We start from the raw sequence: 144179 nt of genomic DNA on the forward strand, positions 1-144179 counted from the left end.
ATCAGCAACATATGAATGATCTAGCTTCACTGTTATCTTCTCCAGCATTTCAGTATAATCTCACTTTGACTTGATTACAGCTGCAAGAATCCTATTCCCAAATGAGGTCACGTTCATGGCGGCTGGGAGTTGGAATTTGAGCATGTCTTTTAATTTAGGGACACAATTCAACTCATAACACCTGTCTTCACTTCCTTGGGTCATGGTGGGTCTGGCTTCAGAGTTTTGCCTTGTGAGAAGACCCTTGCTTGGGATTACAGGTGCCATTGATTGTTGATTTTTGCCCCCAGAGTTGGATGAGAAAGTTTATGTCATTTGAAGGGGCATTACTGAGTCTTTCTGAACTCTACTCAGACCTCCAAACTTTCAAAGACTTGATAATATTGAATATCCTCGAGAGGTAAAATGTCAGTGTTGTCTCCCTACCCATTTTTTCTTTTTCCCGTGAGTGTCCTTTCCCACTTGCTTCAGTACTGAGAAAGGAAAGGAAAAAAAGGATGGGTCTGAATTCTAATTTATTGAGGGAAAGGACACCAACATTGTTACTTCTGTACCTCTTTCAGGGTGTAGTCTGAGAAAGGTGCTCAGTAAATGTTTGTTGGAGGGATGAGTAGGTGATGGGTGGGAGGGGCTGGGGTGTCTCCACACAGGAGTGGGGGAGGAGAGTCAAAGTTGGTTTTATATGTGCCCTGCCCCGCTTCCCAGACACTTAACCTTTCCTACATGGGATCCCAATATCTGGACCAAGTTAATTGCATCCTTTGCCTATTGTTGAAGGTCTGTTCCATTCCACTTCTACCTATGTACGCCCCTGGTTTCCAGATGCAGGAGGAGTCCCTGGGAAAGTAGCCTGTTCTGTGTAGCACGGGGAGTGCTGGAAGGCAGATTTGTATAGAGGTCATGAGAGCAAAATTAGGCAGGTAGGGTTTTTTGAGTTTTTTTTTTAAGCTCTTTATTGGAGTGTAATTGCTTTACACTGTTGTGCCAGTTTCTACTGTACAACAAAGTGAATCGGCTGTATTTATACATATATCCCCATATCCCCTCCGTCCCGTGACTCCTTCCCACCCTTCTAAGTCTTCACCAATCATTGAGTTGATCTCCGGCAGGTAGGGATTTGATCCTGGGCTCACCACTTGCCAGCTGTATGGTCTTGACCTATTGCTTATTCCTCTTAGACTCTCTCATCTGTAAATTAGGTATAAGGTATTTCTTTATGTGACTTTATCTTGAAGTAGGATATATATACAGAAATGTGCACAGATCATAATTTTACAGCTCAATAAGTTTCCACAAACTGGCACACATCACATTATCAAAACCTAGGCACTATCTCACTCCACCCTCAGCCAAAAGTAATCCTTATCCCAATTTCTAATTGTATTTTTCCTGGTTTTGAACTTTATATAAATGAAAATATATAGGACATGTCTTTTGTGTTTGGTTTCTTTTGCTTATTGTCAAGTTTATGAGATTCATCTATGTTGTTGGGTATAGTTGTAGTTTATTAGTTCTCTTTTTGAATAGTATTCTAACGTGCAAACTTGCTACAGTTTAATGACCCATTATACTATTGGTGGACATTTGGATTGTTTCCAGTTTTTGGCTTTTATAAATGAAGCTCCTCTGAAAAATAATTGCGTAAGTCTTTTTGGTGGACAGGGACACAAACATTCAGGGGTAGGATTGCTGGGTTATAGAGTATGAATATTTCTCAGCTTTATAAAACCTGAGCCACATGTAAAAATATTAATTAATTAATTGGCCGTGTTGGGTCTTTGTTGCTGCACATGGGCTTTCTCTGGTTGCAGCAAGTGGGGGCTACTCTTCGTTGTGGTGTGAGGGCGTCTCTCGTTGCAGAGCATGGGCTCTAGGCTCATGCGCTCTAGGCTCGTGGGCTCTGGAGCACAAGCTCAGTAGTTGTGGTGCATGGGCTTAGTTGCTCCTCGGCATGTGGGATCTTCCCAGACCAGGGTTCGAACCCATGTCCCCTGCTTTGGCAGGCAGATTCTTAACCACTGTGCCAGAAGGGAAGTCCCCTGACCCACATTTTAATGAGTGCTTTTAACTCTGTAATGTAGTGAGAATTAAATTAGGTTGTTGTAAGCTCTCAGTATGGTCTTTGGCAGATAGGAGGTCCTCAATATGTATTGTATTTAAAATGTAATGAAGGCATCATATTCCCTTAAGTTGAAGTGCCGTAATGGACTTAAACATTTCCCTATTGTTTGTTCATCTACACTGTTATCATTGTTTTGTCATTTTATGTAGTGTCACAATGGATGACTCTCTTTCTAGCTGTTCCTTTCTTTGGAAAGATTTACTTTTGGTAAATTAGATTCAGCTAGATCAAAGAATATGTAATGGTAAGAACCATCACCCTTAAAAGGATTCCCAGGGCCTGCTAAGGAGGGGAAATCAAAGGAGAAAGCATCTCAATCCCAATAAAATAGATAATAAGAACCTACTGTAAAGCACAGCGAACTCTACTCAATACTCTATAATGACCTATATGGGAAGAGAATCTAAACAAGAATAGATATATTCATATGTACAACTGAATCACTTTGTTGTACCCCTGAAACTAATACAACATTGTAAATCAACTATATTTCAATTAAAAAAAAAAGCAGCAGCAAGCCTCTCATGCCATGCTCCAGGATAGGGCTGTGAAGATGGGTGGCTTATGGGTTTCATGGAAGAGTGTCTTGTAGAGGACAGTAGGTTAGGGTAGAATGGAGGATGAGGATTTTTATAAATGATGGTATAGTTTTTAGCAACGCAATATTTAGTTCCTTAGAAGATAAATTGGGTCATCGAAAAACAATGTTTAAAAACCTTAAATCAGGAAGGAGAGAGAAATCACAGGTGCAAAGATTCACTTTATTTATTCATTTCCCCCCCAACATCAGCATGATTAAAGCCAAAGAGGGGGAGGGGGGTGAGGTGGGGAGATGGGCTGGAGGATTGCAGTAGGGAATAGGCCTGAGGCCTGGGGGTGGGGGTGGGGGGCCGGCGCCTGGGACCGATCCCAGGTGACTGACCGGCCTGTAGGCCTCTCGCTCTAACACTCGTTCTTATTGAAGCTCTTCACCAGGGCGGAGGACATGGACTTGTGGGTGACCTCACAGGTATAGACATCATGGCTTTGGTACTGTGAGCTGGTCAGCGTCAGGGTGCTGCTGAGGCTGTAGGTGCTGTCCTTGGTGTCCTGCTCTGTGATACTGTTCTCAATGCCGCTGCTTTGGTCAACCCCATCCACTTTCCACTTGACACTGATATCTTTGGGGTAGAAGCCTTTTGCGACGCACACAACAGAGGCAGTTCCGGTCTCTAACTGTTCTTTAGGTGGTTGGAAGAGGAAGGCGGTTGGCTGGGCATCAGACCCTGAGGAAGGAAGCACAGAGAATGGTGTTTAAGTAACAGGGACATTCTCCACTTGGGTGCGTTGTTTGTGGGTGACCTTGGAACTGTAAGGGACAGATGTGCAGAGAACAGCATGCTTATTCTGTAGCATCCAGGGAGCAGCTAGGGAGGCCAGGAAGCATATTTATAATTGCCATGATTTTAAGTTTTTCCCTAGACCCTATGCCTTAAGAAAGTTCTAAATTGTTTTGTTGGAACTCTTTGAAGCCCTTCGCAGTCCATTTTGCATGCTTTTCTGACCTTACCTTTCTCTCTTTCATCTAAGTTCCCTGCTTCCTGCAGGGAACCCAGTGCTTCAGGCCAAGAAACAAAACCACTTCATCCGACCCCCTCAGAGTTTAGATGTGAGAACAGGTTTTGCACAGATCATTTCCCCTGTGCCTCTCCTAGTACTGTGCAGTGATATCAGGCTGTCACTTCCTGGGCTTCCTTTGGGCATGTTGGGGGTCAGACCCACTCTGCAGGGTGAGCCCCAAGCTTTAAGCCTGGGCCCAGGTGGGGGGGGGAGGCGGTTAGTCCCTTCACCCTCTGTGATCAGGCTAGCCGCTTTCCCACTCCTCACAAAGGCCTCCAAGAGAGACCCAGGCCCTGGACTGATGGCTGTCACCATACGGGGCAAGGTTCAGCCAGACCAGGAGGGTCAACTGTACACTTGGCCACCTGCCCGGGGGGAACTGGCTGGCTTCACTTCTGTGAGCAGCTGCCAGATGGCCTGCTGGAAATCCCCTTTGTAGGCCTTCAAGCCGTCGGGTGGGAGAGCAGGCGTTAAACAACAAATCAAGAATCCTTTGCTCAGAGAAGTCAGCAGATAAGCGAACAGATTTTTATAAAGCTATAAAACGTTATAAACCTGTAAGCCTCCATGTTAACCAAGCAGTTCAGCGTAAGCTACTGAATTCTTTAATGTTTTGATATTTCTTCTCTTTTAACCTTCATCACCATTTTTTTTTTAAATTTTATAAGCTAAGCTTAGCAGCAAAATAATATAAACTCTAGAAGAAAAGGAGGGGAAATATTTTATGAAGAGACTTCTAATTGGGCCAATCCTTGATAGCTTTAAACTTTCTATCTTGCCTTAAAATATTAAACTATTAACATAGTTAATACAGAAATTCTTGGAAGACCTCTTATTAGCTTTTTAATGGAGTTTAAAATTCATTAAAGATGTTTAAAAGGCCCTAAATAGTTTTAGAACAGTTTCAAATACTTAAACAGTGTGAAAAGAGTTTTAAAATGGCCCTAAAATAGTCCTGTGAGGTTGTCGCAAACCAAAAATAATCTTTTCCAAGTATCACTTTTGAAATTAGCTGGAGTAAACAACAAGGACAATAACAAATTACTAAACTGTTTTAAAGGGTATGTAATTAAAATACCCAGATTAAAAATTTTCTATCACAGAATGAGGGAGTTGGAAAATATATTTCTATTAAGTTTTTATTAATGGCATTTATATATATTTAAATATTTTGTACACCTGAAATATAATCCTACGGAAGACATTAAATTTCGGAAAATTAAAAACATGTCACAAATTTATCTTACTTTTTATCAGCGAATATACCTTAACGATATTTATTTTGAACTCAGTAAAAATTAATTGATCAAAATCTGAACGGCCAGATTAGGGCCTTCAGTTAGATTTTTGCTGGTGTGGATTTTGCCCTGAAAGAGTTATACATATATATATACGTGTATATATATATATATATATATATATATATAGTTTCTTTCATTTAGATTGAGCTTTTATTACTTAAATACATTTGATGAGAGGATATTGAAATATGTATCACTGAAAAAAATAGCTTTACATTCTTTATACTGTCCTACTGGAAATTTTTATTGAGAGGATATAATAATGTGAATTTCATTTCTGGAATCGCTAATAAAAATTAGGCTTCTCCCTGTTTTCCCCATGTTAAGTCGTGCCCATCACAGTACTAGTCTCTTCTGTTAGCGACATTGTGTGTATCACTGTGTCAGGAAAGTGGGCCGCAGCACAGCTGAACGGGCGATTGCGGCGTTGCCGTGGCCCTTGGCGGCCTTTGGCGGCCTTTGGTGGCCTTTGGCGGCCAGGTGCGCCGCCACCAAAGCCCTGGCACCTGGCCACCAAAGTCATTTAATCACGAAAAAAGCCCGCCACGAAGTCTACAGACCATGCAAACTGTGCCACGGCCACCTCAGCGGTATAAAAACACCGCCAAGTCATAACAAAGAACATACTTATTAAAATATTTCCTATTTTTCTACACCTCCATGGGCATCTAAAAAAATGCGATTATTTTATTTTCCTTCACTTAAACAAATTTCTTCAAAACTGAGCTCTTGGGGACAATTATCTTTCCTCCATTATGATAAGAGATCATTTCCCGTTTAGTCTCATATAGAAATTTGATTAAAAAAAAAAAAAAAGAGTCATCTGTCAAGGTATAGAATCTCTATAGGATTTCTGAATATTGACAGTTTAACACTCATTTTAGACTCTAAACATGACATTGCTGCTGATTCGCAACTAAGCGGCAACTTTAACACAAATAAATATGCTTTTTTAACTTCTTACTGATTTTTTAGTGCATCCTATTGATTTTTATTGTTATAAAATAATTTATCGGACGGAAGAGAGAAAACGGACTAAGAAATACATTTCTCTACTTTTCCGCATCGTACATACGAGCAAAAATCACACAATATTTGGCAAAGCTCAACGAAAATTAATTCGCTTTTGCTCTTTAGAGCTGCAAGGATTCCTTTTTCACCGACACATTTTTTTTCTCTTTGAGTCATTCAGTCTAGATTAATCTTTTCGTCTACAGATCCAGTTTTAGAGCCGAGTTTAACTTTTGAAACTGATGATAAATCTGAAATGCTCTCATTTACCCATCTCCACAAAACTCATATTTAATTCTCTAAAAGTCAACACCGGCATTTAGACCTACATTTCAGAAGATAGTAGAGAAAAATTACTTACGCTTAATCTCCAGATGTGTCACTTGGCCAACAGTGATCCTCAGCGTTAACTTAATTCCCTTCCCCTCAACAAAAACCTGTTTTTGCTGCTAACCTCATTCAGTTGTCAAATACAGAGAAAATCTGGCCATTTAGATGCCACATCAACTAACTAGCTCTTTGCTCTTCCTCGAGACAAACTGATTTTCAGTCCCTTACTCATCTGATTTTTAGAAGAATCCCATTCTCTTCAAAACTGACCTCAACTCATATCCCAAGCATGAAAACCCCCAAATTTCACAACTCTATAAGAAAAAGGAGTAAAAAAGTGCACTTACATTTGATTTCCTCCGTGGTCCCCTTGCCAAACGTAACCCACAGTGAGGGCGCTAACTCATCCCCCTCAACAAAAACCTCCTTCTGAAGCCAATCACAGGAAAAAAGCTAATTCACAGAAAAATCCAGCTATGTCTTCCCCTCTCTCCCAACAAACCCTACTCTCCCTACAAACTCAACAATTTTTCTGTTTGTCCAGTTTAAAAACTGACTATCTGCTGGCTTTCTGCCTTTTACCTTTGGGTCACCAGGGATGGCTCATTTAACCAAAATGTCACAAACTTGCACAAATGATACAACAGGACAAAAACCCCACAAATAATTGAGCCAAAATGTATTGAAGTTTGACCGCCAGTCTGGTGCCTGAGCCAAAAGTGAATCACAGTGATTCCCCTTAACTTCTACTTGAACAAAAACCTACCCTGAAAGGGCAGCAAGCCCCCTTCCCCAATTCAGTTATTTTGGTTTGGAAATCTTAAAAATTTAGCCATCAGCTAGCCTCCTGTGGAACAATTTCCCTTCCTCTGTACCTAATATGGGGATGATATTTTTATCCCTGACACTTACTTAGTGAAAACACGCAGAAAGGAACAAAAAGCAAACCAGTTAGACAGAAACAGCAAAGAATCAGTTGAAAAAAGTACTTACGTTTGATCTCCAGTTTGGTTCCTGCACCGAAAGTATACTCACAACGGTTCCTCTTAACCTCGCTCCTGTACAAAAACTGCTCCCTTTCCTGACCATTGAGCAAAGCTCTGTTCAGAACATATGCTTTGCTCCCCAATAAATTTCTGAAACTATCCACTCAGACAAGTTATTCTCACCCAATGCCTAACTCTATTCTTCCTAGAAAATGGGCAACCAATTCTCCAATTTGACTATGAACTGTAGCTTTGCCCTGGAGGATGTCAGAGTCTCAAAGGATGTCAGCATACAGATCACTTCAGAGACACAGGGACCATAAGACACAGACAACTGAGAAAGGAAAGTTTGGATTTTACTCACGTTTGATTTCCAACCTGGTTCCTTGACCGAACGTCCACCACAGTGATAGCTGTCTGTTGCCTCACTGTGTGAAAACCCTTCTTACCGGAGGGGAACAGAGCCCTGGGCCAGCTGCTGTGAAGCTTCACTCCCTTCTCAAGTAGGTGTGGAGGCCCTGGGGCTTCCCTGGCAGAGAATGTTTGTCATTCTTAGGTGAGCTCTAAAATCCTAGAAGATGATTTATTTATGTCTAAGGGCGGATGGTCCCATATTTTAGCAATCTCCCACATCTGGACTGCTGCTTACTTATTTGTTTGTTTATTTTTGGAAAGTAGGTTAAATATAAATTACAAAGAAAGATGAGTGCATTAAAAAAACCGCTGTGCTTTTAAACAATTGAAGTATAGTTGATTTACAATGTTGTGTTAGATTCAGGTGTACAGCAAAGTGATTCAGTTATATACACACACACGTATTTACATATATATATATATTCTTTTTCACATTCTTTTCCATTATATGTTATTATAAGATATTAAATATAGTTCCTTGTGCTATACAGTAGGACCTGGTTGTTTACCTATTTTATATATAGTAGTGTGTATCTGTTAACCCCAAACTCCTAATTTATCTCTCCTCTCCCTTTCCCCTTTGGTAACCATAAATTTGTTTTACATGTCTGTGACTCTATTTCTGTTTTGTAAATAAGTTCATTTTAAAAACTGTACTACTTTATACCTTCTCCTGGGGTAGTGGTGGGGTTTGCAAATGATAAACCTCATTCAATGTCATTATGAAACTGCCTAGCTTCTCTCAGTTAATAATAAAGAATAGTTTCCTATTTGAACCTCTCCTTTGCCACCATGCTGTTTCAAAAAAAGACTAAATGTATATCAAACCAAGACCCACGTCCCATTTTGAAATCTATTTTGGAATGAAGTTATGGATGGCCTGTGAAACAAAAGCAAAGATCAAAAGAGTAGGAAAGCAGTCTGACCTGGTTGGTTGTTGTCACAGGACAGGTAGAGATGGACTGGTACCCACCACGCTGCAATGAGCTGAACCAGGTGCAGGCTGTCTTTAAAGCTGCCAGGGAATCATGGCATGCCTTGGTGTTTCCATAGTAACCCCATCGAGGGTCCTTAAGACCTCATTTTGCTGTGAATCCAGCTTTACTTATTGCAGTCCTGTTTCCCTCTTAACCTTCCATTTCTACCTTAGCATACACTGCTCCCAGCATCCTAAAGTCCTTACCGTCCTTCCCTTGGCCTTCAGCTTTTACAAAACTCTCCCTCTGCTTGGAAACATTTTTGCTCACCTGCATTAGCTTGTGAACAACTAACTGTTTTTCAAGACTTAACTCAAGAGAGACCTTCTGTTGGATTATCTCCCAGCAAGTGACTCAACTTTGCAGAGCCCAGAGGCAGGTCATTGGGCCTAGGACACCTAGTTGCTTTCATCTGCTGTCAGATTCTTTCTACCCTACTGGATTGTAAGCTGCTTGATATTTCATCGTCTTATATGTAGAAGGCCCAGTCCACTATCTTCACTGGTAAATGCTCAACAAACATTTGCAGAATGAATGAAAACAAACGAAGAAACAACCCTACCACAAATAGTTGAAAGTCAATAATAGATCAGAGCTGATAAATTATGATGGACCAAGGACTAATACTGACTACTGCAATAGTAAGTTTTACAAAATAAATTGTAATAGTAACTCTGAAGATTAGGGTAGTCTTTGATTTTGTCACCGAGAGCTTTGTTAGTTGCCTTGAATAGCAGAAGCAGCAGTGGATCTCACTAGAAGTTGGGGAAAGAGAGAAAGCAAGTCGGAGACAGAGAGTGGAAATTAAGTGTGCAAAATAGTTGACGGAGGACACAGTCAACATGGATGTCAAAGAGGATAGAAAGAAATTTTCTCTGCAGAGATGCAAGCAATACCAGTCATAATGGTCGAAATTTATTGAGCATTTACGAAGTGCCAGACATTGTACATGAATCATCACATTTAATTATCTCCCCAGATCTAGGAACTAGAAACTATCACTTATTTTGCAGCTGAGGAAACATGAGTGCAGAGAGGTTAAGTGCTGTGCTCATGGCAGTGAGGGGCAGAGCTGGGATTTCAACTCGGAGCTCACGTATTTAGTTGCACCAGTCTGCAGATTAGACCCTGCGAGTGAAGTCACCCCATGGAAGCAGTCCACATGGCAGAAAACACTGGAGTGAGGGGAGAAAAAGGAAACTCCTTAGATTGTCCTAGGGTTGGAAATGAGTAGAAAGGTAGGCTTAAAATATATATAAGACTGCTCATTGAAATGTTGTTTAGAAGGTGAAAAAATGGAAAGTAACTGAAATCTTCATAATAAACTAATTATGATAAAGCTGTGCAGTGCATAAAGTGGCCAATAAGAGGATGAAGTAGGTTTCTGTATAGTCACATGGAAGGTGATTGTAAACATATAGGCTGAATGGTATGTACTGTATGATATTATGATCCCATTTTAATTGAATATGTGTGGATATGCATACAGGCTAATTGCTGAAAGAAATACAATAAACTGTGCTCAGTAGTTGTCTCCTGAAGTTGATTACAGAGGTGTGTCATTGTGGAAGAGAGGGGAGCAATGACACTTTCTACTGTTCTGTATACTGTAGATTATTTGACTTTTAAAAATTATATGAATACATTCATTGCGGTCTTCAGAAACACTAAGACTGTACCAATTTTGATAAAAAGTAAAGTCTGATCTTGTCTAGTAGAATTCTCAATATTTATGTACAATGTATGAATATAATTTTTAAATGATATGTACATATGCTTAAGTTTTCTTTGTCATTCAAATACTTTTCTATAATCTTTAAGAATGCGAAAAGGTGGGAGTTTTCCTGGTTCTGTATAGGAGATACTCTCTTACCAGTGTAGGAGATGTGGGTGTGATGTGGGGGCTGGAAAATGCACGTTCCCAAGTGAGTAAACTGGAGATTGCAAGCGAAGCATGCAAGTGAACAACTGGTATAAAGCAGAATTTGCTGCTAATAAGAGATGATTATCCTAAGAACCATGGTGGCAAAAACTAGTTGGTTGATCACACACAGCAGGATCAATAGGAGTGGTTGTTTTTATGTTTGCTATGACATCACATGGATCACTGAGAAATGGTTGAGCTCCTTAATATGTATGCTGTTCATTATCTGAAGGCAAAGCATGTCTTAGAAGCATCTGTGAGGATCTATCATTCTACAGAGTGTCCAGGATGGGCCTTGATAAGATTGATTTACTGAGGAAAAGCAGTGTCAATAAATTAGTCTGAGAGGTTCTTGGGTTTATGCATGAGTGATGGAAACAGGAAATTTAGGGGAGCATTCCAACAAACTCATCACCAAAGCTGCTTTCCATGTGGCCCCCAACAAAGTTAGGTGCCTAGAATAAATTCTAAACTGCTCGTGGGGAGAGAGGGGGGTGGGGAGAGAGAGAGAGAGAGAGAGTGGGGGGAAGAGGTTAAGGGCACATCTATAAGTCATCTTGAAAACTATTGATAAGCTATCTTCTCAATGTTCCTCAGGTGTAACATTTCAAGAAACACCATTTATGTTTTTTATCTGACATAATTGACCAGCCTATTTGAGATGTCTGCCTCCCACCAGTACCATACAGTAAATCACCCAGCGTGTCAGAGACACAATGACACAATTTTGCTCTTTGCAAAGCTTGAAGGATGGGGCTTCCCTACCTGGCTTGCAAACATCTGTGTCTGACAATCCATCCTGAAGTTTGTGGTTCAGAATTTTTTCCAGTTCATCGTTGACAGTGAAGTCCAAGGTAGGTGATTCTTTTGACGTCAGCCTGATCCCTCCCTCATTCAAATCATATTGTCTGTCATTCGTACTTGACTTAAGCTGATGTTCCAAAAGGCGAGGAGGAAATCCTGGAGTCCACATTCAGTGCTGCCAGCACCTCCTCAGTTGCTTGTCTTCAGGCTAGAGTGCCACAAATGGACATCTGCCCTAATCCCCAAGTGACAAGGATGCTCCCATTAGCCTGGAAAGAGGGAGACAGAGGAGGTAACTTGAGGACTCGCTGCATCTTTGCTGCTTTGGAGCTGTGTCTGTTTCCTTTGGTCTCTGAAGAAAGATGTGCTTAGAGAAGCAAAGTCCTTTGCCCAACCATGTGCAAATGCATGTGCCGTGAACGTGACCCAAGATTCTGGTCCCGCTCTGGAAAATGTAGACCCTCATCTTGTTTCCATGAGGACACTGAGGCTGCAGGTGTTTCTTGACTTTCTAGAGCAGCAACGTGCCAGGGCTTATGAACCCTTGGAGAGGCTCCGACAACGAGATTTACATATTGAGTGTTGTGGTTTCCAGCTGGTTTTACACTAGTGATGAGCCCTGCGAGCCCTGCCCTGGAGTTCCCTGGTCCCCTGTCTATCTACTTGGCATCCAGCCCTGCGTCCCCTCTCATCCTACTGCTGAGAAACCCATCATGGACAACTTCTGTTATTGGGCCAGCTCCATACAGCCATGGAGTCCCCGAATTCAGGCTCGGTTCTGCACATTTTTGCCTTTGCTGTCAAAATCCTCAGGTCCTTTATGGACACTCTCCTCTGCTTTCTGCTGGCTCAGGGCCCCTCACTGAATGCCCCTCCCACCCCTCTGACCACGCCCCCCTCCCCCACCCACTCTTACTCATCTTGACGAAGGACCTGGACCCTGGATCTTTCCTGCCCACTGCCTGACATTGCCTCATTCCCTCAATGTGTACATCCTGATCTCATTCAAAATGGATTTCAATCTCTTTGCTCTCTAGTTCCACCAGCTTTTCTGTTCAGCTCCACGGGTCAGTTAAGCTGGTTACCATTCAACCTAATATTATTGCTGCTGTTGCCTCTGCCCTGTTCTTCCTGTCCTTGTGGGTTCATTTATTTCTTTTATTTCTGTTGTTTTTGGCCCGGCCATGAAGCTTGTGAGACTTTAGTTCCCTGACCAGGGATTGAACCCGGACCCTTGGTAATGACAATCATTGGGACTTCCCTGTGGGTTTCTTTCTTTAGACTAATTTCTTTTTTTTTTCAGGCTCTACTTTTTTTTTGTTTGTTTTGTTTTAATTTTATTTATTTATTTATTATTTTTTGGGGGGTACACCAAGTTCAATCATCTGTTTTTATACACATATCCCCGTATTCCCTCCCTCCCTCAACTCCACCCCCTCGAGTCCCCCCCACCCTCCCCGCCCCAGTCCTCTAAGGCATCTTCCATCCTCAAGTTGGACTCCCTTTGTTATACAACAACTTCCCACTGACTATCTATTTTACAGTTGGTAGTATATATATGTCTGTGCTACTCTCTCGCTTCGTCTCAGCTTCCCCTTCACCCCCTGCCCCCTCCCAAACCTCGAGTTCTCCAGTCCATTCTCTGTATCTGCGTCCTTGTTCTTGTCACTGAGTTCATCAGTACCATTTTTAGATTCCGTATATGTGAGTTAGTATACAATATTTGTCTTTCTCTTTCTGACTTACTGCACTCTGTATGACAAACTGTAGGTCTATCCACCTCATTACGTATAGCTCCATCTCATCCCTTTTTATAGCTAAGTAATATTCCATTGTATCTATATATGCCACATCCTCTTTATCCATTCATTTGTTGATGGGCATTTAGGTTGCTTCCATGTCCTGGCTATTGTAAATAGTGCCACAATAAACATTATGGTACAAGTTTCTTTTGGGATTATGGTTTTCTTTGGGTATATGCCCAGTAATGGGATTACTGGATCATATGGTAGTTCTATTTGTAGTTTTTTAAGGAACCTCCAAATTGTTTTCCATAGTGGCTACTGTAACTGCTTCTAATTTGAGTGGTCAAGGAAAATTCTCTGTTTTATGGTGACGGGGTGGGTTTCCGGGTTGTCTCTGGCCAGTCACTCCTAGGGTCCCTTCTGGTGGCGCATGCATCTCTCAGCCAAGATGGACTCCAACAAGGAGAATTCTGGGAGGTGGGTAGGACATGTGGACTAGCATTTCCTTTTGACCTTTCCCGTATTCTTCCAGTTGGTGGTGACTTGTTAGTTCCGTGTAGCAAAATAATTCATGCAAATTGTTATTGTCTGCCTGGCCAGGGTAGGCGGTTACGATCTGTGTTTTCCTTAACAGTATCACACTACAGATGTAACCATCATCATAATTTAGAAATAGTTTCATCACCTGGAAAAAGAAAGGCTGTTCTCCTTATCTATCACTGCCTAGCATTCTCATCCTTCCCAGCTGCTGGCAACTGCTAATCCACTTCCTGTTTCTCTATATTTTCTCATTCTGGACGTTCCATAAAAGTAGAAGCATGATATGCTTCTTTTGTGGGTTTTTTTTGTGTTTGGCTTCTTTTGTTTAGCCTAATGTTTTCAAGGTTCATCTCTGCTGCAGCATGCATCAGTACTTTTTTCTGTTTTATGACTGAATAATATCCCATTGTATGGCTATAGCACATTTTGTTTATTCATTCATCAGTTAATTCACCCTTTTTGTTATTCAAAAAAAACTGCCCAGGCCTCCCTGTAACATGTTGGTGAAGGCTGTATCTTTTCAAGGATTCTCAGAAGCTTTGCAAACGGGTGATCCCTTCCTGCTTCAGATTGGTACTGCGGTCGATTGTTGATCTCCCTGACTGCTGTCATGGTTCCTGTGCCACTGCCTTCCGTCTGCCCCTCCTCACCTCACGCTTGACTCTTCCTCTTACTTCATTTTCCCAGAAACCCACTTGTCCAGGGTTTCTAGGTTAGTCAGGGCTGGTTTGATAGAATGTTTATTCTTCTCATTTTCTACCCATATTCAGATTAAAGCCCCCATAGGCCACTGCTTTTCTAAAATTTTATTTTTGTTTTTAAATTTTTAATATTTCCTTCCAGTTTTATGGAGATATAGTTGGTGTACAGCACTGTGTAGGTTTAAGGCGGGCTGCATAATTATTTGACTTACACACATCATGGAATGATGATCACAATGTTTAGTGAACATACATCATCTCACACAGAGACAAAATTAAAGTAGAAAACACATTCCTTTCCTTGTGATGATAACTCTTAGGATTTATTCTCTTAACAACTTTCATATACAAATACAGCAGTGTTAATTATCTCTTTCAGGTTGTATATTCCATCCCTAATACTTATTTATCTTATAACTGGAAGTTTGTAACTTTGACCACCTTCATCCAATTTCCCCTCCCCTCAAATAGGCTGTTGCTTTTTGAACATCTAAATGAAGTGCACATTTTTTTATCCCCCAAAATAAATGGAATAATTTGCCCAAGAGACCTACTAATTTCATTTATTTTTTTAAAGATTTTTTTTTGATGTGGACCACATTAGACCATTTTTAAAGTCTTTATTGAATTTGTTACAATATTGCTTCTGTTTTATGTTTTGGTTTTTTGGCCGTGAAGCATGTGGGATCTTAGCTCCCTGGGCAGGGATTGAACTTGCACCCCCTGCATTGGAAGGCGAAGTCTTAAGCACTGGACCGCCAGGAAAGTCCCTAGACACTAATTTTAGGAGAAATTTAGGAGTTTGTCAAAGACCTACCTCCTCCCAAAGAACCTAATACAAGATAGTTTTCAAGCAGTTTCTTTATAAGCTTTAAAAAAAAAAAATAACAGATATTCCTGTGTCAAGAAGATACACAGATATGGAATACTTTTTCATTTGTTGTCTGAAATGGCATGACTGTGATACTGCAAGTGGACTGGAGTAGTCCTCAGAAGAAACCTAGGACCCTTATAGATTGGAAAGGCTCATCTCTATTCCCTGAACCTCAAATTCAGTAATTTCATGGCCTTTTAAAGTGAAGTGAAGAGAAAGGGAAAATATTGAGTCAATCTTGTACTTGGCCTGGCTGGGAATTTGGATAAGTACTAGACAAGGGGTAGCTGCCGAAATTAATAACAGAAGCCAGGAGGAGTCCACTTGAATGTAAAGCACGTACACCAGGACACATCAACCTTGTGGAAAACCAGGATTGCAAAAATAACCACGCACAACGTATCACTGACCTTGTCTCTGCCCAGGATATCATATCTTCCAATTCCTTGAAAAAGAATATTCATCACATCCCTCACTATTTCTTGCATCGCATCGGCATCTCATGAGGGGTCACAGTCACCGCTACGCTCTCCGCGACTAACAGTGTCTGGCATACACTCGATGTCCGATACCTATTTACCCAAATGAATGAGTGAAATGAACAAGGATTGTTCAGTAGTACAAGGTACTTGCGGTTTTCTCCTCGCCTTCTCTGGTGCGACCTCTGGTGATCACTTCCGGTAGTTTCTAAAGCCCTGAAAGCTGCTTCTGATGGTGGTGCCTTAACTGGGACTCTCTGGGCTGCAGCCAAGTCTGGGACCACATTAGACTGACTAGAAAACAGACTTAGTGTGATCTTGGAGGGTCTTTGTGGAATTTGTGGGCTGTTTGAACTGGAAGAAACAAAATGTCTAGCTCTAGTCATTACAAAAAAGGAGAAAATTGGGTCCCTGAGGAAGTGATGCACTCCAGGCCGCAGAGGTGGGGAAGGGCTGGGCTGCAGGAAGAAACAGGTGTCTTGCCTCACAATTTACTTCCATCACATTTCCTGAGGCATTTGGCAAAGTCTTTGAAAATCAGGAAAATTGTACAGTTGCCGTCTGTTCCCCTCAAGTCAGAGGAGACATTTTAATGCATTTTCTGAAATCCAGTGAAAGAATGAAAAATGAGTGTGTGCAGCATGAAAATATGTTTCTTTCTTCAGCTGCTCTGGAACTCAGTCAGGATACAAACATCATATTTAATATTGGAAAGAGCCTTAACGATTGACTTTTATAGCTGAGGAAACCAAGCCCCCTTAATGACACTGACGTTGTAGGAGCACAGTCAGAGTCTAAACCTTTGCTGTCTAAGAACCAGTTTGTGTTTTCCACGAAATGCTGCCAATTCGAATAATCTCTAGCCTGATAAGGGCATTAAATAAGAACAATGATAGTTACTCTAATAGATATGATCCAAAGCTTGAGCGACTCAATGCATTGGAAATATATTTTTCACTTGTGTGGAGTTCTAATTGGCAGTGGAGAGTGGGGCTTCTGTCCCGTGCTGTCTCTGAGGGACACAGGATGACAAAGGCCATCTTCAGCATAAAGCTCCCGTAATGAGTTGCAAGACTACTGATTATGAAGGAAAAATTGACCTCAGAGTCACAGCCACTGAATCGGGCTGGAGTTCCAGACTAGAATGGAGGCTTTGGGGATGACGAGCTTTACACATAATGAAGTTCATTGCTGCTAAGAGATTTTGGCTGTTTAAGGAGAGGGTGAAAACTGAGTGACCCAAACTTTCCATGTAGCTATGCAATCACTTTGGTAAAGTGGTATTTATCATACTTTCCACATCGTGCCTTACATCATGAAATTTGATAATCAGATTTGAACAGCTTGGGGTACTTCTGTATTTGCCATCATGCCTCGATACTGAGTACTCAGTGATTGCTCTTCAAACTGAATTTGATAAGTATGTGCTCTTCAAACTGAATTTGATAAGTATATTTGGGAATATATCACATTGAAACTACTTGGATTTATAATTTAATTAGAAAAAAATTAGAATTTTTATGGATAAATCAAGTCTTTCCTCCCTCCTTCCCTCCCTTCCTTCCTACCGTCCTTTCTTCTTTTCTTTCTTTCTTTCTCTTTCTTTCTTCCTTTCTCTTTCTTTCTTTTTCTTTCTTTCTTTCTTTCTTTCTTTCTTTCTTTCTTTCTTTCTTTCTTTCTTTCTTTCTTTCTTTCTTTTTCTTTCTTTTTCTTTCTTTCTTTCTTTCTTTCTTTCTTTCTTTCTTTCTTTCTTTCTTTCTTTCTTTCTCTTTCTTTCTTTCTTTCTCTTTCTTTTCTTCTTTCTTTCTTTCTCCCCTCCTTTCTTTCTTCTCTCCTTTCTTCTTCACACCAGTATTCCTGCCGTCGACTGCTGTGCAGACAGCAGTAACATGTCATGAGCACATGAGATATGACAAAAGATGTACACATCCTTGAAGAACGTGGAGAACCACGTATGTTATGAAATATTCTCTCGACAGGTGCAGGGTCTCTCCTGCCCAGTGCCATGTGGGCTTCATCCCAAGGGGCACCACATCCTATTTATACCTCCCAGAGCAGTAGGGCAGTGGCTGAGGGAGGGAGACAGATTGTAGCACTTAGATTTACATGGAGTAATTAAACAGAAAGGGGATGACAAAGAAAGAAGAGTCTTTCTTCTGGAAAGGTCTTTTCTATTCCAACCTTAGAAAAATTCCTGCTGATTATTTTGTCTTTTTGTGAGATTGACTCCTTCTCATAGTCTTGGCAACAGGACAGAAGCTTGGAGTGTAAGGTGGTGGGCCAGCTGGTTTGGAGGTGCTGCTCTGTGTGAGCCACATGCTCCAATCAGGTTATCCCTGCTTAAGTGAAGGGAGTAAAGTGTTGGAGAGTAAATACAAAGGACCATCTCTAGGAAAATAGCATCAGGCACTGGATAGCATAGAACCAAAATAAAAATGTATATGCTCCTTGTGTCAGAAACCATATGGACCCAACAAAGAAAAGTCCAGGACCAGATGGCTCCACTGGTGAACACTACCAAGCAATTAAAGAGGAATTAATACCCATTCTTCTCAGACTCTTCCAAAAAATAGAAGAGGAGAGAACACTTCCAAATTCATTTTATGAAGCCAGCATTACCTTGATAAACATAGATGCAAAAATCCTCAACAAAATATTAGCGAGCTGAATTCAATAGTATATTAAAGTCATCATATACCATGGTCAAGTAGGATTTATTCCAGGGATGCAAGGACAATTCAACATCTGCAAATCAATTAATGTGATACACTGAATGTGGATGAAATTGATCATCTCAATAGATGCAGAAAAAACATACAAAAATTTCATCTGTTCATAATAAAAACTCTCAACAAACTGGATATAGAGGGAACATACCTCAGTGTAATAAAAGCCATACATGATAAGCTCATGGCTGACATCATATGCAATGGTGAAAAGATGAAAGCTTTTACTCTGAGATCAGGACCAAGACAAGGATGCCCACACTTACCACTTATATTTGACATAGTACTGGAAGTTCTAGCCAGAGCAATTAGGCAAGAAGAAGAATAAAAGACATCCTAATTGGAAAGAAAGAAGTAAAATTATCTCTACTTGCAGATGACATGATATTATACATAGAAAACCCAAAAGACTCCATCAAAAAACTACTATAAAAAACTCAGCAAAGTTGCAGAATACAAAATCAATATACAAAAATCAGTTTCATTTCTATATGGATCTATCTCAAAGTGAAAGAAGGGAAACAACCTCATTTACAACTGCATCAAAAAAGAATAAAATAGTTGAAAATAAATTTATCTAAGGAGGTGAAAGATCTGTACATCGAAAAAGCATAGGACATTGGTCTAAGAAATTGAAGACACAAATAACCGGAAAGATATTCCATGCTCATAGATCTTGAAGAATTAATATTGTTAAAATGTTCCTACAAAGTGATACACAGATTCAATACAATTCCTATCAAAATGTCAATGGTATTTTCCATAGAAATATCAAAAACAATACTAAAGTTTGTGTGGAAACACAAAGACCCCCAAACAGCCAAAGCAATCTTTTTTTTTTTTTAACTTTTTATTTGTTTTTTTTTTTTTTTTTACAATAAACTGCATATATTTAGTGTACAGTTTGGTATCCCAGTCTCCCAATTTGTTCCCCCCCCAACCTTCCCCACTTTCCCCTTTGGTGTCCATATGTTTGTTCTCTACATCTGTGTCTCTATTTCTGCTTTGCAAACCGGTTGATTTGTACCATTTTTCTATAGTCCACATATATGTGTTAATATACAATATTTGTTTTTCTCTTTCTGACTCACTTCACTCTGTGTGACAGTCTCTAGGTCCATCCATGTCTCTAGAAATGTCCCAGTTTCATTGCTTTTTACAGCTGAGTAATATTCCATTGTATGTATGTACCACATCTTCTTTATCCATTCATCTGTGGATGGACATTTAGGTTGCTTCCATGTCCTGGCTATTGTAAATAGTGCTGCAATGAACATTGGAGTGCATGTGTCTTTTTGAATTATGGTGTTCTCTGGATATATGCCCAGGAGTGGGATTGCTGTGTCATATGGTAGTTCTATTTTTAGTTTTGCAAGGAACCTCCATACTGTTCTCCACAGTGGCTGTATCAATTTACATTCCCACCAGCAATGCAAGAGCGTTCCTTTTTCTCCACACCCTCTCCAGCATTTACTGTGTGTAGATTTTCTGATGATGCCCATTCTAACCAGTGTGAGGTGATTCCTCATTGTCATTTTGATTTGCATTTCTCTAATAATTAGTGATGTTGAGCAGCTTTTCATGTGCTTCTTGGCCATCTGTATGTCTTCTTTGGAGAAATGCCTATTTAGGTCTTCTGCCCATTTTTTGATTGGGTTGTTTATTTTTTTGATATTGAGCTGGATGAACTGTTTATATATTTTGGAGATTAGTCCTTTGTCTGTTGATTTGTTTGCAAATATTTTTTCCCATTCTGAGGGTTGTCTTTTCATCTTGCTTATAGTTTCCTTTGCTGTGCAGAAGCTTTGAAGTTTCATTAGGTCCCACTTATTTACTTTTGTTTTTATTTCCTTTATTCTAGGGGGTGGATTAAAAAAGATCTTGCTGTTATTTACGTCAAAGAGTGTTCTTCCTATGTTTTCCTCCAGGAGTTTTAGAGTGTCTGGCCTTACATTTAGGTCTTTTGTCCATTTTGAGTTTATTTTTGTGTATGGTGTTAGGAAGTGCTCTAATTTCATTCTTTTACATGTAGCTGTCCAGTTTTCCCAGCACCACTTATTGAAGAGGCTGCCTTTCCTCCATTGTATATCCTTGCCTCCTTTGTCATAGATTAGTTGACCATCTCTGGGCTTTCTATCTGGTTCCATTGATCTATATTTCTGTTTTTGTGCCAGTACCATACTGTCTTGATCACTGTAGCCTTGTAGTATAGCCTGAAGTCAGGAAGCCTGATTCCCCCATCTTCGTCTTTCCTTCTCAAGATTGCTTTGGCTATTCGGGGTCTTTTGTGTTTCCATACAAATGGTAAAATTTCTTGTTCTAGTTCTGTGAAAAATGCCATTGGTAATTTGACGGGGATTGCATTGAATCTGTAAATTGCTTTGGGTAGTATAGTCATTTTCACAATGTTGATTCTTCTAATCCAAGAACATGGTATGTCCCTCCATCTGTTTGTGTCTTCTTTGATTTCTTTCATTAGCGTCTTATAGTTTTCTGAGTACAGGTCTTTTACCTCCTTGGTTAGGTTTATTCCTAGGTATTTTATTGTTTTTGTTGCAGTGGTGAATGGGATTGTTTCCTTAATTTCTCTTTCTGATCTTTCATTGTTGGTGTCTAGAAATGCAAGAGATTTCTGGGTGTTAATTTTGTATCCTGCAACTTTACCAAATTCATTGATTAGCTCAAGTAGTTTTCTGGTGGCATCTTTAGGATTTTCTGTGTATAGTATCATGTCATCTGCAAACAGTGACAGTTTTACTTCTTCTTTTCCAGTTTGGATTCCTTTTATTTCCTTTTCTTCTCTGATTGCTGTGGCAAGGACTTCCAAAACTATGTTGAATATAGTGGTGAGAGTGGGCATCCTTGTCTTGTTCCTGATCTTAGAGGGAATGCTTCCAGTTTTTCACCATTGACAATGATGTTTGCTGTGGGTTTGTCATATATGGCCTTTATTATGTTGAGGTAGGTTCCCTCTATGCCCACCTTCTGGAGTTTTTATCATAAATGGGTGTTGAATTTTGTCAAAAGCTTTTTCTGCATCTATTGAGATGATCATGTGGTTTTTATCCTTCAGTTTGTTAATGTAGTGATCACATTGATTGATTTGTGTATATTGAAGAATCCTTGCATTCCAGGGATAAACCTCACTTGATCATGGTGTATGATCCTTTTAATGTGTTGTTGGATTCTGTTGGCTAGTATTTTGTTGAGGATTTTTGCATCTAAATTCCTCAGTGATATTGGTCTGTAGTTTTCTTTTTTGTAGTATCTTTGTCTGGTTTTGGTATCAGGGTGATGGTGGCTTCATAAAATGAGTTTGGGAGTGTTCCTTCCTCTGCAATGTTTTGGAAGAGTTTGAGAAGGATGGGTGTTAGCTCTTCTCTAGATGTTTGATAAAATTCACCTGTGAATCCATCTGGTCCTGGACTTTTGTGTGTTGGGAGATTTTTAATCATAGTTTCAATTTCATTACTCATGATTGGTCTGTTCATATTTTTATTTCTTCCTGATTCAGTCTTGGAAGGTGATACTTTTCTAAGAATCTGTCCATTTCATCCAGGTTGTGCATTTTATTGGCATATAATTGCTTGTAGTAATCTCTAATGGTGCTTTTTATTTCTGCAGTGTCCATTGTAACTTTGCCTGTTTCATTTCTAATTTTATTGATTTGAGTCCTCTCCCTCTTTTTCTTGATGAGTCTTGCTAGAGGTTTATCGATTTTATTTATCTTCTCAAAGAACCAGCTTTTAGTTGTATTGATTTTTGCTATTGTTTTCTTTGTTTCTATTTCATTTATTTCTGCTCTGATCTTTATGATTTCTCTCTGTCTACTCACTTTGGGTTTTGTTTGCTCTTCTTTCTCTAGTTTCTTTAGGTGTAAGGTTAGATTGTTTATTTGGGATGTTTCATGTTTCTTGAGGTAGGATTGTATCGCTATAAACTTCCCTCTTAGAACTGCCTTTGCTGCATCCCATAGGTTTTGGATCACTGTGTTTTCATTGTCATTTGTCTCTAGGTATTTTTTGATTTCCTCTTTGATTTCTTCAGTGATCTGTTGGTTATTTAGTAGCGTATTGTTTAGCCTCCATGTGTTTGTGTTTTTTACAGTTTTTTTCCTGTAATTGATATCTAACCTCTTAGCATTGTGGTCAGAAAAGATGCTTGATACAATTTCAATTTTCTTGAATTTACCAAGGCTTGATTTATGACTCAAAATGTGATCTATCCTGGAGAATGTTCCATTTGCACTTGAGAAGAATGTGTAATCTGCTGTTTTTGGATGTAATGTCCTATAGATATCTATTAAATCCAGCTGATTTATTGTGTCATTTAAAGCTTGTGTTTCCTTATTAATTTTCTGTCTTGATGGTCTGTCCATTGGTGTCAGTGGGGTGTTAAAGTCCCCCACTATGATTGTGTTACTGTTGATTTCCTCTTTCATAGTTGTTAGCATTTGCCTTATATATTGAGGTGCTCCTATATTGGGTGCATATATATTTATAATTGTTATCTCTTCTTCTTGGATGGATCCCTCAGTCTTTATGTAGTGTCCTTTCTTGTCTCTTGTAACATTTTTTATTTTAAAGTCTATTTTATCTGATATGAGTATTGCTACTCTAGCTTTCTTTTGATTTCCATTTGCATGGAATATATTTTTCCATCCCCTCACTTTCAGTCTGTGTGTGTCCCTAGGTCTGAAGTGGGTCTCGTGTAGACAGCACATATATGGGTCTTGTTTTTGTATTCATTCAGCCAGGCTGTGTCTTTTGGTTGGAGCATTTAGTCCATTTACATTCAAGATAATTATCGATATGTATGTTCCTATTATCATTTTCTTAATTGTTTTGGGTTTGCTTTTGTAGGTCCTTTTCTTCTCTTGCGATTCTCACTTAGAGAAGTTCCTTTTGCATTTGTTGTAAGGCTGGTTTGGTGGTGCTGAATTCTCTTAGCTGTTGCTTGTCTGTAAAGCTTTTGATTTCTCCATCGAATCTGAATGAGATCCTTGCTGGGTAGAGTATTCTTGGTTGTAGGTTCTTCTCAGTCATCACTTTAAATATATCATGCCACTCCGTTCTGGCTTGCAGAGTTTATGCTGAGAAATCAGCTGTTAACCTTATGGTAGTTCCCTTGTATGTTATTTGTCATTTTTCCCTTGTTGCTTTTAATAACTTTTCTCTGTCTTTATTTTTTGTCAGTTTGACTACTACATGTCTTGGCATGTTTCTCCTTGGTTTTATCCTGCCTGGGACTCTCTGCACTTCCTGGACTTGGGTAGCTATTTCCTTTCCTATGTTAGGGAAGTTTTCAACTATAATCTCTTCCAATATTTTCTCAGGTCCTTTCTCCATCTCTTCTCCTTCTGGGACCCCTAATGCAAATGTTGGTGCGTTTAACATTGTCCCAGAGGTTTCTTAGGCTGTCTTCAGTTCTTTTCATTCTTTTTTCTTTATTCTTTTCTGCATCAGTGATTATCACCATTCTGTCTTCCAGGTCACTTATTTGTCCTTCTGCCTCAGTTAATCTGCTATTGGTTCCTTCTAGTGTATTTTTCATTTCAGTTATTGTGTTGCATATCTCTGTTTGTTTGTTCTTTAATTCTTCTAGGTATTTGGTAAACTTTTCTGGCAACTTTTCGATCTTTGCATCCAATCTTTTTTCAAAGTCCTGGATCATCTTCACCATCATTATTCTGAATTCTTTTTCTGTAAGGGCGCCTATCTCCTCTTCATTTAGTTGTTTTTCTGGTGTTTTATCTTGTCCCTTCATCTGGTACAAAGTCTTTTGCCTTTTCATTTTCTCTGTCTTTCTGTGGCTGTGATTTTCAGTTCCACAAGATGAAATAGTGCTGATACTGCTTGATTCTGCTGTCTGCCCTCTTGTGGAGGAAGCTGTCTAGGAGGCTTGTGGGTGCTTCCTGATGGGAGCGACTGATGGTGGGTTGGGCTGGGTGGGTGGAGCTCAGTAAAACTTTAATCTGATTTGGTGGGTGGAGCTCAGTGACACTTTAATCTCCTTGTCTGCCAATGGGTGGGGCTGTGTTCCCACCCTGGTGGTCATTTGGCCTGAGGCGGCACAGCCCTGGAGCTTACAGGCTCTTTGGTGGAGCTAGCTAATGGTGGACTCTGGAAGGGCTCACACCAATGAGCACTTCTCAGCCCCCCTACTGCCAGTTCCCCTGTCTCCTCAGTGAGACACAGCTGCCCCCCACCTCTGCAGGCAATCCTCCAACACCAGCAGGTAGGTCTGGTTCAGTCTCCTATGGGGTCACTGCTCCTTCCCCCTGGGTCCTGGTGAGCACACTTTTTTGTGTGCCCTGCAAGAGTGGAGTCTCTGTTTTCCCCAGTCCTGTGGAGGTCCTGCAATCAAATCCCTCTGGCTTTCAAAGTCTGATTCTCTGGAGATTCCTCCTCCCGTTGCTGGACTGCCAGGTTAGGAAGCCTGATGTGGGGCTCAGAACCCTCAGGACTTCTGTGGTATAACTGTTCTCTAGCTTGTGAGTCACCCACCCAGCATTTATGGGATTTGATTTTACGCGATTGCACCCCTCCTACCATCTCATTGTGGCTTCTCCTTTGTCTCTGGATGTGGGGTGGTTTTTTTGGTGAGTTCCAGTGTCTTTCTGTCAATGGTTGTTCAGCAGTTAGTTGTAATTCCGGTGCTCTTGCAAGAGGGAGTGACCGCACGTCCTCCTTCTCCGCCATCTTGATTCTTCTCTCCAGCCAAAGCAATCTTGAGAAAGAAAAACAAAACTGGAGGCATCACACTTCCTGATTTCAAACTATACTACAAAGCTTTAATAGTCAGAACAGTATGATATTGGCATGAAAACAAAACAAAACAAAACAAAGCAAAAATACTATATGGAGTTAGAATGAGATTGCTTTATAGAATCCCCATATTTTAAGTGGTTCACATTCTCAACTTGAAACCTGGGAAATTTAAGCAACTGGACACGCTGTCATTTTTAAGGCATTCAGCAACAATGTTTAATTATTAACACACTTTACATTCTTAACAAACAATATTTAATTGTTAAGGAACTGATGATTCAGTTCCTAGAGCAGGAAGCTTGTCATGGGTGGATGGGCAAGAGTGCTTCCCTCTCTGCTTTGCCCTCCAGTGACCTGGCAGCTCAGCTGAACTGCCAAGTAACCTTTTGCAGTGAATGGGTTTTTGCCCTCTTGTCAGGAACAAAAAAGGTGCTTAGTAAATATAAGGTGTCTTCAGCTTTCCCTACATGAGTAGTTATGCATATATATATTTATTAAAAACCCTGGATATTGTGTGGTCATCACTGTTTAACTATGGATGTATGTTTGGACCATTGAATTTTCCACCTAAAGCTGATACTAGTTCCCTGTTTTATTGTTGCTCCTATTTTTGGTCTTTGAAAGTTTAAAAAACATATAAGGTGACTTCCACTTCCCAAAAGAAAGAAGTACTTTTCCTTATTCCTCCCACTAAGTAAAACTAAAGACCCCAGGCATTATGTTAAAAAAAATTATACTCTGAAAGGTGATGTTGTGGATTGGATTGTGTTCCTCCCAAGAGATACATTGAAGTCCTAACACCCAGTGCCTTAGAATGTGACTTAATTTGGAAATAAGGTTGTTGCAGATATAATTAATTAAATTAAGATAAGGTTATACTGTAACAGGGCGGGTCCCTAATCCAATATAACTGGCATTCTTATAAAGAGAGGAAAATACACAGAAACCCAGATGGGAGAATGCCATGTGATGACAGGCAGACATGGAAGTGATGCAGCTGCAAACTACAGAATACTAAAGGTTGACAGCTACTGCCAGTAGCTAGGAAGAAGCAAGGAAAGATGGTCCCTGACAAGTTTCAGAGGGAGCATGGCCCTGCCCACACCGTATTTGGAGTTTCTATCCTCCATAATTGTGAGAAAATAAATTTCTGTTATAAAAGTCACCCAGTTTGTGGCTTAAAAAGTCATCTAGTACTCTGTTTGGTACTCTGTTATGGCAACACTAGGAAATTAACACAGGTAGAGAGAATAAGGCAGACTATGGAGGGATCTTGGGATCTGAAAAATGACAAAACTGATTAGGATTTTTTTTTCCTTTTGCCTCATATACCACAGAGCAGGTGCTGGAGAAATTAGCACCCTGGAAACATGAATGGGCTTAGACAAAAAAGAGCCCTAACAAATACTGGCTCTTTCTTGCCAAAGGACTAGGAAAGGGGCAGCCTAGAAAGACAGAAAACTTTTAGACAATAACCACAGAGACAGCCAAATGTCACAGAAAGGGCTGTGGCCCCACCTCCACCCACACCAGTAAAGTCCAAGTGGTTCTGTCTGGGACACTGGAAGAGCCATCTTGCAATAATTAAGATGAAGGTCACAATCTAGGGTGGGGGAGCAGGAAGGGGAGGAAACTGTTCTATCCCAGAGCCCCCTGCCCCAGGTTCTGTGAGAAAAGAACACTCCCTCATATTATCAAGCTTCCCTGGTTACATTCCAGCTGTGTGCAGCCAAGTGAAATTCTGTCTGATAGAGCTTTCTATTCACAGTTTTACATTAAGGATTATAAGTGAGTTTGGGCTCTTTCTTCATGTTCAGCCTTTAATTCTGGTTTCAAGATTATCCTATCCTCATGGCATGATTTATATTGTTAAATACTGGTAGTTTGCTCTTTTACTATTCCCTGGACAATTTTCTTAAAAGAAAGGGACTTTTTCGAGGTCTTGGTAAAACTTAACCACACATTTATCTGGACATGGACATTGACTTAAGTGAAATTTCTGTAACAACATAGTAAGAGAAAATCAAGGAAGTTGAATAGAAAATGGATATTAGATATATTAGGGAATTACTCAATTCTGTATTATGGTGGCATGGTGGCTGTTTAGAAAAAAGTCCTCATCAGCTAGTAGTGTACTGAAATTCTTGATGGAGTCACTTCAAAATACTCCAGTGTATGTGTGTTTTATATATATTTGTATAAGGTGGACCATTTCTATAAACATTAAAAATGAAAATAATTGAAAAGAAACTGTCACATTGCTGACTGTAACTTGCCTCATACTGAAGTCAGAGGGCAGTTATGAAGTTCTGTCAGTAGATGGAGGTGCTATATCAGCCTAAAAGACTACAAATGCCTACTTGGTCTTTCATGGGTCATTGAGATTGCTAGGTGACAAAAGCAGTATTACAAGCCACATCAGATTTTATTGTTTTTAGTCAAAAAGTCATGGTAAGATTTGCAGAGGAAAAAAAAAACAGGTACAGAGAAATCTTAAATTATTTTAAAAGCCATGTATGATTTATGAAAGTTTTATGGAGAATTTACGTAGAAAAGTAAAATAAACAAAACCCCTATAAACTGGTAAACTTATTACCTCCATATAAACATTTTAGTCTCTGTGTGTGTGCCTCTCTCCCTTCCTTTTTCTCTACCTCTATCTCTCTATCTTATTTCCCTATCTGTAGTTTAACATATATGTATATTTTAATTTAACATATATGTATTATATACATATTTGCATACTTCTGACAATAATTTTGAGCTTTGTTTTTAAAAATTGTATAATAATGACCATGGCTTTTAGTTCAGTGTATAGAAAGAGCTGCATATTTTAAGAGATTTTCTGACTGCAATATAGGCTATATTTCATAGATCATGAAATATTTTGTCAACTAATACCATTGTATCTCAACTTAACTTATCTAAAATAGCTTTAAGGAGTGGCTGTGGTATATGATGTATAGAAATAAAATAGACCCTGTCACTAGGCCAACCTGGGTTAGGATACTTTCTCATGTAATTGTGGACAAATTACATATTCTTTTTGAACCCCAATTTTGTTATCAGAAAAATGATCCTGTAATATGAGAATCCTTATGAAGTAATGAAGTCTAAAATTAGACAAACAATGTAAAAGAGCTGGTTTCCATTCTTAGAATTTTCTCATTGATTTCATCATTAACCCATTTTTTTTTTTTTTTGGCTGCATGTAGGGTCTTTGTTGCTGTGCATGGGCTTTGTCTAGTTGTGGCTTCATTGTGGTGCATAGGCTTCCCATTGTGGTGGCTTTTCTTGCTGCGGAGCACAGGCTCTAGGCAAGTGGGTTTCAGTAGTTGTGGCGCATGGGCTCAGTAATTGTGGCACACAGGTCTTGTTGCTCCATGGCATGTGGGATCCTCCTGGCCCAGGGATCAAACCCGTGTCCCCTGTGTTGGTCAGCAGATTCTTAACCACTGTGTGATCAGGGAAGCCCCCAACCCATTGGTTTTTTAGTAGCATGTTGTTCAGTCTCCATGTAATTGTTTTTTTCCCATTTTTCTTTCTGTGGTTAATTTCTAGTTTTATATCGTTGTGGTCAGAAAAGATGCCTGAAATAATTCCTATCCTTTTAAACTTGTTGAGGCTTGTTTTGTGATCTAGTATGCGTTATGCCATATGACCTAGTGAATGTTTCATGTGTGCTTGAAAATAATGTGTATTCTGTTTTTTTTTTTATTTTTGGATGTAATATCCTGAAGATATCAATTAAGTCCAACTGGTCTGTGGTGTCATTGAGGGTCTCTGTTGCATTATTAATTTTCTGTCTGGAAGATCTGTTCATTGATGTCAGTGGGGTGTTAGAGTCTTCTACTATTATTGTATTCCTGTCAATTTCTCCCTTTATACCTGTTAGTATTCATTATATATATTTAGGTGCTCCTATATTGGGTGCATATATGTTAATGAGTGTAATATCCTCTTCTCATATTGATCCCTTTATCATTATATAATGTCCTTTGTCTTTCTTTATGGCCTTTGTTTAAAGTCTATTTTTTCTGAACTGAGTATTGCTACCCCTGCTTTCTTGTCATTTCTGTTTGTGTGAAATATCTTTTTCCATTCCTCACTTTCAATCTGTGTGGGTCTTTTGCCCTGAAATCAGTCTCTTGTAGGCAGCATATTGTAGGTCCTTGTTTTGTTTTTTGTTTTTTTTTAATTTTTAAAATTTTAAAATCCAAACTGTCATTCTATGCCTTTTTTTTCTCTTTTTTCCCCCAAGCTCTTTATTGGAAAATAATTGCTTTACACTCTTGTACCAGCTTTTGAGGTACACCAAAGTGAATCAGCTGTATTTATACATATATCCCCACATCCCCTCCCTCCTGTGACTCCCTCCCACGACTCCCTCCTGCTCTCCCTGTCCTGGCCCTGTAAGTCATCAACTCATCATCGAGTTGATCTTCCTTTGTTATACAGCAACTTCCCATTAGCTATCTATTTTATGGTTGGTAGTGTATATATGTCTATGCTACTCTCTCACTTCTTCCCAGCTTCTCCTTCACCCCCACCCCCCCAACCCTGTGTCCTCCAGTCCATTCTCTGTCTATGCCTTTTCTTTTAAATTTTCTTTTTATGTGGACCATTTTTAAAGTCTTTATTGAATTTGTTACAATATTGCTTCTATTTTATGTTTTGGTCTTTTGGCCACAAGGCATGTGGGATCTTAGCTCCCCAACTAGGGATCGAAATTGCACCCCCTGCACTGGAAGGCGAAGTCTTAACCACTGGAATGCCAGGGAAGTCCCACACTCTATGTCTTTTGATTGGAGCACTTAGTTCATTGACATTTAAAGTAATTATTGATAAGTATGTACTTATTGCATTTTAAACCTTGTTTTGCAGTTGATTTTGTAGTTCTTATTTGTTTATTTCTTTTTCTTTTTGTTTTACCTTTTGTGAGTTGATGGTTTTCTTTGGTATTATGCTTAAATTTCTTTCTTTTCCATTTTTGTGAATCTATTGTATGTTTTTGATTTGTGGTTATCTTGGTTTTCAAGTATGTTGACCCATAACCATAGCTACCTGCTTTAGACTGATAGTCATATAAGTTCAAACACAATCTAAAAGATCTACATTTTTAAAATCCCCTCCCTCCATTTTGTGATTTTGATGTCCTGTTTTACATCTTCATGTTTATTCTTTTACTGTTAATTGTAGTTATAATTGCTTTTATAAAAATTTTTGATTGGTTTTTAATCTATGTTATTTAAATGATCTTTACTCCTTTTATGTATTTGCTTTTCCTATTGTGATTTTCCCTTTCTTATAGAATCTTGCTTCTTTTCTGTTTAGAGAAGACCTTTCAATATTTCTTTTAGGGTAGGTTTAGTATTGCTGTGTTCTTTTAGTTTTTGCTTGTCTGTGAAACTCTTTAACTCTCCTTCCATTCTAAATGATAATCTTGCTGGGTAGGGTATCCTACGTTGCAGGTTTTTCCCTTTCAGGACTTTGAGTATATCAATCCACTCCCTTCTGTCCTGCAAAGTTTTTGTAGAAAAATAGGCTGATAGCCTTAACAGTGTTGCCTTTTAACTAACTCTTTAATTTTCTCTGCTGCTTTTATTTATTTATTTTTTAATTTATTTTATTTTTTTTTGCGGTACACCAAGTTCAATCATCTGTATACATACACATATTCCCATATTCCCTCCCTCCTTCGACTCCCCCCCACCCTCCCTGTCCCAGTCCTCTAAGGCATCATCCATCCTCGAGCTGAACTCCCTTTGTTATAGAGCAACTTCTCACTAACTCTTTAATTTTCTCTTGCTGCTTTTAGAATGCTCTCTTTATCTTTTAACTTTTGCCATTTTAATTATGATATGTCTTCACGTGGATTTGTTTGGGTTCACCTTGTTTGGAACCCTCTGTACTTCCTGTACCTGAATGTCTATTTCCTTCTTTTGGTTTGGAAAGTTTTCTGCCATAATTTCTCTGAACATGCTTTTGATCTCCTTCTCTCTCCTCCTTCTGGAACATCTATTATGTGTAGGTTGGCATGATTTATATTATCCTGTAGATCTTGTATGTTGCCTTCATTTCTTTTTTTTTCATTTGTCTTTCTGCCTGCTGTTCTGATTGGGTTATTTCCATTATTTTATCTTCCAAATCACTTCATTCTTCTGTGTTATTTAGTCTGCTATTCATTGCTTCTAGACTGGTTTTTGTCTTGGCAATTGAATTGTCTAGTTTTGATTGGTTCCTCTTTATATTTTCTAGTTCTTTGCTACTATGATCTGCATTGCAATCAACAATCTTTCTTTATTCCTTTAGCATTTTTATTACAACCTTTTTGAACTCAGGGTCTGGTAGACTGAAGAGATGTGTTTCATTACTTGTTCTTTCAGGGGATTTCTCTTGTTCTTTTACTTGGGAGTAGTTCCTCTGATTTTTCATTTTATTTAACTTTTTGTGTCTCTCTGAATTCAGAGAAACAGTTATCTACTCTGGTCTTGAAGGGGTGTTTTTATGTGAGAACATCCTTGTGCCGACTATGTGAGTCTAATATTTTTGGTGAGAGGATTGTTTTTTGTATGGGTGACAGCCATGTCTTTCCTCAGAGTGTGCTGGTCATTATCCCCTAGATTAGGGGTTTGATTGGTGTTGTGATGTCCAGAGCCTGCACTGGACATCAGATGGGGCCTCCTCTTTGCTCCATGGCTGTCACAGCCCTATTGCAGTTGGGGTCAGTCATTATTTATATAATTAATTGCTACACCCCTTTCTTGCTCTTACTTTTGATATGCCCATAATGTGTGTATTGATGGGGGTGGGGGGGGGGTCTCATAAGTCCTGTAAACTTTCTTTGCTCTTTTTTGTTTTCTTTTTTTGTTTTTTAATTTTGTTCCTCTAACTGGCTGATTTCAAATGATGTATCTTTAAGTTTGCTGTTTCTCTCTTCTTCATGATCAACTCTGCTGTTGGTACTCTCTATTAAAATTTTCAGTCTTATATAACTTACTACCAGCATTTCTGTTTTTTAAAACGGTTTTTGTTTCTTTGTTAAATTTCCTACTTTTTTCATGTTTGTTTTGCTGATTTCATTTAGTTGTCTGTCTGTGCTGTCTTGTAGCTCATTGAGATACTTTAACACTATTATATTGAATTCTTTGTCAGAGAGTCCATGAATCTTGTTTCTTTAGGCCAGTTACTGGAGCTTTGTTAGTTTCCTTTTGTGGTGTCATGTTTGCCTGATTCCTTCTTTTTTTTTCTTTTCTTTTTTTAACCACTTGACTATTTAATTAATTAATTTTTTGGAGAATCCTCATGTGTGTATTTTAATTTTTTAAATTTTTAAATTTTTATTTTTTAAAATCTTTCTTGAGGTATAATTGATTTACAATGCTGTGTTAGTTTCAGGGGTACATCAAAGTGAAACTGTTATACAAATCCATATATCCACTCTTTTTTGGATTCTTTTCCCATATAGGCCATTAGAGTATTGAGTAGGTTTCCCTGTGCTACACAGTAGGTCCTTATTACTTATCTATTTTATATATAGTAGTGTTATGTGTCAATCACAACCTTCCAATTTATCCCTCCCCTTACCACCCAGTAACCATAAGTTTTTTTTCTACATCTGTTACTCTATTTCAGTTCTGTAGATAAGTTCACACCTGATTCTTTGTGGTCCCTGTGGTCTTGTGTTGGTGCCTGTGTATTTGAAGGCACATTCATATCGCTTCTGCCATTTTTTACAGACTGTTTTTTTTTTTGGTAGGTAAAGATCTTCTCTTGCTTGGTCCTTGGTCTCATGGGACTCTCTGGAGTCTTAGTTGAGTGAAGCTGGATCCAAGTCATTTAGCTGCTGTTGGGTTCATGACTGGGTTACGATTGGCAGATCTGGTACTGGGGTCATGGGTGGGTATGATTTATGACAGGTCCCTGGGTAAATAAGAGTGTCTCTGGGACCATGGTCAAGTAGGGTTGGAGTTGGGTCATGGGCTGCTGTTTGGTCAGCAGTTGGGTCTTCAGATGGCAAGTCTGTTACCAGGAGTGTGCATGGGCTTGTCTCCTGCTGGGTACCTGGGCAGGATCCTACCATGCCACTGGGTGGGTTGATGAGTGGGCAGGACTGCCTCCAGAATCTGCCCACTGTGGTAAAGCATGGCTGGAGCTGGGTTACAGGGCTCCTTCAGGCTCTGCAGTTGGGATTAAGATTGATGAGCCCCTTACCATGGACATAGGTGTGGCTCCTCCCTGATCCCTTGGCATAAAGAGATTATGGTAGGACCACAGCCAAGTAGATCTTGAGCCAAATCCAGCATCTGCATCTGGTACTATGTTTGATGAACCTGCCACCAGACATGTGCCTGCCTCCTCCAACTGACCTTTGTTGGTCTTGGACTCCACCAATATCTTATAATTTCCTACCTGGATCCCAAAGCTCCCACAAAGCTACTTTTGCTTATGGAAGGCTGCCAAGTCGTTGTTTCTGTGAGCAGATGTGGGAGATTGAGGCCCATGGATGCTGTTTCTGCCACAGCTGTGGGAGATGGAGGATCACTGGCTGAACCTCACTGAATGCCCTCACTGGGCAGCTGATGTGAAGATATTTATCACTGACAGATATTTACATTCTTGACCACAGTAACAAGTTACCATGTTCTCACATTCAAGGCTGCTGATGCTGGGAGTGAAGTCATTCCAGACTCATCACCACTGAATTGAGTGGGAACTCAGACAACTCAGTGGGAAGCTGGTCCATGAGGAGCACAGGATCTCTCCAGGCTTCTGCTGGAATCAGACTAGGTGGTCCCTCTCATCCATGTGCAAGAGGCTGGTTCCAAACTGCAGCCGATTGAGACTCTCCAGGCCTGTAACTACAGAATATGAGTAAGAGGAATCTGAACTCACAGACAGAGACTGGACCTATAATGTTATACAGCTTGTTTAGAACGAAAAACGAAACAGAAAAACTCATCTCTGCAGTGTGAGAGCTGGAGAATTAAATGATGTTGTGGCATTTGTTTCATATTACATCTCAAAAACATGTTTCCAATGAAACGCAATAAACACTGGAGGAACCATTCATTGTAGTTCTGTGATTTGGCAAAATTTTCCTCACCTGGAACACAGAGCAGCAGGAGACCAAGGACCTGGGCCAGTGACATCCTCTCCTTGTCCCCCAACTGCCCAATGATGTTGAGACCTACACCCCATCAAGGTGCAAATAAAAGTCTCTGAGCTGGAGGGCTGTGCCTGGGGACCTGAGTGGCCATGCAAAGATGAAAGAGATGGAGAAGGTGTTGCTCCAGTGTCAAGAGGAGATTCAGCAGCGGATGTGGGGATGAGAGAGAACAAATCTATTCCTTCTCTGCCTTTTTTGGTCTGATTGCTCCTATGCCTTTGAAGTTTATTTTTTTTTTTATTTAAAAAATTTTTTTTTATTTTATGCATAATGCGTAAGACCATGGAGAGGAAGAAGGGGACAGAAGCCTCCAAGAAGTTTGTGCCTGTGCTGTTAGCTTGTTTTTCACTTGTTTGCATGTTGACTATGCTCAGTTGTTTCTGTCAGGGGAGATCCTGAGAAATGATAGAGAAGCTGGGCCTGTGGGCTTACCCTGGTGGGGAAGTTAGTGTTCAAGTCTCAACCACTGTGGGAGGTCTCTTCAGGGTTTGAAGGCAGAAATAGACTGCATAGTCTTCAGGCTCCACACCTGTGATGGTGAGAGTGAAGTCCGTCCCGGACCCACTGCCACTGAACCTGGTGGGCACCTCACTAATTTGGGTAGAAGCATGGTAAATGAGGAGTCTAGGGGGCTGCCCAGGTCTGTGCTCATACCAGGATAAGTAGTTCTTCCCGTCTGAGTAGAGCAGGCTCTGACTTGCCTTGCAGTTAATGGAGACTGTTTCTTTCGGGGAAACGGGCAGGACCTCAGCATCCTGGGTGAGCACGATCTGCCCGCTGGAACCTGCAATCAGAGGCACACAGGGGTTGATCCAGAGATGCTGTGACATCCTATGATTAAAGCCAGAATGAAACTCCCAGGATGAGGCCAGACCCTAACCAGGCCTGCCCTCTTTCAACCCCGCTCTTCTCGGGGAGTGTGAGGATCACCCCAGGGGAACGCTGCACCTGGGCAATCTCTCACCTGGAACACAGAGGACCAGGAGCCCAAGGATTTGGAATGGTGACACCATCTTGCTGCCTCTCACCCTCCCGAGGCTGTTGAGACCCTGTCCCTAGAAAAGACCTGTTTATCAGCCTCTGACCACAAGGCTGGGCCTGCGCTGGGGTTAGTGGGGACGTCGATGCAAATCCCCATGGAGGATGAAGGCGGAGCTGGTGGGGCTGAGGTTGTGGTCACACCTGGTGATGCTGCCTGCCCGAGACTCCCCTGGGCTGCCTGCCCTTGCCCGGCCCCACCCCTGAGGATGCACCCTGGGGGTGTCACAGATGGGCCTGTGCTTGTGGTTGCACTCCCTGGTGTAAAGAGACATCTCATACAGAGGTGGTGTGACTTATATGTTTATAATTCCTCTGAAGGAGGTCTTGGGTTGCCTGTAAGTGGCACCATGGTAGCTTGTGTAAAAGAGGAAGAGCAATTTCTGTGAGGTGACAGACACGCTTGGTTGCCCCATCGCTGTGGAAGGTGGGCCCTGCAGTCTCCAGTGTGGCTCTGCTTCTTTGTCGAATATGGATGTTTCTTTGGGTCCTAAGCTGTGACCCAGGAACAGTAGAATGCCTGACTCTTGTTCCGCAGCTTATCCCCAGGGTGGGTTTAGCTCTTTGGTTGTTTAACTGCTCATTAAACAAGCTGGATCAGGAGATAGAATCAGACAAAAGTGTTGTCGTTTCTCCCCCATGGTGGCAGTTTTCCTAAAAGGGGATGTTCTCTGTCCTTTGAATAAAATCTCAGACAAATCCCACATCTTTTCTAGTAATATTTATTTATTTATTTATTTATTTATTTATTTATTTATTTATTGTAACTTTTAAATAATAGTGTCATGTAGACATTTCTTGTCACAATTGATTCTTCCTTGGGTCTTGGCAAAGCTAGTCCTCTGAAAGGGTGTTTGTCTTCAGATCATAGACTTGAGGGCTGAGAGCATCTTTTTGTTTTCGTTTTTTGTTTTTTTTTGCCAAATGCAGTTCCTTTTATTTATTATCGTAATGTATATTTTTGACAATATAAATGATGCCATAAAAAATATAGATTCATGACAAGCAAAAGGAGTCAATAATCTGTCCAATGTGCAGAAACTAACCATGGGCTGAGAACATCTTTAAAGGAGGATTTCAAGGTCTTAAAATTACCTCACTCTTGGCTGAGAGCACACAGTAGGGACGGCACTGAGATGCTCTTATTTTATTTTATTTTAGTATTTATTTTCTTTATTTATTTTCTTTTTTTTTTGACTGTGTTGGGTCTTAGTTGCGGCATGTGGGATCTTTCATTGCAGTGTGCGGACTTCTCTCTAGTTGTAGTGTGCAGGTTTTCTTTTCTCTAGTTGTGGGGCGCGAGTTCCAGGGCACATGGGCCCTGTGGTTTGCAGCACATGGGCTCTCTCGCTGAGGCAGTGGAGCTCAGCAGTTGTGGCACTCGGGCTTAGGTACCCCACAGCACATGCGATCTTAGTTCCCTGACCAGGGATGGAATCCGAGTCCCCTGCATTGGAAGGAGGATTCTTTACCACTGGACCACCAGGGAAGTCCCATAAACTGCTCTTATGTCATCTTCTCTGAGTAACAGATAAGAGGGAAGTACAAAGCAAAACCAGAAAAACATCCAACAAAGATTTTTTGTTTGACCAAATTTTATTCAGTTGCCTGAACTTCTCTTTGGCCCATCTATGGACTTTCTTGTAAAACCCAGTTTAGGAAGAACTCCGCTAAGTCAGTGTAGTAGAGGTCACCCATATCTGATCACCCTTGATATCTCATTGTGTTACTCATTCTCCACCATCCTCTAGGTGATGTCTAATCATCCTGGTCTGTGTGCAGCAAAGATGCTGTTAGGTCAGTTTACCCACAGTATCCTTTACTCCTGATGTTTCCTCTTAGTAATTTTCCATTCACAGACTCATACCCTTGTCTATCAATTCCCACTTGCGAATGCTGTATCAGGAATTGAGCCTGGTCTATACTGAGGGTTCTTTTTCTCTATTGCAAAAGCCCTGATAAAATCTGTCTTTAGCACTTCAACTACTGTTCAGCTGTTTTTTTGTTTGTTTGTTTTATTTTTGTTTGTTTTTGACATACCTCACCATCAATATTTTCTAACTTCTTGACAACTGGAATTTGTGTGTGTGTGTGTGTTTGTGTGTGTTTCTGTGTGCTCACACTTCTTTCCTGGGCTACTGGTCAGTCAGAGTAAGAACCTTTCCCAGTGTGTGCTTTTCATAAGCCACGTGGCTTTTCCTAATATTTGCCCTAGATCCTTGTGTAAACTGTACTTTTGCTCTAACTCTGACAATGAGCTGCCCTTTCTCCATTCTCACCATGTCTCCGGGAGGGGGAGCCACTAACACATCTGTCCCATCACAGGTCACCAGCAGCAGGTCCTCAATCACTGTATAAAGTAGCAGCAAGAGAAACACATTCTTAAGCTCCTGACTCATTTACGTCTCTGGGGTCTCTGTCACTTCTGTGAGAGGAGGTCTGGGATGCATTTCATCCTCACAGTCAGACCTGGGGAGGCAGATGATGCTCAGATCTGTCGTCATCAGCAGAGCATGAAAAGCCTCTCTGGGGACTTTGGCCCTGAACCACCAGTTTCCCTTTCCACTCTGGGAACGGGTGTGGGCAGCTCCAGGTGTGTAACTCTACACACTTCCTGCCGTGTTGCCCTTTCAGCACCAGCGCTTACAGCAGGATGCTCTCTGGTAACACTGACATCTCAGCCTTTTCTGCAACAGTTCCAGCATCTTCACAGCAGCCCATTCTCAAAACATGATTCCTCGGAGGTGTTCATAAGACTATCCTTCATTTAGCTTCTTTTTTTCTTATAAGAATGACAAGGAAGGAAAATGGGAAAAGGGAATTATTTTCCCATGGGGCCCCCCGAAGACTTTCAAATGTGTTTGAGGTCACTGCAAAAGGACCAAAACCAGCTGAATCTACAGAAGCAGTGTAGACCTCAGAGGTGGGGCTGGAGATGTCTTTCTCATTCTGTGCGACAACTGTAAAGAGTTTAGGTTCCAAGATGTCTAAGGTGTCTCTGTATTTTCTGCTTGTGCAGTGTGAGAATACTTTCATATTCTTCTGTGTCATTTGTTTGGAATAGATCTTTCCTATCCCCTGGGATCTACCATGAAGATGTACCCAGTCTTAATGCACAGATCTCTACTCATTGACAAGTGTGGAAAGTGACTTGCATGATTATTAGGGTGTAGACACTTTTCTTCTTTCTTAAGCATCTCCATATTTAAAATTTTCCATCCCACCAGTTTTGTTTGATTTGTTTTGTTTTGTTTTTGATTCGGGACAAACTAAGAAAATCTCAAGTCCAACTGATGGATTCTGACCAAAAAAAATTGATTTGTGCAATTATTGCTATTTTGTTGTTGCTGCTGCTGCTGTTATGGGCTGCCCAATAGGACTGATAGAAAGAACTTAACAATTGTATCTCTTACTTCAGGGAGAGGATAGTGTCTTTCTCCTGCTGGCTGTGCACAAAGTTCCCTGTAACCCCTATTGCTGGGAACTACCTTCCAATCATGTGGAAGGCAGAGCAATGAGATGGAAACTACTTGATCTTACTTTAAGCCATTGACTCGACCAACTCTGAAACCCACATTTTCTCTATTGTTCTGTTAACTGTATGACAGAATTCCATGGGACACTTTGTGTTTGATTCTCAAGTATTATTTTTTTTTAATTTTTATTTTATATTGGAGCATAGTTGATTAACACTGCTGTGTTAGTTTCAGTGTATAGCAAAGTGATTCAGTTACACATATACACATCTATTCTTTTTGGTTCTCAACTGTTAAACAACCTCATTGGGACAGTAGATTGTAGACAAACTGGTGAACTTGCTATTTTTGGATAAATGTACATTATCTCACCAATATCAACTGAAGTGTGTATTTTCATGCTTTCTTCTATCCCGGGCATCAGGGGCAACAGCTTCTCTTGAGGCAAACAGCTGCCAACTGAGACATGTCACCTTCCCTTTGCACAATTTTCAACAAGCTAGTGTTGCTGTGTCCGACACAGGTACAATGCAAAAGGGAGGGACTGGCACAAAAAGCCTCCCTTCCAGTTGACCTGGGGTTTCCGTTCAGGGCTGTGACTCTGTGGGGACCTGGGGATGACTTTACAGGCAGGAAAGTATAACATTGCCAGCCTTTGCAGAGTTGATACAGTATAGACTGTGTAAGAACATCCGGACGTTTGCCCACACACTGGGTTGGGAGTCTTGGTTAGGAAGCTGGTTGACTGAATCGAGTCCTGGCTGCTCTAGGGCCAGTGTGAGCAGACACTCTTGTGATGTCCTTAGAGTTGACGATGATGCCTTTCTTTAGAGCTTTAGAGATCTTGCCAAATATATGACTGTTGGATAAAGATGAATCATGCAAATTTTTTAAAAATGATAAAGTATATGGTAACCTCTAAGAAAAGGGTAATTTTCCAGCTACATTTTTTTTTTATGCCTGCTTTAGGTCTTTGCTGCTGCACATGGGCTTTCTCTAGTTGTGGTGGTGGCTTCTCTTGTTGTGGAGCACGGGCTCTAGGGGTGCGGGGTTCAGTAGTTGCGACACATGGGCTCAATAGCTGTGGTGGACAGGCTTAGTTGCTCCACGGCATGTGGGATCTTCCTGGAGCAGGGATCCAACCCATGTCCTCTGCATTGGCAGGTGGATTCTTAACCACTGCGCCACCTAGGAAGTCCCCCCAGCTACCATTTTTAAACAATAGAGAAAAGGCTGATGTAAGTATTTGCATATGAAGATATTAAATAGATACCTTACTAGCTGATTCTCAGTCGCTTTCTTAGATCCCTTTACCCTCCAAGAAGTATTTTTAGATATCAATCTGTCTATTCACTTCACAGTCTCAGATACATCTAATATCAATTATACAGCCATTCCCAGTGTCTTTGGGACACCATATCTTGCTGCCAGAGAACATGGGGTTCCTCAGCTCTAGGCTCCAGTGACCAGAAAGGTGGGTGAACGGGAAGCTGGGTGCTGGTAATTCTCTGCTCTGAAGACGGGTGAGTCGTCTGCCTGTGAGGGCTTCAGGGGGGCCCCAACATTCACCTGCAGGACAGAGCAGGCTCAGAGTCCCTGTCTTGTTTACAGTGCGGCACGTTTATCTATTAGTTTTAGTTCTGAGCCTTCATCAATATCGATGCTAATTTTCCTAATTCATTTCAGTTGCTGATCATATTTCAGGACTTGGCTTAAAGGACACTGACCCTTTGATCCAGCTGCACTTTCCCATTTGCACCAGGCCTCCCCGTTTCATTCTTTAATAAGTCCACTCTTTTCTCTTTCTGACTGTGAACACAACTTGGAATGCATTATCACTTGTGATTATAGGAAATTTTAAATTTAGGGACCAAGGGTGTTGCTTAAATAACTTATATCCTAAAGATAGGGCAGCCCAAGTACCCTTCCCTATATGGCATTAAAGACAGACCAGAAGTCAAAGATTTAACAAACCAACCACAAAATCTCTTGGGACAAGCTAGAGCTACAGTTAGAAATTTTTGGTGACCCCCAAGTCCCACTGGGTGTAGTGAGAACAGGTGTCCCCTTTGAGCACCAACCCAAGCTCTTCTGAGCTAATTTGCATGCTGTGTCGCTGGACAATGCCCCAGGCTGCTCACAGCATCCTTAAAGGCCTCTTGTCAGGGTCCCTGAGAAGTAGCCTCTAGTTCAACTCTCAGAGGTGGCGTCAGGGGCTCCCTTGCTGTGGCCACTGCTGCTCTGGATTCCAGGTAGAGGGAGGGAGTACAGAGAAGTGGTGGACAAACTCATTGTGGTCGCCATGCTTTTTGAGTCTCTGGGTTCTTGGTCACTGGAATCAGGGCATTTGTGGTACATTTCTAGTTACCCAGTTTTCTGGTTACTCATAGTGGCTGTGTCTGTAATTACAAGGGTCATCAATTCAGTGAGTCTACATTGGGATGATGTCAGTGCATCTTTTACATTCACTGTTTATCATTCCAGGCTCCGCTGGGGACATGGTTCTGACCCAGTCTCCAGGGGAGCAGGCCACCATCTCCTGCAGGGCCAGAGTGTCAGTGATAGGTGGGGCATTACTAGCTATATTAACCGATATCAACAGAATCCAGGACAGCCTCCTAAACTCCTGATCTATGAAACATCCAGTCAAGAGTCTGGAGTCCTTGCCAGTTTCCGTGGCGGTGGATCTGGGACTGATTTCACCCTCACAATTCATCCCATGAAGGCTGATGCTGCTGCAACCTATTTCTGCCAGCAGAGTAAGGAGGCTCCTCCCACAGTGCTCTAGGTCTGAACAACACCTCCCCAGGCAGCTGCTCACTGAGCTCAGCCCTGTCAGGTGCTCCTCTTCACCTGGACCTCTTATCCCAGTGTCGCTACACTTATTTCAGTAAATTGTCCAAAATATAAAACAGGAAATTCTTAAAATAATTTTGTGTATGTGTGTGTCGCACATAACCTGTTTTAAAATTTAATTATCTTCTTACTACATAGCTCATGTAAGATATTTGTAATGTTATTTAGAAACCTAAGAATTATGATGTGGTTATTTTTCCTCCTTTGGTTAAAATTTTTCTTAGAATCTGCTCCTCAGTTTTAGACATTTTCACTTGTCCTTTGGTCTTCATTCAATTTTCGCGTCCTTTTTCTATGACACCCATCACATACATGGCCATGGTCCTCTCTTGTCTTCTCTCTTTATTTTCATACATGCTCTGATATTACCAGTAGGATGGACTCCAGAAGCCTGGGTGTGCACAGTGACAGTTGAGGAAGGTTCAGTCATCCCATCCCCCTCCATCCCCACCTTGGCTTTCCTTGGGCTTCTACATCCTCTGAGTAGGAAGCAAGAAAAACTGTGACAAAGCAGTCCTCTGTAACTTTTCTGTCTGCTCAGATTCCCCTTAGTTTCTAAGTTTGTAACCCTTTTTCATTACCGTGGGAATTTTATTGTTTTACTAGTTTTCTCTTGCTCCATAACAAACTACCCAGACGACACACGCTGATGATCACAGTTTCTGTGAGTGAGTGGTCTGAACAGGGTTTAGCTGGGCATCTCCTCAGGGTCTCCCAGGCTGAACCCAAGGTACTGACCAGGCTGCATTCTCGTCAGGAGCATTGAGGAATCCGCTTCCAAGGCCTTTCAGATTATTGGCAGCCTTCTTTTCTTTGTGAACGTCTTGACTAAGATTCCTGGGTGTTACTGGCTGTAGGTTGGAGGTCATTTAATGTCCTCGAGGCTACCCGATGTTCCTGATGTGTGGGTTGCTTATTTATGAAGCCAGCAAGGGGAAATCAATCAACAGGGAGGGCTTTGTCCTAAGTCAGGTCCAAACAGGATCCTCCCCACTTTAACTAAGCGTTAACTGATTTGTAACCTTAATGGCATCTGCAAATCCCTTCCCCTCTGCAAAATCGCTTGGGGTTGAAGCAGGTCACAGTTTCTGCCCAAACAGAATGGAGGGGGTTATACTGGTCATGGGATCGACCTCAGGTGTGTCTGCTACAACTGTCATACTACATAAACTTCTTGTTTGTTTCCGTTTTCTCCCTCCCAAATGGCCTCTGTGCTAAGGACATTAAATATGGAAGCTTCCCCAGGTAAAGGGATGTGAACAGCATCAAATAGATCTCTTGAGGTGATGTTTTCAACCCATTTTCTTATGTTTTTCCTGTTATTTCCCAAGTGAGGCAATAGTCAATGTTTTCCTTAGTCTATCAGTAAATTTGTAATAAATTGATAATTAATGTTAGAAACATAAGCCTAAAAAGGCCTGAATCAGAAAAAAATAGGAAAGATCTCAAATCAATGATCTAAACTTCTACTTTTAGAGCATAGAAAAAGAAGCACAAAGTCCAAGGTATAGAATAAAGGAATTTTTAATTTAATTTTAAATAAAATTAAAGTAGGAATCAACAAATATATATGATAGTTCCTGAAAGCTCAGTTTCCTTTAAAGTCAGCATGGGGTTGAGTAGTAGATGTTCCATGGGGCTAAGGAGCCATTCATTGAATGTCCTTCAGTTTCATGCAGAAAGGTATATTTTCCTCTGCTTTGCTGGTGGGCTCCCTTCTTTGGGTGGAACCATTGCCTGCCTTTCATGGAAATATCACTGAGGATATATCTTTACAGATCACACACTGGGGTAGCGACTCTAGTGCTTTGGGGTTTCCTAGGTGTCTGAGGAGACCTCAATGAATGGGTGAGGTCTCAGCTGAGCAGCTCATAGGGAGACAGGCGGCAGAGCTGTGGGGCTGGGAGCTTCTGATGGTCATCACATGAGGTAGGTTCCCATCACAGAGGAGGTTCACCTCCCACACTGCTCTGCAGAGCTTTCCTTGCTAATGAGGGTAAATGAAGCCTTTCTGGACAGAAACACATAGGTAATGTCCCAGCCCAGGTGCATGTACACTTCAGAAAAGCACTGAGAACTTTCCCTCTCCTTATACACATTTACAATTACACAGATAAGTCGAAGGACCACATGGACTTCTAAGCCAGGACCTCCTCACCCACACCCTGTTGATTTGCATCTCCCTTCCTCTGAGGCCACAAGACTCTCAGAGTTGTTTTCAAGTCATGTTCGTATAAGAAGAGGTGTATTTAGCTTGTGACGGCCTCATCCAACACAATGGATTTTCAGGGTCAAATCTTCAGCTTTCTGCTGCTCAGTTGTGACAGGTAAGAAAGGGAGAAAGCTCAGAACTCAGAATATTTTTCCCATGGGAGTTTGAGTGTAAGTTAAGCTTTTTCTTTATTTTAAGTTCAATCTTATAGTAAATCTATATGTTGCATTGTATGAAGATATTCTTGTATCTCTATTTTTGCTAACTTCTCTTTTCTCCTCTCTTATGTGACTGTAGTATCATCCAGTGGAGAAATTGTGCTGACCCCATCTCCAGCTTCCAAAGCTATTTCCCAAGGGGAGAGCGTCACCATCACCTGCAGTGTCAGCAAAAGTACAGGCACCAGCTACTGACACTGGTACCAATAGAAGCCTGGAGCCCCGCCAAGGCTCCTTATTTATGGCACGTCAAGCCTGGCCTCTGGGGTCCCAGACTGCTTCAGTGGCAGTGGGTCTGGGACCTCTTACTCCCTCACCATCAGTAGAGTGGAGGCTAATGATGCTGGGGACTATTACTGTCAGCAGTGGAGCTGCTCTCCACGCACAGTGTTACAGACAGGAAGGAAATCCTCCTACAGCTCCTCAGGTTCCAGCTGCTGCACCCTCAGAGCCTTTGAACTCTGAGTGGAGCTCCCTCTAGTGGAGCCTTGTTTTAGTTGACTATAGAAGATGCTTGGCCATTACAGGCAAGGAATGAGCAAAATCCAGGGCTTGAGTACATTTTCATTGGGCTGTAGTTGGTGAGAGCTTGTATAATGAAGAAAAACTTTCAGGTGTGATGCGATTCCTCTAATCGGAGCATTTATGTTGAGGAGATTATTTCTTAAGATCATAGTCTACAAGTAGGATGAGGAGGGTGTGAATTAGAACTTCACTCTCATCAAAAAATAGGATTGCCTGTAGGTACCACACAGACCCTGTATCCTTTGGGTCCTTTGATGGAAATGATGTGTTAACTTGTATGAAGATCTACTGAATGGAAATCAATCCCTCTTCTTCTCTTATGAATGTTACAATTTAAATTATTTTTTAATTAGTAATTAATGGAATTAATGAAGTGAACATTACTTGAAATTAATGATAGGACCAAATTATTGAAACTACTTTTTGAATATTTGATAAAATCCTATTCCTTGTAGAAGCTGATCTAACTAAAAAGAAAATTATGAGGATGTTGCAAATTTCTTTCAGGCTTATATCTGGTTTGTTATTCCTACCTCCTTTCCTGAGATAATAAAACCAAGTGAAAGCAAGTGGAACCATCCCTTGTCTATGAACTTTTTGTTTCAGTGTAATCAAGGCCTGACAGTCCCCAACATCTTCTCTACACAGAAGGCCAGAGTACAAGAGTGCTCTCTTGTTACAACTATCTTTATGTATGAAGGAAGGCTACCAGAAAGCATGAGATTTAGATAGTTCCTATACATTACTGTAGGTGACAGAGCTATGTGTGATATTGAGTGGACCTAGAAACAAGGACAGGAAGAATGCAGGGGTGTAAATGGAAAAAAGAGAAGTGTAAGGTAATAGTTACAACTTGCATTACTCCATTGCTTCAACCTGCATGAGTGCTTAATAACCAGTTCTTCAGAAAAATAAAAGCCCTGATTTGTAGCATTAGTCAACTTCTGTTGGTACTTCATTAAATTTCTAATGAACCTCTTTCAGTTCCTGATAGAACAAAATATGAAACCATTAGGGATATGGAAGAATTCAACAATTCTGTACCAGAAAACGTGAACTAATTGCTAAAAGACAGTATATCACAAAGCACGAGAATTTGTATACTTTTCAAGTGCATATGGGACTTTCAGGAAGGTGGACCTTATCCTGTGCCATAAAACAAGTGAACTTAAATAAAATAGAGAAATTCTTAGAAAGTTAGAAAAAGTTAGACAAACTGACATAAGAAAAAATAAAAATCTTATTACCCCAAATCTATTAAAAACATTGAGTTTGTAATTCAAAACTTGCCCATGAGAAGAAAAATTTCAGGCACAGAAAGCTTCCCTAGTAACTCTGTTAACTATTTAAGAAAGAAATGGTACCCATATTTCCAGAAAATAGAGGAGGATAGAACACTTCCAAAATCATTCCATAAGGACAAATTTTTTTTTTAGTTTTGTTTTTTATTTTTATTTATTTTTATTTTTTATTTACTTTTAAAATTTTATTTATTTATTATTTTTTTGGGGGTACACCAAGTTCAATCATCTGTTTTTATACACATATCCCCATATTCCCTCCCTCCCTTGACTCCCCCCCACCCTCCCTCAAGTCCCCCCCACCTTCCCCGTCCCAGTCCTCTAAGGCATCTTCCATCCTCGAGTTGAACTCCCTTTGTTATACAACAACTTCCCACTGGCTATCTATTTTACAGTTGGTAGTATATATATGTCTGTGCTACTCTCTTGTCCATAAGGACAAATTTACCCTCATATCAAACCAGACCAGACAATGTAGGAAATCTACACACCAAAATCTGTAACAAACACAGACAAAAAAGTCTTAGCAGAACACTAGTTAATGGAATCCCAACAATTAATAAAAAAAAAGGTTCTACAAGGTGACTGTTTTATCCCAAGAATGCAGATTTTTTTTAACATTCAAAAAAGTCAACCCATGTTTTGTCCCAGAAACCATGAGTGTCTATGAAGGGAACCCTAAAAATATTTAAAATGATATTCCTAGAATATGTGCTTTCAGCAAGTCACAGGAAACAAGGCCATTATATAAAAATCATGATATAGAAATCAAATATATTCCTATATGCTAGCAATAAAAGTTGGAAACAAAATTTACAATGGCATTATAAACCAAGAAATACTTAGGGATATACTAGCAAAGCATATTCAAGTACTATACAAATAAAATTATAAAATATTGCAGAAAGAATTTTTTAAAATATTAATAAATAGAGAAATATATAAAGTTCATAGATTGAAAAATCTAGTAGTGTTAAAATGAACAAGTCTCCATATTGGATTTATAGATCTGACTCAAAATCTAAGCAGTTTTATTTTTAGAATGTGACAAAAAGTGGAAATTTATAGGGAAATACAAAGGAGCTGGAAGCACAAAAAATTTAAAAAGGAAAAACTATGTTTAATTACTAAAAATACTTGAGTTCAAGACTTACTTGGAAGCTGCAACAATCAAGAAAGTTTGATGTTAGTATAAAAATAAACAGATTAATGGAAAGAATGCAGGTGTTCTCTCTGAACATTGTTCACTCTTCCTGCAAATGAGGTTTATGGATTTAAGGGAAAGCTGCTGGAAAGCATGTAATTTAGACAGCCATGTACATTATTGTAGGTCACATAGGGTGTATGTAATAGAGAATCTAATAGCAAGAACAGTAAGAAATCAACAGCAGAAATAGCAAGAAAGAGAAGAATAAGGAATCAATCATAATTCTTATTGCTCCGTTACCATGCTAAAAAATGTTTAACAACCAGCCTTCCAAAAAAGTAAAAGTCCTGGTTTGTAGCATTTGCCTATTGCCTTAAATATAGTTAAATTTTGAACACACTTCCTTCAGCCCTCAATAGAACAAGATGAGAAACCATTAGAGGAATATAAAAGACTTAAACAATGGTACTTAAACAACTTGACATGGAAGAGTCATCAAGATAAACCATGCCCTGTGTTATAAAACCAATCTTTTTTTTTTTAATTTTAATTTTTTTTTTTGCGGGGGGGGGGTACACCAAGTTCAATCATCTGTTTTTATACACATATCCCCGTATTCCCTCCTTCCCTTGACTCCCCCCCACCACCCCTCGAGTCCTCCTCATCCTCCCCCTCCCAGTCCTCTAAGGCATCTTCCATCCTCGAGTTGAACTCCCTCTGTTATACAACAACTTCCCACTGGCTATCTATTTCACAGTTGGCAGTATATATATGTCTGTGCTACTCTCTCGCTTCATCTCAGCTTCCCCTTCACCCCCCACCCCTTCCCAAACCTCGAGTTCTCCAGTCCATTCTCTGCATCTGCGTCCTTGTTCTTGTCACTGAATTCATCAGTACCATTTTTAGATTCTGTATATGTGAGTTAGCATACAATATTTGTCTTTCTCTTTCTTACTTCACTCTGTATGACAGACTGTAGTTCTATCCACCTCATAACATATAGCTCTATCTCATCCCTTTTTATAGCTGAGTAATATTCCATTGTATATACATGCCACATCTTCTTTATCCATTCATTTGTTGATGGGCATTTAGGTTGCTTCCATGTCCTGGCTATTGTAAATAGTGCCGCAATAAACATTATGGTACATGTTTCTTTTGGGATTATGGTTTTCTTTGGGTATATGCCCAGTAGTGGGATTACTGGATCATATGGCAGTTCTATTTGTAGTTTTTTAAGGAACCTCCAAATTGTTTTCCATAGTGGCTGTACCAACTTACATTCCCACCAACAGTGCGGGAGAGTTCCCTTTTCTCCACACCCTCTCCAACATTTGTTGTTTCCAGATTTTGTGATGATGGCCATTCTGATCGGTGTGAGGTGATAACTCATTGTGGTTTTGACTTGCATTTCTCTGATGATGAGTGATGTTGAGCATCTTTTCATGTGTTTGTTGGCCATCTGTATGTCTTCTTTGGAGAAATGTCTATTTAGGTCTTCTGCCCATTTGTGGATTGGGTTATTTGCTTTTTTGGTATTAAGCTGCATGAGCTGTTTGTATATTTTGGAGGTTAATCCTTTGTCCGTTGTTTCATAGGCAACTATTTTTTCCCATTCTGAGGGTTGCCTTCTTGTCTTGTTTATGGTTTCTTTCACTGTGCAAAAGCTTTTAAGTTTCATGAGGTCCCATTTGTTTATTCTTGATTTTATTTCCATGATTCTAGGAGGTGGGTCAAAAAGGATCTTGTTTTGATGTATGTCATAGAATGTTCTGCCTATGTTTTCCTCTAGGATTTTTATAGTGTCTGGCCTTACATGTAGGTTTTTAATCCATTTTGAGTTTATTTTTGTGGATGGTATTAGGAATTGTTCTAATTTCATTCTTTTACATGTTGCTGTCCAGTTTTCCCAGCACCACTTATTGAAGAGGCTGTCTTTTTTTCATTGTATATTTGTGCCTCCTTTGTCAAAGATAAGGTGCCCATATGTGTTTGGGCTTACTTCTGAGTTCTCTATTCTATTCCATTGACCTTCCTTTCTATTTTTGTGCCAGTACCATACTGTCTTGATCACTATGGCCTTGTAGTATAGTTTGAAGTCAGGAAGCCTGATTCTACCAACTCCATTTTTCCTTCTCAAGATTGCTTTGGCTATTCGGGGTCTTTTGCATTTCCATACAAATCGTAAGATTTCTTGCTCTAGTTCTTTGAAAAATGCCATTGGTGATTTGATCAGGATTGCATTGAATCTGTAAATTGCTTTGGGTAGTACAGTCATTTTCACTATGTTGATTCTTCCAATCCAGGAACATGGTATGTCCCTCCATCTGTTTGTGTCTTCTTTGATTTCTTTCATCAATGTCTTAAAGTTTTCTGCATACAGATCTTTTGCCTCCTTAGGCAGATTTATTCCTAGGTATTTTACTCTTTCTGTTGCAATGGTGAATGGGATTGTTTCCTTAATTTTTCTTTCTGCTCTTCCATTGTTAGTGTATAGGAATGCAAGAGATTTCTGTGCATTAATTTTGTATCCTGCTACTTTACTGAACTCATTAATTAGTGCTAGCAGTTTTCTGGTAGAGTCTTTAGGGTTTTCTATGTATAATATCATGTCATCTTCAAAGAGTGACAATTTTACTTCTTCTTTTCCAATTTGGATTCCTTTTATTTCATTTTCTTCTCTGATTGCTGTGGCTAAAACTTCCAAAACTATGTTGAATAATAATGGTGAGAGTGGACACCCTTGTCTTGTTCCTGTTCTTAGAGGGAATTCTTCCAGTTTTTCCCCACTGAGAACGATGTTGGCTTTTGGTTTCTCATATATGGCTTTTATTATGTTGAGGTAATTTCCTTCTATGCCCATTTTCTGGAGAGCTTTTATCATAAATGGATGTTGAACTTTGTCAAAAGCTTTTTCTGCATCTATTGAGATGATCATATGGTTTTTATCCTTCAATTTGTTGGTATGATGTATCACGTTGATTGATTTGCATATATTGAAGAATCCTTGCATCCCAGGGATAAACCCCACTTGATCATTGTGTATGATTTTTTTAATGTGCTGCTGGATTCTGTTAGCTAGTATTTTGTTGAGGATCTTTGCATCTATATTCATCAGTGATATTGGTCTGTAATTTTCTTTTTTGTGACATCTTTGCCTGGTTTTTGTATCAGGGTGATGGTGGCCTCGTAGAATGAGTTTGGGAGTGTTCCACCTTCTGCGATATTTTGGAGGAGTTTGAGAAGGATAGGTGTTAGCTCTTCTCTAAATGTGTGATAGAATTTGCCCGTGAATCCATCTGGTCCTGGGCTTTTGTGTGTTGGGAGATTTTTAATCACTGCCTCAATTTCCATACTTGTGATTGGTCTGTTCATAGTTTCTATTTCTTCCTTGTTCAGTCTTGGAAGATTGTATTTTTCTAAGAATTTATCCATTTCTTCCAGGTTATCCAATTTATTGGTGTATAGTTGCTTGTAGTAGTCTCTCATGATCTTTTGTATTTCTGAGGTGTCCGTTGTTACTTCTCCTTTTTCATTTCTAATTCTGTTGATTTGCATCTTCTTGCTATTTTTCTTGATGAGTCTGGCTAATGGTTTATCAATTTTGTTAATCTTCTCAAAGAATCAGCTTTGAGTTTTATTAATTTTTGCTATTGTTTCCTTCCTTTCTTTTTCATTTATTTCTGACCTGATCTTTATGATTTCTTTCCTTCTGCTCACTTTGGAGTTTCTTTGTTCTTCTTTCTCTAGTTGTTTTAGGTGTAAGGTTAGGTTGTTTATTCGATAATTTTCTTGTTTCTTGAGGTAGGACTTCATTGCTATAAACTTCCCTCTTAGAAATGCTTTTGCTGTGTCCAATAGGTTTTGGGTTGTTGTGTTTTCATTGTCATTTGTTTCTAGATATTTTTTGATTTCCTCTTTGACTTCTTTAGTGATTTCTTGTTTGTTTAAGACTGAATTGGTTAGCCTCCATGTGTTTGTACTTTTTGCAGTTTTTTTTCCTGTAATTCATATCTAGTCTCATGGCATTGTGGTCAGAGAAGATGCTTGATACGATTTCAATTTTCTTGAATTTGCCAAGGTTTGATTTGTGACCCAAGATGTGATCTATTCTGGAAAATGTTCCGTGTGCACTTGAGAAGAAAGTGTATTCTGTCATTTTTGGATGGAATGTCCTATAAATATCAATGAAGTCGAGATGGTCTAATGTGTCATTTAAAGCTTGTGTGTCTTTATTTATTTTCTGTTTGGATGATCTGTCCATTGATGTAAGTGGGGTGTTCAAGTCTCCCACTATTATTGTGTTACTGTCAATGTCCCCTTTTATAGCTGTTAGCATTTGCCTTATGTATTGAGGTGCTCCTATATTGGGGGCATAGATATTTACCATTATGATATGTTCTTCTTGAATGGATCCCTTGATCATTATGTAGTGTCCTTCCTTGTCTCTTGTAATAGTCTTTACTTTCAAGTCTAATTTGTCTGATATGAGTATTGCCACTCCAGCTTTCTTTTGGCTTCCATTTGCATGGAATATCTTTTTCCATCCCTTTACTTTCAGTCTATATGTATCCCTTGGTCTGAAGTGGGTTTCTTGTAGGCAGCATATGTGAGGGTCTTGCTTTTGTATCCATTCAGCCAGTCTGTGTCTTTTGGTTGGAACATTTAATCCATTCACATTTAAGGTGGTTATTGACATATGTGTTCCAATTACCATTTTCTTAATTGTTTTGGGTTTGTATTTGTAGGTGTTTTCCTTTTCTTGTGCTTCCTACTTAGAGAAGTTCCTTTAGCACTTGTTGTAAGGCTGGTTTGGTGGTGCTGAATTCTCTTAACTTTTGCTTGTCTGGAAAGCTTTTGATTTCTCCTTCAAATCTGAATGAGATTCTTGCTGGGTAGAGTATTCTTGGCTGTAGGTTTTTCTCTTTCAGGACTTTCACTGTATCCTGCCACTCCCTTCTGGCCTGCAGAGTTTCTGTAGAAAGGTCAGCTGTTATCCTTATGGATTTTCCCTTATGTGTTGTTTGTTGCTTTTCTCTTGCTGCTTTTAATATTTTTTCTTTGTGTTTTATTGACGTTAGTTTGATTAATATGTGTCTTGGTGTATTTCTCCTTGGGTTTATTCTGTACAGGATTCTCTGTGCTTCTTGGACTTGGTTAATTATTTCCTTTCTCATGTTGGGGATGTTTTCCACTATAACCTCTTCAAATATTTTCTCAGACCCTTTCTTGTTTTCTTCTTCTTCTGAGATGCCTATAATGCGAATGTTGGTACACTTAATGTTATCACTGAGGTCTCTGAGACTGTCTTCTATTCTTTTAATTCTTTTTTCTTTTTCCTGCTCTGTGGCGTTTATTTCCCCCATTCTGTCTTCCAACTCACTTATTCGTTCTTCTGCCTCAGTCATTCTGCTGGTTATAGCATCTAGAGTATTTTTAATTTCAGTTATTTTGTTATCCATTGCTGTTTGTTTTTCTGAGTTCTTATGAACTGTTTCTTGTACTCTGTCTATTTTGTTATCAAGATTTTGTATCATTTTTACTATCATTACTCTGAATTCTTTTTCAGGCATTTTTCCTATTTCCTCCTCATTTATTTGGTCTTGTGGGGTTTTTTCCTGCTCCTTTGCCTGCATGGTGTTTCTTTGTTTCCTCATGGTTGTCCAAACTTTTGGGGTTGCTTGTCCTGGCGATAGAGGTGTTTATAGAAGACTGTCCAAGTCTCAGACTAATGTCCAAGTGTTGGATTAAACAAATACTAAGTCTAAGAAACACATAGATGTATAAGACACACAATTACTGAATCCATTAGGACATAAGGCTCTGGAAAGACCTGACAGAACCCCAGTGTGCTATCAGATATTCAAAGAGAAACCCAACAGAAACTGACAACTGAAACAGAACAAATCCAAGACAAAAGCAAAAGCAAAGTAACAAACAAATAACACCTTACACATACAAACACTAATCCAGGGAGATTTTTTAAGCTAGGATCAAATATAAAAAAGAGCTAGAGTACCACCAGACAGAATGGAGATTCTCAGAATGAAATTAGACAGTTTTACTAAGAACTAAGATAAAGGCAAAAACCTAATATTAAATACCAAGGTGGTGCATCATCTGGAGAATAGAGCAAGGAGTCTGAGCAGATCGATAGTATTGCTTATAAGTATGTTAAGATAAAATAAACTAAAAATAGCTGGAAGAAAGGGGAACAGAAGAGCGTAGTGTGATTGGAAATATGCAAATAAAAAGAAAGGAATAGAAATGTATAAAAGACAGGGATGAAAGGAAAGTATGAGAGATATATTGTCCGTACTACCAAAAACTTAGCTAGAAATAGAAGTATATAAAAAGGCAAAAAAATAAAAATAGAATAAAAAATAGCATTAAAAATTATGTTATAAAACTTGTAGATCCCTTAAGACTAAGATCATAATTAATAAAGGGAAAAAGAATCCAGAACTGATCCCAGAATGGACCAGTTCAATAGGATTGATACTAATATTTCTGTTTCCTTAGAGTCTCAGCTGTAAGTGTTCTTCTACTCACCTTGGATTTTTTTGTATTATTCTGTGACCAGCAGAGCTTCCTTTATTGTTTGTCTGTAAGCGTCGGTGTGTGGGGAGGGAGAGGGTACAATAGTGGCTCCTTCCCCTGAGAGTGAGTGAGCAGTGGCGCACTGTTGTTTCAGTCAGACTTGGAGGTGCCTGTTGCAGCAGGACGCCGGTGGCTCAGGTATAAACAAAAAGTCTCAGAGTTGGGCCTCTCTCGGGTTTTTTTTTTTTTTCTCAGCAGCCTCCCTGCTGCCGGTGTTCCAAGGGGTTTTAACCTAGCCCTGCCCAAGTGACTGAGGGTACTTGTTATCCCTGAGTGCCTTAGGTGGCCCACAGGGCATCTCTCCACTGCCATCTGCAGGAGCAGTTATGTCGGGATCCTTGAGGTCCCCTCTGGTGTCCGAGGTCATCTGCTGGTGTTCAGCTGGTTCTCTGTGGGAATTATTGCATCCTTCAGTGCATTCCCAATGCATCTGTGGAGAGAGATGCATTCCATGTCCCTCTATTTTGCCATCATCTTTTTCTCTGTACCTGGTATCTTTTGTTCAGTGATTCTCTGAGATGCTTTCTCTCAACTGCCCTTATGGCCTCCCTCCATTAGCCAATGGTAACTGAAGTACTATTACTCCCAGCTTATTTCAGGTCAGGTGCAGCCAGGACCCTGAATCCCTGCTTGTCGAAGAGAGTCGAATTCTATGTTGATCTATGTTCAACAAATATTCATTGAATGTTACGTAGCACTGCGTTACTAAGATGGGTAAGACATGGATGCAGCCTGCCTTTATGAACTCATAGCCTAGTAAAGAAGACAGACAAGCAGATAGTTTCTACTGTAGTATCTAGTGATGATGTGATGCTGAAGATGTACTATTTTAGGAGGCAAGCTGACAAGTTGGGGAAGGACAGCCAAAGAAGGGAGGAATGAATCTTTCATATATATGTGTATAAACATACACATGCACACATATATATATAGGATCAGGAGTAAAAAACTGTCCAGAGAATAAATGTCTCTTGTTTGTCCAGAGAACTCTAGGTGGTCTAGCATAGCTGTAATGAGGATAGAGATTCCAGGAAGCACATTAAGAATGGAATTGTATCCACCTACAGGAGTTTGAATTTTATTCTTCATGGGTTGAGGGAACCAGTGAAAGGATAAGCAAAGGGAGGCGAGCAAGAGAGAAAGAGGCAATGAAGATGACAAGTAAGACTAGAGGCTTAGAGAACCCAACTGAAAAAGAAATGCAGAAAATTAATAAATTAATTGTGGTATATCTATACAATAATAAAGTCCTGCTCAGCAATAAAAAGGAATGAACTACCAGGTATCTGCACATCCCCATTCACAGCAGCATTATTCATAATAGCCAAAAGCTGGAAACAACCCAAATGTCTATCAACAGATGAATAAATAAACAAAATATAGTTTATATATACAATGGAATGTTATTCAGCCTTAAAAAGGAAGGGAATCCTGTCACATGCTGCAACACAAATGAACCTTGAGGACATTATGCTAAGTGAAAAAAAACCCACCATAAAAAGACAAATGCTGGGGTTTCCCTGGTGGCACAGTGATTAAGAATCCGCCTGCCAATGCAGGGGACGTGGATTTGAGCCCTGGTCCGGGAAGATCCCACATGCCACAGAGCTACTAAGTCTATGTGCTGCAACTACTGAGCCTGCACTCTAGAGCCTGTGAGCCACAACTACTGAAGCCTAGAGCCCATGCTAAGCCACCACAATGAGAAGCTTGCACACCACAATGAAGAGTAGCCCCCCACTCACCGCAACTAGAGAAAACCTGTGCACAGCAGTGAAGACCCAATGTAGCCAATCAATCAATCAATTTATTTTAAAAAATTAAAAAAAAAAAGCTTCCTTGCAAGATATAGACTTGCTTTTCTTTTGCTGAAAGAACCCCAACCAAACTCCTTAGGTACAATCATCGGTCCTTTATAAAACAGAAGAGGCCTTGTCATGTCTGTGTTACTGGCACTTATGAGGGGCAAAAAGAGTGCTGTTCCTGCCCCTTCTAACAAAGCTTCTAGTCACATTCAAACAGTGGGCACATCTCAGAAATGTTCTCAGTGGATGGAGGCAGCAAGAGCAGCTGGAGCAGCCTAATCTCACACATCTGCATCCCTGAGTGGTTTTTGTTCTGGCTTGTAGCACTGTGGGAGGTGTTTCATCGTACTGTTGACAGTAATAAGTTGTGGCATCTTCAGCCTGCAGGCTGGTGATGGTGAGGGTGAAATCTGTCTCAGATCCACTGCCACTGAACCTGGATGGGACCCCAGTTTCCAAAATGGATGCACTATAGATCAGGAGCTTAGGAGCTTTCTCTGGTTTCTGCTGATACCAGGATAAATATTTGCTAATGCTCTGACTGGCCCAGCAAGTGATGGTGACTCTGTCTCCTAGAGATGCAGACAGGGAGGATGGAGACTGGGTCATCTGGATAACACATTTGGCACATGAGATGGGAAACATAAAAACACATGTCCAGAGGAGAAAGATGGCAGTGAAGTAGAAGGACGTGGAATGCATTCCTCTCCACAGATGCATCAGGAATACATCAAAAGATGCAATAATTCCCACAGAAAACCAGCTGAACACCAGCAGAAGCTCTCGGACAACATAAAGGACTGCAAAGATCCTGACATAACTGGGTAGGACAGAGGGGGAATATAAAAAAAGGAGAAAGAGGAGGAGAAGAAAGGAAAGGGACAGGTCCCACACCCTAGGGCCAGGGGAGCTGAAACAGGGGAGATTGCTGAATTCAGGGAAACGTCCCTTATCTGATGGGGAAACCCCTTCTCCAACAGGGAATTTCATTGGGTCAGAGGGAAGCATTTGGGACTGTTAAAAGAGGGTGAAGAGGCTGATCTGTGGCAGATGGGAAAGAGTGAGAAACACAGAAGGTCTGCACCACAGCTCAGCGTGTCCAGACTGAGACATGGGTTCACAGCTGAACAGGGGGTCTGGGAGCTGGAATGTGGGAACTGAGGTAAGAAACATTGTTAGCAGTGGGAAGATGGCCTGAGGGGACAGGAGGGAAGAAATCCGCAGTGGAGAATGCCTACTGTGGAAAGCTGAGTGGCCATGGTGCTGGGTTGATACTACTGACTCACAAGCAGTGGGGAGGAGCCATGGGTGTAGCCTCTCTCTCAGCACCTGTGACGAACAAAGGGAGACCCCCTCTGGGCCAAGCTAGCACAGTTGACAAGGGATAACAAAGGCCCCTGCGTGAGGCTGGCCTAGACTGCCTGCAGCTGAGAGCCAAAGTCTGTAGAGTGGCCCAGCTCTAGAGACATTCTATTTATGCCTGAGCTGCCAGCTTCCCTCTGCAATAGGCTCTGCCACTGCCTCCTGGGCTCCCACGAGCCAGACAGGGTGCTACTGTGGAGTCATACACAGGGAGAGGAGCCATAGTTGTTCTCTCTCTCTCTCTCTCTCTCTCTCTCTCTCTCTCTCTCGGCACTTGTGATGAACAAAGGGAGACCCCCTCTGGGCCTGGCTATCACAGTCAACAAGGGATAACAAAAATCCCCCTGGCGGGGCTGGCCTGGAATGCCTGCAACCGAGAGCCAGAAGTCCGCAGAGTGGTCCAGCTCTGGAGACATTCTGTTTACACCTGAGCTGCTGGCTTCCCTCTGCAAAAGGCACTGATGCTGCTGCCCAGACTCCCATGACCCAGGCAGGGCACTACTGCTCACTCACTCCCAGGGGAAGGAGCCACTATTGTACTCTCTCTCTCCTTACACACAGCACTTACAGACGAACAATAAAGAAAGCTCTGCTGGTTGCAGAGTAATACAAAAAGCTCAAGGAGGGTAGAAGGACACTTACAGCTGAGACCCCAAGGAAACAGAAATATTATTAATTCTATTGATCTGGTCCATTCTGGGGTCAGTTCTAGCTTTTTTTCTTTTTTTAATTACGATCTTAGTCTTAAGGGATCTACACATTTTATAACATATTTTTTCTTCTATTTTTATTTTTAGCCTTTTTATATATTTCTATTTCTAGCTAAGTTTTTTGTGGTACTGACTTTATCTCTCCTACCTTCTTTTCTTCTCTATCTTTTATACATTTCTATTTCTTTCTTTTTCTTTTCATATTTCCAGTCACACTGTTGCCCTCTCTCCTATTCTTTGTTAGTTTATTTTATCTTAATATAATTTTAATCAATATTATTGGTCTGCTCTGTTTCCTTGCTTTATTCTCCAGATGATACACTGCTTTGGTTTTTCTTATTAGGTTTTGTCTTTATCTTAGTTCTAATTATAACTGTCTGATTTCATTCTGAGAATCTTCAGTCTGTCTGGTGGTACTTTTGTTCTTTATTATATTTGATCCTAGCTTTCAAAATCTCCCTGGATTTGTGTTTGTGTGTGTGTGGTTTTTTTTTGTTTGTTTGTTTCTTTGTTTGTTTTGGTTTTGAATTTCTGTTTGTTTTCTCTTTGATTGTCTGATGTCATACTGGGGCTTTTCTGTCAGGTTTTTCTAGTGCTTTATGTTCTATTGGGTTTGGTATTTGTGTGTCTTGTGCATGTACGTGTTTTCTTGATTTAGTATTTGTTGACAACACTCTGCCATTAGTCTGGGGCTTGGACAGTCTTTTTTAATCCCCTTTCTTGCCAGGAGAAGCAACCACTGAAGTCTGGACTACTCCATCAGAAATCAAGTAGGAAGCTCTAGGGGACTTCCTAGGTGGTGCAGTGGGTAAGAATCTGCCAGCCAATGCAGGTGACATGAGTTCAATCCCTGCCCCAGGAAGATCCCACATACTGCTGAGCAACTAAGCCCATGAGCCACAACTATTGAGCCCATGTGCCACAACTACTGAAACCCACGCACCTAGAGCATATGCTCTGCAATGAGAGGCCACTTCAATGAGAAGCCCGCACACCACAATGAAGAGTAGCCCCCACTTGGAGCAACTAGAGAAAGCCCATGTGCATCAATGAAGACCAAACACAGCCAATTAAATAAATAAATAAATAAATAAATAAATAAATAAATAAATAAAAATTAAAAAAAAAGTAGGAGGCTCGGGAGAGGGAGCACCAAATCCAGGATGCTAGACCACTAGGGAGTCCTGAGACACAGGGAAGATTAACTGCAGAGAATTCTTACAGAGCCCTGTATCAAAGTCTAAAACCTGGCTTCATCTGACTGTCTGCAACTGCCAGTGCTGGATACCTTACACCAAACTACAAACAAGACAGGAACACAAACCCACCCATCAGCACACAGGCTACCTAAAGCCATATTAAGCTCACAGATACCTTACAACACACCATCTGACATGGCCCTGGTCATCAGAGAGAAAAGACTCAGATCCACACACCAGAAAGCAGGCACCAGACCCTCCACCAGGAAGCTTACTAAAGACACTGGACCAACCCCACCACAGGGGGCAGCAAGCAGAAACAAGAGGAATTACTACTAGGCAACATCAAGAAAGGAGACAGCAAATACAATAAGTTAGACAAAATGACAAAACAAAGAAACACCATGCAGGCAAAGGAGCAGGAAAAATAATTCACAAGACCAAATAAATGAAGAGGAAACAGGAAAATTGCCTGAAAAAGAATTCAGAGTAATGATAGTAAAGATGATCCAAAATCTTGATAGCAAAATAGAGAAAATACAAGAAAAAGTTAATAAGGACTTAGAAGAACTAAAGAGCAAACAAACAGTAGTGAATAACAAAATAACCAAAATTAAAAATACTCTAGATGGTATAAACAGCAGAATAACTCAGGCAGAAGAACAAGAAAGTGAGTTGGAAGATAGAATGGGGGAAATAACTGCCACAGAACAGGAATAAGATAAAAGAATGAAAAGAATGGAAGATAGTCTCAGAGACAATGGTGACAACATCAAGCGCACCAACATTCAAATAATAGGCATCCCAGAAGAGGAAGAAAAAAAGAAAGGTTCTGAGAAAGTATTTGAAGAGGTTATAGTGGAAAACTTCCCCAACATGGGAAAGGAAAGAATTAACCAAGTCCAAGAAGCACAGAGAATCCCATACAGAATAAACCCAAGGAGAAACACACCAAGGCACATATTAATCAAACTAACGACAATTAAACACAAAGAAAAAATATTAAAAGCAGCAAGAGAAAAGCAACAAATAACATATAAGGGAAAACCCATAAGGATAACAGCTGATCTTCCTGCAGAAACTCTGCAGGCCAGAAGGGAGTGGCAGGATACAGTGAAAGTCCTGAAAGAGAAAAACCTACAGCCAAGAATACTCTACCAAGCAAGAATCTCATTCAGATTTGAAGGAGAAGTCAAAAGCTTTCCAGACAAGCAAAAGTTAAAAGAATTCAGCACCACCAAACCAGCCTTACAACAATTGCTAAAGGAACTTTTCTAAGCAGGAAACACAAGAGAAGGACAACACCTGCAAAAACAAACCCAAAACAATTAAGAAAACGGTAATAAGAACACACATGTCAATCATTACCTTAAATGTAAATGGATTAAATGCTCCAACCGAAAGACACAGATTGGCTGAATGGATACAAAAATAAGACCCTTCTACATGCTGCCTACAAGAAACCCACTTCAGACCAAGGGACACATATAGACTGAAAGTGAGGGGATGGAAAAAGATATTGCATGCAAATGGAAGTCGAAAGAAAGCTGGAGTAGCAATACTCATATCAGACAAATTAGACTTTAAAGACTCTTACAAGAGACAAGGATGGACACTACATAATGATCAAGGGACCTATCCAAGAGGAACATATAACAATTGTAAATATCTATGCACCCAATATAGGAGCACCTCAATACATAAAGCAAATGCTAAGAGTCATGAAAGGGGACATTGACAGTAACAAAATAGTAGTAGGAGACTTTAACACCCCACTTACATCAATGGACAGATCATACAAACAGAAAATAAGTAAGGACACACAAGCTTTAAATGAGACATTAGACCACCTTGACTTAATTGATATTTATAGGACATTCCATCCAAAAACTACAGAATACACTTTCTTCTCAAGTGCACATGGAGCATTCTCCAGGATAGATCCAATCTTGGGTCACAAATCAAGCCTCAGTAAATTCAAGAAAATTGAAATCATATCTAGCATCTTCTCTGACCACAATGCCATGAGACTAGATATGAATTACAGGAAAAAATCTGTAAAAAATACAAACACATGGAGGCTAAACAATATTCTATTAAACAACCAAGAAATCACCAAAGAAATCAAAGAGGAAATCAAAAGATACTTAGAAACAAATGACAATGAAAACACAACCCAATCCTATTGGACACAGCAAGAGCAGTTCTAAGAGGGAAATTTATAGCAATACAGTCCTACCTCAAGAGACAAGAAAAAGCTTGAATAAACAACCTAACCTTACACCTAAAACAATTAGAGAAAGAAGAACCAAAAAACACCAAAGTGAGTAGAAGGAAAGAAATCATGAAGATCAGATCAGAAATAAATGAAAAAGAAAGGAAGGAAACAATAGCAAAGATCAATAAAACTAAAAGCCGGTTCTTTGAGAAGATAAACAAAATTGATAAACCACTAGCCAGACTCATCAGGAAAAAAAAGGGAGAAGATGCAAATCAACAGAATTAGAAATGAAAAAGGAGAAGTAACAACTGACAGTGCAGAAATACAAAAGATCATGAGAGACTACTGCAAGCAACTATACGCCAATAAATTGGATAACCTGGAAGAAATGGATAAATTCTTAGAAAATTACAATCTTCCAAGAACGAACCAGGAAGAAATAGAAACTATGAACAGACCAATCACTAGTACTGAAATTGAGACTGTGATTAAAAATCTCCCAACAAACAAAAGCACAGGACCAGATGGATTCACAAGAGAATTCTATCAAACATTCAGAGAAGAGCTAACACCTATCCTTCTCAAACTTTTCCAAAATATAGCAGAAGGAAGAACACTCCCAAACTCATTCTACGAGGCCACCATCACCTGATACCAAAACCAGGCAAAAATGTCACACAAAAAAGAAAATTACAGGCCCGTATCACTGATGAATATAGTTGCAAAGATCCTCAACAAAATACTAGCTAACAGAATCCACCAACACATTAAAAAGATCATACACCACGATCAAGGGGGGTTTATCCCTGGAATGCAAGGATTCTTCAACATACGCAAATCAATCAATGTGATACATCATATTAAAAAATTGAAGGATAAAACCCATATGATAATCTCAATCGATGCGAAAAAAGTTTTTGACAGAATTCAACATCCATTTATGATAAAAATCTCCAGGAAATGGACATAGAAGGAAATTACCTCAACATAATAAAAGCCATATATGACATATCAACAGCCAACATCATTCTAAATGGTGAAAAACTGAAAGCATTCCCTCTAAGAACAGGAACAAGACAAGGGTGCCCACTCTCACCACTATTATTCAACATAGTTTTGGAAGTTTTAGCCACAGCAATCAGAGAAGAAAATGAAATAAAGGAATCCAAATTGGAAAAGGAGAAGTAAAATTGTCACTCTTTGCAGATGACATGATATTATGCATAGAAAACCCTAAAGACTCTACCAGAAAACTGCTAGCACTAATCAATGAATTTAGTAAAGTACCAGGATACAAAATTAATGCACAGACATCTCTTGCATTCCTACACACTAACAACAAAAGAGCAGGAAGAGAAATTAAGGAAACTCTCCCATTTACCATTGCAACTAATAGAATAAATACCTAGGAATAAACCTGCCTAAGGAAGCAAAAGAGCTGTATCCATAAAACTATAAGACATTGATGAAAGAAATCAAAGATGGTACAAACAGATGGAGGGACATAACATGTTCCTGGATTGGAAGAATCAACATTGTGAAAATGACTATCCTACCCAAAGCAAGTTACAGATTCAGCGCAATCCCTATCAAACTAGCAATGGCATTTTTCACAGAACTAGAACAAGAAATCTTACGATTTGTATGGAAATGCAAAAGACCCCGAATAGCCAAAGCAATCTTGAGAAGGAAAGATGGAGTTGGTGGAATCAGGCTTCCTGACTTCAAACTATACTACAAGGCCATAGTGATCAAGACAGTATGGTACTGGCACAAAAATAGAAAGGAAGATCAATGGAACAGAATAGAGAACTCAGAGGTGAGTCCAAGCACATAGGGGCACCTTATCTTTGACAAAGGAGGCAAGAATATACAATGGAAAAATGAGAGCCTCTTCAACAAATGGCCCTGGGAAAATTGGACAGCTACGTGTAAAAGAATGAAATTAGAACACTTCCTAACACCATACACAAAAATAAACTCAAAATGGATTAAAGATCTAAATGTAAGGCCAGACGCTATAAAACTCCTAGAGGAAAACTCTAGAAACAGTCTATGACATACATCAAAGCAAGATCCTTTTTGATCCACCTCCTAGAATCATGGAAATAAAATCAAGAATAAACAAATGGGACCTCATGAAACTTAAAAGCTCTTGCACAGTGAAAGAATCCATAAACAAGACAAGAAGACAACCCTCAGAATGGGAGAAAATACTTGCCAATGAAGCAACTGACAAAGGATGAATCTCCAAAGTATATAAGCAGCTCATGCAGCTTAATACCAAAAAAGCAAATAACCCAATCCACAAATGGGCAGGAGACCTAAATAGACTTTTCTCCAAAGAAGACATACAGATGGCCAACAAACACATGAAACAATGCTCAACATCACTAATCATTAGAGAAATGCAAGTCAAAGTCACAATGAGGTATCACCTCACACCGCTCAGAATGGCCATCATCAAAACATCTAGAAACAATAAATGTTGGAGAGGGTGTGGAGAAAAGGGAACTCTCCTGCATTGTTGGTGGGAATTTAAGTTGGTACAGCCACTATGGAAAACAGTTTGGAGGGTTCCTTAAAAAACTAAAAATAGAACTATCATATGATCCAGTAATTCCACCACTGGGCATATACCCAGAGAAAATCATAATTCAAAAAAGAATCATGTACCATAATGCTGTTTGCAGCACTATTTACAATAGCCAGGACATGGAAGCAACCTAAATGCCCATCAACAAATGAATGGATAAACAAAATGTGGCACATATATACAATGGAATATTACTCAGCTATAAAAAGGAATGAAATGGAGCTATATGTAATGAGGTGGATAGACCTAGAGACTGTCATACAGAGTGAAGTAAGCCAGAAAGAGAAAAACAAATATCGTCTGCTAACTCATATATATGTAATCTAAAAAAATGGCACTGATCAACCCAGTGGCAGGGCAAGAATAAAGATGCAGATGTAGAGAACAGAGTTGAGGACACAGGGTGGGGGACGAAGGGGAAGCTGGGAGAAAGTAAAAGAGTAGCATTGACATATATACATTACCAAGTGTAAAATAGATAGCTAGTGGGAAGTTGCTGTATAACAAAGGGAGATCAACTTGATGATGGATGATGCCTTAGAGGGCCAGGACAGGGAGGGTGGGAGAGAGTTGCGGGAGGGAGGGGATACGGGGATATATGTATAAATACAGCTGATTCACTTTGGTGTACCTCAAAAACTGGTACAAGAGTGTAAAGCAATTATATTCCAATAAAGAGCTTAAAAAAAAGAAAACACATGTCCATGTTATTACTACTGTTATGAGAGGACTCTCCTGTAGGATCAGGGCAGTACTGACCATGCAGACAGAGTAAATTCCTAAATCTCTCTATCCTTACCTGGGATGCAGAGCAGGAGGAGACCAAGAAGCTGAGTGGGGGCCTTATGTTCACCTTCTGTCCTGAGTGGGACTGATTTCTGCACAGGATGTGATCAGAGCATTAATAAGTCTCCAGGGCAGTTAGTTTTTCTTCAGTAACATGCAAATCAGCAGGGGATGGGGCAGAGCTGGGCACAGCTGCAGGGCTGGCCCATCTCAATAACACAGCACAGGTGCAGTGTCTCCCAGATGCTCAAGTCTGATGACAGCAGCTCAAATTCGCCTGCAGACAATGTGCTTCTCCCTGGAGGCCACAGAACTGGTGTAGTCTACTGTCCTTTTAGCAGAGTGTTCTTTTGTTCTTTTCAATGTTCATGATATGCTTTTCTTGCTATCTTTCCATCTAAAATGGGTTTTATTGTGGATAATATATTTCAAGAAGCTGTAAGAATTTTTATTAGATCTCTGCATTTGGTATCTGGGGATATCATTGAGGCCAGAAAGTCTTCCTTTTTGACCTCTACCGTGCTGGGTAGTTATCCTAAATGTCAAGGTAAACTAGAGCTGCTGACACAAAGTAGTGGCAGGGAGGGATATACTGGATTGTAGGGATATTTTGGACTGCCTCTCAGTAGTCTCAGGTACAGAGGTAAAATTTAATAGTTAATCAAAAAATACAGTAACACAATATATAAGAAATTTCAAATAGTTTAACTCATTAAGGAATATGAGATTAGAGTTACTATACACCAAAATTGTTGCTGTACAAGGCAAGGGGAACATGGGTAGTAGAAAAATAAAGTTATGAATGTTATCCATGGCTGACTTGATACCAATTTCAGAAATAAGAGCTCTTATCCATATCTATATTTGTGTCTATATCTATCTACTTATCTATTTCAGTTTATCACCTTTTTCTTTCCTTATACTTATTTATAAGTTTTACTTATAGTGATCAGCCTTGTAATTCAGTCTTGTTATATTATGTAAATGTGATTGTGGGTGAGTTAAAAAAAATGAAAAAGCATCCCCTTTGGGGAAATATAAAGACATACCGTGGGTTTTACAAGGGATCATTATATCATTTTAAGCTGTTGTCTGATTGTGTTGTATTTTTGATTGGAATTGATTGGAATCTTAAGCAAGCATGAACAGGGTAAACAGTTGTTTTGGATGAGGAGTGACAAAGAAGTGAACCAGATTACTTATTTATTAGTTTAGCATCACTGTGTCCATCTACACACTAATCTGTATCATTTCCCAGAACCCCTTTCGAACTTAATTTTAGCTAGTATAAGATGCTTGTTTGAGATGTGAAAATCAGAAGAGAGAGGGAAATCGTTCCTGTCTAATGGTAGCTGCAAACCAAAGTATGTTCAAATCAAAAATCACTTTCTTATAATTCTTGAGTCTTGTTATGCCTTCAGAGATGGCTCTGTAAATTTACCTGCTAGAGAGGCTTCTGAAATTATTAGCAGCAGATTCCCAGTGATTCAGGCATTTCATGATTTGAGGAACTCTAGAAGGGGCTTCTCTGACCTTATCTCCTAAGACTTCTAATTAGTTGTTTAACCCTTTAATCACTCTGTTCCCCTAAAGGAGCATCCAACCTCACAGGGCTGGGAGGAGGACAGAATATGGAACAGTAAACCGATTTTTGAGGTGATAGAGATAGAAGGACTCTGAGGATGCAGGGGTTCTATTTGGTTACTTTAAGTGTTGTGGGATTCTTCTTTCATTTCCTATAATATGGGCTTTGCAGGGTGCTGATCGTTGTTAAGAGGTTTTCCTGATTTTGTGACCCACAAGAAAGAAGTTGCTGGTTAAGCCAAGCCTATGAGAGATTGGTAAAGGGGAATTAAATGTTTGCTAAAATTTTCCTATTCATCAATAAAAGAAAAATGGCTCAAACAGAGATTCGGTCCAAGAATAAGAACTTGCACACTGTGTTAGGTCGAGTTGCCCAGTGACAAGCTTGTTTATGCAGGCAGCATATATGAGAGGTGCAGGGAACACTGGCAGGGAGGGAGGGAAGTGAGACAGGGAAGAGAAGATGGACAGGTACAGGTACATTAGCAACCCTGTTGCTGGTGAGGATGACTGGACCTCAGCCCCAGTGTGGAAATAAGGGGAATGTCACCGAGTTATTCCACCTGAGATGTGAGAGAGCTGAAGGTATTTACACACATCCTTCTATCAGTCACTGATTGAAGGCTGTCCTAGGAGGTGCTCATTCCAGACCCTCTGGCCCACCATGCATGCAGGCAAAGCCTCCCCAGCTTCAGAGAGGACAGGGAGGTACAAATAGAGCCTGTGGAAATGAGCAGATGTACAGAGAAGTGGAAAGACTCAGGGTCCTGACAGCAGTGCTACATGGACAGAGAAAAGAATGTGTCTTTCAGTCTGGAGTTCCCAGTGAAGCTGCATCTCTCTGGTACAGGATCCTGCTGCCTGGTTGAAAGCAGGTTCCCTAGCAATTCAGGCCCCAGAAGGCAGCAGGAGGTTTGTGCCCAGGCTGCACCACCCTGTTCTGGTCCCTCACAGTCCTGCCTGCAGCAATACAACCAGAGTCCCCAAGCTCCAGGGTGCTGAAGCTGAAGGCAGAGTAGGTCCTTTCCCCTACTGCTGAGTTAGCCTGGGATGCCTGGAGCTAAGGCAGAGACCTAAAATGTATAGGGTTTCAAATGTTTGTCTAAGTTTTATCTGGATCTAAGATATTTATCCATATACATTGCCACTGGCTAGACCGGAAATGGTGACTCTCCCTCCTAGAGACGCAGACAAGCGAGACTGGTGTCAGGGTCACAATGATGTCCTCACTCACTGCTAAAGAGTAAAAACGAATTGTCTTTTATGATGCTCAGCGGAGACCTTGCTCCTAGTGCAGCTGCCCTCACTCAGGAGAGTTTACTGAGCTGGTCTCTCCCCACAGCCACCTTGCTGACCTGCTCTCCAGAAATTCGGGAAACAGAGAAGCTGCATCTGAGCCCCCAGAGACATGCTGGCAGGAAGTGCTCAGAGCAATGGGAGTGCATGAGGCATCAGGCCTTTGTAGAGACTTGTGTCATCATGGAGGGATGGGTATGTGGCATAGGTCTATTTGAGGTCTATTTTCCTAATGTATGCCTTCATCACTGTTGTCGTCTCTGTCAGCACTGCTTTCGTAGCATTCCTTAGGTTTCTATATGCTTTGTTTACATTTTCATTTGTTTCAATATTTGTGAATTTCCTTTTATTTTCTTCTATGACCCCTTGGTTGTTCATTGGTTGAGTGTGCTATTTAATTTTGACAAAGCTAAGACTTGTTTTGTTTCCTATTGCATGATCTCTCCTGCAGAATGTTCTGCGTGCACTTTAGAAAAATGTGTATTGAATGGAATGTTCTGTAAGTGTTCATTGCCATGCTGACCTCTCCCCTGAGGAAGACTGTGCTCCTACAAAGTCCCTTGTCTGTAGATATCTTCCTAGGTAGCACTCTCCATGTGTCCACAGATTACAACGGGAAAGGGTTTAGAGTAACACTTGGGGTTGGCTGGTTCCACAGCCCATACTGGATGATAGGAACACTTATTACCCAATGCACAGGTGAGCAAGAGTCCTCCTGGGTCCCTTAGTATATGGCACTGAATCTCACAATTCCCACAGAGGCATTTTTGTGGTGGATGGATGCGTAACTGGTCGTTTGAATATGGGGACATAAAGGAGGGGTACCTTGTTCTGCCATGATGCTGACATCATTCCTCATGCATTAATATCTTTAAAATGTTTCAAATTTAATTTTGCATTAATTAGAAAGTAAAGTTGGTGTTTTAAAGATATGATTGTAAATAGAAACCCTCAAGTTAGGCAAAAAAAAAAAATCATCTCTTTAGATGAATGAACACACCATAAAACATAACTTTTTAAAATTTATATGGTTTACCTGTTATCTTGTTAAAAAATAGATCCCTCTTTTTAAACCTAAAGAGTAGATTTTTAGTGAGCCTACCCCATTTTACATTTTGTAAGAAGCCACTTCTCTGTGATTCTGATGATGCTGTTTGATTCAGAACAAATTTTGAGTAGCAATGTATTTTGCATCTAGGTAAAGGAATGCTAAATCCACATTTAGGTGTTTGGGTTTTTTTGGTAAACAAAGTTTTTCAGATGCTTTTGTCAAATGACTGCTGTACAGTCCATGCAGTTTCATCATTCTTCTGTTTATTGTACTGCTTAATGATTCTTACTTGTTATAAGCCCAGCCTTGCTATAGCTATTCAGCAGCACTTTTGAATTTATTCTGGGGCCATCCTAAGTGGCAACACTCTGAGACACGGGATATAAGGACCACTGAGCTTTCTGCTGTCAAAGCTCCACTATCACCCTCGCGTCTGGAAGCACATCTTTAAAACCTCTTTTTCTTTTTCACTTTCCTGTAGAGTTCTTAAACATGGGCCCTCCAAAGAGATTTGGAGGTCATACTAGGGAGATTCGCTATTTATCAACACCTACTGCCCGATACACGGACGCAAACAAGAACCTGAGAATCACCTGAGGTGCTGCTGGCAGCTTGCAACATGAGCATTCCCACAGCTGGGGATCAGAGAGATGCCACGTGGTTTGGCCATAGCCTATATCTCCAGTGGCAACTGTGTTCTACCTTCAGTGGGAGCACCAGGGGGTCACTTATTTCTAGTACTGCTTCACTCACTTAGGGTCACATGCCCCAGTCTTTAAAAGGTTCTAGTTTAGACTCACATTCCATGTATTAAAGAAAAATCCTTGCTTGCAAGATGTAGGCTTGCTTTGCTTTTGTTGAAAAGACCCCAACCAAACTCCTCAGGTACAATCATCTGTCCTTTTTAAATCAGAAGAGGCCTTGTCATGTCTGTGCTACTGGCACTGACGAGGGGCGAAGAGAGTAAGGGTGTTGTTTCTGCCCCTTTACCAGAGCTTCTAGTCACATTCAAAGGGTGCATTTCAGAAATGCTCACAGCGGATGGAGGCAGCAAGAGCAGCTGGGACAGCCCAGCCTCACACATCTGCGTCCCTGGGTGGTTTTTGTTCTGGCTTGTAACACTGTGGGAGGTGTTTCATCGTACTGTTGACAGTAATAAGTTGCGGCATCTTCAGCCTGCAGGCTGGTGATGGTGAGGGTGAAATCTGTCTCAGATCCACTGCCACTGAACCTGGATGGGACCCCGGTTTCCAAAATGGATGCACTATAGATCAGGAGCTTAGGAGCTTTCCTTGATTTCTGCTGATACCAGGATAAATATTTGCTAATGCTTTGACTGGCCCGGCAAGTAATAGTGATGCTGTCTCCTAGAGATGCAGACAGGGAGGATGGAGACTGGGTCATCTGGATAGTGCATTTGGTATCTGAGATGGGAAACATAAAAACGCATGTCCATGTTATTACTAATGTTATAAGGGGACTCTCCTGTAGGATCAGGGCAGTACTGACCATGCAGACAGAGTAAATTCCTAAATCTCTCTGTCCTTACTTGGGAACCAGAGCAGCAGGAGGCCGAGGAGCTGAGTGGGGGCCTTCATGTTCACTCTCTGCCTTGACTGGGACTGATTTCTGCACAAGATGTGATCAGAGCATTAATAAGTCTCCAGGGCAGTGGGTTGTTCTCCCATAACATGCAAATCAGCAGGGGATGGGGCAGAGCTGGGCCCAGCTGCAGGGCTGGCCAGTCTCAATAACACAGCACAGGTGCAGTGTCTCCCAGATGCTCAAGTCTGATGACAGCAGCTCAAATTCGCCTGCAGACAATGTGCTTCTCCCTGGAGGCCACAGAACTGATGTAGTCTACTGTCCTTTTAGCAGAGTGTTCTTTTGTTGTTTTCAATGTTCATAATATGCTTTCCTTTCTATTTTTCTTTCTCAGACGAGTTCTATCCTGGATGATATATTTCAAGAAACTGAAAGAAGTTTTATGAGATCTCTTCATTTGGTACCTGGGGATATCACTGAGGCTAGAAAGTCTTACTCTTTGACCTCTACTGGACTGGGTAGTTATCCTAAATGTCAAGGTAAACTAGAGCTGCTGACACAAACTAGTGGCAGAGAGGAATATATCTGGGATGTGGGGATTTCTTGGACTGCCCCTTAGTACTCCAAGGTATAGAGGTAAAATTTAATAGTTAATAGAGGAATACAGTAACACAATACATAACACATTTGAAACAGTTTAATCCCTTAAGGAATAAGAGGTTAGCGTTACTATACACGAAAATTTTTGCTGTACAAGGCAAGGGGAGCATGGGCAGTAGAAAAATTAAGTTATAAATGTTAACCATAGCTGACTTGGTACCATTTTCAGAAATAAGAGCTCTTATCTATGTTCATATCTCTATCTATCATCTATCTATCATCTATCTATTATCTATCATCCATCTATCTATCTTTCTATCTATCTATCTATCTATCTATCTATCTATCTATCATCTATATCACCTATCTACCTATCTATCTACCTAACTCAATTTCTTATCTTCCTTCCCTATAGTTATTTATAAGGTTTACTTATAATGATCAGTTTTATAATTCAGTCTTTTAATTATAGTGTGTAAACGTGATTGTTGGTGAGTTGAAAAAATGTAAACCATCCCCTTTGGGGAAATATAAAGACATACCTTGAGTTTTAAAAGGGATCATTGTATCATTTTAGGCTTATATCTGATTCTGTTGTATTTTTTATTGGAATCTTAAAACAAGCGTGAACAGGGTAAACAATTGTTTTGGATGAGGAGTGACAAAGAAGTGAACCAGATTGCTTATTTGTTAGCTTAGCATCATCCTGTGTCCGTCCACACTCTAATCTGCATCACTTCCCAGAATCCCTTTCTGGCTAATTTTTAGCTTACAAAATGTGCTGTCTGAGATGTGAAAGTTGGAAGGGGGAGGGAACCCATTCATCTCCAGTGGTAGCTGCGAACCGAAGTTTGTTCAAAGATCACTTTTCCATAATTCTTGAGGCTTGACATGTCTTCAGAGATGGCTCTGGAAATTCGCCTGCTTCAGAGCGGCTGCTGAAATTATTAGCAGCAGATTCCCAGTGATTCAGGCAATTCCTGATTTGAGTAACTCTAGAAGGGGCTTCTCTGACCTTATCTCCTAAGACTTCTAAATAGTTGTGTAATCCTTTAATTACCGTGTTCCCCTAAATTAGCATCCAATGTCACAGGGCTGGGAGGAGGATGGAGGAAGGAACAGTAAACAGATTTATGAAGTGATAGAGCTGGAAGGAATCCGAGACTTGAGGGTCTTGTTTGGGTGCTTGAAGTGTTGTGGGATTCTTCTTTCATTACCTTTAATGTGGACTTTACAGGGAGCACATCTTTGTTAAGAGATTTTCCTGATTTTGGACCCACAAGAAAGAAGTTGCTGCTTAAGCCCTGCCTATGGGAGATAGGTAAAAGGATATGAAATGTTTCCTAAAATTTTCCTATTCATCAGTAAAAGCAAAATGACTCAAACAGAGATTCCTTCCTAGAGTTAGAACATGCACAGTGTCTTAGGTCGAGTCTCCCAGTGACAAGGATGTCCATGCAGGCAGCATATGTGAGAGGTGCAGGGAACACTGGCAGGAGGGGAGAGAAGTGAGACAGGGAAGAGAAGATGGACCATGACAGGTATAATAGCAGGCCTGTTGCTGATGAGAATGACTGGACTTCAACCCCATCGTGGAAGCAAAAGGATGTGTCCCTGAGTTGTTCCACCTGCGATGTGAGGGAGCTGAGGTATTTGTACACCTCTTTTGATCAGTCATGGTTTGAAGGCTGTCCTAGCAGGAGCACGTTCCAGGCTCTCTGGCCCACCATGCATGCAGGTAGGTAAAGCCTCCCCAGCTTCAGAGAGGACAGTGAGGTGCAAATTGAGCCTGTGGAAATTAGGAGAGGTACTTCTCGGTACTTCTCTGGAAAGATTCAAGGTCTTGACAGCAGTGACACATCGACAGAGAAAAGAATGTGTCTTTCAGTCTGGAGTTCCCAGGGGAGCTGCATCTCTCTGGTACAGGATCCTGGCTGCCTAGTTGTAAGCAGGTTCCCTAGCAACTCAAGCCCCAGCAGACAGCAGAAGTTTTGTGCACAGGCTGTACCACCCTAGTCTGGCCCCTCGCAGTCCTGCCTGCAGCAATACACACCAGAGAGCCCAGGCTCCAGGCTGCTGAAGCTGAAGGCAGAGTAGGTTCCATTCCCCTGCTGTTGAACTAGGCTGGGATGCCCGGAGCCAAGATAGGGACCTGATATATATAGAGGTTCAAATCTCTGTCTAAGTTTTATCTGCATCCAAGATATTTCTCCTTGCACATTGGCACTGGCTAGACTGGAAATGGAGACTAACTCTTCTATCGATGCAGACAAGCCTGACTGGTATCTGGGTCAGGATGATGTCCCCACTCACTGCTAAAGAGTAAAAAAAATTGTCTTTTTGATGTTCAGCAGGGAACTTGCACCTAGTGCAGCTGCCCTCACTCAGGAGAGAAGTTTACTGAACTGGTCTCTCCCCACAGCCTCCTTGCTGAGTTGCCCTCTAGAAAGTCAGACAACAGAAGAGCTGTACCTGAGCCCCCAGAGACATGCTGGCAGGAAGTGCTCAGAGCAATGCGAGTGTGTGAGGCATCAGGCCTTTGCCGAGATTTGAGTTAGGGTGGAGAGAGGGGTATGTGGCATAGAGTATACCAAACAAACAAACAAACAAACAAAAAAACCCAAGAACATAAAAACAAAAGGCTTCTAGGAAGATAATTCCTGGGACTGTGAGGGTATATGTCCTGAGATGGGAGCAGTATTCCTGTGCAAATGTCAGAAATATTTAGGAGAAAATTTTCTATCCCTTAACAATGACCAGGAAGAAAACAACACCACTGCCTGGAGAAAAAGCAGGAACCTGCACTTTTGTGATATTTCTTTTCTTAGCCAGCCTAGAATCACTTACCATTTTAGACTTAAAAAGCCCTGCCTTTTGAACAGGGACCCTCCTGTCTCACTTTCAGGCTCCCTCCCAGCATCCTCGAGTGAAGCCTACTTCATCCAGAGGGGTCCACCCAACCTCCACTGAGGAGCTGACAGCCATTGCTTTTGGGGAACATGTGGGGACAGCAATGCAAGACAAGCCTGCAAGACAAGCAGGTATGTCCACTGATGAAATGGGCTCCTGATGAGAGCCAGCTTGGGTCCGTGTGGCTCTTTGATCAGTGGTCCCACCATGGAAATCCTCAGGCTGTGACTCTAGGTCAAGGGTCTAAGTTCTTTCTTCCCCCACACAGAGCCCCTCTCAGGACTCACTCTGGCCTCCCATGAGCTGTGAATCCAGACCATCTTTCTGCTTCCCTCCCTGGGAATCCAGCACTGACTGCCCTGAAGCTTTTCTTTGTAAATCCTCTAAATACACCTCTGGTTGGAACCTGGCTGAATGAGTTAGCATCTCCCCCCCCCAGAACAACTGAGAATGAAGAGAAAATCTGCGAACACATAATGGTATTGAGGAGAAACATAATCCCCCCCATTGTCTCTTCTATAAGTTTTCTTCTGTTTCTTGACCACAATTCTATTTTAATGACCCTTTAAGGAAGAAAGAATCAAGGAGAACAAGAGGCACTTTCATACTTAAAGTATCAAAAGAGAAAAGGAGACAGGGAAAGAGAATTCATGAACTCTTCAAAATGGTTTGGTTTCTCTACCCATGGGCACAGCATGACTAAGATGCCAGGGAGGGCATGACTTATTATGGTTTCCTGCCTTTCATGCCTCTGACTCCCCACAGATACGCACGCAAACCTACGAGAATTCCTGTCCTTTACTAAAGAGCAGATCTAAGCTCACCCTGCCTAGGCTCTTCCCTTGATGTGTCTTTTCTATATCAGTTAGAATAATTTTAGAAGTGAATAAAAAATATACTGTAGCAATGGCTTAGGGAGTAAGAAGTCTGAAGGTTGGAGCTTTTAGGAATGGTTCATCAGCTCACGGACAGCAGAGTGGACCAAGGTTCTTTGTATATTTCTGCTTTGCCATGTTCAATAGATTGACTTTTCAATCTTGGGCTTACTGCCTCATGGACTCAAGAGGGCTGCAGTGGCTCTGAGCAACATGTTTTCCAAAGTGTTTCAGGAAGTAGTGCAGAGCAAAGCTTTTCACTCCCCTCCTTTTGCGAGAGTTCAAACCCCTGTAGGGAAACCTTTCCCACGCTGGTGGTCTCCATGTCTCACTGCCTGAGCTGACTGCATTTGTCTCTAATCCGTCCTCCTCCCCTCAGGCTGGGAGAGGTTTACCTGCCCTCACCGGGTACAGTAGGACAGAGCTGGGGCTTTATAAATCTAAGGAGAAGCAGCAGGGCTGCTGCAGACAAAGCCAGGAGCTTCTGCGACATTTTATTTTATTTTACTTTGTATTTTATTTTTCTGGCAGTGTCAGTTCTTAGTCATGGTATGCTGGATCTTTTGTTGTGGTGTGCGGGCTTCTCTCTAGTTGTGGTATGCGGGTATTCTGTCTCAGTTGTGGCTCACAGGCTCCAGAGTGTGTGGGCTCTGTAATTTGTGGCACCTAGGTTCTCTAGTTAGGGGCACAGGCTCAGTAGTTGTAGCGCACAGGTTTAGTTACCCCATGGCATGTGGGATCTTAGTTCCCTGACCAGGGTTCAAATCTGTGTCCCCTGCATTGGAAGGCAGATTCTTTATCACTGGACCACCAGGGACGTCCCTGTGACATTTTAAAATTCACTGAGTTTTTTTTTTTTAATTTCAAAATTTATTTTATTGCAGCCATAACAGTGGAATTAACTGTACATAATAAACTATTACATATAATAGTTATAGAATATATATATGTATATATTTATATATGGAATAAAGTTAAGGGAATTAAGTTATAGGTAATGGAGGATAATAAAGCTTATTTTGGCAAAGAATACTGAATATTACATTAGTAACATAACACAACATCCTCAATTTGATATGTGTGACACATTTTCTTGATTTCCTGTGTTCTGCTCACCTAAACTGCTTTATAAAACTGATGATTTTGTACTTTGATAAATGAGCGTGAACATTTACAACCAACAATGGATTCACTGCCATTCGGCCCCTTCCCCTCCACGGAGCCCACGAGCCCATGTCCCTGCTGGTCCATCAGGGACCCCCCATTGCTGAGGACTCTGAGTGACCTGAGGGGGCTCCGGGGGATGCTATGAAGCAGCAGGTACTGGAGGAAACGTGTCATGTGTTGGAGCCTCGAGAGGAAAACCTTTTCTTTCCAGAGCTCATCACATGGAGGTAGGGGCACCTCCCCTGGTAGCTTCCCTCAGAAAGAGCAGCACAGATGAGCTCAGGAGCGACTGTGGTCACGTACACAAAAGAACCACTCCACAGCCTGTTCTCAGCCTTGTGCCTGACTTGCAAGGAGAAGGGATGTTCCCCCTCCCCCAAGGTTTATTACTGCTCATGGCTGCCAGGCCTCTTGTTCTCAATAGGCTGGGACTTCCCCACCCCTATTGCTAGCGTCTGAGTATTTGTATTTTACTTTGCGGTTTCCAATAATCACAACATACCAACAATGACTCCCCCACAAGGACTCCAGGAGTGGAGTCAGAACTACAGGATAACAATGGTCCAGGATGTGTGAGAGGAACAAGGTCTCAACTCTGAAGACCAGCAGGCCTGTGTGTGATGTAAGGATGAATAGCAGTCAGTGAATTCAGAACACACTGAAGTGCTTCACTCCGTGATGCAGATGAGACATGCTGGAGGTGTCCATAGAGGTGGTGGGAGGGGAGGCCAGGAGGAGAAGGCATGTGGCTTCAGCGCTGTTGGCCCAGAACCCTCCTCCTGATCAAGTCAGAGACCCTCGGCAGCCCCCAAGCAGGAGCTGCAGCTGGGTAAGACTTATGCCCAGAGTGGTGACGGGGGGAGGGTACCTGTGCTCCTGAAGGCAGCTCTCTTGCTGGTGGTGAGAGTGATGTCTGTGCAGAACCACTGCCCCGTGGCCAGGGGTAAGTGTCAGTGAGCAGGAGCTCAGGAACTGGTCCTGCTTTCTGCTAACTTCAGGCCGTGACGATGTGAATACTCTGGCTGGCCCTGCAGGTGATGGGGCCCCTCTCTCCTGGGACACAGAGAGGAAGGCTAGAGAAGGTGTCCACACAGTGTCCCCACTGGCACTCTCAGTAGGGGAGCAAACATGGACATCCCCAAAGATGAATACCAAGCATGTAGCTCATTCAGTTTGATGTGCTTCTGACCAGAAAATAAAACAGACTAACAACCTCATCTGCAAGGGCCTGTCCGCATATAATGCAAAGAAACTGAGGATGAAGCCGAGTCCTCGTTCCTTTCCAGAGTTAGAACAGCACGAGGGAGAGGAGCAAAGCTGGGATCCCCATATTCCTGAGGTGCTTCCTGAGGCTGATCCTGCTCAGAGAGGGTAGAGGTGGGCTCTGGGGATGCAACCATCACAGAGGGGAGGGACAAGGCAGGGCTTCCAGCCACAGAGCACAGAGGTTTTCTCCACCACCCAGCACAAGGCAGCTCCTCCCCGGTGTCCCCATCATACCTGAACCTATTCAAGACTTAGGGGCTCCTGTTGAAAAAGGGACACTATCACTCTTAGCTTCTCTGTATGTCTGAAAGCAGGCTTATGTCTAGTGTTGATGTGGCGTTTGCCTGCCATCTAAAGGCAGTTTTGTGATACAGCCTCTTATAGAATTTTCAGTGCAGGGTCCCAAGAATCTTGACTGTGAGACTTTTTTGCTCTTACTCCTGAAGCTGATGATGCTTCATGCATCACTAGTCTGTCCTCCTTAGAAAACACACAATGATTTCTATCCTCATTAATCCAGCCATCTAGTTATAGACAACGGCCTAACAGGAAAACAGGGATTCAGAAAGGATATTGGCTGGAACAGAGTTAAGCGATAGGTTTGGTGTCCACACGAGATGTCAAAGATGTGGTTTTGGGAAAGAGAGGGTGGGACAGGAGGGCCTCTGCAGGCATAATGGCGGGGGCTGGGGATGGGAAGGAGAGGGCTCCTGGTCTAGAGCTGTCAACCAGCCTCATCGTCTCATCCCAGAAAGCCCTCCAGAGCAGCTCTGAGAACCACAGTGGCTGCACCAGCTGAGGAAGCATTTGGACAAACATCTCACGAGTTTTGTGCTTTGAGCCGGACTCCACTGAGTGACCGAGGGTGACCTTCTGGTCCATTACTGCATAAGAACTTTCTGTGATGATGAAAATGTCAGCACTTGTGCTCCTCAATATAGTAACCATTAGCCACACGTGACTACTGAGCACACAAAATGTAACTAGGGCAACTGCGGATGTATGGCTTTAATTTTGAGTAATTCTAATTTAAATTTGGTTAGCCACATGTGGCTTGTATTTAATATGCTAGTGGGTGCAGTTTTAAACCTTAATATTCACAAATAGTGTCGTTGAGCGTTCAGCCCAGACAAATGAACTTGAATTGTTCATGGCAATATAAAACTGTCAAGAGAAGGATATTGGTCCTGATGAGAGAGAGAGAGAAAGAAACCACTTTTCAAAGTGCAGATTGAATTTTGTAGGTGGAGAGGGAGGAGATAGTCAAAACCTCTGATAAGCAGTAAAGAACATGCCTGGTTAGGGTGAGGGGGATGCCCTGTCTTTCTCAAGACAAATGATGTGTGAAATGAAAATGCACATTTAACTTTTCCACCTTTACTTCAGCTCTCAAGCTACCTTCTCACGTGTTCACTGACGTGATACATGCAATTTTTGGTGAAGGGATTCTAAATAGGAACTTGACGATTCTTGATTTCAACCTCCCCAGGCCAGGATCCCTGTGCTGTTCTCAAGACTTGCAAGACAGGACTCGGATTCCTTCCCTTTTTCCAGCTAAACATTGTCTCTGGGAGAGTCTAACTTTTCCCAAGTGCCAACTCAGCGTCTACAGTCCTGTGCTGATGGACCAGTTTTTACATGTGTAGAGCGAACTATCTAATGCCTTCTTCATTCTCTGTCAAAATGCTTCACTGGCAGAGTGAATCTTAGTGCTAGTCTGACTTGCCAAAAGTCCAGGCTTTATGGTCTGCTTCCACAGTGGGCTCAGTCTGTCTCTCCTTTGATCCCATGATAACCAAATCATGAGTCCTTGGGCTGTACTGTCACTTCAGCACCAAGCCATGACCTGGTTGTTGCATGCTCCTCCCTACTTGTTTCCTTTCTGATCTAAATGAGTAACTTTAGCCTCTGGAGAGGAAATCCCCAAATATTACCACCCTGGGATGAACAGTGTACCAAAGAATGTAGACAGAATAAAAGAGAATGATCTTTGGAATCTTTCCCCCTAATGTAAAAAATTACTGTGCGTGAAGGTGATATAAAGATATGAAACAGAGCCTGCTGGGTTTCAGCTCTGCTGGGAGTGAGTCAGACTTATGGTGATGGTTAGATTGTTGCCCCAACTGCACCTGCAAAGATCGGAAGCACATGGTATTGCCTAGGTCTTCTGTTCACTCAGGCTGAACAAGTTTTGTTCTAGGTCATAGCACAGTGAGAGGTAAACTATCAACCTGCTGACAGTAATAAGTTGTAGCATCTTCAGCTTCCAGGTTGTTGATGGTGAGGGTGAAATCTGCCCCAGATCCAATGCCGCTGAACCGTGATGGGACCCCTGAGATGGACTGGGAGGCACACTTTATAAAGAGCTTCGGAGGCTGATTTGGTTTCTGCTGGTACCAGCGTGAGTAGTTGCAAACGCTCTGGCTAGCCCGACAGGTGATTGTAGCTTCCTCCCCTGGAGTCTCAGACAGGAAGGCTGGAAACTGGGTCACCACAATCTCCCCACTGGAAGCTGAAACCGACTGTGAAACATTTACAGGCCATAACTCTATGTATATGGAAGTTATCATTAACTTAGTTAGATAGGAGAAATAACGTCCTTTTTAAAAAAATTTCAAACTTAATCAGTAAGTCACATTCAAGTGGTAAAGGGTTCCTTGTGGAGAAAGCCAGTGAAATATTATCCACACTCTTATTTTGTCCAGATAATCTCACCGGGAACCCAGAGGAGCAGAAGCCCGAGAAGCTGGGATGGAAACCCCATCTTGCTGCCTTTGCCTTGTCTATGCTGCTCATGCCGCATCTCAAGATAAAGACCTTCTTATAGGATCCCGAGAGACAGGGTCACTTCAGATGTAAGAGGAGGGATATGCAAATTATGGATATTTCATGTTGGCTTAAATAGTCAGATATGCTTGTCAGGAGAGCAGGTGTCCTTGTCCTTTCTCTGAGTGCATTATGTCTCCCTCTGCTGGTGATGTAGAGTTGAAACATGTTGAGATTTTTAAAAAACACCTTTACTGATGTACAATAAACTGCACATATTTAGTGTATACAATTTGATGTGTATGAACATGTGCGTACGCCCATGAAACTATCATCACAAAGTATTATACATATTGTTCCCCTTCAAAATATTCATCACATTTCATTTTGTTTTGTGTTGTTGTTGCTATTAGTTAAAAATATTGTATTTTCAACTTTAGGCACTCAGTTTTACAGAAGATCACTGGAACTTACACAACTCGCATAGCTGAAACTTTATACCCATTACTTTGAAAAGATTTGCCCATGCTTGATCATATGCAGAACTGAGAAGTAGAATAAAAATACAAACTAATGCAGTCTTCTGGTATAGTTTGCATTTATCTAGAATAAAAAACAGCTCATATCCTCAGTTTTCCCCCAAGACGGTGTAAACGCTCTTGCTCTGTCACACTGCAAGTGGAAGAAAATTTGATTGTCTGGACATTCCACGATGCATCACATATTATAATATTGGATTGATGACATCATGTTCATTAGACTTGATGGGCAAGAAATTGCAAGAACTCAAAATGACTCCTACACATATATGTGTTCCAGTGGACGGATGTCAGTCCTGCAAAAAATTCATGGGCTGCCAATTAGTGAATACAGCAGGGGTCCAGATGCCTGAGGCATGCTGGCACATCCTATTGAAGGTAAAGAACGAGAATGGTACCCTGTCCTCCTACCACTGAGAATGAAGCACAATGTTTTGTGGCTTCTGTGGGATGTTGAGGCAATATATTCTACCCCTGGGTGCACTGCACTGCCTATTTGTTGGCTAACAGGGAAAGCTGCCAGGTCCTAGTGGGCTCAGGGAGGAGAGGGCTCTGCATCAGGTTTAGGTCTTGACATGAGTGGCTGTGTCACTTGGGTCCTATGATCCAGCACAGATGCTGTTGTGTGATACATCTGTGATAGGTGAGGATATTGTGTGTACACTGTATGAACTGTAATAGAGCTCGCATCGTATATTTCTAAGGTTCTAGCACAAGACCATGTCACCGTCAGAAATTTAAAAACAACAACAACTATACGATATCAATAACAAATCAACTCCCAGAATGTCAGGGACTCTTGCTAGACATGCTTGTGGATGTTAAGTAGCTGTGTGATTGATTGAACTTCCCATTATAATCTGGTAATTTTAGACACACCAAATTATCAGATGGGATGCGATATATCAGACAATAACAAAAAAGCTGACATTTGTGTCACTGGACTCCTGGGAGGAGAGAAAATGCATGTAGCTAAAAAAAAAAGGCTTAAAATAATAGTAGTTAAAATTTCCAAGTTTGGCAAAAGAAAAACTGAGCAACCACAAACAGAACCAAAGATATATATGGCAAGACATATCATCGTTAAACTTTTGACTAATATTGACCAAAAATATCTTGGAAGAAGCATAAGAAAAATGACTCTTTAAACATGGGGCAAAATTTTTTTGAATGATGGGGGTTTCTCATCACAAAGCTTGGAGGCCAGAAAGAAATGATGTTTTCAGCTACTGAAAGAAAGTAAGTGTAAATGTGGAACTCTATATCAAGTGAAAATATCCTTTAGGAGTAAAGGGGGAATTATGAATTTCAGATGAAGGAAAATTTGTTGGTAGTATACCTACCCTCCCTAAAAATATAGCTAAATTACGTTCTCTAAAGAGAAAGGAAATTATTTAAGGAAAAGGAATCTTGAATGTTTTGATAGAGTAAACGGTATACTTGACATAGCCAAAGAAGGAATTAATGACCATGAAGACAGGTGAATAGAAACTTCCTAAAGTGAAATAAAAAATGAAAAAAACTAATGAGAGAACAGACCATCCAAGAACTGTGGGACATTTAAAAAAGATGTGATATATGCATAATTAGAATGCCAGAAGAAAAAGAAAAAACAGAGAAGGAATATTTGAGTTAATAATGGCTAAGAATTTTCCAAAATTTATGACAGACACCAAACCACAGATTCAGGCGTATCAGAGAAGGAATACCAGGGAAAATACCAAATATTTCATATCTGGGTATATTATATTCAAACTGCAAAAACCAAAGACAGAAAGAAAATCTTGAATAATACTTTATTTACAGGAAAAATAAGAATTACAGTGACTTCTCTTTAGGAAACATGAAAGCAACATGAGTAGTGTAAAATGTTTAAAGTGCTGAAAGAAAAGCACCACTAACATAAACGCTGTAGCCAGCAGAATTACACTTCAAAAGTAAAGGAAACACAGGAACTTTTTACAGAAAAACCAAAACTCCTGGGATTCATCACCAGTAGACCTGCCCTGCATGAAATGTTAAAACAAGTTCTTTAGGGAGAAGGAAAATGAGAATAGGACAGAAACTCAGATATACATAAAGGAAGAAGTTAGGAGAGGGAATAAATATAGGTAAAATAAAATGTTTCATTTTCCTTGGTTACCTTCATCTTACCTATTGCTTCCCTATTTATTTATTAATTTCTGTTCCAATTTTTATTATTCCCTTTTTTTTTAAATTTTATTTATTTATTTATTATTTTTTTGGGCGTACACCAAGTTCAAACAACTGTTTAAAAATATGGAACGCTTCACGAATTTGCGTGTCATCCTTGCGCAGGGGCCACGCTCATCTTCTCTGTATCGTTCCAATTTTAGTATCTGTGCTGCCGAAGCGAGCACTATTCCCTTTCTTTTTAAGCCTAAGTTTCTCTTCTCTCTGTAGTTTCCTAAAGTTGAAGCTTAGATTATTGACTTTAGCTTTTCCTTCTGCTGTAAGATGCCTTTATGTCATGAATTTCTTCCTCAGCACTAGTGTCATTGTATCCCATAAATTATGATATTGTATTTCCATTTTCATTTAATTCAAAATATTTTCTATTTCTTCTAAGACTTCTCTTTGATCCAATTGTAAATTTGAAGTGTATTGTTTTATCTCCAAATATTTGGGTTTTAGCAGCTATTTTCTATTATTGGTTTGTAGTTTAATAACATTGTCTGCTAAGAAAATACTTAATAAGATTTCTGTCTTTTAAATTTGCAGCAAATAGATGCTTCCTAATTCATTCTATGAGATTAGCATTGCACCAAACCAGATAAAGACATAGCAGGAAAGGAAAACTGTAGAGCAAGACGATGATCAGGACAAAGGAGGTTATGTAAGTCCATCGTAATTTTTTTAAATTTTTTACATTTTATTTATTTTTTTAAAGGTTTTTTTTTTTTTTTTTTTTTTTTTTTCCTGCATTTGGTTTTCATTGCTGTGTGCAGGCTTTCTCTAGTTGTGAGTGGGGGCTACTCTTCACTGGGATGTGCGGGTTTCTCAGTGCAGTGGCTTCTCTTATTGTGGAGCATGGGCTCTAGACACTCGGGCTTCAGTAGTTGCAGTGCGTGGGCCCAATAGTTGTGGCACACAGACCTAGTTGCTTCTCCGCATGTGGGATCTTCCCAGAGCAGGGCTCGAACCCATGTCCCCTGCATTGGCAGGCGGATTCTTAACCACTGTGCCACCAGGAAAGTCCTAATTTTTTTTTAAATTCAAGATTTCACCTGACCAATTCCTGAATATGATGAATCACTCTAGTTAAGCTGTACAAAAATGTTTCGTGAAAATATTGTCCTCCTTTAATGCAGTTCTTCTAGAGACAAAAGTTATGGGTGAGAGTAGAGGATGACTGAAGAAAATACAATAATATGATTGTTCAATGGAGCCTTGTATCAATGGATAAGAAAATTAAACCCTGGCACCTGGGAGGTGCGTGTAACCAGTGTGAGGGAAAGGCATTAATGCTTTTTTTCTTCCTTTCTTTTTTTTTCTTTTCCAGAAAAGGTTTGGGTAGCTTTTCCTTTTTCTTCAAGGAATACTCTCCATGCTGTGTGTCTAAGCTTTGTGAGCACTTTGAATTCAAACTGACTGCCGAACCTATGATCACTCTGGACTTTTCTGGCCATGAGACAACAGGGGTAACCCCAGCTCCTGTACTTTCCAACTGCAGAGCACTCCCAATTGTTCTCACTCATGAAGATGATGAAATGATATTGTGAACAAGCAAAACTGTTTGGAATTGCCTGTGTTAGTCACTCTGAAACCAAGGACTACACTGAACTGTTTGGACTGAGCTGGAGATCTCAGCATGGCAGTCTCCACAGTCGGGGGGCTGCAATGGGAGTCTTGTTAACCTATACTTCCTGCCATATGCATGTGTGGCTTGGGTTGCTTTAAAAATACATTCTCACGTACATAACTCAAATGATGTAAAGGATGACATGCTAAGACCAGGTATTCCTATTTAACCAAGGATTCTAGACACTAGAAAACGCACTGATTAGACTATCAGACTATATCCTTGACACCAAGAGCAGACCTGATCAACAAGAAAATAAAAATATATTAGTCAATTTCTCTGAAGAATAATAAAAATACCAAGTCCATACCTTAATACATTAAAGGAGAAAAACAATATGGTTTTCCAAATACATGCAGGAAAAAACTCAATTGATTTTAACATTCATTAATAGTTAAACAGCTGTAACAAAATTTGAAGGTATTTTACTCAACCATGATATATAAGAAGCAGTGCTTTTTTTTTTTTAAGCTCTTTATTGGAATATAATTGCTTTACACTCGTACCTACTTTTGAGGTACACCAAAGTCAGTCAGCTGTATTTATACACATATTCCCATTTTCTCTCCCTCCTGCGACTCCCCCCCACCCTCCCCGTCCTGGCCCTCTAAGGCATCACCCATCATCGAGTTGATCTCCCTTTGTTATACAGCAACTTCCCACTAGCTATCTATTTTACATTTGGTAGTGTAAATATGTCTATGCTACTCTCTCACTTCATCCCAGCTTCCCCTTCACCCCCCGCCCCCCCAACCTCGTGTCCTCCAGTCCATTCTCTGCATCTGCATCTTTATTCTTGCCTTGTCACTGGGTTTATCAGTACCATTTTTTTTTTTTTTTAGATTCCATATATATGAGTTAGCATACAATATTAGTTTTTCTCTTTATGGCTTACTTCACTCTGTATGACAGACTCTAGGTCTATCCACCTCATTACGTATAGCTCCATTTCATTCCTTTTTATAGCTGAGTAATATTCCATTGTATATATATGCCACATCTTCCTTATCCATTCGTTTGTTGATGGGCATTTAGGTTGCTTCCATGTCCTGGCTATTGTAAATAGCACTGCAATAAACATTACGGTACATGTTTCTTTTTGGATTATGGTTTTCTCCGGGTATATGCCCAGTAGTGGGATTATTGGATCATATGATAGTTCTATTTTTAATTTTTTAAGGGACCTCCAAACTGTTTTCCTTAGCAGCTGTATAACTTACATTCTCACCAACAGTGCAGGAGAGTTCCCTTTTCTCCATACCTTCTCCAACATTTGTTGTTTCTAGATTTTTTGATGATGGCCATTCTGAGTGGTGTGAGATGATACCTCATTGTGGCTTTGACTTGCATTTCTCTGATGAATAGTGATGTTGAGCATCTTTTCATGTGTTTGTTGGCCATATGTATGTCTTCTTTGGAGAAATGTCTATTTAGGTCTTCCGCCCATTTGTGGATTGCGTTATTTGAGAAGCAGTGCTTTAAATCAGAATAAAGACAAAGGATGCTGATTGCCTCCGCCCTATTAATATACTAGATATATGATACTAGGTATTAAAAATAAATATATAAATGGTATGCTAGATTCCAATGAAGAAACAACATTTTTCATTTTTATAGCTGAAATGATGATCTACAAAAAGAGCACAATTAATCCATTAAAAATATTGGAATAAGATAATGCACTTACTGGTTATAAAGTCAATGTATAGAGACCAATCTTTTACTATACAACAAAAATGTTACAAATTATATTAAAACATAGTACATATCTTAACAATAAAATATAAAGTATCAGGATATCTTTAATAGCTGTTTAAGAAAATTTTAATTTTTGAAAAGCATTAAAAAGACCTATATGTGTATATATGAAAACTTCATAATTTTTGATTGGAAGAGCTAACATTGTAAAGTGGTCAATTTAATCTACCAGTTACAGTTCGTTATCATAGTCACCTGGTTGAGGAAGAACCTATAGGGATGGGTTTTCTTATAGTTTTGTCTGAGTTGCCAGAGGCTATTAGTTTGAGTTCATAAAACTGCAAGCCAGTGTGAGACATGTATGACTTAGAAGGCAGTCTAATTGTGGCACTGTTGGCATCTATTATCCCAGAGTATAAGTTTGTGGGGCAGAAGTGGGATACTGTTGCACACAATGTAGACTTTGTCAGCACAAAGACAAACCCCACACTGCTTTGGAAAAAGTCAAAAACACACAGAGGCCTGTTCCCTGCCCAGGCACCAAAGGAGGTTCATTTGTGATTAAAGGTGCAAGCTTGTCTTTGAGTGAGAGTTGACATCAGTCCAACAGCAGAGGGAGTTCCCCAGCTGCAGGTGGGCTGGGCTGGATTCACAGCCCTGAGGCACCTGTGATTGCAAATTGTTACCCACTGGAGGATGAAATTGATGGATAAACATTCTGGTTTAGGTGGAGCTCAGGGAAGCCTCTGTAAATGTGTAAATGTGTTTATTATCTGCTTTATATGTTCCCTCAAAACACTGTAAGAAGTAAGTATGTTAACACAGTTGACTTTTCTGGATTCTCAAGACCCCATTCTCTATCTGCCTAATTTGAATGACAGGTAATAAATAATAAAATAAAATAAAAATGAAATTAAATAAATTTTGAGTTTTTCAGAAAAACCACAAGGCATAATTTAAAATTTAGCAAATAACTGGATCCTATGATTACTTGTTAAAAACTTACCTGGGCAGATCTTACTCATCTTTTATATCCTTATTGTCGGAATTAGGAACATCCTCAACCCAGAGACTGTTTGTCTCACTCATATTCTGCTGTCCTAAAAGCTCTAGGTGAAATTCCAAGCCACTTATAAGAATTTATTTTAACAATCTATACCAAGAAAACTGATTGTGCTAACAGTATGTATACAAGGGAAAATTGAAGGAGAGAATCTGTTGATTATATGGTGAAATTAAAACACATATTTGGTGCTCAATAATATATCTGGTTTAATGATAAGTTTTGAGATTCAGTAAAATAATTTGCCTCGGATTTAAAATACCCTCAGATCTCATAGAGCAAAATGAAGCGAGAAAGAAGGCTATTAAAATTTGAGGCGGGTTAACTTTTGCAGAGAGACGTGGAGATACAGTGAGGCACAATTTGATCCCACAAACATTTCCACAGTCATAACAACTTCACTGAGTTAGGCAAATACAGAAACAATTTGGGCCAGAACTTGGAAGAGGATACATATGTCTACTGAGAATTTGACTTGGGTGCCTCCCAGCGTGCTGTAGACAGAAGGACCTGTAGAAAGTAGGTACAATAGAAAAAGGGAAATTATGCTGTCAAATTTTAGACCCTCCTAATGAGAGTGACAGTCTACAGATTGTGTGAAAACAAGCAAATCCATCTGAATATGGCTGGTGAGCTCTTCCTGGGCTGTCTGGTAACATCTGTGCTGAAATCTAGGGACTTATTTTCCCGACTTGGAGTGGCTGTGCGGCTCTTATTTCTGGACACTCCTCTACAACTGGAACTAAATCTTATGAACTATTTTACTCCATTGATGAGAGAGCCCTCAGCCATGCTCCAAAAACAGGGTGGGAGAGGAGGACTATACTCTCCATTCCAGTGTGTTTAACAGGCATCCTTTTCTTTAAAGAAGGAAGCATTGACAAGCCCTTCTGACTTCTGAAGCCATCACATAACACATCTAGGAATAGTGGTTGACCTCTGGGCCAGGTGGCATAGGGGTCAGCCAGTGTTTATTGGGGTCCAGAGTAGCAAAGGGCTCTGCAGCAGGTCCAGGCTGAGATGCAAGCAGCCCTGCCGCTTGGTCCAGTGAGGACATACAAAACATGAACAACACTATCAAGCATCTCGACATCACTGACACTTGGACAACACTCCACCACTGTAGCAGGAGTACATATTCTTTCCAAAACATTTGCTAAGATCTTGTGGGACACAAGATAAGTCAGTAAAATTAGATGAATTCAAATCATACAAAATATATCCTCTGAATCCAAAGGAATTATATTAGAAATTATAGAAACCCTCAAATATGTAGAAAGTAAATAGCAAACTACTAAGTGAAATTTGGATCAGAGAAGAAATGAGGTTGGAAAGTAGAAACAATTTTAAACTGAAAGAAAAAATGGCCTATAAGATTTGAGGGAGATGCAGGAAGTGGTGAATTTGTCACACTGAATTTATAGCATTAAATATGCATGTTTTCAGTAAAAGTCACACATCAATCATCTCTGCTTCCATCTTGGCACCAGTAAGAGAAGAGTTTACTCAATTAAAAAAGAACGTGAGGCTTGCTCTAGAAAATTTACACCCATAGAGATGTTGGAATCTAATAGGCATATAAATGGATTTGCAGCACTGGAATCATCAGTCTGGAATTAAAAACACACATAAGCACTTTCACAAATGAAAATTCTGAGAGTGGAAGGGTGATGGATTAACTGCTCAGAGAGAATTTAGTGACAAGCAAATTCAGAAAGGATCATTCAGCAGTACTATTATGGCTCTGCATATCTGTGAGAGTGAGCTTTGACTTGTTCAAAAGTCAAAATCGGACTTCCTAGGTGGTGCAGTGGTTAAGAATCCGCCTGCTGTTTATTGTATGTCAATTGTATCTCAACAAAAGTTCTTAAAGAAAAAAAAATAGAATCCACCTGCCAATGCAGGGGACATGGGTTCCATCCCTGCTCCAGGAAGATCCCACATGCCTTGAAGCAACTAAGCCCATGTGTCACAACTACTGAGCCTGGGCTCTAGAGCCCATGAGCCACAACTATTGAGCCCATGTGCCACAACTACAAAGCCTGTATGCCTAGAGCCTGTGCTCCGCAACAAGAGAAGCCATCGCAATGAGGAGCCCCAGCTGGCCGCAATTAGAGAAAGCCTGTGTGCAGCAACAAAGACCCAATGCAGCCAATAAATAAATAAATAAACGTATTTATATAAAAAAAGTCAAAACCATTACAGTGCAGACAGCTTTTCATTCTTCTGATGGTTAATGAAAGTGATGATCACTTGACGAAGGCATGAAGCAGTGCCCTGAAGGGATTAAGTGGCAGCAGGTGATATCAGGACACACTAAGGGCACTGCGACTCTTTTGATTTGTCCTCTGGGCACCGAAGCTGCTCCTGCCGCCCTGAGCGGCTGAGTGTCCTTGGGAGGTTTGCGTTTGGGGCCATTACACCATGCAGGGTCCAGTGAGTGTCCTGCTCTCAGATATATGTGCAGGTTCTCTAGACTCCATACTGATGATTCTGAGTGAGAAACCAGTACAGTTTTGGGTGGATGTGTGTTCCCACTGTGAATATGTATAGAAATACACTCTGAAGACTTGTCTTTTTTTGTCACAAACTCCTTACTAAAAATCATTTTTCTTTGTTTTGATCTGTTGGGTTAAGAATAACATTTTTTTTTTCATTTAGTAGAGAATTCTTTTTTCTTTCTTTCTTTTTTTAAAGCTCTTTATTGGAGTGTAATTGCTTTACACTGTTGTACCAGTTTCTGCTGTATTCTCCATAAAATCTATTATCTTAGGATAGGCAATCATCTCTAATATGATTTATTTCCTCAGCCAGACACAAGTTATCTTCCTACTGATTCATTCTTTTTTTAAAAAAATCATAGCATGCCATGACATGTAACTGACATGCTCATTATCCAGAAATAATTTTAAAGCTTTGTTATAAGGAGGATATATTCAAAACATATGTTCTCTATGCATATATTATTAGAACAAGTGTATTGGATTTATTTTTAGGTAACGAGAATGATATGTGAAAATAATGCAATTTTGGGTGTTTGAAAACTTTTTCTCCTTCTCCTTCTGACAAGATAGTGCCAAAGGTGCCAAGATAGTGCCAATCATTATATAGGTTAAAAAACAAAAGGATTATCTATTCCCAGGGAGAACGATAAAGGGCTTGGAAGGCCAAGATAACTACTAGAGAAAATACAGAAGTTATGAAGGATGAAATGCAAAATTCGTATATTGATGACACCAGAGAGCAATGGAGGGAATGAGGACCAGATGACTAAAACTCCAGAGTGAGCAGAACTTGTTTATGTTGAGCTGATGTTCACCTGACTTTTTGTTCCTCTGTATTGTTGGTCAGATTTGCACGTGGGTGGGAGTTCTGATGTGGTCCAGGCAGAGGAATCCAGCTGGAAAAAGAGTATCCAGATGAGCTTTGTTGTTTGCACTGGGTAACCTTTAACACATGGCCAGTTTTCCCCATGGGTCTGGATCAGAAAGTGGGCTGGGATGTGCTGGACCAGAAAGGCAAAAATCTCAGATATACCCAAGATGCTTTCCTCCCCCAAGGCTGCACAGACCATCCTTAATACATGTGTGAATCATGTACATTGGTCTTCATCTCTGCCTGTTTCAGAACCTGCTGAGCATTCTGCATAACATGTCACTGGGTGATACATCTTCCTACATGCCATTCCACCACATGGCCTCTGCTGGACCACTTCTTGGAACAGAATAAGTTTCCAGAAGTTCTCCTCTGCTGTGTTGGGTTGATTGGGACTGAGTGACGTGACCTCGGGTTTTTGCACAGGAACATCGCTTAACCTTTGATGATTGCAGACCTAGAGCCCTTTTGGATGCACTACTTTCCCATGAAATGTGCAGTGGTGCTGGCTCAATCTAGGTCACTTCAGTTCTGTGATTTTTCACAAGAAACAGATCTGGGCTTCTTTCTGAGTTCATACCCTCAACCAGCAACCCTACCACCACTCCCAACAGTACCAAATGTAAGCCAAAGAGCCAATTAGGTCCAATCGCAGATGTCTACTCTATTTCCTTCATGTTCCCATTCCTGCAGTCTGCCCACCATCTTAAAGTAGTTAACTTTTCGGGAGAGAAAAAAAAATCATGTCATTCTTTATTTTTCCATGGCAGATGGAGTAAATTCCACATCTTTCCCTTTATGCCTTTTATTTTTAAAGCCCAATATTTGCAATTTCAAGAAGTCCTTTTTCTCAGCAAAAGGTAAAGGATGGAAGCACATTGAAGAGGTTTAGCACTAGAGTATTGAATCTACTAGGAATTTACAAAAGTTTAATGGGACACTCAAACCAAGATTCTTACTAATTCTTCTCGCTATACTTCCCTCATGGATATTTTCTGTACATACTGTCTTGATTATCTTTACAGATTAGGACAATAAGCAGTAAAAAGAATAGGAAGTTGGGAAAGTGGGAAAATCCTAACTTCTTAATATTAAGAAGTGTTATCCTCTTAAAAATATACCCCCAAATGCTAAAGACCAAAATATATTCAATTCGCATTACATGAATCTGTCTCTATTGTCTCTGACTAAACTTAATTGAAAATTATGTTGATTAATTTTAACTGAAAAATGTATCCAAGTTGGAGAGTATTAAGATGAGCTTTCATTTATCTTTTCCTTTTAGCATGCTTGGTTGTTCAGTGGGTACATGGACCCCCTCCATTTTCCGGCTGGTTCTGTCACACCAAGGCTGTGCAGATGATGGGAATTTAACATATTGTATCAACTAGGATTGTAGGAACTTGCAAATGACTATTTGGACACTCATAACCCAAAGTTTTACTGATTATTCTCAGCTAACTCCATCGAAGGGCAGCTTGTATACACTGCTATCTATAACATGGTAAAGGAGTAGGAAGTTATGTATTTAAAAGGAGAATTAGAAAGTTAAGAAAGTGGGGGAAAATTATTCTTGAATATTATGACATGTTATCTTCTTAAACATGTACCAAAAGCTGTTAAACCTCTTATGTTGCCACAAATCTGCCTCAGTTGTCCACCTGTTATACTGACTACCTTTATGTGACACCTAACTGTACATGAGGGAGGGAGAAGTAGGATGAGCTTTCACTCACCTCACCTCTTCCTCAAGTCTGTTTGCTCAGAGGGCACTTAGATCCGTCCACTCTCCTGCTGGTTCTGTCACTCAAGGCTGTGCAGCTGATGGAAACTTAACATATGGTGTCTGAGGCGCTTACAATACAGAGCCCTCAGCTGCACCCTATTCCCCTGAGATCTCCAACGTCTTCCTCTTATACAGACGCAGAGAATCTGCAGTGAGTTCCTCGGAGGAGCTGCACTTTTGGGCAGGGAGGTTTATGTTCAGGGCTGTACCACTGTGATAGTTTCTGGTGTACATTGCATGCAGTGATAAACTCCAACATCCTCAGCCTCCACCCTACTGATCTGAACTGTGAAATCTGTCCCTGACCCGCTGCCATTGAACCTGTCTGAGACCCCAGAGTACTGGTTGGAAACCTGATAGATCAGAAGCTGTAGAGACTGGCCTGGCTTCTGAAGGTACAAGTGCAAATATGTGTTTCCATTACTGTGTAGGAGGCTCTGACTAGACGTGCAGGAGATGGAGGCCGGCTCTCCAGGGAGGACAGACAGGGAGAGTGGAGTCTGGGTCAGCACAATATCCCCACTGGATCCTAAAATAATGGGAGAAATGAAAGGTTATATTCAAACATGAGGAATTCTCCTGTTTTCCTTTCTGTCACTTTATTTAGGGTAACATATTAGTTCATTACATTTTGTGTGTGTAATTTTGACTCCTACACCCAATGTATCCAATCACAATAAAGGAATGGAGACTTTGGAAGTCCAAAGGGTCTCCAGAAGTCGCCAGTACCCTCCCCCTCTTTCTGTGTCACATTCTTCACCAGAGTATATGTCCTGGAATTTTCTTCAGTCTCATGTATCTAAACATCGCCTGCCCCATCTTAGAGAACAGGGTGTATGCATACAACATGTGGACAGAATACCAATGGGAGAAGCGATGCCCCCAGAGCCCACCCTCCCTGCCTCATTTTCCATTCTCATCTCCCCTCTGTCTTTACCTGGAGTCCAGACCATTAGCAGCCCTAGGAGCTGGACAGGGAATCTCATTTTGAGAAGTTGAACTGATGAGTCCTGATAAGTCAAAGCAAGACTAGAGCTGAGCTTTTATCTCAGGCTTGCAAGGCAAGGTCCTCCCTAGGGAACAGCATGCAAATCCGCTGGGTGTGAGAGGTGCTGAAAGAGCCATCATGAGGGTGGAACTCTAGCACAAGCAACATAATATAAAATACATTCTGTGTTTTTAGTAAAGTTAACAGCAGTAAATTCTATGTTGCCTGAGTGGGAGAAGGAACATATTTAAATGTTTCTTTCTGTTTCCTCTACCAATTTTCTAGTTCTTTATACTTTCTTACACGCATTCTGCACTCCTTTTTAATAAGGTTGAGTTTCCATAAGTATTTGTCAATTGTTAGTACTTTGTTCATGTTTGTTTAGAAGGTCTAGCTAAGGCCTTTTATTATTATTATTAATATAAAACACGCACAGTAAAAGGGAAGAAGTCTGAAGTGTGAAACTAAATAAACTTACATTCACTACCAAGATTAAAATATGAAGTATTTCAAATTCTCCAAATGCCTACTTCCTGTTCTTTTCCAGTCAGTAAATGCTCCCCCAACCCAACTGGTGTCTGACATCTATCAAAATAGTTTTTTTCTTTTTCCTGGACATAAATGTCATATGTATTTACATAAGCATTATTTTTTCTTAGCTTTTTTCTTGTTTCCTTGTTATTTTTGAGGCCTTCACTCATTCCTATAGATACAAGTACTATCTGGTGTCAAATCCTATGAGTCTGTGATTTGCTCTTGAATTTCTTACAGGGCATATCTGCTAGTAATGGCTTTTTTTCATTTTTGTTTATCAAGAAGTATTTTAGTTTTGCCTTTATTTATTTATTTTTTTTGAAGTTTGGCACACATGCTTTCCAGTTTTATTTCATGAATATTTTCATTTTACATAGTGAGGATCACATGCACATATATTTCTGTATCTTCCTTTTTTCATTTAACATCACACAGCACAAACATCCTTGTGTAACACTAACAATTCTGCACAATTATTATTCTTAACAGCTTCAGAATATCCTTGTCTCAAGCCAGCCTGTTGTTTACTTAAACACTCCACTGATTCTGGACACATTCAGTGTTTCCACTGTTCTGCTATGATAAATAGTGTGATAAATTCAAACCTTGCTCCACACATTTTATTTTTATTTTTTTTTAGTAGTATCTTCCTAGAGATAGAATTATTGGGTAAAATGTGGAGAACAAGGACTCTGATTCACATTGCCAAATCAACTTCCATAAAAATTGTGTAAATTTACACTTTCATTGGCGGAGAGGGCTGGTCTCACTACCTCTTTACCAGCTCAGAGGTTTTTGTGTTTCTTGTTTTGGTTTTAGGTCCTTGCTGACTTGATTAGCTTACATACATGGCATATTGTTGAGGTTTTGATAGGTCTTTGAGGAAATGTAAAGTCAAGTATGACTGTAGGTCATCAATGTCCTTATTTCTGTGATTTTCCTGTTCAGGGCATAGGGATGGAGAGATGGGATTATGGAGAGATTAACGATGCTTTCTCATGGTGTCATTTATCCAGTCCACGTACTTGCAGACTTGGGTATAGACACCTGGCTCGTTGATTTGGCCACAAGGGAAACTTCCCCAGGACACTAGGCCTTGCAAACTACCATTGCACGTCAGTGGTCCCCCTGAGTCACCACTGCAGGCATTCGTGCTGGTGTCAAGGTGGCCGGCACACAGCATGGAATTTCCCAACGTGTTCCCATAAAGCTTCCTGCAGTCTTCAGAGGAGATGAGGGTGACATCTGTGCACATGAGCTCCTTTGGATAGGTCGCTGCAGGGCTGGTGATGGTGCCCCAGCCAGAAACAGTACATTTGGTCCCAGGGGGTTCACAGCGGGAAGGCAGGTTGACTTTCTGCACACTGGGTGACAGCCTGGCCCGGCTATTTAGCTTCACCAGCATGAGGTCATTATCATAGGTCTGTTTGGAGAAGCCGGGGTGGCAGAATGACTTTGTGGCCCTGATCTTCCGGCCTCTTCCCAGCTGTTCACTGCCCATGTGCACATTGTACGCACTCATCATGCAGTGGGCAGCGGTGAGCACCCACTGCTCGTTGACCAGCACGCCTCCACAGTGGAGCTGATTACCTTTGAGCATGGCCACTTGCCAGGGCCGGGAGTCTCTTGGGCATGGGAATCCATCAATAATCCTCTCCCCACTTTTGCCACCCTGGGCTCTGGAGGCTCTGATCTGACCTGGGCTCCAGACTCGGTTGGAAGCCAAGCATCTCTGCCTTTATTTTTGAAGGATTGTTTTGCTGGACATGGAATTCTTTGTTGGCTTTTTTTTTTCAGCCTTGGGGGGAAGAAGATACATGTAAGGTATAGATATAGATATGTAGATATATTGATATAATCCCAAATACTCACAACTTGAACATTCAAGCCGCCTTCAAGGGCTCCTCACCTTTCCTCCTCACCCCAGCTTGGTTCTACACTGAGAGGAGCAGCTGCTCTGACCCTGATTCCCTGGAGGAAGCAGCTGCTCCACTGAGCACAAGGGCTGAGCCCACATGGGAGGCGTGTATTTAGGACTCTTACATTGTGCGGGTCCCAGTGAGGGTTCTGTGCACAGAAGCAATGTGCAGCATCTCCAGGCTCCACACTGGTGACCGTGAGTGTGAAATCCATCCCAGACCCACTGCCACTGAGCCAGGCTGGGACAGCAGAAACCCTGTTGGACCCCCTGAGGATCAGCTGTTGAGAAGATTGTGTGGTTTCTACTGGAAGCAGGGCGGGTAGGTGTGTCCATTCCTGTGGATGAGATGAGACTGGCCTTGCAGGAGATGGAGATACTCCCTCCCGTGGCAAGACTCCTTCCACAGGGCTACTCCTTCCCAGGGTCTCCAGAAAGATAAAGACTTCGCACAGCAGCCCTATGGAAAACTATATATAAAAAAATTATCAGTGTGAATGCAAATACGAAAAAATAGTTATGAAGTAAAAAAAAATTGATGTGCCATATTCAGGTTTTTGTTTTGTTTTTTTGTTTTTTACTAAATGTAAGATTTTGTGTTGATTTTATCCAAAATTTAAGCATCTGTCAGCAGAACCAATGATTTATATACCATCATTAGTCTTTATTCTCTTTTGCCCCATACATTGGATGGGAATAGCTGTCACAGTTGTTTTTCTGAAAATTATTATTTTTTTTTTGTAGAAAGAATCCTATAGCATGAATACAGAGCAGTGGAAGCCAAAAGATCCTTCTCAGTAAAATCATCCTGGGTTGTGGAAACTTCTGGAAGTGTCTTCAGTCTGGATGAGCAGGATCAGTACCCGGCTTCATATGCCCCAGACAGAGGCTCTCCAATAGCTCACGTGTGTCTCTATGCAGAACACTGCTTATTGCAGGCACCATTCTCTGAACCTCATGTCAACTGCTTCTACAAGAGAGCGACTCAGTGTGTCTCTGGGACTGATTTACACAGATGCCTGGTGATGGTCCATGGGCTTAGTTTGTGCAGGGACCAGGATTTGGGGAAGGATAACATGGGGCTCACCTGACACTACACATTTTCAAGCATGATCCTAGAAAACTAATGTATAAAGAGAAGAGTCACAGATTGTGGGGTTTTTTTTCTTTTCTTTTTTCTTTTTTTTTTAGATCTTTTAATTTGGTTTTGAGAGATGTCACTTCTGCCCATTTTCCTATCCTGAATATAGTTACTGGTACAAATATAATAAAAATGCCTGTACTAAGTATCCTTTCAGTCATTGTCAGACTGTGTCCACAGTTCCTGAGAAGCTGGGAAGCCAGATCACACAATTCCATCTCTGAAGCCAGGTGGTAACGGCAGACGTGAGTGAATGTGAACCTGATCTGTGGGTCTTGAAAGCCATGGTCTGTGGCAGAACCTGCACGTTTTGTACTTTCTCATACCTGAGTGAGGAAGCACCTTGATCTGTGTCCTCCTGATGCCCATCGATTACTAGGCCACCCTCCAGAGACCTCGTCACTCCTTTCCTTTACCAGATGGATCCTCTCACAATTCTTTCTATTTTCTTTGTGAGTCATTTCCCTTGATTTACCCCCTGCTTGGGACTGTACATGATAGAAGGAATTGGTTTTTAGCGAAGTACTCTTCAATTAGGTCATTGTGGGTCTTTCTTAAGAGTTATTTGCCGTAAGGCCATGGAGTATACTAGAAATACAGGCATCATTAGGACATTTGAAATTATTGTGAAATGAAAAGGATAAGTTCCAAAATGGGATTTAAAAGTGGTAATAATAATAATAATAATAATAATAATAATAATAATAATAAATATTCAGAATCAGTCTGCATTCTGGGCCATTATTACCAGATACAATAGTTCTCTCTTTTCAGTGATGGGGATATGTTTCAAGACCCCCCAGTGGATGCCTGAATCTGTGGATAGCACTAGATCTTATTTATACTATTTTTTTTTTACTATGTATACATACCTATGATAAAGTTGAATCTATAAATTAGGCACATTAAGAGAATATCTGAACTGCGAGCACCACTACTCATGCCTTGGGGCCATTATTAAATAAAATAAGGGTTACTTGAACACAAGCACAGCGATACGACGACAGTAGATCTGATCACAGAGAGGGCTACTAAGTGACTAATGGTCAGGTGGTGTAAACAGTGTGGATACACTGGCCAAAGGGATGATTCACCTCCCCCACCATATCTGGGATCCAAAAGCTGTGGAGGCCATTCAATCATTTGCTGTTCAAGCCTCTCTGCCTCACAATGCAGTGACTGTCAAGTGATCGGGCTTGAGGCACAATATTCAGTTAGTCTGTGCTTACACTGTACTTTTGTTCTCCTATCTTAGTTGTAATTCATGGCGCAGTTTCTCTCTTTTCTGTCCTACCAGCATCCCTAGGCTCCCTTGGGATGTATTGGGAGGACAGAGTGATGGGTGCACAGGAAAAGTGGTCTTCAAGTTCTCAGTTCTTATTAGTTCTCAACTTTGTTTAGTAATGTCACAAGAGCAGGATGGTACCATCTTCCATGATGGAAAAGACCCTTATCTATCTTTCCTAAACCAAGTACATCCTGCATTTTAATGGAAGTTTAAGCCTATATTTATTGATTCAACAAATTCAAACAAATTCAAACAATTTAAGATTCAAATTGTTTAAAATATGCATCAAATAAAGAGTCTGAAGTCTGGGAGTTGTGTCTTTGTTTTTCACTTTGCTTCTTGGTTCTACAAAAGGCAATGAACCTGTACAGTTTAAGACTTTGCGAGTGTCCTTTGGATATATTCTGTCATCGCTGGGCTCTTTCTCCTCCTCTCCAGTGTTCTCTCAGTTCTTCTCTGCTGCAGCAGTTCTCACATTTTTTGATCTGAAAATGAATGAACGTTCCTTCTTTCAATCTGTCAGTCATTTCTCCGATAATTACTGAGGATGAATATCTTTTCTTACATGTAAAGACTATTTGAAGGTCTATTTTTTGTGAATTAATTTTTCTACATTTTCTAGTTTGAAAAATTTTTTTGATTATTTGCCCAGTATTTTAAAGGGTTTTTAATTAGAAGACTAATGATTTATTTGTATAAAATATTAAAAATTGTTTAAACTAGTTCAGCTATTTTTTGTTTTTATTTCATTTTCCCATGCATTTTTATTTTTACACAATCTTTTTTTTCATAACAATCCACCTGTAATTGATTTAGTGTATGGTTGCAGTATTGGTACGTTTATTCCTAAATTAGGTTTTAGTTATTTGTATATATTTTAAATTTACCATTGAGAACCCTAGAGAATTACATGTATCTTTTACTTATCATGACTTAAATTTCCAGACAATAAATGACTCAAAAATTTGAACCCAGAGTACTCTCTCTTTTGCCTTTTATGCATATATTTTAATTCTACACTTATTTTAAATTCCACAGTATATTATTTATACAGTCAAAATTTACAAAGACTCTCTCTTACTTATTTATCTTTTCTATTGCTCTTTGCTCCTTTTTTATTTTCTGACCTTACCTCTGAAATAATGTCTCCCTGAAAAACTCTGTATAGAATTTCTATTAATATAAGTATTCTGGTAATTAATTTTCTATATGCTTATTTTTCTAAAATATATTTATTTTGCCTTTAGTTATAAATGATATTCTCTTATAGAGTCCTAATTTGGCAGTTATTTTCTTCTCATACTTTTAAAATATATATTATTGTCTTCTGACTTCCACTATTGATATTAAGAACTTATTTTTGATTTTTATTGTTTCACCATTGAAGGTAAAATGCATTTTTTTCTTTCTTTGTTTTTGTTTGTTTTGTTTTGTTTTGTTTGTTTGTTTTTGACTGCACTGCAAGGCATACGGGATCTTAATTCCCAGACTAGAGATCAAACCCATGCCCCCTGTGGTAGAAGCACAGAGTCCTAACCACTGGACTTCCAGGGAATTCCCTGCATTTTTTTCTAACAGCTACTTTTAATGCCTCTCCCTCTCTGTGTCCTCCCACCTCTGGTTTTGTTTACTTGTTTTCAGTCTCAGTTCTAAGATGAGATTAAATGTGATTTATTTCTATCATGTTTATTTTATTTAGGGTACAGAGCATTATTTCGGTTTGCCATCAGTTTTAAAAATTCTTCAGCTATTATATGGGACTTCCTAGGTGGCGCAGTGGGTAAGAATCTGCCTGCCAATGCAGGGGACACGGGTTCGAGCCCTGGTCCAGAAGATCCCACATGCTGCCGAGCAACTAAGCCCGTGTGCCGCAACTATTGAGCCTGCACTCTAGAGCCCGTGAGCCACAACTATTGAGCCCATGTGCCGCAACTACTGAAGCCCACGCACCTGGAGCCCGTGCTCTTGCAACAGGAGAGGTCACCGCAATGAGAAGCCCGTGCACCACAAGGAAGAGTAGCTCCCACTCGCCGCAACTAGAGAAAGCCCATGTGCAGCAACAAAGACCCAACACAGCCAATAAAATAAATAAATAAATAAATTTATTTTAAAAAAAATCTTCAGCTATTATAGTTTCAAATATTAATATTTATTCAGGTCATCTGTCCACTTTTAATTGAATTGTTTAATTTTTGGTATTGAGTGGTATGAGTTCTTTATATATCTTGGATATTAACCCCTTATTGGATTTGTCATTTGCAAATATCTTCTCGCATTCATTATGTTACCTTCTCATTTTGTTGCTGGTTTCCCTCACTGTGCAAAAGCCTTTTAGTTTGATGTTATCCCATTTTTAAAAAATTTTTGCTTTTGTTTCCCTTGCCAAAGGAGATAGATCCGAAACATATTGCTAAGAATGATGGCAAAGAGCAGACTGCCTAAGTTTTTCTCTAGAAGTTTTATGGTTTCGGGTCTTACATTTAAGTCTTTAATCCATTTTGAGTTTATTTTTGTATATGATGTGAGAAAGCAGTCCAATTTCATTCTTTTGCATGTAGCTGTCCACTTTTCCCAAAACCACTTATTGTGTTTTCCCCATTGTATTTTTTTTGCTCCCTTTGATATAGGGTAATTAATCTTATATGCATGGGTTTATTTATGGGCTGTCTATTCCATTCCTCTCTTCTGTTTCATCGATCTATGTGTCTGGCTTTTTTTTTTTTAATGTGTTTATTAAGAAAGAAATAGGGAATGGTTGGAAGGTCGTGGAGGAGTAAGACCTTGAGACCACCTTCCTCTCGGCAAATACATCAAGAACACATTTACGTGTGGAAAAGCTCCTACAGAACACCTTCTGAATGCTGGCAGGGGACCTCAGACTTCCAAAAAGGCAAGAAAATCCCCACATAACAGGGTAGCACAAAAGAAAAAAGGGAAAAAAAAGACAAAGGAATCTCGGAGAGACATGCCCCTCTGGGAGGGAGATGTGAAGGGAAAAATCTTCCACATAAGGAAGTCCCCTCACTAGCGGGGATGGATCAGGGGAGCTTCGGAACCCCTGGAGGAGAGAGCAACAACCGGTGTGCGGAGGGCAGGGTGGAAAGATTCCAGCACGGAGGATTCAAGCAGCACTCCCCAGCCTGAGATGCTAGTCTGCTCACCTGCAGCGGCGGGTGGGGGCTGGGCGCCGAGGCTTGGGCTTCAGAGAGCAGACACCAGGGAGAGAACCAGGGCTGGCTGCGTGAAAACAGCCTGGGGGGCTAGCTCCCCACAGGTAGCTGGGAGGGAGTCTGGGGGAAAGCCTGGGCCTGACCAAGGGGCAGGAGACCTTTGTTTCAGGGTGCTTGCGGGGAGCAATAGGAGCTTCCTGCTCCGCGAGCTCACAGGCTGCAGAGCAGCGCCTGCGTGAGCATCACAGCGGCTGCTAAGTCGGAACACAGAGCAAACTGTACCTCTCCTACTGCTGCCGCCATGACCACCAAGGGTCCTGTGTGCAAGGCAGCTCACTGCCCACACCCTCCCGGCAGCAGGTGCAGCCAACCACTGCCAACGGTTCTGCGTCAAGGACCCACTTTCCTGGGAGAATGCATGGCACACCTCAGGCTCACAACGACCTCCAATGCTGCAAGCAATCCTGCAAATTTCAATTAGACTGCCATATCCCTCCCTCCCCCTGACCTGAATTTGCAAGTGAGCCCCAATCACCCTCTCTCGCCTCCTCTTGCCTGGATGGGGAACCGATTCCTGAGAGCAGCCCACACGCAGAGAAGGGACCAAAACCAAAACTGATCCCCAGGGACTGTAGGACCAAAGAAGAGAAAGGGAAACGGCCGCAGGAGGAGCAGAGTTAATTGGCTTGATTGACTCTGCATCTGTGGATTACCTGAATAGATGAGTGCTTCTACAATAGAGGCTGTAGATTTAAGGGACAACTGTGGATGGCGGGGGCAACTACATGAAGGACTAAGACCAGATCACAGTCTAAGCTCTCCACAGTTCCCAAGGCAGGTGCAGAGACCTACCTAGAAGTATTAGAGGACTTCCTGGTTTGTTTGACTTGTTCCTGGTTTTATGTATTTGTTAGTTTAATCTTTACTGTATATATTTGTATGTGGGTTTGTTTATTGGTTTGATTACTCTCTTCATAGTTTTCTCTTTTTTTTCTTTTCTTTTTTTTTCTTTTCTTCTCTTTCCTTCTCTTTTTGAGAGTGCAAGTGTGTACATCTCTTTGTGTGATTTTGACTGCTTAGTGTTGCTATTGCCACCTGACTTGGGGTTTTGTCTGTTCTTTTCCTTTCTCCCTATTTTTTTTCTTTTCTTTTCTCTTCTTCTTGCTCCTTTTTCTCTGTGTTGTGCAGCTTCCAGGGTCTTGATGCCCTGACATGGGGTCGGACCTTAATGTCCAAGGCAGGAGAGCAGAGACAGGACATTGGACCACGAGAGAACTCCTGACCTCATGGAATAGTAATCAGCAAGAGCTCTCCCAGAGGTCTCATTCTCAACACTGAGATCCAAATCCAACCAAAGACCTGCAAGCTCCAGTGCTGGATACCTCAAGCCAAACAACTAGCAAGACAGGAACATAACCCCACCCATTAGCAGACAGACTGCTTATAGACATGCTAAGCTCACAGACACACCCAAACACACTGACAGGCGAGGCCTTGCACATCAGAAGGATAAGATCCAGCTCCACACACAAGAACACAGGCACTAGTCCCCCCCTCCCCACCAGGAAGAATACACAAGCCAGTGGACCAACATCCCCACTGGGGATGATATTAAGCTGCATGAGCTGCTTGTATATTTTGGAGATTAATCCTTTGCTGCTTTGCTGGCAAGTATTTTCTCCCATTCTGAGGGTTGTCTTCTTGTCTTGTTTCTGGTTTCTTTTGCTGTGCAAAAGCTTTTAAGTTTCATTAGGTCCCATTTGTTTATTCTTGATTTTATTTCCATGATTCTAGGAGGTGGGTCAAAAAGGATCTTGCTTTGATGGATGTCATAGAGTGTTCTGCCTATGTTTTCCTCTAGGAGTTTTATAGTGTCTGACCTTACATTTAGGTCTTTAATCCATTTTGAGTTTATTTTTGTGTATGGTGTTAGGAAGTGTTCTAATTTCATTCTTTTACATGTTGCTGTCCAATTTTCCTAACACCACTTACTGAAGAGGCTGTCATTTTTCCATTACATATTCTTGCCTCCTTTGTCAAAGATAAGGTGACCATATGTATGTGGGTTTACCTCTGAGTTCTCTATTCTGTTCCATTGATCTATATGTCTGTTTTTGTGTCAGTACCACACTGTCTTAATCACTGTAGCCTTGTAGTATAGTTTGAAGTCAGGGAGGCTGATTCCTCCAGCTCCATCTTTCCTTCTCAAGATTGCTTTGGCTATTCAGGGTCTTTTGTGTTTCCATACAAATCGTAAGATTTCTTGCTCTAGTTCTGTGAAAAATGCCATTGGTAATTTGATAGGGATTGCGTTGAATCTGTAAATTGCTTTGGGTAGGATAGTCATTTTCACAATGTTGATTCTTCCTATCCAAGAACATGGTATGTCCCTCCATCTGTGTGTAACATCTTTGATTTCTTTCATCAGTGTCTTAGAGTTTTCTGCATACAGGTCTTTTGCCTCCTTGGGCAGGTTTATTCCTAGGTGTTTTATTCTTTTTGTTGCAGTGGTAAATTGGAGTGTTTCCTTAATTTCTCTTCCTGCTCTTTCGTTGTTAGTGTATAGGAATGCAAGTTATTTCTGTGTATTAATTTTGTGTCCTGATACTTTACTAAATTCATCAATTAGTACTAGCAGTTTTCTGGTAGCATCTTCAGGGTTTTCTATGTATAACATCATGTCATCTGCAAAGAGTGACAGTTTTACTTCTTTTCCAATTTGGATTCCTTTTATTTCTTTTTCTTCTCTGATTGCTGCAGCTAACACTTCCAAAACTATGTTGAATAATACTGGTAAGAGTGGGCACCCTTGCCTTGTTCTTGTTCTTAGAGGGAATGCTTTCAGTTTTTCACCATTGAGGATGATGTTGGCTGTGGGTTTGTCATATATGGCTTTTATTATGTTGAGGTAATTGCCTTCTATGCCCATTTCCTGGAGAGTTTTTAACATAAATGGATGTTGAATTTTGTCAAAAGCTTTTTCTGCATCTATTGAGATTACCATATGGTTTTTATCCTTCAATTTGTTAATATGATGTATCACATTGATTGATGTGCATATATTAAAGAACCCTTGCATTCCAGGGATAAACCCCACTTGATCATGGTGTATGATCTTTTTAATGTACTGTTGGATTCTTTTTGCTAATATTTTGTTGAGGATTTTTGCATCTACATTCATCAGTGATACTGGCCTGTAATTTTCTTTTTTTGTGACATCTTTTTCTGGTTTTGGTATCAGGGTGATGGTGGCCTCATAGAATGAGTTTGGGAGTGTTCCTCCTTCTGCTATATTTTGGAAGAGTTTGAGAAGGATAGGTGTTAGCTCTTCTCTAAATGTTTGATAGAATTCTCCTGTGAATCCATCTGCCCCTGGGCTTTTGTTTGTTGGGAGATTTTTAATCGCAGGCTCAATTTCAGTACTTGTGATTGGTCTGTTCATGTTTTCTAGTTCTTCCTGGGTCAGTCTTGGAAGATTGTAATTTTCTAAGAATTTATCCATTTCTTCCAGGTTATAGATGCAAAAATCAACAGTCCAGGACCACATGGCTTCATAGAAGAACATATAAAAAGAGCAAATACCTATTCTTCTCAAACTATTACAAAAAAACTGAAGAGAACAGAACTCTCCCAAATTCATTATATGAGGCCACAATTATTCTGATATTAAAACCAAAGACACTGCAAAAAAAAAAAAAGTAAAAAAGAAAATTGCAGACCAATATTGCTGATGAATATGAATGGAAAAATCCTGAAGAAAATATTAGCAAACTGAATTGAATAAAATATAAAAAGGATCGTACACCATGCTTAAGTGAGATTTATTTTAGGAATACAAGGATAGTTCAATATTTACAAATCAATCAATGTAATACAACACATTAATAAAGGAAGGATAAAAATCACATAATCATCTCAATAGATGCAGAAAAAGCATTTGATAAAATTCAATACCCATTCATAATAAAAAAAACTCTCATTGAAGATGGTATAGAGGGAATATATCTCAATATAATAAACCCATTTATGACTAACCTACAGCTGAAAAGCTGACAGCCTTTCCTCTAATATTAGGAACAAGTCAAGGATGCCCATTCTCACCACTTGTATTTAACATAGTATTGAAAGTCCTAGCTGCAGCAAACAGACAAGACAAAGAAACAAAAGATATACAAATTGGAAAGGAAGAAGTAAGACTATCACTATTTGTAAATGACATGACATCTAATTCTAAATTCTATATCAGTCTGGGGTAATTTATGACAAAAACCAGTTTCCATTCAACGAATTGACTGTTTTGTCAAAGTAATTAGCCCTGCCATTCATGAAATGCTAGTTTTCTACTACATGTTGTGAGACTGGGAGAAATACGTAGATACATCTGAACTGAGGGAACTAGAGACCACAGTAAAAATATCTAGATGATGATTTTCTGATACTTCACATGAAGAAAAATTGAAAAATAATTAGAGAAAGGTAGGAGAGGGAACAATAGTTTAAAGCAATTCTAGTACTAATGAATGGTCTAGGCATAACTCCAGCTTTTCCAGGAATGCCTAGAGGAAGACACCTCAGGGCTGAACAAGAGAAATGTGAATTCACCATAATGTCCTTTCTTCAACAACATGTGCTGGGTGTACTATTTCTTTGTTTTATATCAATAAACTATTATTCACCCTTTTAGAATAAATGCGGTTATATTATATAATGTAATGGAAAGATTTAAAAACAATTGCTGCCTCAGCCTGTTCTAGACTAATTGATTTAAAACCTTTGAGTGGAACTAGGGCATCTACATTTAAGAAATCTCCCTGAGGAGATTTTACACAAAAGTAGTGTTGTATTAGAGCAAGGATATGACACCAGATTGTAACCCAAACCCACATGAACAAGTAAAAAGAAACTGAAATGGTAAATAATAAGGTTAATATAAATGATATAAATATATACTTACTTTCATTTCTCAGATGCTTAAATAGACATAAAGTTACATAGAGTGATAATCCTAATAATATATTGTTGGACCTGAAACATACATATATGTAATATGTGTAACAGTAATAAGCACAAAATGAGGTAACAGAACTACAAAGATAAGAATAACATTTCTGTATCTCAGTAGAATTGTTATATACATTGGAATTATATTCTATTAAGACCTATATGTAAGCCATAGAGGAAATACTAAGAATATACCTTTTCAAATGTAGTGAAAAATTAATCAAACCATACTTAGACAAAATACATTGAAACTGTAGATTTTGAAGCAAGAAGGGAAGCTATGTGTTGAGGTTGATAATGTCTCCTGCCCACCCCAGTGACCTAAAGAAGTAGAGTCACCTACCATCCCAAGCCACCTGCCAACCTCTGGACTGTTATGATAGAGAAAAATCTTGTCATTTATAATCCAGTGTATTTTGAGATTTCTTTGTAACAACCAATTAGATTGCCCTCTGACCTTCCTTGGTAACCCCTTTCAGGTTTCGAGATCATTTCTTTTCACCACTTTGTTTTGAGGGTGTAGACCTTTGGAATATTAGTGTCCTGTTGCATTCTTTTCCATTTCTCACCACTTTGAGTATGTTTTGGCTTTATCTCCTGTCGCACATCAAAGAGGAAGCTCTCGATCACTAGATATTGTCAATCACTTGAGGGTTTAAGATGACTATCGCAATGACTCCTAGTCTTCCTGCTTTCACTTTTTCTCCCAGTGCAATCCATAACCCCTTTTAATTTCAATAATGCATTAGTATTGTGAAACAATTTATTATGTCTTTTTAAATTAATTAATTAATTAATTAACTAAATTGGCTGTGTTGGGTCTTCGTTGCTGCACACGGGCTTTCTCTAGTTGCGGCGAGGAGGGGCTACTCTTTGTTGTGGTGCAAAGGCTTCTCATTGCGGCGGCCTTTCTTGTTGCAGAGCAAGGGCTCTAGGCACGTGGGCTTCAGTAGTTGTAGCATGTGGGCTCAGTAGTTGTGGCTCATGGGCTTTACAGCACAGGCTCAATAGTTGTGGCGCACAGGCTTAGTTGCTTCGTGGCATGTGGTATCTTCCAGGGGCAGGGCTCGAACCAGTGTCCCCTGCATTGGCAGGAGGATTCTTACCCACTGTGCCACCTAGGAAGTCCTATTGTGTCTTAAGATCTATAGTTTGAGGGTTCAAGTTGGCTTGATTTCTGTATACACACACACACGCATTATATATATATACACATTATGTATATACATACATTATATATACATACAAATACATACATATGCATTTTTTCCATACATTTTAAATTCAATGGAATTGACACATTGGCATCTTAATAGCACTTGCCATGGCATCCATTATCTTAGAATAGCCAATGGTCTTTAATGTACTTTATTTTATTAACCAGAAACAAGATTGGATATTTTGACAATTCAATCATTGTTTCATTTTTATCATACTGTGTTATGACATGTAAATGGCATGATGCCTTATTATGTCAGATATCACTTGGAGCAATACTTTAAATGGAACCTATTCAATGCATATATTTTCTATATATTTCCAGCTGAAATATATATTCAGATTTTATTTCAGGTATTGACCATGTCCTGTGAAAATAATGCATTTATTTGTTTGAAACCACTTCTTATGGTAAAATAGTAAGAAATTGCCATAGCTAAAACAGTATTTAGGTTAATAACCTTACTATTTGAAAGAGAAAGAAAAATCTCATATGATTCTGTACTTTTCCTGTGGTATATGGGGTAAAAAATGTTCTCATCATTCAGTTTTTGTTGTTGATTTTCAAAGCCCACTTTGGAATCATGAAAACCCCCTTTTCACTCAGAAAAAAACATGTAGTTGAGGCAATTTAAAACCTTTGGCATTGAAATCTTATCTTTACTAAGCATTTCAAAATGTCTATTCACACTGAAAAATAAAACATGTTTAAGGAGTATTCTTATTCCTAGTCACCCTGAGGACAGCTTGCGTAGGATGCTTCCTCAAAGACATTAATGGAGGGAATAATACAGGGAGTAAAGGTATAGGAAATTGAGACAGTGGGGCAAAGACAATTTATCAATATTACCAAACATTATCTAGTGAAAAGCATACCCCAAACTGGTTGTTTCCAATATGCATTAAACTTTCATTGCCATATATCAGTGTCATTTGTTTGGTTATTAGACAGGATGCATGTAATTGACACACGTAGACAAGACAGGGAGGATTAGGCTGACCTTTCCCTCAGCCAGCCTTTCACATCACTGGTTGCCACAGGACACAGGACCGCCTACATCCCCTGCTGCTTCTGCCAGGACCAGGCTGTGCAGCTGACAGGCCTTAATGTGGTGCCTGAGGTACAGCCAAGACACTCGTGGGCCAGAGCCCTCAGATGCACCCTATTCCCCTGAGATCTCCAACATCTTCCTCTTATACAGATGCAGAGACTCTGCAGTGAGTTCCCCGGAGAAGCTGCTCATTGGGCGGCTGAGCAGCCCCAGGCAGGGAGGTTTGTGTTCGGAGCTGTACCACTGTGGGAGGAGATTGTAAAGCTTGATAACAGTAATAAACTCCAGCATCCTCAGCCTCCACCCTGCTGATGGTGAGTGTGAAATCCGTCCCCGACCCGCTGCCACTGAACCTGTCTGAAACCCCAGAGTAACGGTTGGAAACCTGATAGATCAGAAGCTGTGGAGATTGGCCTGGTTTCTGTTGGAACCAATACGCATAGGTTTTTCCATCGGTATGTAGAAGGCTCTGACTAGACTTGCAGGAGATGGAGGCCGTCTCTCCAGGGAGGACAGACAGGGAGAGTGGAGTCTGGGTCAGCACAATGTCCCCACTGGATCCTAAAGTAATGACAGAGAAGTACAAAGTTACAAATATTAGCAACCGTTTTTGTTGTTTCCAATTTATTATGTATTTTACCTAAAATACTACTGAGTTTTTTCTTCATCATTTGTGCATTTGCTTCATATACAATCACAACAATGAACCTGACATCTGTGAGGTGTAAACATCAGCTACACCATCCGCACTTCCCCTGTCACAGCCCTGCCCAGAGCACAGGTCCTTCTTCCTTCTGCAACCTTCCCCACTCTCACAGATCTAAACTTCCCATGTCCATCTGCAGGGCAAGTCCTACACATCTAACATTCAGAGCACACATGGTGCGCAGTGCTGCCCAAGAGCTTACGCCCCCGCCATTCTCCTCCTCTGTGCTTACCTGGGACCCAGAGCATGAGGAGCCCCAGGAGCTGAGCAAGGAACCTCATTTTCAGAAATCTGAGCTGATGGCCTGATAAGTCAGAGCGAGACTGGAGCTGAGCTTTTATCTCAGATTCTCAAGGGAAGGGCCTCCCTAGGGAACAGCATGCAAATCCCCAGGTGGGGGCAGCAGTGGGGAAAGAGCCCCAGGGGGTGGGGGACTCATGTGAGCAAAGGAAGAGAAAATTGTGTGTGGAAGGAAAACCTTCAGCCTCGATAGAGATGAAATCTATGCTGCATGAGGGGTAAAGGGACACAGTTCAAGGTTTTCTTCTATTTTCTCTAACAATGTCTAGTCTTTCAAAACTTCCTTAGTCACCTTAACTCTTCTTAATAGGGTTGAGTTCCATAATATTTTGTAATTTTTTTCCTTTCTCTACGTTTCTTTACAAGACTCTGGGTGTTGTTTTCATTTTTTAACTGAAATATAGTTGATTTACAATGTTTCAGGTGTATAGCAAAGTGATTCAGTTTTTATATATATTTATTTGTATGTACATATTTATGTATTCCTTTTTAGTTTGTCTTGATTTTGATTGAGATAAAACATATATAGGAAAAAGGGGGAGAAATCTCAAATGCACAACTCAGTGCCAATTGATCTTATCTGAAATATGAACCGGTTATGAAAACAAACATTAACATATATTTCGGTTGCTCTGATTGCAACAAAATGATTATTATTTTATCAATATAAAGTGAAGTCTTCTATTCTATAGAGAAAAAATAGAGCATTTAATTCCTGGTCACAGTCATCCTGATTATGGCCCTAGCCAGACAAGGGCAATGAATGATGAGATTTCAATATTCAAGATTCAGTAAGCACAATTTGTCCTCGGATAAAGTAAACTTGTAGTGTTGGTCATATTAAGAACTTCAGCTCTACTGAGAGCACGTAGAAAAAAAAAAGAGATAACGAAAAATATGTTACAAAATCTCTTAATGCTAACATTTGCAGAGAAAGGGGCGGGGAGAGCGAGGTAGGTATCACTTGAATTACCATCCTTACAACATGAAAATCTTCAAAGTGAAACGCTAAGACTTTTGTCCAGAACTTGCAACAGTCTAGACATGTATGTGTTAAGAATTTGACTTGACTGCCCCCTAGCGTGCAATTGACATAAGGCCCAAGTGAAAGTACATACAATACAAGCACACCTCATAATTTCTATGTTTTTTAAACTTTTTATTTTATATTGGAGTGTTGTTGATTAACAATGTCATGTTAGTTTCAGATGTACAACAAAGTGATTTGGTTACAATTTAAACCCTCCTAACTAGAGCACCGGTACAGAAATTGTGTCAAGACAAAGTCATCTGAAACTGAGTTGGGAACTCCTTCTGGGCTGCCTGGTGACATTCTGGGTGTCGTCTGGTGGCTGACTTCCCTTGGTTGGAGGTGCTTCCAGATTATAGGAGGGTGAGTCAAAAAGTATCCACACTCTGACACAAAACAGCTGGCACCACATTGCAGGAATAGCTTTCCCCAATGGTAAGAGAACTGTCACATGTGCCCCTTAAAGAGGACAGGGATGGACACCCCCTTCTACAGTGTTGAATGTGTGTCTTTTCTCAATGGCTCAGAAAGGCATTGCCTGACAGCCTCTCTAACTTCTGGACACAACACATTCCACACTTAGGAGGGCTGGTCTGGCTCATGGACCAGGTGACATGGAATCGGCCAGGTGTGAGTGGGGCCAGAAAAGCAAAGGGCTCTGCAGCAGGTCCAGCCTGCAGTGCCAACAGCCCTGCCACCTGGGCCAGTGAGGAAACAGAAGACTTGATCAAAGACATCAGCCATCTGGACATATTGATCCTTAGAGAGCAGCCTACAGAACAAGCAAGATTATTGCAAACAGACCTGAGGTCAGTATAGGATGTGGAGCCTAGTGGATGCTCCAGGGGGGACATGGAAGCCATTCTCTGGAGTGTCTGTGGACCATGAGCCCCTTAGTGGGGAGGAAGGTGGAGGCTCAGGGAGCTGTCCTGGTGATGCTCCAACCCCTGTGTACACAGAAGAGAACCCAGGCTGTGACCAGGCCTCCATGTGGCCTCTTCCTCCAGGCTCTATTCTCATTTCCAGCTGAGTCCAGCCTGGCGTCAGCTTGTCCTCTGGGCACCGCAGCTGCTCCTGCTACCCTGAGGGCTGAGGCCACTATGCTGTGCAGGGCCCAGGGAGGGTCCTGATCACAGAAGCATGTGTGGCGTCTCCAGGCTCCTCCCTGGTGATTCTGGTGAGAAATCAGGAGAATTTTGAATGGAAGTGTCCCCACTGCAACCCTGTGTAGAAATGCACCCTGGAGACTTGTGTTTCTTTATATGTGTGACACACTCACTAATGTAAAGCACTTTTTTCTTGAGCTTTCTAGGCAAGAACACAATTTTAATTGCACTTGCTGTGTACTCTATTCAGTTGGAAAGGAAATCATCTCTAATAAGTTTTATTGCCTTAACCAGCAACAGGATTAGGTTGTCCAGGGGGCTTTGAAATTATTTTATGTCAATCATACCAGGTCAGCACATGTAACTAGCATGTCCAGTATTCAGAAATATTTTTAGAGCGTTGTATTAAATGGGATCTATTTGAAGTATTCACTTTCTATACAAGTATCACTATAAAATGTGAGTCAGATAAGTTTTCAGGAAATGAAGATATTTGTGAAAACATTGCATTTATGTATTGTTTGAATTTATTTCTTTTAATAATAATAAATACCAAGCTTGTAATCTCCAAAAAAATCTTGGTTAAAAACATGAAAACATGAAATATGGAAAATACAAAAACATGAATCTTCATTGCTAGGTAGAATTTTGGATGGTTTGAAAGTCAACCACTGCATAAGGTACAACATAATAAAAATGTAAAGTGTACAATCCATAGTTTCAAAACATCAGAGCACAGTGGAACAGATAAGGATTAGATGATCTGAAATAGCAAAATATAAAGATCCCTTATAATTGAGCCAATATTTACCCAACAATTTACTCTTATATATTTTCTCCAAAATTGCACGTGGACATAAGTACTGAGTTAGCCAAAGCAGAGGAACACATCTGGGAAAAGAGAACCCTGCTGAGGTTTGTACTCCCACAGGGTCACTTCTTTCACAGGGACAGTTTTCTAAAGGGGACGGTGCTGAGGTCTGAAGTCAGCAGGCAGGCCAGGGAAGCCGGGCCAGAAAACAGAACCCTCCTCCTTATTCAGACTTTTCCTTTCCTCCCTTCCTTCCTTCCTCACATCCTTCCTTCCTTCCTTCCTTCCTTCCTTCCTTCCTTCCTTCCTTCCTTCCTTCCTTCTTTCTCTCTCTCTCTCTCTTTCTTTTTCTTTCTTTCTTTCTTTCTTTCTTTCTTTCTTTCTTTCTTTCTTTCTTTCTTTCTTTCTTTCTTTTTCTTTCTTTCTTTCTTCCTTTCTCCTTCTTTCTCTCTCTCTTTCTTTCTCTCTCTCTTTCTTTCTCTCTCTTTCTTTCTTCTTTCTTTCTTTCTTTCTTTCTTTCTTTCTTTCTTTCTTTCTTTCTTTCTTTCTTTCTTTCTTTCTTTCTTTCCCTTCCTTCCTTCCTTCCTTCCTTCCTTCCTTCCTTCCGTTTGTTCTTTCTTTCTTTCTTTCTTTCTTTCTTTCTTTCTTTCTTTCTTTCTTTCTTTCTTTTTCTTTCTTTCTGTTTTCTTTCTTTTTTTCCTCAAGGCTGCTCAGAGCATCCTTAATATACGTCTGAATGCTCAACATTGGTCTCCATCTCCTCTTCATCTGTGGGTATTTTGCATTCCTGAGCCTTTCAGTTTCCATGTTGCTGCCTGAAGCATCTCCCCACCACACAGTCTCTGCTGGACCACTTCCAGGAGGAAATAAGTTTTTGAGACTCTCCTCGGCTGTGTTAGGTTGACAGTGACTGTGTGACATGACATCACTAAGCCCTTGATAATGACAGATCTCAAGCCCTGCTCCACACACATTTCCTGTGACATATGTAGTGACCCAGGCACAACCTAGGATGCCAGGCAGACATCCCTTCCTCACGGTGATTCCATAAGGAACATACAGGGTCTTCTCTCTGGGCTTTTATTATCAACCCTCCACACCACCACCATTGTTAATCCCACCCCATAGAAGCCAGAGAGCAGATTATATCCAATTGTGTGTCCCTTCGTGTTTCCATTCCTGCAGTCTTCCCATATTTAAAATTCTTATCTTTTGAGGAAAAAGAAAAGGAAATTCTCATATCATTCCATATTCTTCCAGTGTTCTATGGGAAAATTTTTATGTCTTACAACTTCCAGTTTATGTTTGATTTTTTGTTTTTTTTTAAATCAGCTTTTGGAATTTTAGTACGCACATTTTACTTCTGGGAAAAGTAAACGAGACAAATCAGAAGCATTTGCATTAGGATGTTGTGTCTGCCATCAATTTCAAATAGAATATTTGGACACTCATAGCTCAAAATTTTTACTAGTTTCCCCACTAACTCCCCCTGAGGGTGGCTGTGTAGACTGCGATCTGGCCCATGCTGAGGCCGCAGGAAGAAAGAAGAAACGTTGGTCATCTGGACATTCCACAGTGCATTGCACTGTAAAATACCTTCTGATCAAAACATTTTAATGAAACCTGATGATCAAGAAATTGCAAGAACTCGTGGTGTCCTGTAAATATATAAGGTCAAAGGATGGAATGCAAATGCTTCAAAAATTCAGGACCTGCCTTATCGGTGAATCTGGCTCAGGTGCAAAGGTCTGAGGCAGGATGGCATCTGCTCTTCAAGACAGAGAACAAGCCACTGCACCTTGTGTCTCCTACCACTGAAAAGGAAGCCCAGAGTTTTGAAGGCTTCATGAAATATTGAGACAGCACATTACATTCTTAGGATGTGAGGGGACGACCCCATCTCATTGATCAGGTATATTAGAAGGCTTCCAGATGGCAGGAGGCCCAGGGCAGGAGAGGACTCTGTGTCAGGTTCAGGCAGCAATATGAGCAGCTCCATCACTTGGGCCACATGATCTAACACATCGCCTGGTGCAGGATACACGTGGATTAGATGAGGAGATTGTGAGCACACTCGGAAAAGCTCTAACATAAAGTCACATCATAGTTTTGTAGGCTTGTCATGCAAGACCAGGCCAACCTCAAAAAACAAAAATAAAATATTATATACTGTTCAAAAGTCAGCTCACAGGAGGTCACCCACCTCTGGTAGACGTGTCTATGGGACATTAAGTAGCTGTGTGACTGAGCTTCCTACTATAAGCTGGTGATTTCACATCCATCAAATTATCAGGGTGGATGGGTCACAGCCACAGTCAGTCTTAGGAAGGAGATGGTTCACTTAGGATTGGGCCTAAGCACAGCAGCAGGCACACTTCCCTTCCATGGACCGGCAACCCGGGTCCCCATATCATCTCCCAATCTTGCCCTAACGCCCATAGCAACTTATATTTTGGCTTCATGGGAGTGGTGAACCAGCTAATTCCATAGGGGGGAAGAAAAAGAAAATTTCAGGCTTTGTCCATGGCTCTGTTGAGATCATGTGTTGATTTGAGAAATGATGTACTCTTCCCACACTACAGCCCAATGAATAGCAGAGTATGATATAAAATGTTAAGCTGGCAGGGACTTGAGCAGTGCACAAGACATCATCTTAGTCTGGAGAGAGAACTGTCCTGAGACAAGGGTTTACAGCCATTTCAGGGTAGCTGCTTAATCAAAGAGAAAATTGGCAGATCAGAGATGAGGAGTCTGTGGAAAAGAAACATAGATAAAGCTAAGGACGTGCCCGTGATGTATTTGTAACTTGGTGTTATGTCAGAATCTGCAGAGCATCTACCACAGACAAGACCCCAAACAATCAATGACAAGAAGATTCTTACATCTCTGAGCAGATTACTAGGCCCCAGGCTTTGTCACAACAACCACAGTGTTTGCTCTGCGTGTCCATGAATAGAGCAGCCCTGGTGACATGGGAGGAGGCTGGGCACATGCCCAACAGCATGAGCCCATGGCCGGCACCTCCACCTCCTACAGCACATCCACCACCTCCACCAGTGTAGATCCCATATTGTCTCCTCTGGATGTCAGTGTTCTCAGCATTAGGGACCAATTCCAGCAGCCACATGGTGGTTTTTTGTCCTCTATATCACTTCCTCCTTGAGAAGTTGTGATGCATCACTCCTGGGATTAGTTGTAACCTGGATGGAGTTTACCTTCCCTGCCCACGGAGCCTCAGCTGGTGTTACTATCTACAGATTCACAGAGCCTGTGGTTGGCCCAGAAGAGAAGCCATAGGATCAAGGAACTTACTTTCTGAAGAAAGTCATATATAGCAACAGACATGTGATCAGAGTACACATTAATCCTGCCAAACGCAATATTACACAAAGGAGGCTGCTGAGGTTGAAATCTTGTAGACCCAGGAAACTCTGCAGTAAGATACACTGTATATTTTGAAATGGTGACCTTGACAACAAGAATGAATAGGTTTTGATTCAAGGGTGAAACTTATAGCAAGTTCACGTATCATTCTACACAGTGACCAATTTGAGAAATGCCTGCTTCCTCTCATGCAATTTTGGGCCTTGCTGAGGCAAAGTCTCTGATTCTTAGAAGTATATGTCTATCTGGAGATTCTATGGGATATTCTAAAGCTGTATCAATATGTGGTCATTTATGGCAGGAGACTGACGGGCAACCAAAGAATTTATTATTTTGCCAAGGTAGTGAGCTCTGCTACTCAGGGAGTGAGAGTTTTCTGCCACATATTGTGAGACTGAGGGAAATGTCTGCACATCTGAACTGAGGCACACTGGAGACCACAGGAAAATCCAGACAATCATTCTCCCCAAATTCCCCTTCCAGTTTCTGAGATCATTTCTTTTTGAGAATTTAGCATTTGGGGTGCTAGCATTCTGTAGGATTCCTATATGTATTTCATCACCTTGTCAGGTTTTGGTTTCATCTCCACTCTCAGCCTGGAAACTCTGGATCTCTGGGTGTTATTAATCAGTCCCAGGAGGGATCAGATGACTCTGGCAAAGTTTCACCTCTAGCCTTCCTACTTTCACTTTGTTTTTCTCCCAGTGCATCCACAATTGATTTTCAAATCCATGATTGCCGAGACCAGCTCGGCGACTCGAGGTGAGTGACGGGGTGCCGCAAGCTTGAAGAAGACACAGACACAGACTGAAGAGAAAAGTGGGACGGGGGGCTCAAGACCTCTCCAATCAAGAGCCCTGCTGACTCATCCCAGGTTGCTTTTATTGAGTTCGTGGGCTAACATTCTCAGGTTACACCCATAAACAATCAAAGGCCTCACATGACTGAGGCAATTATCTTTGTTTGCTTCCTGGGTCCGAGTTGAGCAGGTGTGGATTTGAGGTGGGCCTGGAGAGCAAAACAGCCCTGGGGGCAGGAGACCTCTCTCAGATATTGGGGGTCTGTGCCCTGTTGGCCCCTCTGCGACTGTGCCTGTCTTAGGTTGTTCCTCCCTTGAGGAATCTTACCCGTCTCTGGCTAACCAGTCATCCTCCAGGGCCAAACAGGGTGATATAAGGAAGGCTCTATGCCCCACCCCTGTTGGCCCCTCTGCGGCTGTGCCTGTCTTAGGTTGTTCCTCCTCTGAGGAATCTTATCCGTCTTTGGCTAACCAGCCATCCTTCAGGGCCAAACAGGGTGATATTAGTCTCCACGCCCCGCACCCTCAGCTCCTCCACTGCTCAAGCAGGACATTCTGAATCCCATCGCTCGGCCCACATACTTTAACATTTTCAAGGTTTCAGAAAGGCTCCTGAATGTCTTCCCACACATGATAAACTAGTATTTTCAAATAACCTATTGAGTCCAATTCCTTAGTTTGAGGGCTCCAGTCAGCTTATTGCTGTATATAATTTCCCATATCCTATCACCCCTAACCCAACTGACACATTGGGATTTTCACTACACTTTCCATGGAGGCCATTATCTTAGAAAAGGCTATCAAATCTAAAATACTGTATTTTCTTAACAAAACGTAGGATCGTGTTGTTCTATTCATGCATTCACCCTTGTGAGTCTGTCACACTGTGTGCTGACACTTAAGTGGCAGGACCCTTTATTAGGTCAGGTAATAACCTATTCAATGCATACATTTCATATACATTTTCAACTAAAATACATATTCAAATTTGTTTGCAGTGAATGACTATGTCATGTGAAAATAGTAAACTTATTCATTGTTTGAAAATTCTTCTCATGAAATATACTACCAAATTTGCCATATCTAAAATACAACCTAGGTTAAGTATTCTTAATATTTTTTTCAATTTGGGGCTAAAAGGAAAAATGTCATATCATCTGGATTTCCCCTGTGGTATATGGAGTAAACTTTATGTCCTCCATCCTTCATTTTTTCCTGTTTACTTTCAAAGCCCACTTTTGAAATTGAAGAGCTTTTCACTCAGAAAAATGTAAAACAAGCAAAAAACCAAACCAAAACAAAACAAAAAAAAACAAAAGACAAAAACAAAAACCTTTTGACCTTGAGATCTTCTACTTGCTGTAAATTTTAAAAAGTGTATTTAAACACTCAAAAATTAAACATTTTTACAGATTATTCTCATTCATAGCCTCCCTGAGGACAGCTTGTGTAGAATACTTTCTAATACATGTTAAACGAGGAGCTCATAGAAGTAGTAAAGAAGTAGAAAATTGAAGAAAAGGCAAAATACAAATTCAGCAATATTACCAAATATTATCCAGTGAAAAATACATACCAAACTGTTCATTTGTAGTACATGTGAAACTTTTGCTGCCACATATCAGTGTTGTTTCTCTGGTTATTGGCCAGGATGCATGTAATTGACACACGTAGACAAGACAAGGAGGATTAGGCTGACCTTTCCCTCAGCCTGCCTTTCACATCACTGGTTGCTACAGGACACAGGACCCCCTACATCCCCTGCTGCTTCTGCCAGGACCAGGCTGTGCAGCTGACGGGCCCTTAACATGTGGTGCCTGAGGTGTAGCCAAGACACTCGTGGTCCAGAGCCCTCAGATGCACCCTATTCCCCTGAGATCTCCAACATCTTCCTCTTATACAGATGCAGAGACTCTGCAGTGAGTTCCCCAGAGAAGCTGCACGTTGGGCGGCTGAGCAGCCCCAGGCAGGGAGGTTTGTGTTCGGAGCTGTACCACTGTGGGAGGATCTTTTGTAGCTTGACTACAGTAATAAACTCCAGCATCCTCAGCCTCCACCCTGCTGATGGTAAGTGTGAAATCCGTCCCTGACCCGCTGCCACTGAACCTGTCTGAGACTCCAGAGTCACGGTTGGAAACCTGATAGATCAGACCTTGTGGAGATTGGCCTGGTTTCTGTCGGAACCAATACGCATAGGTTTTTCCATCGGTATGTAGAAGGCTCTGACTAGACTTGCAGGAGATGGAGGCCGTCTCTCCAGGGAGGACAGACAGGGAGAGTGGAGTCTGGGTCAGCACAATGTCCCCACTGGATCCTAAAGTAATGACAGAGAAGTACAAAGTTACAAATATTAGCAACCGTTTTTGTTGTTTCCAATTTATTATGTATTTTACCTAAAATACTACTGAGTTTTTTCTTCATCATTTGTGCATTTGCTTCATATACAATCACAACAATGAACCTGACATCTGTGAGGTGTAAACATCAGCTACACCATCCACACTTCCCCTGTCACAGCCCTGCCCAGAGTACAGGTCCTTCTTCCTTCTGCAACCTTCCCCACTCTCACAGATCTAAACTTCCCATGTCCATCTGCAGGGCAAGTCCTACACATCTAACATTCAGAGCACACATGGTGCGCAGTGCTGCCCAAGAGCTTACGCCCCTGCCATTCTCCTCCTCTGTGCTTACCTGGGACCCAGAGCATGAGGAGCCCCAGGAGCTGAGCAAGGAACCTCATTTTCAGAAATCTGAGCTGATGGCCTGATAAGTCAGAGCGAGACTGGAGCTGAGCTTTTATCTCAGATTCTCAAGGGAAGGGCCTCCCTAGGGAACAGCATGCAAATCCCCAGGTGGGGGCAGCAGTGGGGAAAGAGCCGCAGTGGGTGGGGAGACTCGTGAGCAGAGGAAGAGAAAATTGTGTGTGGAAGGAAAACCCTCATCCTTGATATAGATGAAATCCATGCTGCCTAAATGGGTAAAGAGACACAGTTCAAGGTTGTTGTCTCTTTTCTTTACCAATTTCTAATTTTTCAGAACTTTTCCAGTCACAGTTACACTTCTCCTGAATAAGGCCGAGTTCCAGAAATATTTGATATTTTAATTTTTTCCTTATGTTTCTTTACCAGACTCTGGGGGTGTTTCTTTTTTTTTTTTTTCTAATTGAAGTATAATTGAGTTATAAAGTTTCAGGTATAGAGCAACGTGGTTCAGTTATACACATATTCTTTTTCAGATTGTTTTCCATTTGAGATAAAGCACATACAGAAAAACAGAAATCTTAAAAGCCCAACTGAACTTATAATTGAACTTATAGGAATTATGAAGTGGTTGTGAGAATGTCCATTAATCTATCATTCCAACTAAACTGATTGCACCAACATAATTTATTATTTTATAAAAAGAAACAGAAGTCTTGGATTGTATACAGAAAAAAAAAAAAGAGAAGCAAATACCTCCTGGTCACAGTCATCCAGATTACAGCCCTAAACTGACAAGGACAGTGCATCTTTCTGGGAATGAACAATAAGATTTCCATGTTCAATAAACATAATTTGTCATTGTATAAACTCAGCTTCTAGTGTTGGTCATAACAGAACTCCAACTCCACTCAGAACATGTAAAAAAGCAGAAGATAAAATGGAAAACGTGTTACAAAATCTGTCTCAATGTGAACATTTGCAGAGAGAAAAGAGAGACTGACAGAGATTGGAGGTATCATTTGAATTACAATCTTTACAGCATTAAAATCTTCAATGTGAAAGGCAAATATGGACAACCTTTGTCCAGAACTTGCAACAGGTAGACAGATATGTGTTAAGAATTTGACTTGACTGCCCCCTAGTGTACTGTTGACATAAGGACCAGGTGAAAGGAGGTACAATACAAGGGCAGATAACAATTCCTATTTCAATTCCCTTTAAGGACAGCACCGGTACAGAAATTGGGCCCAAACAAACAAAATCATCTGAAATGAGTTGGGAACTCTTCCTGGCTGCCTGGGGACTTTCTGCTTGTCGTCTGGTGGCTGGTTTCCCTTAGCTGGAGGTGCTTCCTGATTACATTACTGGGAAGGAAAGAGCTGGCACCAAGGATCAGGATAATCTTCCCCCAATGTTAAGAGAGCTCTCCGCTGCGCCCCATATACAGGACTGGGGTGCACATTCCTATCCGGGTGTTGAATGTGTGTCTTGTTCTCAAAGAAAGGAATCAGCCAACAGCCTCTCTGGCACCTGGTCACCACACATTCCACTCATAGGAGGGCTGGTCTAGCTCATGGACCAGGTGACGTGGAATCTGCCACATCTGAGTGGGGCCAGAAAAGCAAAGGGCTCTGCAGCTGGTCCAGCATGCAGTGCAAGCAGCCCTGCCACCTGGGCCTGTGAGCACACAGAAGACTTGATCGAAGACATCAGCCATCGGACATAAGGACACCTAGAGATCAACCTGCTGAACAAGAGGATAATCCTTTCCAACCCACCTGACGATAAAGTACAACAGGGAACGTAGTGGATGCTCCAGGGAGGCCATGGAAGCAATTCCCTGGATGGTCTGTGGGCCTTGAGCTCCCTCCGTGGGGAGGAAGGTGGACACTATGGGGCGCTGTCCTGGTGACACCCTGACCTCTGTTTACCTAGAAGTGGACCCAAGATGTGACCCAGGCCTCCATGACCCTCCTCCTCAAGGCTCTATGGGATACACAGCAGGATCCTGTGGGGCCCCTGGGCACAAAGTCCTCTGTGGGTCTCTCATCTTCAATACAGGAAAGAGGCTTCATTCAGCCTCCAAAGACTTTTTTGAGTTCCAAAGAGCAGGTCCAAACAGTTGCTAATTAGGGAAGGGAGGAGATATGGAGACAAGGGAGGAATAATGAAAAGAAAGAACAGTGCAGCCTTGGGGCAGGGTCCTGGCTCCCCGCAAGGAGTATTCATAACAATCAGCTGTTTTTGTGCAGATACTGAAACCCCCACCAGGTGCTGTTAAGGATGTGCTGCTCACAGGCACATAGACCTCAGGTCAGCTGGAACCAGAAGGTTGAGGATGCTGACTCCCACTTACCTCCCCACCAACCCGTCAGAAGAATGCCCACAAGCTGATTACTCCCTCTTTCAACCATGACTATAAAATGCCTCATTCCCCCTCCAGGTTGGGACACAGAGTTTTGAGGGCATTAGCTCACTGTGGCCTCCTTTGCCTGGTAAAGCAATGAAGCTATTCTTGTCTACTTCACCCCAAACTCTGTCTCTGAAATGCAATTTTGGTGTTGGGGTACAGAGGCCAGATCTGACTGCATACCCTCATTTCCACCTGAGCCCAGCCTGGTGGCAGCTGGTCCTCCACACCCCACAGCTGCTCCTGCTGCCCTTGGGGTGGAGCCTCATCAGGAAGTTAGTGTTTGGATCCTTAGACTGTGCAGGGTCCAGTGAGGCACGTGCAGCATCTCCAGGCTTTTCGTGGTGATTGTAGTGAGACTTTTGAATAGAAATGTGTCCACACTGGGAACATGAGGAGAAACACATCCTGAACTCTGGGTTTCCTTGTATGTGTTACAAACTCATTAGTGTAAAACACTTTATTCTTCAACTTTCTAGGTAAGAATGCAATTTTAATTACATTTGCTGTGTAACCTATTATGCTGAAAAGGAAATCATTTTCACTGTTTTATTCCCTTAACCAGCAACAGGATTACATTGTCCAGGGAGATTTGCAGTTATTTTACATCAGTCACATGATGTCAGATGTTGTAACCTGCATGCCCATTATTCGTTCAGAAATATGTTTAGAGCATTTAAAACCTGGGATCTATTTGAAGTATGTGCTTCTATACAAGTATCACTAGAAAAAGTGACAGATTTGGTTTTAAGATATGAAGAGTCTTGTGAAAATTTTTATTTATTTATTGTTTGAATGTACTTGTTTTAATAACAATACCAAGATTGTAATCTCTGAAAATTATTTTCTTTAAAAACATGAAAACAGGAAATATGAAAAATATAAAAGCATAAACCCCCATTGCTGGGGAGAACGTTGGACAGTTTGGAAAGCCCACCACTGCAGAAAGCCCAACATAATAAAAGGAGAAAGTGAAGAATTTATAAATCCAAAACATCAGAGAACAGGGCAAATAGAAGAATTAGATGACATGAAATAGCAAAGTTTTCAAGTTTGAATTGATATTTACCAAACAATTTGCTCTTCTACATTATGTTCCAAACTGGCACGTGGACAGAATTTCTGACCTGGTTCAAGCAGAGGAATGCAGCTGGAGAAAGGGAATCCAGCTGAGGTCTGTGGTCCCAAAGGGTAACTTCTATCATGTGGCCAAGTGTCTAAGGGAACTTGGGTGAAGTCTGAGTCAGCAATCAGGCTGGGGGATGCTGGCCCAGAAACAGGGATCTCCTACTTATCCCGGCACTTTTTCTTTTCCAAGACTGCTCACTTCATTCCTAATATATGTCTGAACCCCCATGTTGGTCTCCATCTCCTTGGCATCTGCTGTTCTGCACACTTTGGACCTTTCAGTTTCCATGTCACAGACTGCAGCACCTCCCTAACCCAAGCACACGGTCTCTGCTGGTCCATATCCAGGAGCAAAAAAGTTTTGGAGACTCTCCTTGGCTGAGTTAGGTTGACAGTGACTGTGGGACATGACCTCAAGTCTCTGCACAGGAACATCACTAAGCCTTTGATGATGACACATCTCAATCCCTGCTCCACACACTCATGTCCTGTGACATGCGTAGTGGCCCAGGCACAACCTAGGACACCAAGGAGACATCTCTTCCTCTCTGTGATTCCATAAGGAACATACAGGGTCTTCTCTCTGGGCTTTTATTATCAACCCTCCACACCACCACCATTGTTAATCCCACCCCATAGAAGCCAGAGAGCAGATTATATCCAATTGTGTGTCCCTTCGTGTTTCCATTCCTGCAGTCTTCCCATATTTAAAATTCTTATCTTTTGAGGAAAAAGAAAAGGAAATTCTCATATCATTCCATATTCTTCCAGTGTTCTATGGGAAAATTTTTATGTCTTACAACTTCCAGTTTATGTTTGATTTTTTGTTTTTTTTTAAATCAGCTTTTGGAATTTTAGTACGCACATTTTACTTCTGGGAAAAGTAAACGAGACAAATCAGAAGCATTTGCATTAGGATGTTGTGTCTGCCATCAATTTCAAATAGAATATTTGGACACTCATAGCTCAAAATTTTTACTAGTTTCCCCACTAACTCCCCCTGAGGGTGGCTGTGTAGACTGCGATCTGGCCCATGCTGAGGCCGCAGGAAGAAAGAAGAAACGTTGGTCATCTGGACATTCCACAGTGCATTGCACTGTAAAATACCTTCTGATCAAAACATTTTAATGAAACCTGATGATCAAGAAATTGCAAGAACTCGTGGTGTCCTGTAAATATATAAGGTCAAAGGATGGAATGCAAATGCTTCAAAAATTCAGGACCTGCCTTATCGGTGAATCTGGCTCAGGTGCAAAGGTCTGAGGCAGGATGGCATCTGCTCTTCAAGACAGAGAACAAGCCACTGCACCTTGTGTCTCCTACCACTGAAAAGGAAGCCCAGAGTTTTGAAGGCTTCATGAAATATTGAGACAGCACATTACATTCTTAGGATGTGAGGGGACGACCCCATCTCATTGATCAGGTATATTAGAAGGCTTCCAGATGGCAGGAGGCCCAGGGCAGGAGAGGACTCTGTGTCAGGTTCAGGCAGCAATATGAGCAGCTCCATCACTTGGGCCACATGATCTAACACATCGCCTGGTGCAGGATACACGTGGATTAGATGAGGAGATTGTGAGCACACTCGGAAAAGCTCTAACATAAAGTCACATCATAGTTTTGTAGGCTTGTCATGCAAGACCAGGCCAACCTCAAAAAACAAAAATAAAATATTATATACTGTTCAAAAGTCAGCTCACAGGAGGTCACCCACCTCTGGTAGACGTGTCTATGGGACATTAAGTAGCTGTGTGACTGAGCTTCCTACTATAAGCTGGTGATTTCACATCCATCAAATTATCAGGGTGGATGGGTCACAGCCACAGTCAGTCTTAGGAAGGAGATGGTTCACTTAGGATTGGGCCTAAGCACAGCAGCAGGCACACTTCCCTTCCATGGACCGGCAACCCGGGTCCCCATATCATCTCCCAATCTTGCCCTAACGCCCATAGCAACTTATATTTTGGCTTCATGGGAGTGGTGAACCAGCTAATTCCATAGGGGGGAAGAAAAAGAAAATTTCAGGCTTTGTCCATGGCTCTGTTGAGATCATGTGTTGATTTGAGAAATGATGTACTCTTCCCACACTACAGCCCAATGAATAGCAGAGTATGATATAAAATGTTAAGCTGGCAGGGACTTGAGCAGTGCACAAGACATCATCTTAGTCTGGAGAGAGAACTGTCCTGAGACAAGGGTTTACAGCCATTTCAGGGTAGCTGCTTAATCAAAGAGAAAATTGGCAGATCAGAGATGAGGAGTCTGTGGAAAAGAAACATAGATAAAGCTAAGGACGTGCCCGTGATGTATTTGTAACTTGGTGTTATGTCAGAATCTGCAGAGCATCTACCACAGACAAGACCCCAAACAATCAATGACAAGAAGATTCTTACATCTCTGAGCAGATTACTAGGCCCCAGGCTTTGTCACAACAACCACAGTGTTTGCTCTGCGTGTCCATGAATAGAGCAGCCCTGGTGACATGGGAGGAGGCTGGGCACATGCCCAACAGCATGAGCCCATGGCCGGCACCTCCACCTCCTACAGCACATCCACCACCTCCACCAGTGTAGATCCCATATTGTCTCCTCTGGATGTCAGTGTTCTCAGCATTAGGGACCAATTCCAGCAGCCACATGGTGGTTTTTTGTCCTCTATATCACTTCCTCCTTGAGAAGTTGTGATGCATCACTCCTGGGATTAGTTGTAACCTGGATGGAGTTTACCTTCCCTGCCCACGGAGCCTCAGCTGGTGTTACTATCTACAGATTCACAGAGCCTGTGGTTGGCCCAGAAGAGAAGCCATAGGATCAAGGAACTTACTTTCTGAAGAAAGTCATATATAGCAACAGACATGTGATCAGAGTACACATTAATCCTGCCAAACGCAATATTACACAAAGGAGGCTGCTGAGGTTGAAATCTTGTAGACCCAGGAAACTCTGCAGTAAGATACACTGTATATTTTGAAATGGTGACCTTGACAACAAGAATGAATAGGTTTTGATTCAAGGGTGAAACTTATAGCAAGTTCACGTATCATTCTACACAGTGACCAATTTGAGAAATGCCTGCTTCCTCTCATGCAATTTTGGGCCTTGCTGAGGCAAAGTCTCTGATTCTTAGAAGTATATGTCTATCTGGAGATTCTATGGGATATTCTAAAGCTGTATCAATATGTGGTCATTTATGGCAGGAGACTGACGGGCAACCAAAGAATTTATTATTTTGCCAAGGTAGTGAGCTCTGCTACTCAAGGAGTGAGAGTTTTCTGCCACATATTGTGAGACTGAGGGAAATGTCTGCACATCTGAACTGAGGCACACTGGAGACCACAGGAAAATCCAGACAATCATTCTCCCCAAATTCCCCTTCCAGTTTCTGAGATCATTTCTTTTTGAGAATTTAGCATTTGGGGTGCTAGCATTCTGTAGGATTCCTATATGTATTTCATCACCTTGTCAGGTTTTGGTTTCATCTCCACTCTCAGCCTGGAAACTCTGGATCTCCGGGTGTTATTAATCAATCCCAGGAGGGATCAGATGACTCTGGCAAAGTTTCACCTCTAGCCTTCCTACTTTCACATTGTTTTTCTCCCAGTGCATCCACAATTGATTTTCAAATCCATGATTGCCGAGACCAGCTCGGCGACTCGAGGTGAGTGACGGGGTGCCGCAAGCTTGAAGAAGACACAGACACAGACTGAAGAGAAAAGTGGGACGGGGGGCTCAAGACCTCTCCAATCAAGAGCGCTGCTGACTCATCCCACGTGGCTTTTATTGAGTTCTTCCGCTAACATTCTCAGGTTACACCCATAAACAATCAAAGGCCTCACATGACTGAGGCAATTATCTTTGTTTGCTTCCTGGGTCCGAGTTGAGCAGGTGTGGACTTGAGGTGGGCCTGGAGAGCAAAACAGCCCTGGGGGCAGGAGACCTCTCTCAGATATTGGGGGTCTGTGCCCTGTTGGCCCCTCTGCGACTGTGCCTGTCTTAGGTTGTTCCTCCCTTGAGGAATCTTACCCGTCTCTGGCTAACCAGTCATCCTCCAGGGCCAAACAGGGTGATATAAGGAAGGCTCTATGCCCCACCCCTGTTGGCCCCTCTGCGGCTGTGCCTGTCTTAGGTTGTTCCTCCTCTGAGGAATCTTACCCGTCTTTGGCTAACCAGCCATCCTTCAGGGCCAAACAGGGTGATATTAGTCTCCACGCCCCGCACCCTCAGCTCCTCCACTGCTCAAGCAGGACATTCTGAATCCCATCGCTCGGCCCACATACTTTAACATTTTCAAGGTTTCAGAAAGGCTCCTGAATGTCTTCCCACACATGATAAACTAGTATTTTCAAATAACCTATTGAGTCCAATTCCTTAGTTTGAGGGCTCCAGTCAGCTTATTGCTGTATATAATTTCCCATATCCTATCACCCCTAACCCAACTGACACATTGGGATTTTCACTACACTTTCCATGGAGGCCATTATCTTAGAAAAGGCTATCAAATCTAAAATACTGTATTTTCTTAACAAAAAGTAGGATCGTGTTGTTCTATTCATGCATTCACCCTTGTGAGTCTGTCACACTGTGTGCTGACACTTAAGTGGCAGGACCCTTTATTAGGTCAGGTAATAACCTATTCAATGCATACATTTCATATACATTTTCAACTAAAATACATATTCAAATTTGTTTGCAGTGAATGACTATGTCATGTGAAAATAGTAAACTTATTCATTGTTTGAAAATTCTTCTCATGAAATATACTACCAAATTTGCCATATCTAAAATACAACCTAGGTTAAGTATTCTTAATATTTTTTTCAATTTGGGGCTAAAAGGAAAAATGTCATATCATCTGGATTTCCCCTGTGGTATATGGAGTAAACTTTATGTCCTCCATCCTTCATTTTTTCCTGTTTACTTTCAAAGCCCACTTTTGAAATTGAAGAGCTTTTCACTCAGAAAAATGTAAAACAAGCAAAAAACCAAACCAAAACAAAACAAAAAAAAACAAAAGACAAAAACAAAAACCTTTTGACCTTGAGATCTTCTACTTGCTGTAAATTTTAAAAAGTGTATTTAAACACTCAAAAATTAAACATTTTTACAGATTATTCTCATTCATAGCCTCCCTGAGGACAGCTTGTGTAGAATACTTTCTAATACATGTTAAACGAGGAGCTCATAGAAGTAGTAAAGAAGTAGAAAATTGAAGAAAAGGCAAAATACAAATTCAGCAATATTACCAAATATTATCCAGTGAAAAATACATACCAAACTGTTCATTTGTAGTACATGTGAAACTTTTGCTGCCACATATCAGTGTTGTTTCTCTGGTTATTGGCCAGGATGCATGTAATTGACACACGTAGACAAGACAAGGAGGATTAGGCTGACCTTTCCCTCAGCCTGCCTTTCACATCACTGGTTGCTACAGGACACAGGACCCCCTACATCCCCTGCTGCTTCTGCCAGGACCAGGCTGTGCAGCTGACGGGCCCTTAACATGTGGTGCCTGAGGTGTAGCCAAGACACTCGTGGTCCAGAGCCCTCAGATGCACCCTATTCCCCTGAGATCTCCAACATCTTCCTCTTATACAGATGCAGAGACTCTGCAGTGAGTTCCCCAGAGAAGCTGCACGTTGGGCGGCTGAGCAGCCCCAGGCAGGGAGGTTTGTGTTCGGAGCTGTACCACTGTGGGAGGACATTTTGTAACTTGACTACAGTAGTAAACTCCAGCATCCTCAGCCTCCACCCTGCTGATGGTAAGTGTGAAATCCGTCCCTGACCCGCTGCCACTGAACCTGTCTGAGACTCCAGAGTAACGGTTGGAAACCTGATAGATCAGACCTTGTGGAGATTGGCCTGGTTTCTGTCGGAACCAATACGCATAGGTTTTTCCATCGGTATGTAGAAGGCTCTGACTAGACTTGCAGGAGATGGAGGCCGTCTCTCCAGGGAGGACAGACAGGGAGAGTGGAGTCTGGGTCAGCACAATGTCCCCACTGGATCCTAAAGTAATGACAGAGAAGTACAAAGTTACAAATATTAGCAACCGTTTTTGTTGTTTCCAATTTATTATGTATTTTACCTAAAATACTACTGAGTTTTTTCTTCATCATTTGTGCATTTGCTTCATATACAATCACAACAATGAACCTGACATCTGTGAGGTGTAAACATCAGCTACACCATCCACACTTCCCCTGTCACAGCCCTGCCCAGAGCACAGGTCCTTCTTCCTTCTGCAACCTTCCCCACTCTCACAGATCTAAACTTCCCATGTCCATCTGCAGGGCAAGTCCTACACATCTAACATTCAGAGCACACATGGTGCGCAGTGCTGCCCAAGAGCTTACGTCTCCGCCATTCTCCTCCTCTGTGCTTACCTGGGACCCAGAGCATGAGGAGCCCCAGGAGCTGAGCAAGGGACCTCATTTTCAGATATCTGAGCTGATGGCCTGATAAGTCAGAGCGAGACTGGAGCTGAGCTTTTATCTCAGATTCTCAAGGGAAGGGCCTCCCTAGGGAACAGCATGCAAATCCCCAGGTGGGGGCAGCAGTGGGGAAAGAGCCGCAGTGGGTGGGGAGACTCGTGAGCAGAGGAAGAGAAAATTGTGTGTGGAAGGAAAACCCTCATCCTTGATATAGATGAAATCCATGCTGCCTAAATGGGTAAAGAGACACAGTTCAAGGTTGTTGTCTCTTTTCTTTACCAATTTCTAATTTTTCAGAACTTTTCCAGTCACAGTTACACTTCTCCTGAATAAGGCTGAGTTCCAGAAATATTTGATATTGTAATTTTTTCCTTATGTTTCTTTACCAGACTCTGGGGGTGTTTCTTTTTTTTTTTTTCTAATTGAAGTATAATTGAGTTATAAAGTTTCAGGTATAGAGCAACGTGGTTCAGTTATACACATATTCTTTTTCAGATTGTTTTCCATTTGAGATAAAGCACATACAGAAAAACAGAAATCTTAAAAGCCCAACTGAACTTATAATTGAACTTATAGGAATTATGAAGTGGTTGTGAGAATGTCCATTAATCTATCATTCCAACTAAACTGATTGCACCAACATAATTTATTATTTTATAAAAAGAAACAGAAGTCTTGGATTGTATACAGAAAAAAAAAAGAGAAGCAAATACCTCCTGGTCACAGTCATCCAGATTACAGCCCTAAACTGACAAGGACAGTGCATCTTTCTGGGAATGAACAATAAGATTTCCATGTTCAATAAACATAATTTGTCATTGTATAAACTCAGCTTCTAGTGTTGGTCATAACAGAACTCCAACTCCACTCAGAACATGTAAAAAAGCAGAAGATAAAATGGAAAACGTGTTACAAAATCTGTCTCAATGTGAACATTTGCAGAGAGAAAAGAGAGACTGACAGAGATTGGAGGTATCATTTGAATTACAATCTTTACAGCATTAAAATCTTCAATGTGAAAGGCAAATATGGACAACCTTTGTCCAGAACTTGCAACAGGTAGACAGATATGTGTGTTAAGAATTTGACTTGACTGCCCCCTAGTGTGCTGTTGACATAAGGACCAGGTGAAAGGAGGTACAATACAAGGGCAGATAACAATTCCTATTTCAATTCCCTTTAAGGACAGCACCGGTACAGAAATTGGGCCCAAACAAACAAAATCATCTGAAATGAGTTGGGAACTCTTCCTGGCTGCCTGGGGACTTTCTGCTTGTCGTCTGGTGGCTGGTTTCCCTTAGCTGGAGGTGCTTCCTGATTACATTACTGGGAAGGAAAGAGCTGGCACCAAGGATCAGGATAATCTTCCCCCAATGTTAAGAGAGCTCTCCGCTGCGCCCCATATACAGGACTGGGGTGCACATTCCTATCCGGGTGTTGAATGTGTGTCTTGTTCTCAAAGAAAGGAATCAGCCAACAGCCTCTCTGGCACCTGGTCACCACACATTCCACTCATAGGAGGGCTGGTCTAGCTCATGGACCAGGTGACGTGGAATCTGCCACATCTGAGTGGGGCCAGAAAAGCAAAGGGCTCTGCAGCTGGTCCAGCATGCAGTGCAAGCAGCCCTGCCACCTGGGCCTGTGAGCACACAGAAGACTTGATCGAAGACATCAGCCATCGGACATAAGGACACCTAGAGATCAACCTGCTGAACAAGAGGATAATCCTTTCCAACCCACCTGACGATAAAGTACAACAGGGAACGTAGTGGATGCTCCAGGGAGGCCATGGAAGCAATTCCCTGGATGGTCTGTGGGCCTTGAGCTCCCTCCGTGGGGAGGAAGGTGGACACTATGGGGCGCTGTCCTGGTGACACCCTGACCTCTGTTTACCTAGAAGTGGACCCAAGATGTGACCCAGGCCTCCATGACCCTCCTCCTCAAGGCTCTATGGGATACACAGCAGGATCCTGTGGGGCCCCTGGGCACAAAGTCCTCTGTGGGTCTCTCATCTTCAATACAGGAAAGAGGCTTCATTCAGCCTCCAAAGACTTTTTTGAGTTCCAAAGAGCAGGTCGAAACAGTTGCTAATTAGGGAAGGGAGGAGATATGGAGACAAGGGAGGAATAATGAAAAGAAAGAACACTGCAGGCTTGGGGCAGGGTCCTGGCTCCCCGCAAGGAGTATTCATAACAATCAGCTGTTTTGCAGTTACTGAAACCCCCACCAGGTGCTGTTAAGGATGTGCTGCTCACAGGCACGTAGACCTCAGGTCAGCTGGAACCAGAAGGTTGAGGATGCTGACTCCCACTTACCTCCCACCAACCCGTCAGAAGAATGCCCACAAGCTGATCACTCCCTCTTCCAACCATGACTATAAAATGCCTCATTCCCCCTCCAGGTTGGGACACAGAGTTTTGAGGGCATTAGCTCACTGTGGCCTCCTTTGCCTGGTAAAGCAATGAAGCTATTCTTGTCTACTTCACCCCAAACTCTGTCTCTGAAATGCAATTTTGGTGTCGGGGTACAGAGGCCAGATCCGACTGCATACCCTCATTTCCACCTGAGCCCAGCCTGGTGGCAGCTGGTCCTCCACACCCCACAGCTGCTCCTGCTGCCCTTGGGGTGGAGCCTCATCAGGAAGTTAGTGTTTGGATCCTTAGACTGTGCAGGGTCCAGTGAGGCACGTACAGCATCTCCAGGCTTTTCATGGTGATTGTAGTGAGACTTTTGAATAGAAATGTGTCCACACTGGGAACATGAGGAGAAACACATCCTGAACTCTGGGTTTCCTTGTATGTGTTACAAACTCATTAGTGTAAAACACTTTATTCTTCAACTTTCTAGGTAAGAATGCAATTTTAATTACATTTGCTGTGTAACCTATTATGCTGAAAAGGAAATCATTTTCACTGTTTTATTCCCTTAACCAGCAACAGGATTACATTGTCCAGGGAGATTTGCAGTTATTTTACATCAGTCACATGATGTCAGATGTTGTAACCTGCATGCCCATTATTCGTTCAGAAATATGTTTAGAGCATTTAAAACCTGGGATCTATTTGAAGTATGTGCTTCTATACAAGTATCACTAGAAAAAGTGACAGATTTGGTTTTAAGATATGAAGAGTCTTGTGAAAATTTTTATTTATTTATTGTTTGAATGTACTTGTTTTAATAACAATACCAAGATTGTAATCTCTGAAAATTATTTTCTTTAAAAACATGAAAACAGGAAATATGAAAAATATAAAAGCATAAACCCCCATTGCTGGGGAGAACGTTGGACAGTTTGGAAAGCCCACCACTGCAGAAAGCCCAACATAATAAAAGGAGAAAGTGAAGAATTTATAAATCCAAAACATCAGAGAACAGGGCAAATAGAAGAATTAGATGACATGAAATAGCAAAGTTTTCAAGTTTGAATTGATATTTACCAAACAATTTGCTCTTCTACATTATGTTCCAAACTGGCACGTGGACAGAATTTCTGACCTGGTTCAAGCAGAGGAATGCAGCTGGAGAAAGGGAATCCAGCTGAGGTCTGTGGTCCCAAAGGGTAACTTCTATCATGTGGCCAAGTGTCTAAGGGAACTTGGGTGAAGTCTGAGTCAGCAATCAGGCTGGGGGATGCTGGCCCAGAAACAGGGATCTCCTACTTATCCCGGCACTTTTTCTTTTCCAAAACTGCTCACTTCATTCCTAATATATGTCTGAACCCCCATGTTGGTCTCCATCTCCTTGGCATCTGCTGTTCTGCACACTTTGGACCTTTCAGTTTCCATGTCACAGACTGCAGCACCTCCCTAACCCAAGCACACGGTCTCTGCTGGTCCATATCCAGGAGCAAAAAAGTTTTGGAGACTCTCCTTGGCTGAGTTAGGTTGACAGTGACTGTGGGACATGACCTCAAGTCTCTGCACAGGAACATCACTAAGCCTTTGATGATGACACATCTCAATCCCTGCTCCACACACTCATGTCCTGTGACACGCGTAGTGGCCCAGGCACAACCTAGGACACCAAGGAGACATCTCTTCCTCTCTGTGATTCCATGAGGAACATACTGGGTCTCCTTTCTGGGTTCTTACTATCAACCCTCCACACCACCACCATGGTTAATCCCACCACATAGAAGCCAGAGAGCAGATTACGTCCAACTGTGTGTGTCCCCTAGACTCCCTTCCTGTGTGCATTCCTGCACTCTTCCCACACTTTAAAATTCTTACATTTTAAGAATAAAAAAACACCCCTCCTATCATTCTGTATACTTCCAGTGTTCTATGGGCTGTATCTATTTCTTATACCTTACAGTTCATGGTTACTTTTAAACCCCAACTTTTGGAATTTTAAGGAACACATTATTTTTCTGCTAAAGGTTAACTGAGACAAATAACAGATATTTAGCATTAGGATATCATGTCTACCATGAATTTACAGAAGAATATTTGAACACACATAACCACAAATTTTCTCTAATTTTTTTCAGCTGAAGCTCCATGAGGGCAGCTTGTGTAGACTGTGATCTGGCACATGTTAAAGGAGTAGGAAGGTCTTTCGTAAGAAGGAGAATCAGAAAGTGGGAAAAGTGGGAAAAGTGGGAAAAACTACTTTGCATATTATGACATTTTATGTTCTTAAAAATACACCAAGAACTGTCAGATCCCAACCTATTTCCCTTATTTTTGCTTCAAATCTGCCTCAGTTGTCCGCCTGTTGTATGGACTACATTTATGTGACACCTAACTGGACACGAGGGAGGGAGAAGTAGGATGAGCTTTCAGTCTCCTCTCCTTCCTCGGGTCTGTTTGCTCAGAGAGCACTTAGACCCACCCATTCTCCTGCTGGTTCTGTCACTCAAGGCTGTGCAGCTGAAGGCACCTTAACCTGTGGTGTCTGAGGTGCAGCTAAGGCTCTTATGGTCCCAAGCCCTCAGCTTCACCCTATTCCCCTGAACTCCAACAGCTTCCTCCTACACAGACTCGGAGCATCTGCCTGCCTGCTCCCCAGACAGTCAACACACGTGGGCAGCTGGGCCACCCAACAAGGGAGGTTTTTGTTCAGGGCTGTACCACTGTGGGAGGAGCTTCTATAGTTTACATGCAGTAATAAACTCCAACATCCTCAGCCTCTACCCTGCTGATTTTAAGAGTGAAATCTGTTTCTGACCCACTGCCAGTGAACCTGTCTGGGACCCCAGAGGCCCGCTTGGAACCCTCATAGATCAGGAGCTGTGGGGACTGGCCCGGCTTCTGCAGGTACCAATACAAATAAGTGTCTCCATCACTATGTAGGAGGCTCTGACTGGATGTGCAGGAGATGCAGGCTGGCTCTCCAGGGATGACTGACAGGGAGAGTGGAGTCTGGGTCAGCACAGTGTCCCCACTGCATCCTAAAATAATCAGAGAAAATGACAAGATTTCAGACAAATTTTATGAGTCACGCTCACAATTTTCCATTTGTTATTTACTTCAGGCTAAATTATTTTTTTTTCTGATTAATACTCAAAATATTAAATTTCAAAGAGAACCCCAAATTTGTAATGTAAAAAGAATTCTCTAGAAGTCATGCACCCTTGCCCACACTTTCTATGTCATGGTCTTTATCAGAGCACAGGTACTTATTTCTTTGGAACCCTCCTCCCTCTCACAGATCCAAATACCACTCACCCACCCGCAGGGCCTGTTATCCACATCTAACAGGCAGACAGAGCACACATGGTGCCCAGTGCTGCCCCCAGAACTCCTCCCCCATTCTCCTTCTCCCCTCCCCTCCGTGCTGACCTGAGACCCAGAGCATGAGGAGCCCCAGGAGCTGAGCAGGGAACCTCATTTTCAGACGTTTGAGCTGTGGAATCCTGATAAGTCAGAGCAAGACTGGAGCTGAGCTTTTATCTCAGACTCTCCAGGGAAGGGCCTCCCTAGGGAACAGCATGCAAATCCCCAGGTGGGGGCAGCAGTGGGGAAAGAGCCCCAGGGGGTGGGGGACTCATGTGCGCAAAGGAAGAGAAAATGTCTTTGTGTGGAAGGAAAACCTTCACCTTGATACAGATGAACTCCATGCTGTCTAAATGGGGAAAGAGACACAGTTCAAGGTTTTCCTCTATTTTCTGTAACAATGTCTAGTTTTTCTAAACTTCCTCAGTGACCTTACCTCTTCTTAATGGGGTTGAGTTCCATAATATTGGGTAATTTTTTTTCTTTCTTTATGTTTCTTTACAAGACTGGGTGTTGTTTTCATTTTTTAACTGAAATATAGTTGACTTACAGTGTTTCAGGTGTATAGCAAAGTGATTCAGTTTTTATATATTTTAAGTATATGTGTGTATATATATATATATATATTCCTTTTCAGTTTATCTTCATTTTAATTGAGATAAAACACATATAGGAAAAAGGGGTAGAAATCGGAAATGCACAACTCAGCGGGAATTGATCTTATGTGAAATATGACCCGGTTATGAAAACAAACATTAACATATACTTCAGTTGCTCTGATTGCAACAAAATGATTCATTATTTTATGAATATAAAGTGAAGTCTTCTATTCTATAGAGAAACAAATAGAGCATATAATTCCTGGTCACAGTCATCCTGATTGTGGCCCGAACCAGACAAGGGCAATGAATGAGAAGATTTCAATATTCAAGATTCATAACTTGTCTTCAGATAAAGTAAACTTTTAGTGTTGGTTATAAAAGGACTTCATCTCCACTCAGCATGTAAAAAGAAAAAAAAAGAGCAATAATGGAAAATATGTTACAAAATATCTCAATGTTAACATTTGCGGGGGGGGGGGGAGGGGGGAGGAGGAGAGGGAGGGAGGTAACATTTGAATTACTACACCTATAACATTAAAATCGTCAATGTGAAATGCAAGTAAGACTTGTCCAGAGCTTGCAGCAGTCTGGACCTGAATGTGTTAAGAATTTGTCTTGACTGCCCCCTAGTGAGCTGTTGACATAAGCACCAGGTGAAAGTAGGTACAATACAAACACACCTCATAATTTCTACTTTTTTAAACATTTTTTATTTTATATTGGCGTATTGTTGATTAACAATGTCCTGTTAGTTTCAGGTGTACAACAAAGTGATCCAGTTACAATTTAAACCCTCCTAACTAGAGCACTGGTACAGAAATTGTGTCAAAACAAAGTCATCCGAAAATGAGTTGGGAACTCCTTCTGGGCTGCCCGGTGACATTCTGGGTGTCGTCTGGTGGCTGACTTGCTTTGGTTGGAGGTGCTTCCAGATTATACAAGGATGAGTTAAAAACTATGTGCCCTCTGACATAAAACAGCTGGCACCAAATTGCAGGAATAATTTTTCCCCAATGGTAAGAGAACTGTGACATGTGTCCCATAAACAGGACAGGGATGAACACCCCCTTCCAGGGTGTTGAATGTGAGTCTTTTTCTTAAAGAAAGGAATCAGCTGACAGCCTCTCTGACTTCTGGACATAACATATTCCTCTTACAGGAGGGCTGGTCTGGCTCATGGACAAAGTGACATTGAATCTGCCAGGTTTGAATGGGGCCAGAAAAGCAAGGGGTCTGCAGCAGGTCCAGCCTGCAGTGCCAGCAGCTCTGTCACTTGGGCCAGTGAGGACACAGAAGACTTGATCAAAGTCATCAGCCATCTGGACATAACTGACAGTTAGAGAACCAGCTGCTGAACAATAGTAAACACACCAGGCAACCTAGTAGATGCTCCAGGGAGGACATGGCATCCTTCCCCCGGAGGCATTGTGGGATGTGAGTTCCCATTGTGGGGAGGAAGGAAGAGGCTGTGGGAGGCTGTCCTGGTGATGCTGTTGCAGAAATCGGTCCGTCAAGAAACCAAGCACCACACTCGGAGGATTGGAGAACTCAGGTTTATTAAGCCGGTGACCCCAGACGAGCTAACGCTCCAAAGTTCTGGGCCCCGAGTTCAGGGTGAGCTTTACTTTTATAGTGCACATGTTTACAGAGCACGGAAGTGCTCTTGGAAGTTTCCAAACAGAAACTTACAAGAGCAGGTGCAGAACATTCCATCTTTTAGCAAAACATCTTAAAGTTACATTGGATTGCTAGGTCATCCTGTTTTTTTGTTTTTCTCGGGGCCGCAAGCATATGCCACAAAAGCAGAACAAGCATGGAATTATTTTTAGCTGAGTGCAATTTCTAATATTCCTCTTCAATCCCCCCTCTTGATGCCCCTTCAGTCTTTTTTTTTTTTTTTTTTTTTTTTTTTTTTTATTTTTTTTGGGGGTACACCAGGTTCAATCAATTGTTTTTTTTACACATATCCCCATATTCCCTCCCTTCCTTGACGCCCCCCCCTCGATTCCCCCCCACCCTCCCTGCCCCAGTCCTCTAAGGCATCTTCCATCCTCGAGTTGGACTCCCTTTGTTATACAACAACTTCCCACTGACTATTTTACAGGTGGTAGTATATATATGTCTGTACTACTCTCCCGCTTCTTCTCAGTTTCCCCTTCACCCCCCGCCCCCTCCCATACCTCGAGTTCTCCAGTCCATTCTCTGTATCTGCTTCCCTGTTCTTGTCACTGAGTTCATCAGTACCATTTTTATATTCCGTATATGTGAGTTAGCATACAATATTTGTCTTTCTCTTTCTGACTTACTTCACTCTGTATGACAGATTGTAGTTCTATCCACCTCATTACATATAGCTCCATCTCATCCCTTTTTATAGCTGAGTAATATTCCATTGTATATATATGCCACATCTTCTGTATCCATTCATTTGTTGATGGGCATTTAGGTTGCTTCCATGTCCTGGCTATTGTAAAGAGTGCTGCAATAAACATGATGGTACAAGTTTCTTTTGGGATTATGGTTTTCTTTGGGTATATGCCCAGGAGTGGGATGACTGGATCATATGGTAGTTCTATTTGTAGTTTTTTAAGGAACCTCCAAATTGTTTTCCATAGTGGCTGTACCAACTTACAGTCCCACCAACAATGCAGGAGAGTTCCCTTTTCTCCACACCCTCTCCAACATTTGTTGTTTCCAGACTTTGTGATGATGGCCATTCTGATTGGTGTGAGGTGATACCTCATTGTGGCTTTGACTTGCATTTCTCTGATGATGAGTGATGTTGAGCATCTTTTCATGTGTTTGTTGGCCATCTGTATGTCTTCTTTGGAGAAATGTCTATTTAGGTCTTCTGCCCATTTGTGGATTGGGTTCTTTGCTTTTTTGGTATGAAGCTGCATGAGCTGCTTGTATATTTTGGAGGTTAATCCTTTGTCCGTTGTTTCATAGGCAATTATTTTTTCCCATTCTGAGGGTTGCCTTTTAGTCTTGTTTATGGTTTCTTTTGCTGTGCAAAAGCTTTTAAGTTTCATGAGGTCCCATTCGTTTATTCTTGATTTTATTTCCATGATTCTAGGAGGTGGGTCAAAAAGGATGTTGCTTTGATGTATGTCAAAGAGTGTTCTGCCTATGTTTTCCTCTAGGAGTTTGATAGTGTCTGGCCTTACATGTAGGTCTTTAATCCATTTGGAGTTTATTTTTGTGTATGGTGTTAGGAAGTGTTCTAATTTCATTCTTTTACATGTTGCTGTCCAATTTTCCCAGCACCACTTATTGAAGAGGCTGTCTTTTTTCCATTGTATACTCGTGCCTCCTTTGTCAAAGATAAGGTGCCCATATGTGTTTGGGCTTACTTCTGAGTTCTCTATTCTGTTCCATTGATCTTCCTTTCTATTTTTGTGCCAGTACCATACTGTCTTGATCACTATGGCCTTGTAGTATAGTTTGAAGTCAGGAAGCCTGATTCCACCAACTCCATTTTTCCTTCTCAAGATTGCTTTGGCTATTCGGGGTCTTTTGCGTTTCCATACAAATCGTAAGATTTCTTGCTCTAGTTCTGTGAAAAATGCCATTGGTAATCTGATCGGGATTGCATTAAATCTGTAAATTGCTTTGGGTAGTACAGTCATTTTCACGATGTTGATTCTTCCAATCCAGGAACATGGTATATCCCTCCATCTGTTTATGTCATCTTTGATTTCTTTCATCAATGTCTTAAAGTTTTCTGCATACAGATCTTTTGCCTCCTTAGGCAGGTTTATTCCTAGGTATTTTATTCTTTTGGTTGCAATGGTGAATGGGAGAGTTTCCTTAATTTCTTTTTCTGCTCTTCCGTTGTTCGTGTATAGGAATGCAAGAGATTTCTGTGCATTAATTTTGTATCCTGCTACTTTACTAAACTCATCAATGAGTGCTAGCAGTTTTCTGGTAGAGTCTTTAGGGTTTTCTATATATAGTATCATGTCATCTGCAAAGAGTGATAATTTTACTTCTTCTTTTCCAATTTGGATTCCTTTAATTTCTTTTTCTTCTCTGATTGCTGTGGCTAACACTTCCAAAACTATGTTGAATAACAGTGGTGAGAGTGGACACCCTTGTCTTGTTCCTGTTCTTAGAGGGAATTCTTCCAGTTTTTCTCCATTGAGAACAATGTTGGCTTTTGGTTTGTCATATATGGCTTTTATGATGTTGAGGTAATTTCCTTCTATGCCCATTTTCTGGAGAGCTTTTATCATAAATGGATGTTGAACTTTGTCAAAAGCTTTTTCTGCATCTATTGAAATGATCATATGGTTTTTATCCTTCAATTTGTTGATATGATGTATCACGTTGATTGATTTGCGTATATTGAAGAATCCTTGCATCCCAGGGATAAACCCCACTTGATCGTGGTGTATGATTTTTTTAATGTGCTGTTGCAGTCTGTTAGCTAGTATTTTGTTGAGGATTTTTGCATCTATATTCATCAGTGATATTGGTCTGTAGTTTTCTTTTTTTGTGACATCTTTGCCTGGTTTTGGTATCAGGGTGATGGTAGCCTCATAGAATGAGTTTGGGAGTGCTCCGCCTTCTGCAATATTTTGGAAGAGTTTGAGAAGGATAGGTGTTAACTCTTCTCGAAATGTTTGATAGAATTCGCCTGTGAATCCATCTGGTCCTGGGCTTTTGTGTGTTGGGAGATTTTTAATCACTGCCTCAATTTCTGTACTTGTGATTGGTCTGTTCATGGTTTCTATTTCTTCCTGGTTCAGTCTTGGAAGATTGTATTTTTCTAAGAATGTATCCATTTCTTCCAGGTTATCCAATTGATTGGCATATAGTTGCTTGTAGTAGTCTCTCATGATGTTTTGTATTTCTGAGGTGTCCGTTGTGACTTCTCCTTTTTCATTTCTAATTCTGTTGATTTGCATCTTCTCCCTTTTTTTCTTGATGAGTCTGGCTAATGGTTTATCAATTTTGTTAATCTTCTCAAAGAACCAGCTTTTAGTTTTATTGATTTTTCTTATGGTTTCTTTCCTTTCTTTTTCATTTATTTCTGCTCTGATCTTTATGATTTCTTTCCTTCTGCTCATTTTGGGGTTTCTTTGTTCTTCTTTCTCTAGTTGTTTGAGGTGTAAGGTTAGGTTGTTTATTCGATCATTTTCTTGTTTCTTAAGGTAGGACTGTATTGCTATAAACTTCCCTCTTAGAACTGCTTTTGCTGCGTCCCATAGGTTTTGGGTTGTTGTGTTTTCGTTGTCATTTGTTTCTAGATACTTTTTGATTTCCTCTTTGATTTCTGTAGTGATTCCTTGGTTGTTTAATAGTGAATTGTTTAGCCTCCATGTGTTTGTATTTTTTGCAGTTTTTGTCCTGTAATTGATATCTAGTCTCATGGCATTGTGGTCTGAGAAGATGCTTGATATGATTTCAATTTTCTTGAATTTGCTGAGGTTTGATTTGTGACCCAGGATGTGATCTATCCTGGAAAATGTTCCGTGTGCACTTGAGAAGAAAGTGTAGTCTGTCGTTTTTGGATGGAATGTCCTATAAATATCAATTGAGTCGAGATGGTCTAATGTGTCATTTAAAGCTTGTGTGTCTTTATTTATTTTCTGTTTGGATGATCTGTCCATTGATGTAAGTGGGGTGTTCAAGTCTCCCACTATAATTGTGTTACTGTCGATGTCCCCTTTTATAGCTGTTAGCATTTGCCTTATGTATTGAGGTGCTCCTATATTGGGGGCATAGATATTTACCATTGTGATATGTTCTTCTTGGATGGATCCCTTGATCATTATGTAGTGCCCTTCCTTGTCTCTTTTAATAGTCTTTACTTTCAAGTCTAATTTGTCTGATATGAGTATTGCTACTCCAGCTTTCTTTTGACTTCCATTTGCATGGAATATCTTTTTCCATCCCTTCACTTTCAGTCTATATGTATCCCTTGGTCTGAAGTGGGTTTCTTGTAGGCAGCATATAGAAGGGTCTTGTTTTTGTATCCATTCAGCCAGTCTGTGTCTTTTGGTTGGAGCATTTAATCCATTTACATTTAAAGTGATTATTGACATGTGTGTTCCAATTACCATTTTCTTAATTGTTTTGGGTTTGTATTTGTAGGTGTTTTCCTTTTCTTGTGTTTCCTACTTAGAGAAGTTCCTTTAGCACTTGTTGTAAGGCTGGTTTGGTGGTGCTGAATTCTCTTAACTTTTGCTTGTCTGGAAAGCTTTTGATTTCTCCCTCAAATCTGAATGAGATTCTTGCTGGGTAAAGTATTCTTGGCTGTAGGTTTCTCTCTTTCAGGACTTTCAGTATATCCTGCCATTCCCTTCTGGCCTGCAGAGTTTCTGTAGAAAGGTCAGCTGTTATCCTGATGGGTTTTCCCTTATATGTTGTTTGTTGCTTTTCTCTTGCTGCTTTTAATATTTTTTCTTTGTGTTGAATTGTCGTTAGTTTGATTAATATGTGTCTTGGTGTATTTCTCCTTGGGTTTATTCTGTATGGGACTCTCTGTGCTTCTTGGACTTGGTTCATTATTTCCTTTCCCATGTTGGGGAAGTTTTCCACTAGAACCTCTTCAAATATTTTCACAGACCCTTTCTTGTTTTCTTCTTCTTCTGGGATGCCTATAATTCGAATGTTGGTACGTTTAAGGTTATCACTGAGGTCTCTGAGGCTGTCTTCTAGTCTTTTTATTTTTTTATCTTTTTCCTGCTCTGTGGCGTTTATTTCTTCCATTCTATCTTCCAACTCACTTATTCGTTCTTCTGCCTCAGTCATTCTGCTGGTTAGAGCATCTAGAGTATTTTTAATTTCAGTTATTTTGTTATCCATTGCTGTTTGTTTTTCTGAGTTCTTATGAACTGTTTCTTGTACTTTCTCTAATTTGTTATCGAGGTTTTGTATCATTTTTACTATCATTACTCTAAATTCTTTTTCAGGCATTTTTCCTATTTCCTCCTCATTTATTTGGTCTTGTGGGTTTTTTTCCTGCTCCTTTGCCTGCATGGTGTTTCTTTGTTTCCTCATGGTTGTCCAAGCTTTTGGGGTTGCTTGTCCTGGTGATAGAGGTGTTTATAGAAGACTGTCCAAGCCTCAGACTAATGTCCAAGTATTGGATTAGACGAATATTCAGTCTAGGAAACACATACATGTATAAGACACACAATTATTGAATCCGTTAGGACATAAGGCTCTAGAAAGACCTGACAGAACCCCAGTGTGCTATCAGATATTCAGAGAGAAACCCAGCAGAAATTGACAACTGAAACAGAACGAATCAGAGACAAAAGCAAAAGCAAACAAACAACAAATAACACCCTACACATACAAACATCAATCCAGGGAGATTTTGTAAGCTAGGATCAAATATAGAAAAGAGCTGGAGTACCACCAGAGAGAATGGAGATTCTCAGAATGTAATTAGACAACTGTACTAAGAACTAAGATAAAGACAAAAGCCTAATATTAATACCAAGGCAGTGCATCATCTGGAGAATAGAGCAAGGAGTCTGAGCAGACCGATAGTGTTGCTTATAAGTATGTTAAGATAAAATACACTTAAAATGGCTGGAAGAAAGGGGAACAGAAGAGCGTAATGTGGTTGGAAATATGCAAAGAAAAAGAAAGGAATAGAAGTGTATAAAAGAAAGGGATGAAAGGAAAGTATGAAAGATATTTTGTCCGTACTACCAAAAACTTAGCTAGATATAGAAGTATTTTAAAAGGCAAAAAAAAAAAAAAAAAAAAAAAAAAAAATGAGTGAAAAATATCCTTATAAAATTATGTTGTAAAACTTGTAGATCCCTTAGGGCTAGGATCGTATTTAATAAATAAAAAAAAAAAAAAAAAAAAAAGAGAAAGGAAAAAAAAAAAAAAAAAAGAAAAAAAAATCCAGAACTGATCCCCGAATGGACCAGTTCAATAGGTATTGATACTACTATTTCTGTTTCCTTAGCGTCTCAGCTGTAAGTGTCCTTTTCCTTGCCTTGGGTTTTTTTTTTTTTTTGCGTTATTCTGTGACCAGCAGAGGTTCCTTTATTGTTCGTCTGTAAGCCTCGGTGTGTGGGGAGGGAGAGGGTGCAATAGTGGCTCCTTCTCCTGGGAGGGAGTGAGCAGTGGCGCACTGTTGCTTCAGTCAGGCTTGGAGGTGCCTGTTGCATAGAGCGCTGGTGGCTCAGGCGTACACAGAAAGTCTTAGAGTTGGGCCTCTCTCGGGGTTTTTTCTTTTTGATGCTGGTTTGTTTTTTTTTTTTCTCTCGGCAGCCTCCCTGCTGCTGGCGTTGCAAGGAGTTTTAATCTAGCCCCGCCCGAGCGCCTGAGGGTACTTGTTATCCCTGAGCGCCTTATGTGGCCCCGCAGGGCGTCTCTCCGCTGCCTGTTGCAGAGGCGCAGAAAGAGAGGGAGAGGCTATGCGCGCGGCTCCTCCCCGCCGCCCGGGAGCCTGCAGCCTCCAGCCGCCATCATGGCCGGGCAGCTCTCAGGGATCGGCACTCCTCTCCGCGGACCTCCTCCCTCCTGTCCTCTCGGTCCGTCACCCTACCGGCAACAATGTTTCTCCCCCTGAACCAGCTCTCCGGTTCCCACGCTCCCGCTCCTGGACCCTCCGTTCAGCCGCGGATCGATGTCTCGGTCCGGGAACGCTGAGCTGCGCTGCGGACCCTCCGTATGTTTCTCACTCCCTCCCGTCTGCCACAGCTCCGCCGCTTCACCCTCTTTGAGCCCTCGTAGATGCCTCCCTACCGGCTATGTCAGGTTCTCCGCAGCCCTTTCCGGTGTCCGAGGCCGTCTGCTGGTGTTCAGCTGGTTCTCTGTGGGAATGACTGCCTCCTTCCGTGCATTCCCAATGCATCTGTGGAGAGGGATGCACTCCACGTCTCTCTACTTCGCCGCCA

At 41.1% G+C, this 144179-nt stretch overlaps 1 protein-coding gene, 1 non-coding gene and 1 gene segment (V, D, J or C); all 3 read right to left on the minus strand.

Moving 5' to 3' along the window:
* Positions 1 to 2871: 2871 nt before the first annotated feature.
* Positions 2872 to 109180, minus strand: LOC130856813 (immunoglobulin kappa variable 2D-29-like). The segment is given in 4 exon segments: positions 2872 to 3387; positions 7357 to 7394; positions 108430 to 108739; positions 109117 to 109180. Coding segments are annotated over 4 exon segments (720 nt in total).
* LOC130857966 (U6 spliceosomal RNA) lies at positions 82398 to 82504 on the minus strand. Its single transcript, XR_009054950.1, has one exon. It is a non-coding gene; the product is annotated as a U6 spliceosomal RNA (small nuclear RNA).
* Positions 94203 to 101210, minus strand: LOC130856747 (kallikrein-7-like). The gene is made up of 2 exons (XM_057741592.1): positions 101122 to 101210; positions 94203 to 95126 (listed from the first exon to the last, which is right to left on the minus strand). The coding sequence occupies exons 1-2, from the start codon at positions 101208 to 101210 to the stop codon at positions 94373 to 94375; spliced, it is 843 nt and encodes a 280-aa protein (XP_057597575.1). The 3' UTR covers positions 94203 to 94372.
* Positions 109181 to 144179: the final 34999 nt, after the last annotated feature.

This window comes from Hippopotamus amphibius, chromosome 7 (assembly GCF_030028045.1).
Source record: "Hippopotamus amphibius kiboko isolate mHipAmp2 chromosome 7, mHipAmp2.hap2, whole genome shotgun sequence".
In the NCBI taxonomy this organism is placed as follows: domain Eukaryota; kingdom Metazoa; phylum Chordata; class Mammalia; order Artiodactyla; family Hippopotamidae; genus Hippopotamus; species Hippopotamus amphibius.

Excerpts from the sequence above, each read along its gene's own strand:
- LOC130856747 (XM_057741592.1), bottom strand. The coding sequence starts at position 101,210 with ATGGCGGCAGCAGTAGGAGAGGTACAGTTTGCTCTGTGTTCCGACTTA. Across the intron at positions 95,127-101,121 it reads CAGGCGCTGCTCTGCAGCCT|GCAGAGATGCTTGGCTTCCA; the intron begins GTGAGCTCGCGG and ends TCAAAAATAAAG.